At 31.5% G+C, this 144,179-nt stretch overlaps 14 protein-coding genes, 1 long non-coding RNA gene and 2 pseudogenes across 28 annotated transcripts; 6 read left to right on the plus strand and 11 right to left on the minus strand.

Moving 5' to 3' along the window:
• Positions 1 to 3,593: 3,593 nt before the first annotated feature.
• Positions 3,594 to 4,038, minus strand: LOC119599610 (general odorant-binding protein 28a-like). The gene is made up of 2 exons (XM_037949454.1): positions 3,897 to 4,038; positions 3,594 to 3,803 (listed from the first exon to the last, which is right to left on the minus strand). The coding sequence occupies exons 1-2, from the start codon at positions 4,026 to 4,028 to the stop codon at positions 3,594 to 3,596; spliced, it is 342 nt and encodes a 113-aa protein (XP_037805382.1). The 5' UTR covers positions 4,029 to 4,038.
• Positions 4,039 to 6,495: 2,457 nt separating this feature from the next.
• LOC119600128 (glycerophosphocholine phosphodiesterase GPCPD1-like) lies at positions 6,496 to 8,668 on the minus strand. Its single transcript, XM_037950219.1, has one exon. The coding sequence runs from the start codon at positions 8,609 to 8,611 to the stop codon at positions 6,557 to 6,559; it is 2,055 nt and encodes a 684-aa protein (XP_037806147.1). The 5' UTR covers positions 8,612 to 8,668; the 3' UTR covers positions 6,496 to 6,556.
• Positions 8,669 to 11,843: 3,175 nt separating this feature from the next.
• LOC119599548 (apoptosis-inducing factor 3) lies at positions 11,844 to 28,107 on the plus strand. Of its 8 annotated transcripts, none has more exons than XM_037949368.1 (5): positions 11,844 to 11,977; positions 16,041 to 16,229; positions 16,338 to 16,576; positions 25,939 to 26,864; positions 27,210 to 28,107. In XM_037949368.1, coding segments are annotated over exons 1-5 (2,109 nt in total). In that variant the 5' UTR covers positions 11,844 to 11,975; the 3' UTR covers positions 27,963 to 28,107. The 8 variants fall into 8 exon arrangements, with proteins under 8 accessions (XP_037805296.1, XP_037805313.1, XP_037805289.1 ...); XM_037949385.1 differs by having other exon boundaries at positions 16,371 to 16,576; XM_037949361.1 differs by having other exon boundaries at positions 11,878 to 12,027.
• Positions 28,108 to 29,756: 1,649 nt separating this feature from the next.
• On the plus strand, positions 29,757 to 36,518 carry LOC119599605 (vacuolar protein sorting-associated protein 26B). Its single transcript, XM_037949439.1, has 2 exons — positions 29,757 to 30,091; positions 33,828 to 36,518. The coding sequence occupies exons 1-2, from the start codon at positions 29,945 to 29,947 to the stop codon at positions 35,178 to 35,180; spliced, it is 1,500 nt and encodes a 499-aa protein (XP_037805367.1). The 5' UTR covers positions 29,757 to 29,944; the 3' UTR covers positions 35,181 to 36,518.
• Positions 36,519 to 39,344: 2,826 nt separating this feature from the next.
• LOC119599915 (organic cation/carnitine transporter 7) lies at positions 39,345 to 42,680 on the plus strand. Its single transcript, XM_037949861.1, has 11 exons — positions 39,345 to 39,599; positions 39,687 to 39,926; positions 40,329 to 40,491; positions 40,573 to 40,751; positions 40,823 to 41,004; positions 41,178 to 41,422; positions 41,641 to 41,803; positions 41,863 to 41,974; positions 42,035 to 42,194; positions 42,251 to 42,378; positions 42,445 to 42,680. Exons 1-11 carry the CDS (start codon positions 39,566 to 39,568, stop codon positions 42,498 to 42,500), a joined length of 1,662 nt encoding a protein of 553 aa, XP_037805789.1. The 5' UTR covers positions 39,345 to 39,565; the 3' UTR covers positions 42,501 to 42,680.
• A 1,048-nt stretch (positions 42,681 to 43,728) lies between these two features.
• Positions 43,729 to 44,711, plus strand: LOC119600010 (3-oxoacyl-[acyl-carrier-protein] reductase FabG). The gene has a single exon (XM_037950009.1). It carries the CDS (start codon positions 43,828 to 43,830, stop codon positions 44,593 to 44,595), a length of 768 nt encoding a protein of 255 aa, XP_037805937.1. The 5' UTR covers positions 43,729 to 43,827; the 3' UTR covers positions 44,596 to 44,711.
• On the minus strand, positions 44,518 to 47,561 carry LOC119600000 (leucine-rich repeat extensin-like protein 3). Its single transcript, XM_037949997.1, has 3 exons — positions 47,445 to 47,561; positions 45,000 to 45,587; positions 44,518 to 44,909 (listed from the first exon to the last, which is right to left on the minus strand). Exons 1-3 carry the CDS (start codon positions 47,478 to 47,480, stop codon positions 44,730 to 44,732), a joined length of 804 nt encoding a protein of 267 aa, XP_037805925.1. The 5' UTR covers positions 47,481 to 47,561; the 3' UTR covers positions 44,518 to 44,729.
• Positions 47,562 to 47,965: 404 nt separating this feature from the next.
• LOC119599830 (RUN domain-containing protein 1) lies at positions 47,966 to 51,640 on the minus strand. The gene is made up of 3 exons (XM_037949740.1): positions 49,837 to 51,640; positions 48,696 to 49,598; positions 47,966 to 48,628 (listed from the first exon to the last, which is right to left on the minus strand). Exons 1-3 carry the CDS (start codon positions 51,420 to 51,422, stop codon positions 48,439 to 48,441), a joined length of 2,679 nt encoding a protein of 892 aa, XP_037805668.1. The 5' UTR covers positions 51,423 to 51,640; the 3' UTR covers positions 47,966 to 48,438.
• Positions 51,641 to 52,555: 915 nt separating this feature from the next.
• LOC119616430 (protein bcn92) lies at positions 52,556 to 54,093 on the plus strand. Its single transcript, XM_037972766.1, has 3 exons — positions 52,556 to 52,787; positions 52,865 to 52,985; positions 53,717 to 54,093. Exons 1-3 carry the CDS (start codon positions 52,708 to 52,710, stop codon positions 53,792 to 53,794), a joined length of 279 nt encoding a protein of 92 aa, XP_037828694.1. The 5' UTR covers positions 52,556 to 52,707; the 3' UTR covers positions 53,795 to 54,093.
• Positions 53,987 to 57,815, minus strand: LOC119616421 (6-phosphogluconate dehydrogenase, decarboxylating). The gene is made up of 5 exons (XM_037972756.1): positions 57,456 to 57,815; positions 57,176 to 57,284; positions 57,002 to 57,116; positions 54,639 to 55,509; positions 53,987 to 54,579 (listed from the first exon to the last, which is right to left on the minus strand). Exons 1-5 carry the CDS (start codon positions 57,461 to 57,463, stop codon positions 54,237 to 54,239), a joined length of 1,446 nt encoding a protein of 481 aa, XP_037828684.1. The 5' UTR covers positions 57,464 to 57,815; the 3' UTR covers positions 53,987 to 54,236.
• A 1,519-nt stretch (positions 57,816 to 59,334) lies between these two features.
• On the minus strand, positions 59,335 to 64,783 carry LOC119599816 (D-2-hydroxyglutarate dehydrogenase, mitochondrial-like). Its single transcript, XM_037949716.1, is given in 6 exon segments — positions 59,335 to 60,023; positions 60,084 to 60,213; positions 60,277 to 60,445; positions 60,511 to 61,032; positions 61,034 to 61,054; positions 64,685 to 64,783. Coding segments are annotated over 6 exon segments (1,524 nt in total). The 3' UTR covers positions 59,335 to 59,440.
• Positions 64,784 to 67,048: 2,265 nt separating this feature from the next.
• On the minus strand, positions 67,049 to 73,727 carry LOC119599803 (D-2-hydroxyglutarate dehydrogenase, mitochondrial-like). Of its 3 annotated transcripts, none has more exons than XM_037949693.1 (6): positions 73,709 to 73,727; positions 72,379 to 72,477; positions 68,226 to 68,768; positions 67,992 to 68,160; positions 67,798 to 67,927; positions 67,049 to 67,737 (listed from the first exon to the last, which is right to left on the minus strand). In XM_037949693.1, exons 2-6 carry the CDS (start codon positions 72,475 to 72,477, stop codon positions 67,155 to 67,157), a joined length of 1,524 nt encoding a protein of 507 aa, XP_037805621.1. In that variant the 5' UTR covers positions 73,709 to 73,727; the 3' UTR covers positions 67,049 to 67,154. The 3 variants fall into 3 exon arrangements, with proteins under 3 accessions (XP_037805621.1, XP_037805612.1, XP_037805630.1); XM_037949684.1 differs by lacking the exon at positions 73,709 to 73,727 and adding an exon at positions 73,514 to 73,532; XM_037949702.1 differs by lacking the exon at positions 73,709 to 73,727 and adding an exon at positions 73,425 to 73,437.
• A 1,008-nt stretch (positions 73,728 to 74,735) lies between these two features.
• On the minus strand, positions 74,736 to 81,305 carry LOC119600028 (annotated as a pseudogene).
• A 1,134-nt stretch (positions 81,306 to 82,439) lies between these two features.
• On the minus strand, positions 82,440 to 87,745 carry LOC119599706 (D-2-hydroxyglutarate dehydrogenase, mitochondrial-like). Of its 4 annotated transcripts, none has more exons than XM_037949604.1 (6): positions 87,624 to 87,745; positions 84,571 to 84,669; positions 83,617 to 84,159; positions 83,383 to 83,551; positions 83,189 to 83,318; positions 82,440 to 83,128 (listed from the first exon to the last, which is right to left on the minus strand). In XM_037949604.1, exons 2-6 carry the CDS (start codon positions 84,667 to 84,669, stop codon positions 82,546 to 82,548), a joined length of 1,524 nt encoding a protein of 507 aa, XP_037805532.1. In that variant the 5' UTR covers positions 87,624 to 87,745; the 3' UTR covers positions 82,440 to 82,545. The 4 variants fall into 4 exon arrangements, with proteins under 4 accessions (XP_037805532.1, XP_037805548.1, XP_037805538.1 ...); XM_037949620.1 differs by lacking the exon at positions 87,624 to 87,745 and adding an exon at positions 85,904 to 85,922; XM_037949610.1 differs by lacking the exon at positions 87,624 to 87,745 and adding an exon at positions 85,687 to 85,796.
• A 4,736-nt stretch (positions 87,746 to 92,481) lies between these two features.
• On the minus strand, positions 92,482 to 98,594 carry LOC119599689 (D-2-hydroxyglutarate dehydrogenase, mitochondrial-like). 2 transcript variants are annotated; one of them, XM_037949586.1, is made up of 6 exons: positions 98,483 to 98,594; positions 94,477 to 94,575; positions 93,593 to 94,135; positions 93,367 to 93,535; positions 93,181 to 93,310; positions 92,482 to 93,115 (listed from the first exon to the last, which is right to left on the minus strand). In XM_037949586.1, exons 2-6 carry the CDS (start codon positions 94,573 to 94,575, stop codon positions 92,542 to 92,544), a joined length of 1,515 nt encoding a protein of 504 aa, XP_037805514.1. In that variant the 5' UTR covers positions 98,483 to 98,594; the 3' UTR covers positions 92,482 to 92,541. The 2 variants fall into 2 exon arrangements, with proteins under 2 accessions (XP_037805514.1, XP_037805505.1); XM_037949577.1 differs by lacking the exon at positions 98,483 to 98,594 and adding an exon at positions 94,898 to 95,088.
• Positions 95,051 to 106,496, plus strand: LOC119599701. The gene is made up of 3 exons (XR_005231092.1): positions 95,051 to 95,163; positions 105,714 to 105,873; positions 106,171 to 106,496. It is a non-coding gene; the product is annotated as an uncharacterized LOC119599701 (long non-coding RNA).
• Positions 106,497 to 126,615: 20,119 nt separating this feature from the next.
• Positions 126,616 to 132,737, minus strand: LOC119600047 (annotated as a pseudogene).
• Between the last annotated feature and the right edge of the window lie 11,442 nt (positions 132,738 to 144,179).

The raw sequence follows: 144,179 nt of genomic DNA on the forward strand, positions 1-144,179 counted from the left end.
TTATGTAGCCATGGACATCATGGCTACACAAACAGTGGATTATCTGAGTTACTATTTCTATTTCGTTAATTCATCCATCATGCCAAGGGAATATGAATATCCTTTAGCGAAAAAGTTTCTTCCTACAACGAACTATTAATTTCAATTGAAGTGAATGCAATTGAGAAGACATTACGTTGGAGTTGTGGGTCTTGATAGATGCGAGATTATCCACATAGAAATAAATAATCGATATCTTGAGAATAATATTCTTTTCGAGACCATGTCGAAGCTCATATAAGAACATTAGTGTATCCTAGTTGATTTTCCAATTCTGAACATCCAAAAACTGTCGTTATTGTGTTGTGTTGAAGTCGAGACCCTTGTTAGGTTTAAGACTGCCTGCACACTTAGAAATAAATAATCAGACCCTTGAAATTTAATTATCAGATTTTTCTCTAGAGTCTATATCTGAAAATGCTGAAAGTATAGGACAATCCAATGGTTACCAATTCAATAGGTCCTATAAAAGCGTGGTGGATATAGCATATATCCCAGCCCTAAAATCTGACAGCCGTGCTTTTGTAGGGTGATCATGGAGATATGACTTTATATGGAAGACATTTCAGACTGGATAATGGAAATGTGAAAACGTAATGTTCCACTTAGTATAAGTGGGATCCATTTTCCCTTTTACATTTACAGGAAAACCTTCAATTTTGTATAAGGTAAAAATACAGACTTAGGTATGTACTGTTTTAATAGGCTCTTCTTCTATATTTGGCCAGACTATTTCTTTTTAGATAATGTTATTCAGTGATGCTTTAGTGCTCCAGATTTGATATAATTTCTTTATATTGGCATAATGAGTAGATTTCGTGCACTAGTTAGCCTTTATTGCCTTAGCTAACTAAAGTATTAAAGGTCCAATTTGCGTAGTTCAGAAGGCCAAGACAAAAAGATTTTAGGGGCCAAATTAGCCTACGTGATCGAGTAAAATTTATCGTAATTTTTCTTTTCTAGATAATGGCAAAAACCTCACATTATTTAATAATACAATTGAAAGGTTTATCTAAAAACCACAGTTGTTTTCATAGTTAGAAAAAAATAAAATATTTAGAATACTGGGGCTTAAAGTTTTGTTTTTAGAATTCAGGTCATTTATGGCTGCAAAAAATATAAATAAATAAAAAATAATAATAATCTAGGCTTTGATATGATCCATAAACTAAAAACAAAAAATTGTTTACAATTAGAATAAACAAAATAGCAACAACAATATAAATCATTCTTTTTTTTTTCATTCTCAAGCTATGTATATGCAAGTAGTATACATTGCACGATATATATTTAAATGCACTAATTAAATGTGTCTCCTTTGTCGGAACAACTGATTTTTTTTAGCTCAATTCATAAGAATGGTATATTAAGGTTTGTGGATTTTAAGTGATCCAACTTTTGAAACAAGATCGATCAAGAACTCTCTGAGTTACAGTGGGTCAAAGTTTAACATTTTTGATAAACATATGTTTCTACTTATCTATATAATTTATTACCTATTGTTCTTACAAAAACTAGTTTCAATTGATTGTATCTAAAGTACTATACAATAGTACTCATCATCATTGGTGCAAATTTTATACCGATCAGAAGACATTGGTTGCAAAAGTTAACTTGGCATGAAAGCCATATTTGTGCATTTAAACGATTTTTGTATAGTGTATATCTCTGTGCATTTCTAAGAATTGTATATATGTATATTTGTATAATTATTGGACTCTATTCAATTCATATTTAAAGCTAAGACCTTATATACATATATTCGTAAATAAAATAAATAATTGTTAAATCTTATTTATTTATTTATTATTTGGTTAATGAACTACTTAATTTGCTTAAGTAGCCAGGAGAACATAAATATTTACTTTCCGAAAATTTATTTTAATCTTATGACTAACAAATAGAAAGATAGATTCATGTTGCATACATTTTTATATTCACCAGTTTTATACCCTACGGCACTATAATATTAATGGTATAATATGTTTATGTTGAGGTTTATAACGCAATGGTATAAATCGGTTCAGAATTTTCTGGGTAGAGTTGGTGATTAAATGAAACTGAAATTGGTTTTATTTCATTGCCGTTCAGTTGTTCCTAATTCCAACATAATCGATTCATAATTGGTCATATGTAGATCCGATAAAAGGGCCATCACTGCAAAACACTTGTCTGAGAAACGAACGCACAATTAATGGAATTTAATGATTGTTTAGTCGAAGAATTGCCCTGCACTACAAAACTCAGAATATCTTTCATAATTAGACCAAAAGTGCAATTATATTTATACTCACCAAAGTTGTTTATCGCTAAAATATCGTTTCAGTTCTACGACCGTTATCGAAATAAGCCAAAATACCGTTACCGCTAAGATACTGTTACCGAAATAAGCCAAAATATCGTTGCCGATATCTTTTCGCAGCTTTACAGTGGGTACATAATTTGCCAAATCCCCAGTGCATATAACAGTCGTTGTGATCGACTGGACATATGTTTGTACTTATACAGAAAACAAACCTATAGATGGATGCATGCATGAGTGTTTGTATGTGCATCTGATATTGACTGTCTGTTTCGTTGCAAACGAAATAATTTGTTTACGCTTTTTTTTTAACTGTCAGTTTTGTCAGGGATTCCTCAAGAGAATAAGATTAAATAAAATATTTTCGTTGTTGTTGTTGTTATTGGTATTTTATTTTGTTTTCTTTAAAAATATAAAAAAATACTATTTTTATAAATTTTTTCATATTAATCACGCATCTAGGAAGTGATTTATGAGAGTTTAATTTTTGCTCAAGATGAGAATGAACGTACATATAACAACAACAACAACAACAACAACAGCAGCAGAAACCAACCAACAAACCAAACTCTTCGTAGAAAGATTAAAATGGAAATGGTGCATAAAATGTGAAGTAAACAAGTATAAATTTAAAATATTTTTCCATGATTAAAAATAAATACAACACCAATAACAACAACAACAATATCAATAACAATAAACAAAAAACAAATTGCTAGAGTTTGTTACATAGTGACATTAAGGATTTTTTGAAAGAAATCTAAATATAACTCAGTTTTTGGGTTCTTTGATCTTATTATAAATTCATTAGTCATTACTCACAGTTACCACCTTCAAATGGGAATGTCTCCCATTTTATTAAAAATTAAATGGAGAATATGAAAACTAAGGAACGAAAATATAAAATAAACTTAGTTACCGTTTCATATAGACTTGAAGGTCATAGGTCACATGAAGAAAATAAATTACTTTTCTCGCAATTCTTCTTTGAAGTCTAATAAAAATGTTACGACATATGTATGAACATCTAATAGAGGAGTAAAAGTAACGGTTCATATCTGCCCCTTTCTACCTGGGACCGAATTACTGCACGCATGATCGAGTACATTTTTATTCGATCACGTATTCGTTAATTTGGCTCCATATTTGCTATTATGAAACATATATGATTCTGGTATTAATTGGGAAAGAACACTTTAACTCTTTATTTACGGTTTATCAATTACACATTCTTGAAATTTTCTTTTCTGTACTAATGTTGTGGTAATCCTAAAACTTTGACTTGTTCCCTAAAACAGTGACCATACTCGGCTGCTGCCTCACAATCATCAGAAGACACTTCAATTTCACTGCATGCATTTAGCAAAGACTGGACTAATTGCATTCTGGTAACATCTCCATTGGTTAATTTTCGGGCCTCTTCTAAAGCAGCCGTTTTATCAAATTTTCCATCAGAGTCCATCTAATTTCCAATAAATTAATAAAAAAACAAAGAATTTATTAAATCACAACAATTTTTCAGTGAAATTTCTTTAAAAATTTTAAAAATACTTACAACTTTATATTTTTTCATAAGACAGGAACGAAAACATTTTCCCGTCACTGTAGATGGTGGTTGTCTGTTTAATAGATCCTGTATATCAGCTGTTGTGGCTCCAACTTCCTCTTTACATGTCTCAAGAGTCATTTGAAATATTCTTGGAGCAGCACTTCGATTTAAAGATGAATTGGCCCATGAGTATGTGAATAGACAGAAAAGTGTTAACAATTGTAAATGTGTCATTCTGATATAATTATATTGACAATTGGAGGTTGTGTTCCAGAGCCATTAACAATTCTAACTAATTGAAAAATAATGAAATAATTATGTTTTTATATAAAATAAAACAGTTTTGGTGAGTGAAGGTGGAATTCATTCAAGTGTTAAATAATAGTTCAAGACATCATTATAAAAGAATTTAAAAAACAAGTTAGAGTGAAATATTCAGTTATGCCGAATCTTAAATACTCTTCATATACATATAAGCTAGTTTTTTATAAAGACGTCGAATATTTGTAGAAATTAACATTTTATAAACCCAACGAAATGATTTTCGGAAGTGGCTCTTGTATGGAAGCCAATTATAGGCAGATCCGAAAAAATTATTTGTATATACAAAACACATTCCTGTTGAATTTTGCCTCAACACGGTTATTGTTAATGAATTATGTGACAGCTTTGTCCAATTATGGAATGAACTAGAACAAAATGATTTGTATATGTATTTATCTCTCCAATTACAGAATAGATTGGTAGAATAATTGAAGAATTGTATAACAAAAATATCAGGGGTTTTCCGAAAATTGATTTCATCAAACATACGAACAGACGGACGGACAGAACACAATCGACTTCGGATTATTATATTGCAGGAATTATAAACAAAATGACAAACTTGTAAATGTACATATTTACCTTTCTTACAAATTTGCAGGTTATAATTATACGTATAAGTACCTAATAACGTATTTACCGTTATAAGATTTCTTGGTAATTATGTTTTAAAATAAAATATGCGTAAAGAAGGGGAATCATATCAATATGTAATGTACCGTAATGTACCGAACATTACGTACTTATAACCTTTATTCAGTTTACTTAAATCACGAAGAGTTCTTGATTTAAGTAAACAAATCTTGAAGGTCAAAGTTTGTTGATCACATTTTAGTTACTTATTGACCGATTTTGTTCATTTTCAATATCAAAATTCGTTTTGATAACACGAAGTACCTTCGACTCTACTTGACTGTTCCCGTGCAGTGAACTACCACGATAACCATGTCAGATGGATAGCATTTATAATCAAACCTGAAAAACCTAGTTATGCGACACCAAAGACCTATCGACCTTATGTAAAGGACAATCGGTGAAAATCCACTATATTGGTGAATCCTGAAAAACCTAGTTATACGACACCAAAGTCCTATCAACCTTATGTAAAGGACAATCGGTGGAAATCCACTATATAGGTGACTATATATACACTGGCGGTATGCATGGATATCGAAGGTGCCTTTAATAACTGCACAATGATAATCTTTTCTAATCATTAGAAAGTTATGTTGACCGGATGAAACGCATCTGGATTATCTACAGGCTAAGGAACAAATGTATGATATAAATAGTTATTTCGCGCTACACCACAGAGGGCATTTTGTTTCCTTTACTCTGCTTAACCACGATTAATACTCTCCTAAGTACACTAAGTGAGCAAGGATCTAGAATTCTCTGCTATGCAGTCGATGTCGATGTCAATCTGTCTTTTCACAAGAAAAATAAAATTTTCTAAGTATATTGAACCCTGTTTCCTGGACAAGAAGAAACCGGTGACCGACAGAGTTAAGTACCTATGTAGGTGTAATCCTTGATCGGAGATTTAAATGGAAACACCACGTAGAGGAGAGGATCGACAAGGGACATCTCCTATGTAGGAGAACCATAGGCATGAAATTGGGCCTTAGTCCTACTATGAAACATTGTCTTTATTCTGCTTGGATATATGTAAGTGGTGCCATGAGCATTACGTCAACCATGGCTCTGGAATATTGCTAGGTATTTCACTTATTGAAATATATCTAAAATATGAGGCGGCACTTACAGCCGAATGGCTCATAACTTCAAGCGAACAGGCCAAATGCGGTTATAGGACACGTCAAATGCGGTTACTGGACACATTGGAATGCTATACACAATCATCGGACGTGCCTGATCGCATACCAGACACTGAATATGTCGAAAACATTGAAACACTTATCACAGATCGAATGTCATCGTAGGAATTCGTTGCTACAAGGTTGGCTTAAAATTGGAGGACAAAGATCCACATTGAATCACAGCACTTACTTTCAGGCAGAAATCCGAGCAATAACGGAATGCGTAAAATGGATTAGAATAACTATGGCGACAACCGTTATCCCTAAGCTATCGTTACCGCTAAGATGCTTTTTCAGGTCTACTAAGTCTAAATACCTATACTGAAATGAGGATGTTCCAAAACTGCAGTTTTGCTAAAAAAGCCTTCTTAGTACAATATCAATATCGAAATAGTCCTAAATACCAATAACATAAAGATACCGTTACCGATCGTTAATTAAAAAAATGGTTAAAGTTTTAGAACTTGAATTTTATTTTTAATAATTTTAGCACAACATACATACATACATTTTCAAATATATTTACGCAGAACATATCCTATTATTTTCTGAAATTTTATCAACCAAATCTATAACAAAAATATTTCGCTTCAAATCCACAGGTTCCAAACAATGATTTATGCGATCGCATATAATACCATCTACACCTAATGTTTTCAGATATTTACGTGTTTTTTCTTTACGATTTTCTTCTCCCCAACTGAATACACAAAGATCTCGTTCATGTATGTCCGATACTTTTCCGGGCATTTCAAAGATATCCGCACAATTGACAATAATCCCTAATAATTCCATGGCATTGGCAAAATATGTACCACTAAGTATGGAGGTGCTACGTGGATCTAAATATCTGTCTTTACTTAAATTGTCGCGAATCATTAACAATATAGGATAGAGATTCTGTTTTAATCGTACCATGGTACAAATATCAGCATCAAATGATGAGAAAACAATACGGCGGGAACCTGCTTTCTGGAAAACAACTTGAAGAATTGTATCTACGAACTCATTTTTATCGAAGTCTGCTAAAATGCCATCTGCTAATTTTTGAGGCCATTTGATTTCTATAATATAACCAATTTTATTATTAACTTCTATTAGAACTCTTTCAAGTGTCATAAATGGTCGATTATGTTTTTTATTTAAACCACAACTAGTTCGGGTAACATTTTCTTTTGCTGGTTCATAGACTTTAACACGCCTCAATTGATCTAGAGTAAATTTACTGACAGATATACCCACTAACTCTTCAGTAGTTTTTCTTAATTTTTTGAGGGATTCCATTTCTTTAGGAGTTAAGGGCAAATGCATTACATCGTATTCCTGTAAATCAATATCCAGATTTTTCGATATATACAGTTGAAAATCATGATAAACTATTGGAATCATATCTTTAGTTAGTTGTACGTCAAATTCAACCATGTCTGCCCCATGTGCAAATGCCAAGTTAAATGAATTAATGGTGTTTTCTCTGAGAATATTATTTTGAAACCAATAACTTCTACCACAACCTCTGTGACCAACAAATATTCCTTCATGTTTAATATTCCAGTGACGTTGAAAAGTCTTTTCCATATTGAAATCATTAGAGTGCATGGGTCTCACTATTAAATAATCACATTTCATGGAACCAATGGGACGATGTTTAGTGCCGCACATTATTGTTAAGTACAGGGTGCCTTCGGAACCCTTCATATCTTGAGGCAAAACATATTGATAACCAAAATGATGGGGTGGTACATCTGGTGCTGATTTGGAAGAATAATTAAACAAATCCAATTGGTATGCGGTATGCTCTATATCTCCCAATGTTAGATTAAATATTATTATGTCTTCACAACCGCAAGCAGTGCCATATTTAGCCTGTTTATAAAATTCTCCATTCTGATCTTGTAGTGAGGCAACTTCACAATATGCAAATGTTTGTGTTAGATCCTTATCTAAACTTTCTGTAAGTAATTGAGTTTCTAGTGATGTTTTCCCCTCACATTTTTCTCGATCTTTAATTTTTAATGGAGTAATCTTTACATATAACGGCGAATTTATAATAGTATGCTTCAAAACAAAGGGATCTTGATAAAATTTAAACTGAACAACTGTACTGTAAGGATTAATCCAACCGCGTTCAAGTTTTATTTTATCTTTATATATGCCAAAAGTTTCACATTCTAGGGACTCAATATCCTGCATCTGATAACGACTTATCAAACGAGCTTCACAGTGCGTCTCCCAAAAACGTACAATTCTTTGTCCTCGGGCGTTTAAAGCACACACTAGATATCTATAATGTATGTCATATTTTCGAGGCAAAGTTACCGTTAAAGTCCAACAAGATGAATTTTCATCCCTATTTAGAGGCACAGAATGTTGAACATCCCATGTGCCTAAAATGGGACAGCTGCCGGAAATTGCCAATGTTTCATTTGAACACAGTTCCCAGTCGAACTTGACTTTAAATATCCATTCAGTTTCTAAAAGAGACGATGACGAAGAAGTTTTCGGCGTTTCTGGTGGACTGGATGGTGGTGTCAGATCTTTGCACACTATTTCATCATCTGCGAAAAACCAACGATGCATTTAAAAGTTTTTAATAGTAAATTTATAGAAAATAAAGAAATATGGAAATGTGTGTATTTTGAAGTTGACAAATTCAATATGTACTCTGAAAAAGTGTTATAATCGCCTTCAATAAAACAACCGGTGAATAGTATTTACCACATATTCAGATTTTACGGAACATCATTCCCGTTCATAACGGGACCTACATATAGTAGGTGCCGTTGTGATACCATCTGTGATTGCACACAATTTTCCTTAATCCCATTGGTAAACGTTGAATTTCGCTAAAATTCGAAAAAGTGACAGCCTTTTCCAGGACATCTGCACTTTGGTTACCATATATGTATATCCCCATGTCCAGGAACCCAGATACCCGGTATTCTTGAACAATTTTGGTAGTGGTGTACACATTCTCAAGGGCTCTATTACTATCAGTAAGTACTTAGAAGGATTTTCTGGCTTTCTCTTGGATAGGTTGTCCAATTTGAGAGCAGTAAAGATGGGAGGCTGATAGATCTAAAGTTTTTGGCCTTGGTATGTTATGCTTTACCCACCTCTCCATTTTATTGGAAAATGTGACAATTTCAGGCAGGCTCTGAATATGATCAAAAGCAAGGGCATTAAAATGACGATATTCTCCTAAAGGACCTTGGGAAAAATACCGACGAGTTCAGGAGATTGAAACTGATGGAAGCTTTTTATGGCCCACTGTACTCGATGTTTAGTTATTGGAATATCTGAGATATCAAATATAACATCTGTAACGATTTCCTTGGGTTGAGAACCGATTTCTTAGACACCTGGGAAATGTATTTCCATCAGCACTTCTAATGCTGCGAATAATTTTCCACAAAGTATACGGAGTATAAAAAGTATGAAAACAGCTGTTTTCTTCTTTTCTTTTTTGTGATTCGGATGGAATTTTACTTTTACTTTAGATTTTACTTACGAACGTAAAGTGTGCTCTTAAGGGCTTTAGAATGAAATAACTTTTCTTATTCGGCGGGAATATAAGCAAGTTCCATGTTGGAGCCACCCTTTTGCATTTCAGCTGACGATATATAATCTGGTGTGGGTACTTGGAACTTAAGATTGGTGGCATGAATCGGCATTTTTTCTGGCAACTCTGCTTGTATACATTAAATAAGACATTTGTGGTTGTTGTCTAAACTAATCTTATTTAATACCACAACCTTTTGTATAATTGTGAATTACAATATTGTCCATGGTATTGCCAGTCACGTTTACCAATGAAGAAAAATAATTGTTGATGTCATTATTGTCAGAAAAATGTTGACTCATGTCCCCAATTTTAGGCTGAAAATTCCCATTTTTATATTGAAATACCCATAATTTTCCCCAAAAACATCATGTCTTAGTGAGATATGTCTCACAAACATCATTCAAGTTGCGAGAGTTACTGCGAATTAGCAGATTTGGCTGTGCATCTCATACAAACTAGTTTATTTCTTATGGAAACTAGGCTGCTGCGTATCCCTAGGGCGACTTCAATTTGGCGCAGCACATACATATAAATAAAATGATATTGCTGTGAACAGCTTGACGAAATTTTTGTGCACAGCAGGATGCTTTCTTCTGACTTTTCGAGAGAATTTATTATTTTTTTGTTAAAAAAATTGCGCCATTTTTAACTTTTCCCAAAATAAAACATACATATAAGATAATACTTATTCCCACTCGCATCCCCTTATTTGACCACAAAGCTCTTAAAGGACATGGTGTAAGCTTTCTTTTGAGTAAAAAAACACAACAAAAACCTTCATTTTGAAAAATGGGGGAAAATTAAGTGCCATATATTGAAAAAAATCTTATTCTTAAGCAATTTTTTTTTGATAGATATCCCACTCGCATCCCATTTTGGGACCATAAAGTCCTTAAAGGAAATTGTCTGAGTTTTCTTTTGAGCAAAAAAAGGGAGTTTTTTAAAAAAAGAATTAAAAATAATATATATATATTTTTTTTTGAAACTACCCAATAAACCAAACGATATTATAACGATATCGAAACGATATCACTTAGGTGATAAAAAATATCATAAGTGATAGTCGTTCTCGTATCGAGAACGATAGTATTTACGTACTAAATGGTACCTTTCCTTATGATATCGTTTTTCCATAAAATTATGATATCGTTTTCGCTATCATAATTTCCAAAAATAATGATAGTTAAATCGCCTTTTTCAGTTTTTTTCTGTATGCTCTTTTATTCTTAAAATTTCATTTAAAACGCTATTTAACTTAATATTTCGCTATTATACATATAAAAAAGCCTGAAAAGGGAAGGATTGCATTCATTTGTACATATTTACATACATACATTAATACATATTTTAAAGTAATCATATTTTTCATCACATTATGCATTGTCTTGCAAATACCTGAAACTTTTCAAAATTGCATACATGTCAACTTACCACAAAACTGAAGTATCGAACGAAATTCGCGTATTTATTTGGATTATTTATCAATAATTTAGTTGATTTTATTTTAATATCCTTTTTAGTTTTCTTATGTTCGAAAATTTTTATTGAAATTATTTTTATGTTTGAAGTTTTTTTCAAATGTTTGTATTTTCTTAATTTTTTTATTGGAAACAAAATAATATAAAACGATATTATAATAATATCGTTTTAAATAATGAAATATGATATCATAATCGCCCTTTAAAAGCAATACCGTTTTCGCTATCATATCGTTTTTTGGTTTATTGGGTATGAAGAAATAGCTATCTGAACTCCTTTTGCTTGGACCAATAGGTGAAAAGTTACACTCATTTGAATAAAACACTGTGTGACCAAAATGTCCAAAATCCAAATTTAAGAGTGAAACGAAAAATTTAAAAAATTAATCATATTTTTAGAAATTATTTTCATAATGAAATAACTCCCCATTTTTAATGTGAATAATGACCCAAAAAATTAAATAAATCCCCAAATTTCGTTGTTGCTGCTTTCTGAGCAAATGTTTGGGGTGTTATTTCATTTTTGTTTTGGGAAGTGATTTCGTGACACCAATAGGTGTAGGATTGAATTTCTCGAAATCGAAGAGTGTAAGGTAAGAAACCTGTTCAAAAAAAATCCCCAAAAATAGTGGAAAAATTATAAAAAATTCCCAATAAAACATGAAATCCCCAAATTGGGGACAAATCCCCATATCTGGCAACACTGGTTGATGTAATGACACCACCTTATATAAATTCGTTTTGAATAGCTGATGCTGTGAAAATAACAAACGCCGATGTTAATTTTGGTCGGCAGAAGTTTTGTTTATATTTATTGTACAATTCACTTTTACCAACTAAATTAATTCATAAACAATACGCGGGTTGAATTAACATTAAAGAAAGTATAAACAAATAAGAAATGTTCGTAAATTGAATTGTTGCAATATGTGTGTGTGTACCAAATTGTTTATGTGATGATCAATAGAAATAATTTTAACAAAATTTATTTTATATAAGGTTATTAAAACCTTATCTACAAACGTGATCGAAAACAGCACTTATTAAAATGGACAAAATTATTTTAATCATTTTATTTCTCTTATCAAGTGAACTTTAATTAAATAATTCATGTATTTATTTAAACTATTAAAAATAATAGATAATGAATACAACTTATGTACTACATACATACATACATACACAGCCATGTGTGATTATTAAAAATTGTTTTTGTTTCAACTATTTAAGGTAGAAATAGACTGACACAGGAAATGCATTTGCGAATTCCATATTTTATTCACTGTATGTAAAAATACAGCTGTAATCAAATGGTATTAAAAGAAGTGACGACAAGTTCTGTACAACAAACATCAACAACAACCAAAGGCAATTTTTTTCTGTTATAAGTTAACTTGCTGTCAAAATTTGTATGTTGTTGTTTTGAAAAAAAAAATAATAATAATCAGCTGGGCTTATGTGTCCACTGTATTAATATACTTTGTATTCATAATATTATGATAGGGTTTCCAAATTCTGCCGTTTTTTTATTCCCGATAAAATAAAAAAGTCAATTAAATAGCGTTTCCGAGATGTTTTAATGAAGTTTTCTAACAAAATTTAAATATATATTGTTATAAAATCAGGTAACCTGGAAATATGTATGTATGTATATTTAAGATCCCGGGAATGGGACGACGCTGCACTGTGGTTCCAAATTAAAATCTAGTTACACAAATTATTTGAGGATCTTTTTTATAAAATTAAAATATTCTTAAAAGATCTGTATTAGCTATTTCTGAAGTTAAACATATTTTTTAACAAAATTGCCCTCGTTTTATGTGGATTTGGTGTCTCTAAGTCTAAGTATGCCTTATGTATATAGTTGAAACCCAAGTTTAAAAGACTAAAAACCAATATCTCAACCTCCGGTTATCGTTTAACAGGCCGGTTAAAATAATTTTTATATGTAAACTGTCAATTTATCATTAGGATAAAACATAATCATGTCCGATAACATAAAGAGTTTAAGTTGTTTTACCTTAATTCCGAAAAATTTCAACAATTTGTTGACAAAAAAAGAAATTTTCTAAAAGAGAGGTTATATTGGGGGAAGGGTAAATATACTTATAAATTTTGATAGAGGGATTTACGTATACAATAAGGTTATTTCTGCAGAATTTCATCGTGATGCTAATATTTATAAGTGAATTCACATTATTTTCTGAAGGGGACTTTGTATGGGAGCTAGGATCAAATGAGGCCCAATTACGAAAATCAGCAGTATTATTTAGAATTACATGTATAAAACAAAGTCTTGCTGATTTTTGTAGATATACTAGAATATTTAACATATCGTCACCTGAAATGCAAAAGGGCGTAACAACACTTTTAAAAAATTTTCATGAGGGACAAAAAACTAAATAAAATGAAAGCTATTTTGTTATAAAAACAGAGGGAAAAAATATACACGCCAAATTGACCAAATTGACATCAAATTTTCAATGACATCCGTTGTCAAGTATATACAAGAACATCTAATGTTGACCACGCAACGTTGTCAACATTGCAACAATTCCTTGTCGCAATCTAAATTTTATGTACATCCGTTGTTTAAAAGTTAACAAACGTGGTAAGCTCACTATTGACAAAGGATTTTGAGCTTACCACGTATGTGCATAAAATTTAGATTACAACAACGAATTGCTGCAATGTTGACAACGGTGCGTAATCAACATTACATGTTGTTGTTGTATGTATTTATATACTTGACAACAGATGTTATTGAAAAATTTGGTGTTAATTTGGTAACAGGCGTGTATATTTATTTTTCCCTTTGTGTATTGTATCCCAACATCGAAAAACGCGTTTGAATATAACTGTACCGCCAGACATTGTCTATTATGTTGCTTTTTAGGACTTTCTTGTGGAAATTACTAATTTATTGTTACACACTTTTGAATTTCATTTCAATAAGTCGGTATTTTGACAATAGGGTTCCAACAGCATGTATTTTGATGCAGTGGACCATTTTCAATCAAAAGTCGATTTAAATTTTTTTGGTTGTTACACTTTTTTGCATTTCAGGTGATGATATGTAATTATGTGCTCAAAAGTCCTTTTCGAGGGACCGGGGGTTGGGAGATTTTATCAAATTATCTTAAAAACTGCGACCTGTAATATGCGCACTAGATGGACACACAGACGGACGAACAATTGCCTATTTCAAAAAAAATAATTAAGACAAAAATAGGTTAAAATTTATTTGAGACAATAAAATTTCCATCAAAGATTTTGTGTACCTGACGACATATAAATAAAGAATTAAATGAGCTATTATACTCTGACAAAAAAAAAATGATTCTATTATCAACAAATTACCACCCCAAACTAAAACCTTACATGTAGAGTTTTAAACAAATGTTTTATTTTAAAACTTCATACATATAACAACTAGCCAAAGTGAATATTTAAACAAGTTTATAACCGTTAAATATACATTCACTTTTTTGTTATAGTTAAAATTTTTAAATCTTTTGTAATCCATCAATCCATAAGTATGTGTGACTGTCTATAAGTACAATTTAATATTTTCAAATGTACGACTTTGAATTGTGTTGTATTTGTTGTGGCATGTTGTATTACCATGGTCATGAAATAAAAAAAATGTAAATTATACATTAACTCACACACGCACATAATTGTTGGCTAGTAAGAAAATACACTCCAGTTAATAATGTCAGAGAACCGATTGCTTTTAATTTGGTCTGGAATGTTAGTGTTGACAATTACGAGGATTTTAAAGTTATTTAAAATATGTAGAAAATTTTAATAGATAGATAAATAGATAGATAGATAGATAGATAGATAGATAGATAGATAGATAGATAGACAGATAGATAGATAGATAGATAGATAGATAGATAGATAGATAGATAGATAGATAGATAGATAGATAGATAGATAGATAGATAGATAGATAGATAGATAGATAGATAGATAGATAGATAGATAGATTGATAGATAGATAGATAGATAGATAGATAGATAGATAGATAGATAGATAGATAGATAGATAGATAGATAGATAGATAGATAGATAGATAGATAGATAGATAGATAGATAGATAGATAGATAGATAGATAGATAGATAGATAGATAGATAGATAGATAGATAGATAGATAGATAGATAGATAGATATACAGTTCAAATACTGCCAAATTATTTGAAATTCAATATAAACTGAATTTTAAATTTCATATTTTTCTATTTAGAAACTTTTAAACTAGTTTTGAGTGTTACAACTCCGTAGATACACGTAAAAATGTCTAAAGCTTTGAGAATCTGCGAGATTAAACTTTTATTATTATTAAGATTTGTTATATTTTTTGCATGAATCTTATGGCTAAAAGAAAGAGCGAGCAAAACAAAAATACATATCACCAACATAAATACAATGGTAAATACCAAAACAAAAGAAATACCGTATAAAAATTCCCAATTTCTATAGAATTCAAAAACTTTATCTCTATATGTATGTATGAATGTTGGCCACACAAATCAAGTTCATTTCAATGTTTTATTTTTCTCACTTGTTGGTTGCTGGCGTAGTCGTTACAAACAAAATCAACTGAATCAGTTAGTCAGCCGGTCGCTGATTGTGAGTACATATTCGTCATACACTCGAATCGTTCAGTACCGGAGACAGACGCACATGCAGTCTAGTAGTTCATTCAAACATTACGTTCGTTCAATCAGTAATCATTCATCTGTACAAGAAATCGGCGGCATTTTATTAAAACGAAATTAAATAATAAATTTTATTGTAAAAAAACATATTCGATCATCATTAAAATTAAATTATTTTTACAAGTAAATCATTATAAAAACTAATTAATAAAAATTCAAGTGTTTGATTTGTTAATTGTCGAAATAAAATTAAAAATAACAATTAAAACAAACAATTCCAATTGCAATCTTATCAGGTTAATACACATCCATCGTACCCCCACCGTAGTGACAAACATTTTTAGTCAAAAACTATCAAAATTAAAAGTGTCTCCATTAAATATTACCTCAAAAAAATTATTACATTCTATTAGAAATCATTGTGGAAAACCTCCTCAAACCGTTACTTCTATAACAATAAATGGAAATTTAAATCGTTCTATAAGGTCAGTAGACAGTGTCATTCGTTAACAATTAAACCATAACAAAAAAAAACTTGAATACGCGTTATTATCTCGCATATTTGTGGTTTACAAACAACTCGTTCTTTTAAGATTTAATAAACATCAGAACATCATCATCAACAGGTTTTATACAGTGAATTGGCCAACATTGTTTTTGCGTTCTTTCCCAAGGTCATTGCGTCATTGTTTCCAGCTACAGCTGTCACAACAACAACAAGTAGTACTACAACACCAACAACTGAATACAAAACGTCTCTTAAGTATGGGTTCCATCAACTGTAAAGAATATGTGACCGCCAATGATGCCTGCGCAAATCAACCAGAAAATGGTAAGAATTCTTACGTACAATAGAGAAGACACTTAGAAAATAGTAAAAAAGTGAGTGAGTTAGCAGAAGTAAAGAATTTATCGATTTATGAACCTAAATAACTATCATGACAAGAAGAAGGGTAATATGATTGGTTATTTCCATGTTAAATATTTATGTGAATGAATCCTTATTATGTTTAAATGAAGTCATAAAAATTTTAGTTGTGTGTGAAATAAATAATACAGATATTAATTTTAGAGTTATAATAGGAAATTTTACTTATTAATGTGGGAACTAAAACACACATTTATTTTTAGGAATAGTATGGAACATTTTGTTAATTTCCTAATTATTGAAGTTTAGGAATTCCCGGAAATTTCTATTGGAAAATTTCTTTATCTTTAAATGTAGAATCATATTCAATATTTCATTGTATTCATTTCACGAGAATAAAAAATTCTGGGAAATTAGAAAAATTACTTTACCCTCATACAGTTACAAGCTAGGTTGTCGACAGCACCAAACTACATAGTTACGGAGAATACGTATTCTGCCTTTCTCTTCTCAGTAATCAAACTATTTCTCGTCGCTTATAGGAGAAAGATTTATAATGCAGTTCTCCGAGGGGTATTTGGCATCTACTGCAAGACAACCAGCTGACATAGATTGGCGTCTTTGACACCATGTGTGCGGATTTTTTGCGATCGACCATGTTGTTTTCAATACTATGACATGAATGTCGGTTCTTATACCGTTCATATATTTCTCTTTGATTAATCTAGTGCCTTTAATTTCCCGTGGAAAGACCATTTCTACCAAGGTTTCCTTTCTTTAATCGATCCTTTTACTTTCCCTAAGCCAACTATATTGAATGATGTCAACTTATTGTTCCAATATCTTGGCTGTAATATCCATCATGGATAAAACGGTTCCGGGGTTCTATATTGAAGCCCCAGAAACAGAATGAGTAAATTGGTTTAAAATAGATATAGCGCCAAAAGGGGTTAACATATTTACCGGTAGCCAGAAGGCAATTAGGGTAATATCAGGTGATAAGGTTATATCTAAGACTGTATTGGATCGTAAGATCCGAATACTCTCGCAGAGGTAAGCTTAGCATCATATGGGTCAATCGGGAAGAGTCGAGGTAGTTAACTTGACGAACGAAAACCCATGCGACACAACGAGTGCCGAATTAAAAATACAGGAAAGTGAATCTCATAGGACCTCTTGGAATTATGAACAGTAAGATCCTATGGGTTGACACTAAAAAGAGCAGGACGGGAAGCATCCTCAAAAGTAGCAAGTACAATGCTATGTATTTCGAGGGGACACGAATGTCGAGTGCTTAACGTGACCACTTGCCTTGAAGGTTTTATTTCACGGTGGTCTTTTTCATCCACTGAGTAGAGTAGAGAAGATCTACCACGCGCCCCTGATTCCTTCTATGAAGAACTCAAATGGCAATTTTTGTACATGGCTGAGTCGGTCCATGTACAAGCACTTTGCTGAAGAACTCCAGCTACCTAATCTCTTGCCATATGTCGGACCTCAACCATATGTCGCGTAGCATGAAACAATATGAATCCTGTTGGGATGACAACAGCACCGAGAACTTCCCTGAAGTAAAAGGTCTACTAAATCAGTACTAGTCTCCTGTCGGGCAGAGGAAACTTTCCCGATCATTCACCACTTACATCAGTTCCATTCTCAGAACATAAAGAACTATCAATGGAATGACAGCCAACTACCAAGTGTGAACCAGAAAAATCCCCAACATATACTGGCGAACAGTAGCATACGTTGCTCTGTCACATCACCCAGTGACATCTGTTGATATGGCAACAGCACCGGAGAGAGAATCCAGACATATTTAGCATTTGGATATATCAGTCCTTAAACCAATATTCTCTCCCCGCGAATTTGGGTATGAACCACACCCACTACCTCAACCAATTGGAGTTTATCATCAAGGAAACATGCCCCGGATTTCGAGGGGACACAAAGGATTACGGGCACAGCTGTACACAATACATTTAGAGAGGACCGTGAAACTCTGGTGCACTTTCTTTGCCATTGTCAGGCGTTTGTCGAAATTAGAAACAAATATCTTGGAGGTGATATTAATCCGGATAGAAATTATGTCTATGAAACTGGGTTTCTGAACATCGGACAATAATAATAATATTGACCACTATATAAATAAGGTTTTAATTTTTACCAACAAACATTTTCCATGCAGAGGACCGGACAAAAGGCCCGATTGCCATATTTCTTCGGATTTTATGCATTATACATCCTCCTATCACCTTAACATAACCTAACTGATCTACTAGCTGGATCATATGCTTATAAAAACTAAATTAAATAAGAAAAGTTTGAAGGGTTTCTAGTGTCCCCGACGGTTCTAAAATTGATTCTGTCATGTCCAGATAATATATGCGTGATTTAAAATTCCAAATCTTAACTTTTATTTATTCTTATTTTCTTTTTGAAGGGAATCACAATAGACCCTAGAGATCTCCAAGTGGAAGTATGCCTTGTTGGTATACACTCCTTTTAAATAAAACTAAACGTTTATTTATACGTACTTTTCGTGACATTTTGTTTTCAATTCTGAACAATTGAATTATTGCGTGCATTGCAATTTGAATAATGTACAGTAATTTTTGGACATAATAATTTATAGATATTAGACAATAAGTTCGTTTTCGAGAAATTCGCGAAATAATATACACCTAAAGAAATGTTTAATATTGTTGCTGTGTTTTTTTTTAAAAACAAAAGGCTTTTCCAATAATATGGATGGGTATTGAATGTATCAATTTGGTGTTAAACACCGGAACAAAGTTAATTTAAACAAGTAAGAGTGCTATATTCGGCTGTACCGAATCTTATATACCCTTCACAGTGTATTTAAAAATATCAATTCTATAAAATTTTAATTTATTTCATTTTCCCGTTTATATCATTATTATAGCAATAGCAAAACGAACAACAACAACGCTAAACGAAATAAACACACAAAAAAAAAAAAAAAAATACACAAAGCAGTAAAACCAACAGACATCCAAACATACGAAACGAAATACACAAAAAACAAAAACAAAATAGACAACGCAATGAAACCAACAGACATCCAAACATACGAAACTGAATACACCAAAAAACAAAAACAATATACACAAGGCAATGAAACACACAGTCATCCAAACACATGAAACGAAATACTAAATGAATAAGCAGTGTTGTTGTTGTTGCGTATATCAAAGCATGAAAAAAATTGTCTTTTTTATGAAATTTTCAGAGGTTGTCTCGGATTTTTGCTCATATCTCCGGTATTTATGGACCGATTTTGCTGATTTTAAATAGCGATCTTCTCGAAAGCATGTCTAACAGAATTATTTAAGATTTGGATCTCGCCGATATCTTGGGTCCTCTAAAAACTGATTTCAACAAACACACAGACTGACAGACAGACAGACGGACAGACAGACATAGCTTAATCAACTCCGCTACCTATAAGGATCCAGAATATATATACTTTATGGGGTCGGAAAATTATATTATAGAAATTACAAACGGAATGACAAACTTATATATACCCTTCTCACGAAGGTGAAGGGTATAATTACATATATAAGATTACTTTCAGATTTCAGAACTTCACAAGCTTTTAAGATATGTTCAGACTTTATGTTAATCATGACTATATTTATTTGAATAACATATTTTCGGCGCATTTTGTTTCTGGTTAAAATAAAGGATTATTTTAAAATTTAACCGTTATTAACGGTTAGTTAAACATGCAATTTATCTTATCAGTGTATTGAAATAGTCTGGCTAAACAGTAATTAAAAAACCCCAACTTTGGTAAAATTCTAGACAAAAGTGGTGGAATTATTATCCAAATGACATTTGCATTCATGTTGAACAAGTAACAAACGAAACAACAACATGCAAACAAACATGTTATTTTAGAATATCTTACAACACAGTCCGTAAAGTTTAAAACAAGATATTCACCCTGCAAATGTTTAGTAAGAAACGTAATTCATACGAGTAAACAACAACAAATTATTGCGACACATTACTAAAACAGATATAATAAGAAAAAAAAAACGTAAGTTTAAATTAAAAGTAATATTTGCTGAAACTTATAAACATTAGTATATATTTTTTTAACATGAGATTGTTAAATAATAAAAAAGTGAAACAAAAAAAAAATAATTGTGCCAAATAAAAAGAATTATTAAACAATGATATTTCGTATAGTACACGAATAAAAAACAATAAACGAATAATTAGATTTTGTTCAAAGAAATATTTTTGGTTGTATTCGCACAAGGTTATCCAGTCAGTTACTTGTTTGTACGAGTATGATTTATCTATTCATTAGTACAATTACGTTTGTTGTTGTTTGTTTATTATTTTTTTCTTTATTTTTACATGCGGTCTCAATTATTATTCTCAATGCATATTGCTTTTTTTGGAGAGAGATTGCATTTTAAAGAGAATTGAGAGTATTTTATAAAATAAAAGCCAGAAATAAACGAACCATAACAGTGAAAAGTGCTTAACTACAACTTTTTTTCGAAAAATGCTTTAGTTCAAAACATTTGGACTAATATGATAGATTGATACAATTTATTCGAAAATAATGCTAAAAGTAAACAGTTTGTACTTTGTTATTTAAGATATTTTTAGTGGTTAAGTGAAGTCGATAAGATAATTTTCAGTAGTCCAATTAACTAGTAAAAGTACAAAAATGCATTTAATACAAATTCTAATTCACAATCTACTAATGCCGAATTATTCGTATTAAATATGGCACGTTTTAATAAGTCATAAAATTATGACTAAGTCCATATGGTTAAAGTTTTATGATAGATATTTTGAAAATTTTTTAATAATCTGAAATAAAAATTGTTGCCTAGAGCTCATTGCTGATTTGATAATAGATGGTTAATTATGACGGAATGGAATATTCAATTATTGTGGGAACACTAAGGAACATGTGGAAAAGTTGCGAGATGTGCGATATAACTATCAGGAAAAAGCAATTTCGCGGTACACCACAGGGTGGCATTTTATCCCATCTACTCTGTTTAATCACAATTAATAGGCTCCTAAAGACCCTAACTGAGACTTAGGACTTAGTGCTGTCTGCTATGCTATACGATGTCATAATACTTCTAAGAGGAGAGGATTTAAATCACTTATTTAGAAGGGCTGAAGAGGCTCTGAATACAGCCTTGAGCTGGGCTGAACGGAGTGCCTCAATGTTAACCCGAAGAAAGACAATAATTGTTAAGTATATGGAACTTGACTGAGTTAGGTATTTAGGTGTAATTCATGGCCGCAAATTATAATGAATACATCACATAGAGAAAAGGATTAATTAGACACATCTGTGCTGAAGAACCATAGGCACGAAATGGGACCTTAATCTTACTATGACACATTAGCTTTATGAAATTGTAATTAAGCCAATTCGAACTTACGCTGCAATAATCTAGTGGCAGACACAGAATATGTCGGGAACTTTGAAACTCTGATAGAATGATAGATTCTAATGGAATATTATGGCAAATATCCGTCAGAATCCATTGCTACACTGATATCTTTAAAAGGGGAACAAAGCGCACATGATTACGGCCAGAACTATAGACCTATAAGGCTTTCGAAACGACAAAATTTCGAATATGTTTCTGAGTCATTTATTGGTTTTATAAAAATATAAATATTTATGGGAAAGTTTTTATTAAAAAACTGGAATTTATTGACTTGATCTAATTTAAACATGTCTCATTTCTTCTTAATTTCAACAACTGAACATCAAAAGATAGAATTTGTTATTAAAAAACTAACATAATTAGTCTAAATTTACTCATATATAATCTAACGGTATATGGTACAATACAAAATACCTTTGTTATAAGTTTTAATAATCGATTCAGAGAATTTCTACATATTTCTCTTAGTTATTTATGAATATATTTTCAATGACTTGCAATACAAACTCTATTTTAAAAATATAAAAACCGGTATATTTGAACAGAATTAATATAATAGAATGAATGTAGTAATTTAACGTGGCAATGAACTTTTTAAAATTGAAATAGATAAATATGTACTTACTACATATCGTCACCTAAAACGCAAACGGCCCTAACTAACATTTTTAAAATTTTACAGGAGAAGCAAAAAAAACTATTTAAATTGAAAAGTTTGTTTCTATCAACGCGATTTATTTGTAGTAAATAAACAAATTGTTTAATAGTGAAACCTATCATTTCTTATGATAGTTGACAATGGCGTATAAAAAAATGGATAAATTGGACTTTTTACCTTTAATATTTAAATGTTTTTGTAGATAGGGCCTTTTGTTTTCTGTCAATAAAATCGATAATTATGGTCGGAGGAGTCCAATTTTTGGCGTGGACTTTTGTTTTGAAGCAATACAATCACCAATAAAATCGATTTTGAATTTTTGGTTAGTTAGGGCCGTTTGCATTTCAGGTGACGATATGTACTTTTACTTTTTTGTTTATACTTTAAGTACGATGTAATTATAAATGATTTTATTTCAATTATTGTATTTTACTTCTTTTTCATGTTCGTAAATACTTTATTATTTTTATGTTATAATAATAATTAAAATGCGTATTCAAATTATTTTTAAATTAGGTCTCAATCTAATAATTAGATAAATTTAAAAATTGATTGTGATCAAATATGGGAATATATGTATACAGCTTAAATAGTTGAAGTAGATCCACAAAAAATTACATACATATGTATTCGCATATCTACAGTTCATAATCAGCTTCGTAAAGTTAAATTTATTATTATTCTGTTTTAAAACAAACCTATAATCCAAAAAATAATGACATACAACGATACGACGCCGATTGTGAATTGGACAATTATATTGCATAAAAGTATCTAATAAATTCCCATAAACGATTTCTTTTCGTCATATTTGATTTTATTTTACATTTCCCTTTCTTTTTTGCATTTATCAAATCTTCTGCAATTATTTTAAACAATATATATAGTACTTAAACATTCGGTAGTTAATTAACGAAATAAGTCTACCGTAAAAATCAATAAATGACTTTTACAACTTTTATCTATTTTCAATTTTACTTAACAATAGATAAGTGAATAGTAAAATACAAAAACTAAATAGAATTATTATTGGCTCCATAATAACACTATTTATGTTTTGCTATTTATGATTGTTTTAACTATTTTTATCTAATCAAAAATTTTAAAACCACTTTAGAAATACCACTATTTGCATAAGCGACTTTAATTATAAAACAACATGAAAAGTTTTTTATAGACATTGCCACAATGGTTTTGGTTTCGTAGCAGAATTCGCAACAGCTTTTAATTTTAATTATACCAATATTTTAAGTAGTTCTTGTTTCGGCGTTTTTATCTATGGAGTAGTCCGTAAACTGTTCTATAGACAAATCTATGAAGTAATCTACGAATAAGTCTATGGACTAGGCCATTGACTAATATATGGACTAGTCAAGGTCTAATGGCTATTTTATGAACAAGTCTTATGACTTGCTAATGGACTAGTCCATATAGCAGTATTTTCTAGTCTATTAGCTAATCTATTTACTAGTCTATGAATTAGTTTATTGTTTACTTTATGGACTAATCATTTGATTAGTATATGGACTATTTTATTGACTTATTTATGAACTAGTTTATGGATTAATATATTGATTACTCCATAGACTATTATATTACTTAGACTATTGACTAGTCTAAGGACTGCTTGGTGAAAGTTTTATTTAAAATGTCGGCGGTATTTTGCCAAATGCTAATGGAAAAAGTATTATTACTGTATTTTTCATCCCTATAATACAACCTTTTAAGTATTAATCGCGCCTATATTATGTATTCTGAAAATTGAATTTCTCCATGACATCAGGTTTTCGAGATATCTTGGCCTAAAGTATGAAAAAATCCCCATAATAAGGGTTAATTCCTTTCGAAGTCCTATCCGTTGGCTTTAAAATACAGGTTTAACCTCTTTTATATTTTGTTTCTTCCTTGAGATATCTTAGTCTAAAATTAAAACACATATAAATTGAAAAACATAAATTTTGCCTTCATTTTATGCAAAAACTTCAACAGACAGATTAAAAAGATCGATTTTCATAGAATTTTTAGTTGTTTAAAACTTTATATTACGATATCTGAAATATGAGGTAAAACCTTTAATTTGAAGCCAGTAGATAGAAACTTCAGACGTCATAACAAATGCAATAAATTTACTTAAACTTATGTAATCGACAAGTTCAGATTCGGATTCAGCGTAGCTCTACCGGTTTCTGAGAATAATTTGTAAATTGTTTATAAAACTTTACAAATTATAGGAATATTAAATAGTTACGTTTTTAACTAATTGAATACAATTAAATGAAATTATAGTTAATTAGAATTAGTTCAAAAATATACATATTTTCAAAACAATTTTCAATTTATTTTTATTTCTTCAATTTATCAATTCCAATTATCGTCAACTAATAATTTCAAATTGAGTTTTATTTTTCCTCGTTGATAGCGGCTTTAACATCATCAATTACACCTTCAGAAAACTTCACCAATCTATTATAGCCGTTCGTGAAAAATGAGTTGACATCAACCCAAGTGTCACTGCGTTTTACATCATCGATAACCGAGACTATGGGTGGAATAGGATTATAATTATCGGCCACTTCCTTAGCGATAGAGTTTAAATCGTTAGTGAAAAAAGATTTAACACTTGTCCATACACTCGTTTCTTCTGGTACCTTTTCTAGCGGAACTGTTGCAATCTTTTTATTAAACTTTGTTGGTGTTAAATCGTTTCTATTGGCTTTATCATCAAAATCCATTTTGAAAATAATTGGCCTTAGAGTAAATGATTCGTAGTATTCATTGTTATTAGAGGGTAAATTTTTGGATTTTCCAATGAGTTCCAGCAATGTTTCCCATTCTTCATCCGTTAAGTCACGAGTGGGCAAAGTCCGAATGTTGTTTAATATCGCTAAAAGCGTTATAATTACAATTGAAAGATTTCTGTTCTAAAAAAAGAGTTTGAAAGTTAGTATTCAATTTTAGTTTTAATGTATCGTTTTAAATGCACTTACCATTTCGAGCTAGAAATTCAAACTACTTTGAAGTCTGTTTATCCTCACACTTTTATACATTATTTTTCGAAGTGTTTTGAAAAATTCTTCCATATGTTGAACAGAATTTTCAAAATATTTTTCCATATTTCATTAAAACATAATTAAGAACACATGTACTTAAGTGTGGTATGTAAATATTTGTAAAATTAATGGTTTTTCCTTTTGTTACTAATTTAGGTACCACCGGTTCTGGATCATATCAGTCTACCTGCGAAAAAAAGATGAGTGACGAATATACTGACTCTGTAGCCGTTTGCAATGTCAACGATTTACAGGAACATGATATGAAACAATTTAATTTCGATGAAAACACCAAAGTTCTGGTGGTCAAACAGAATAATCAAATTAAAGCTGTAGGCAGTAAATGCACCCATTATGGAGCCCCTCTCCATACTGGTGTACTAGGTGATGGTCGTGTTCGTTGCCCTTGGCATGGAGCCTGTTTTAATATTGATACTGGTGACATAGAAGATTTCCCCGGTCTTGATTCTTTGCCCTGTTTCAAGGTTGATGTTGAAAAGGATGGCCAAGTCATGCTGAGAGCTAAACGTAAAGATCTTGAGAGTTCGAAACGTCTAAAAGATATGGTGAAACGTGATCCCAAAAATCATCTTTGTTATGTAATAATTGGCGGTGGTCCTTCCGGAGCTGTTTGTGCGGAGACTTTACGCCAGGAAGGCTTTACGGGTCGTATTGTTATGGTTTGCAAAGAAGAGTATTTGCCATATGATCGTGTAAAGATTACCAAAGCCAGTGATATTAAAATTGATACCATCCAGTTCCGCAAACATGAATTCTATGATGAGTATGGCATCGAAACTTTAATGTCCACCGAAGCTACCAAGGTAGATTGCGAAACCAAAACTGTGTTTCTGTCAAACGACACAACACTTAAGTACGACAAAATGTTCATTGCAACTGGTTGTAGTGCTAGTAAACCTCCAATTAAGGGTGTTGATCTGAATGGTGTAGTCGTGGTGCGAGAGTATGAAGACCTTCGTCAGATAAATAAATTGATTAAACCCGAAGCAAATGTTGTTTGTTTGGGATCGAGCTTTATAGCCTTGGAATCTGCACAAAATTGGGTGAAGAAAGTTAAAAGTGTAAGTGGAAATATGAATTATACATATATTTATGCATTTACAAACAGTTATGATCAGAATCTTACTTTGGTACCCAAAAAAAGGAAATATATATAATTTGGAGAAATTACTTTGTAATACGATTCGAAATAAAAACTATAAAAATACAAAATATATATGTATGTAGGTTTGCATTCGAATCACTTTACACAGTAAACTCAAGTATTTTGTATAACTTTAAAATGGTAATTCATTTGAGAATTTAAAACTTCATTATGTAACGGTTTTTGCATTAGAAAGTACTTCCTTTATTCTACTTCTGATATATTTCGAAACAATTTAAACGTTTTATTTACATCTTTTCAGATGACTGTAATATCGCGTACAGAATTTCCTCTTATGGCCAGTTTTGGTTCGGCCATTGGTGAACGGGTATTACGTTTATACCGTGATCAAGGTGTCAATATGGTTATGAGCAGTGGCATTGTCGAGGCAATTGGCGATTCCAACAACAAACTTACCGAAGTAGTATTAACTGATGGCACTAAACTACCCTGCGATATACTAATTATGGGAACCGGATCTAGATTCAATACTAAATTCTTAGTAGGTTCTGGTTTACCAATCAATGCAAATGGCTCTATTGATTCTGATATTTATTTGAAATCATTGGTCGATGATGTCTATGTTGGTGGCGATATTGTTAATGCTCCAGTCTACTCATACAATAATCAACGTGCCACCATTGGCCATTATCAATTGGCTCAATATCATGGTCGTATAGCAGCCATAAATATGGTCGGCAATACTCCGCAGGAATTACAAGCTGTCCCCTTCTTCTTTACCATGCTTTTTGGCAAAGGTTTCCGTTATTCTGGTTATGGTTCATATAGCGATGTAGTCATTGAAGGCGATTTGGAAAATTTGAAATTTGTAGCTTATTTCATTGACGAACAGGACAATGTGGTAGCAGTGGCTTCGTGTGGTCGCGATCCAATTGTAGCACAATTTGCAGAACTGCAGAGTCAAGGCAAAAAGCTGATTCGTTCAGATTTACAGAATCCAAATGATCCCACAGCTTGGACAAAACTGCTTAAGGAACCAGTCAAGTGTTTTTAAGCGCTTATGCTTAAAATGAACTTTCAAATATTTGTATTATTATTTACTTTAAATGTTGTAGCTTTGTACTATTAATACGTTATTTATATAGTATATTTCCCTCTTTTTTTACAAATTGTTAATAAATATTATTTGCAAAAATCGAGCATTTAAGTTTTTTGTAAAGTATTTTAATTATGTTCCATTATAGTGTAATTGAAAATTGGGTATTATTACCCAGCAAAAAATAATTGATGTCATACTTTACAAACTACATCTTAATCACATCTTAAAATGCGATTACATATTTTTCACTTTTATAAACCAAATATTTCCTTACAAATGAAACCCCAGTTGAAAGTGAGGAAAGAGATGTGGAAAAGTCATTACAAATAACATATTTGAAGTACATCAAGATTTGGTGAAAGAGTAGTGAAATTTACATAAGCGTGTCATTAAGAGAATGTGTTTTATTTTTGACATCCAAATATCGGATTTTTACTGCTTCTAAAAATAAGATTAGATGTAGTTCAAAGTTGCCAAAAATTAACAACATCCCTCCAATGACACGCAAATGTAAAATTCATAGGTTTTACACCCGAATTTGAAGAACTTCGGGTTACTAGTTGTGATGAAAATTCTACATCTTTTTCCACACTTTTTTTGCTGGGTAGCTAAATAATACAATTGAAATAATTCTATTTAGATGAATGATAGATTTGGTGGTGAAGCAGACTAATCTATGGTCGTGTTTTTTGTTGAATTTATATCTGTGGACTTTTATGATTTGTTAACAAATATATTTTTTTAATTTAGTTTTCTTTCAATTAAAAAAACTATTTCATTTCTTCGTAATAAAACAGTTTTTTTAATAATAAATATTACAACTGGCAATGCTCTTGCAAGCAATTTCACCATGCATATTTTAAACTTGCCACACCTGCACAAAAACGGGTAAAATTTTACCCTAAGTATTTTAGTGAGAAATTAATGTATGGCAGCACTGTGAAATGTCAAACATATCACAATTAATAAATCAAAAGCAGAGATCTGCGCCGTTAAGCTTAGCTGCCGACTAAATATATGTGTACCGGCATTGATTTGTAATTGATAACGGTATTTACCGAAAAACTTAATTCGGTATCAAAACCAATTTAATCGGTATCAGTAATTTATTATATACAAATATATTTTTTTAATTGACCTCATTTTGATGATATTTTTCATGTAATTAAACAATTCGCTTTAATATGAGAATCTTAACTTTTTGAGTTATGTTAAATTAAATTATTTTGTTCGAAATACAATTAGTTTTTCAAAATTATAAAATTTCAAAATATGCCTTTGATATAATGTGATGGCAATTATACAAAATTTTTAAAAATAACATACAATTTATTGCTAGTTTTGCTTGCTGTGGTTATCAAATTTCCCAGTTATATTTGTTGTGTTTACGTTTTGACAGTTACATCGACATCACCTTGTATTTATTATACCATGGATCCACCTATTAGTAAAGTCTATCATCAAAATTGGATCATATGTACATACATGTATCTATACATAATATAACTTGTATGTACATACATATATCATAGGTATGATTTAAGTTTTGATAAACTCTGATTGTTTTGTATGTTTTCAGAAGTATTTCACACGGTATAAAATCCCGATGTTTCAAAATATCTTTTGCAAAATCGGGAATTATAATCCCCCGATTGTATTTAATGTCGTTGAAAATATAAAATCAAAGTTGAATACTTTGCCGGTTTTCAGTCGATTTTAAGCCGCCACTGAATTTGTTTGTGTCATTCGCTGCCGCCGTTAATATTTGTCGGCGCAGGTCTCTGATCAAACGAAGCAAAAGAATTTTTTTCAACTAAACGCCCAAAAAATTACAATTTTTTGTTAATAAAATTTTATTTACGCAAATATTTAAAAGTTAAAAACATTCCAATTATTAAGAGAATTCTGCAGTAAATTATTAAAAAAGCAAAATAAATATGAACTTTTTGGGGTTTGGACAATCGGCCGAAATCGATATTGTTTTCGATGGTGCTGAAAACAAAAAAATGACTGAAGTCAAAGGAGAAGATGGTAAAATTGAAAAAATGTTGCTTTATTATGATGGTGAAACAGTGTCCGGCAAGGTAAACTAAAAAGGATTTTCATATTTTACATTTAGCCAGTAATAGAGATTATGTAAATTTAATAATTGTGCGTTTTTCATCGTTTTTTTCTTCATACATATTGTGTGTTTTGTTTGTGTGTTCATTTGGATTGATTGGTGTTGTTGTTTTTGGTGTTGCTGTGTTTGCATTCAAGTAAAATGACACAGATTGCCACCGCATCGCCCCGTACAGGGAGCGGGTATCGGCTACTTTTATCATCATCAACCACCACTTGTTTGTTAATTAATTTGTGTGCATTTACTTTCTGTTTATTACTATTTTTGATTTCTGATCATAACGTTAGAAAACATTTCTATTAAAAAATATTTAATAATTTTTACTGAGATGTTGTAGCCTCAAAAAATGCAGAGCAATAGAAATATAAACACAATATGAACGGATGTATTACGTAGACCATTGCCATTTATTTGTATATGTTTCTCTGATATCGCTGACCCCCTTTTCTGAATGTGATAAATTTTGATTTTCTGCTTTTAAATTTTAAACAAATTCAATGAAATTGGTGATAATTACTGAAATACGTACATATATACTTATTTTCAAGTTTGGTTTATGTACATATCATTATCGAATAAACCGGTTTGATGACATGTACTTACCAGGGTTATAAATATGGGCATTTCCACCGAAAAGTATATTTTTTGTCACATCACGTCATTAATTGACAATATCTTAGGACCATTTCTTTTGATTGGTCCTTTCTTTATCCTATATATAGAGCTATTAGAGCTCTACATAAAAATATAAATAATTTAAATATTTTCCCTACATATAGGCAGTTAATAGTGCTTGGCGTGATGTGACAAAAGTAGACTTTTCGGTGGAAATGCCCATATGTGTTTGATTTTATAAAAATATTAAATTATAAATTTAATTTAAATTTACCTACTTTATGAATTGAATCAATGAATACACACATTTTACAGATTTAAATAAAAATAGAACGATTAACACATATTCATGTATTAAACACTTGCCCTTTAAGGTATTTTCAGACTACAATACTGAGTATTAACACACTTCAAATTAAAAATAGTATGAAAATAATTCGCATTTTCAAAAAATCAATCTGAAATATACATTTTATGTTTACACTATAACATTTGTAATATTTTTTATCCAATTTTCAATTATTTATGCACTTTTCGTTCTTATTTTTAATGTATTTTACACTTTTTGTTTGTTTTTTATTGTATTTATAAAATACATACCGAATACGTTTGAAAATAAAAAGGTTTTGAATTGTTTTAAAAAATTTATGAATACCGACCGTATGCCAAAAAAATCAGTAATATTTTTGAAAATCAAATTACAAATTATATTTAGACTAGTAAATTGTATTATGATACAAATATTTTTGACAAGTATTAATACTCAGAGAATGTAAAAAACTGTTACAGTATTACATGTTACAGCCAAAGTTTTATGTGTTTATATTTTAACAAATATTCGGGGCGGGTTTTTCTGATGGATATAATATTCTTTCTTCGTCTAAATTTGGAATTTTTAAATAATCAAATGTTTTGTTTATTATTTTGGATGAAGCGAACCAATAAAACCTAAAACTCAGTCAGAAAACATTATAAAATTATCATCAATTTAAGATAAGAAAAATAAAATTTTTAAAAGATTTTTCAAAACTGTTGTTTACTGCTTTTTTTTTTAACTGAAAAGTTAATAATACTAACAAAATTAGCTTTCCTTTAATTACTGAAAAACACAATCGAATTAAATCCGCCTGAATTTGTTGCAAGTCTAATCTAACCGCAAGTTAAGCTACATTTAGCATTGTAGGTAAAACCTGATCATAATTTATTCCTGACGGTTTTGTGAACCGAATCCGAGTAAATTTCTCGTTTAAAAACGAATTCCCATAATTTTTCTCGTTTTAAAACCGAGTACACAACTATAGTGAAAAGTAACTTAATAGAAATGCTATAGGCATTTTTAACTCTTATTTCATTTAAAATATGTTTAGAATTATACGAATATTTATTTATTTATTTATTAAAATATACTTTATAAATAAATTTATAAAATATACTAAAGAAAGGCGCAGGGTAACTAGACCCTATTGCGCGCAAAATATGAAAATTATACGAATATATTTAAACGAATGGAACGATATGTTTGCATCATTATTTTTTATTTTCCTTCTTAGCATTAAATGTTTCTTCACATTTTACTAAAATATATTTTAATTTTTAACTATACTAATTAGTATAAGTTATGCCTATACTAATTAGTATAAGTTAACTTTTGTCCAGTTTATTCATGAGTCTTGATTGATTTTTGTCAAACTTTTTGTACGTTCTATTTGCAATTTTAACAAAATTGCAAATGCATATATACATTCATAAACAATACACATATCTTAACTTATCGCAGATCCAAAAATATAAGAAAAAACCCCTGTTTGAGCAACGTTTATTTAGTGTGTGAGCAATACAATATATTTACAATTTATTTTTCACTGTGTAGCTTTAAAATTCTATTTTTATTGTAAATGTAGTAAAAAATGTACAATTGTGGTTTTTGTAGCTTTAATTATAAAAATATTGATCGAGTAAATAATGATTATACAAATAAACGTGCTTAATCAAATATATAATTTGTATATTGTTATTTTTTACGTCTCAATTAAAATTTGTCGAAAAATACCTTAAGTAAAATGCAAAGAATAGAATTACCTACTAAATTAACAATACATATGTGTTTAACATAGAATTAAACCAAACTTGAGGCACGAATGACTCATTCTTGTTTATTTATTAATATAAAGAGAGAGCCGCTAGTTTTATTACATTTTGTATCTGTATTATAATATTTTTAATTTTATTTGAAAATTTTGACATGTCGTTTTACTGAATATGGTGTGTAGCCAGCTTTAAAGAAATTCGACTATCGTAGAGAAACCATGTCATTCTTAATGTAGATCAGGTTATCAAAGATGACCTTCTGGTCTTAGAAGACATGTAAAGTTCATGCTGAATGAGAGATTTGCAGCATGAAAGTGGGCAACAACAAAAGTGTCATATCCTCTTATTGTAGGCGGGAATCGGTTTTTACCAATTTATTCGTTGTAAATACATTAGAGTGGCGCGGTAAACATAGAAGTTGTGGGTACGAATGGCTCGTCATCTCGTCAAGACGACCGACATTTATGAATCATTCTGAAGAAGGTTTACTATCAATATATGTCCCAGGGATCAAGGGAAGTGTTCCTGTAAAGTTATGAATTTGGAGTTCAACTTTTAATTTTCAGTCAATAACCCTAACCGACTAAATTGAAAGTATTACAAATTTAAGTTATCTTTACATGGAGAAAAATATAGGCAATTAGGAGCGGTAACGCGACTCTGGTTCTGCAATCATCAGAATAATTTTTTTATTTAATTTTTAACAATTAGTTTTATTGGGAGATATTTACTTACTATTTACTAAAGCTCAATCATAAATACTATTTCACTCGTCTTTTATATTATTTGTTGTAGCTTTTTACTGTGACCACAGAATTCACTAATCTTATGAGTATAATAATGGGCAAATTTTATAAATGTGACCAAAAATTGAACCTTATCTACTCATATTGTCCATTTTTCATTTTAATTAAATTTTGTAATATTAAACATACTAAAATTATTTTATAATGATTAATATTAGAATAACATTTTTTTAAATTATTTTTTTATAGGTAAATGTAACACTTAAAAAACCCGGTAGCAAATTGGAACATCAAGGTATTAAAATTGAATTTATCGGTCAGATAGAACTCTTCTATGATCGCGGCAATCATCATGAGTTTAAATGTTTAGCAAAAGCTCTAGCACGCCCTGGAGATCTCATTCAATACAGTAGTTATCCCTTTGAGTTTCCAAACGTAGAGAAACAATTTGAAATCTACAATGGATCGAATGTACGTTTACGCTACTTTTTACGTGTCACCATAGTACGTCGCATCAGCGATATCACAAAGGAAGTTGATATCGCTGTTCATACACTCTGCAGTTATCCGGATGTAAATAATCCCATCAAAATGGAAGTGGGTATTGAAGATTGTCTGCATATTGAGTTCGAATACAACAAGAGTAAATACCATCTGAAGGATACGATCATTGGTAAAATATATTTCCTGTTGGTGCGCATTAAAATTAAACACATGGAAATCGCTATTATAAAACGCGAGTCAACTGGTAGTGGACCGAATGTGTTTACGGAAAACGAAACAATTGCCAAGTTCGAAATAATGGATGGAGCACCTGTTAAGGGTGAAAGTATACCAATACGTGTATTTTTGGCCGGCTACAATCTTACGCCCACAATGCGGGACATCAATAAGAAATTCTCAGTAAAGTATTTTCTCAATTTGGTGTTGATGGACACGGAGGATCGTCGTTACTTTAAACAACAGGAAATAACACTGTGGCGTAAGGCTGATATACCACGGTATCATGCCCACAATCAACCACAACAAGCTGCTGTTGCGGGTCATAATACTCATCCTCAGCATGCTCCCCCACATTTGGTTAGTGGCCCTCCAGCTCCTGTTGCAGCACCTCATTTAACTAACAGCGATCCGAATGTAAATGTCAATGCAGTCGGAGTAGCTGCGGCGGCAGCAGCAGCCTCAACAGAAGCCTCGTTGTCATCTGAAGGCAAAATGGGTCTCTTCACAAGAGAAAGTCCTAATCAGGAATTCAGTCAACAGTCGCAGGAGTCACTACCTACATCGCCCATAACACCGACTGCAATGCCAATCGAACGAGGAATGGGAGATGGTGCAGCTGCAATTAGCACTTCACCAGTTATGCTTTCTACAACGCCACCGCCTCTGCCAGCAGCGACAGCAGCCAATGCTTCGGTGAATGAAAACAAACAAGAAGTCGCCGCTGATTTCCTAGAACCAACCACGGAGGTTCCCTTGAACGATGATGATGAAGAGGATGGAAACAACGTTAATAATGATACAGATGATAAGCCTCAAGTGGTGCCAGTAGCTTCAAGTGATTTCTTAGATAGTGATGATGCCGTTACAAGTGGAGCCTGATGTTATGGTCCTAATTGAGTCATTCTTTATATACGACTACAACAGCAACCAGAGTCGTATAATTATTGTATCAAGTGCTTAACTTAAAAAGTGAAAGTGTAACGAAACCCGACATTTATACAGAGAAAATAGACACCCACATACACACAACATCCTCATAAACTCATCCTGACACTCAATATTATTATTAAGGGCTTCTTTAAACAAAACGAACAACTAAAATAAAAACAATATTAACATTTGCAAAAGAAACAAGTCTAAAGGCAAACAAATATTTGCCATTTTTAAAATAAACTTTTGGAGTTGTCTGTCCAAAGTGGAGAAAACATAAACTAAATATCGAAAAACTATTTATTTTCAAAGGTCCATAGATTGTAAAAAGTATTAAAATATTTTGTTGTTATTTTGTAGACAAAACTTAACGATAAATTCAAAACATGTACACAAACATACAAAAAAATACATATTAATACTAAATTAAAATTGTTTAAATTGTTTAGACAATTAACTTTTATTAGCGACTAACAAAAATACAAATTTGAGCCCTTTAGTATAACTCACCATCACAGTCCACAGTTCACCCTCTAGCTGTTTTACTCCCCAATTAATTACGAGGTATAGTAAAAAAGTTAGAAATCTAATCTATTTTTTGTCGCACTTGTTTGTCTAGATCAATTGTTTTCTTTTTATTATTTTTAACACATAAAAGTTTCCTTCTTTGTTTTCAAAATAAATTTCTCCCATTCCCTGTTTATATTTGTTTTTTGTATTTAAATATTTTATTATCATTATTTTTATAATTATTGCATTGCAAATATACATAAAAAAAACGAAAAACAACTTACATACATACGTACATGCTCTGATGTAGGTACTAAATAAATTAATATAAATATTGTAAAATTTCTATCTAAATATTCCGAAATTCTATTGACCCTGTTTAAAACCCATTTCAATTGCAATTAATTCGATGTGAACTTTATTTTATAAGAAAATATGAAGTGAGAAGATAGAACCTTAAAAAAAACAATGCGTTACGCAATTATAAAAACAAAAAAATAAGAATAAAAATTAATAATGAAAATCACAAATTTGTAAGAAATCATTAAAGCGATTAGCGAATATTATTTTCAAGTAATGAAACAAAATAGAATTAAACAACAAAACAAATACTAAATCAATATTTTTATTTCGATAGTTTTTAAGATAATACAAATGAGAAAATAAATCAGAAACAAACAGAAAACAAAAACAACAACAAAACAAATGATATATTCAAAATATATTATGTATTAACCAAGTTATTTAAAATTTAAATAAAAAAACAATAAAACTAAATGGTCATTTTATTTACATACATATATTCCTAAAAAAGGATTTTCATTGTAAGCTTATTTATTAAATTTCTTTTAATTTACTTCGTAATTGATCTCCACATAACAAATGTTTGAGTATGAGAAAGAGTTATATGTTAGACCCCTAATGCATCTGATGATTAGCTTGAGATGCTAATGCAAATAAACTGATGCTCATTTTACGCATAATTTTACTTTAGGGCCTGTTCAGAAATATATGATGGGTGAAAAACGTCTAAACACACATTATAAAAATGGCTGATGCGGTGTATATTACATATTTAGATATACAAGTTTATTTAATAAAAAAATTATTCATATTTAACAGCTATAGTAAAAACATAAGATTTATATTATACATACATATGTACATTTACAACAAGAGATTTAAAAAAATAGTTTACTGCATCTGTTGTTACCAAATGCGATATCTGTTTATCTAAAATAACGTATTTAAAAGATGATAAATTAAAAACTACGCTTTCTATATTTAAGCGATATAAATAAAGCTGATTTTATATAAAAAATTATGACAAAAGACTTATTAAGACTTATCAGATACATTTTAATAGAATAAATTATATTTATATTTTGTACAACTCATCATACATCCTAAGACGTTCTGTCTGTCGTTAACTGATCATTATCAGTAAACTCATCATACAAGCGCTCCTCCGAAAACATTTAAACAGTTGTAACCATGACATTGTGCCCAAGTTATTTGCACTCAGAAATTTTATTGTTAAGTATCGGGCCTTTTACAGAAAATCAGTTTATTTTCAATACATTATACAACAATTATAATAAAATTCACCAAAAATTATTTGTTTTAAAAAATTAATCACTGCAAAGAATTTTAGTGGGGGATTCTTTCCCCCATGTTTGTTGAGTAGGTCGGTTTTACTTTTGTTAGATTAACTTCTTCATATTCCCATCCCTTAATAGCAAGAACATTTACTCTTTTATTGCCGATTATCCCCGAATGGTCTGGTACCCATATGACGCATAGTTTTCGGAAGATTATTCGAATATGGCACTCGTACAGTGGTATCACCCTAATTGCCTATTGACACTATATATAATCTAATTCATTTAAGACATTCTGTGATAACACTGACTTCCGCCTGGAACTTAGTGTTGTGATTAGCACATTTCGGTTTCTGTGTTTTAAATGTACATTTCTGTCCAGTTTTTTCTCCCAGTTTAGATTTATTCGTGTAACAACAGATTCCCACACAGCTTTGCTTAAATGTTCCTCTTGACCATGCTAACGATCATTTCTGTTTCCGGTATGCGATCGGTTTTTGTGTATAACCGTCCAGTATACATTAATATCCATTAACCGATTTTGGTAAAAAATTTCCAAATTCGTAACGGTTTAGATTTTTAACGAGGTTCAAAATTCAAAAATGTTTATACGGTTTTTGTAATCTTTCCTCAAATCGATATCTTTATTCTCTACTAGTTTAACAATAGCTTTTTCAAATAGGTATTTAAATGTTAAAAACTTTTATGCGCACAATTGAGACGAACGACGAATTTTCGTCGTCAGATATAGAACACACTATACGAAAATACGCACAATCAGTGCGTATGACGAAATTCGTCGTACGTATCGAACTGTGCAAAAGGTTTATTTCTATTTCATACGCAGACGAATAACGAATATTTGGGTGTAGAGTGACCATTTTACTTTTAAGTTTTAAATGTTCATACCAAAGAATAATGTTCATACTATTTTCTAGTTTATTTTCAATTAAGTATTTTTTTATTTAAAAATTAAAAAATTTATAAAATTTATTTATCGTCCCAATTGTGCGTATAGCTTTATATATAACCTTCTCACGAAGGTGAAGGGTATAAAAATCATACATTTAATTAAAATTTAGAAGTAGAAAATAATATTGTGAAAATTTTTCAATATTTAATCCTGCACGGTTACATTCAACCGATTTGCATATAGATACAATGCCTCGTAATTTGAAATTTAAAATTTTGATGAAAAAAATCGTCATTAAACATTTTCTGCGTCAAAAATACCAACCGATCTTATGTATATTTGCATAAGTTTCACTTCAAATCAGCTACTGTTATGATGATCTGAAGGCTTTAATTAAAATGCAAACAATTTTGATAAGAAATGAGATTTTGTCAGTCATGACACAATTAAAGAATTATTAATGAAAAATGTTGTTATTTTTAGGAAATTCACGACACAAACAGCGTGTAAAAAAGGTTTCCTCTCACGATCAATTTAGATAACTGTCAAACTGAATGATAGCATCTCCCTGTTGTTGGGGGATCATCATAAAAATAAACAAATAAAAATAATATGATGAAACAACGCACTCACTCACTCAATTGTATGGATGGGATATAAATCATTTTCTATTCCTATTTGTTTATACAGTGATACGAACAGTAAAAACAAACGTCAAATATTTGCGAATTTATCACAGCATTTTGTCTTTGTTTATAATGCACCCTACTAGTAAAGATTCGTTATAGGTTTGTGACTTGATTTGCCAACATTTTTAGAATACTTCAAATATATTCCGGGTTGTACTCGAATTTTTAAGATTTTAAATTGACTGACTGTCTGCTTAATTCAGAAATAATGACGAAAAAAATTTAATTATTTAACTTTTACTAATATGGATTAATTTTTATTAAAAATTACTCAAAAAGGGTGTTAACAATTCGTTGCAATCGAATTTTCACACTTTATCATTTCATGTTTAATTCTTAAATTTAGTGGGATAATTTACAAGATTTGAGATAATTTTACTAGACAAAACATTTTAAGAATAGATACACCAACCTGCAACTGAAGTTAGTAAGTTGTTAGACTACAAGCGCAAAAGTATTGCTTCTCAATGGAAAAAGGAATTTGACCAATTTAAATTATTGGAGTTAAAATGTGGTTTTAGGAAATAATTTTAAAAATCGTATAATTGGTGTGGATCAGTCAGTAAGTCAGCATTAGGATATTTATCAAAGAAAACTGTGAGAAAATAGAGGGTGATAAAAATGGTTGGAATAATAACGAATACAGCTGAAAATGGTAAATATTATTCAGATGGAATGACATTTTCTTGTTGGTAATTGGAATTTTGAAATAAAAATATATTTTTGTTATTTTCTTTTGCAGATAAGGGCGATCATAAAGCTCGATCAGCTGAAGATGATAAAACGCCAGCTGATTTCGAAAAAGCTATATCAACTGCGGGCTTTGGGCGTTTCAATATATTTTTATTGCTGGTAGCATGCCCGGCCGCAATGGCTTCAGTTGTTGAAACGGCCGTTATATCATATATCCTTCCCAGTGCAGAATGCGATTTAAATTTGAATCTTCTTGATAAAGGCATCCTAAATGCCATAACTTATTGTGGTAAGAAAACAATTTCGTGTATTTGATATTGGTACTCTTATTCCCACATATTTTTTCTTTATAAAGATAGTGTTATTATAAAAACTTATCGTGTTAGAAGTTGTTAGTTTATATAGTTCAATAAAATTCAGAAGAGGAAGATTAATTTCTTAAAAAATTAGTTGTCTAAAGTTTAGACTCTAAACAATTAATGCTCGATAATCGTTTATGAATAACTAATTCAATAGCATAATTCATCCTATTTGCTTATATATACCTGATAACATCATATCGCCAAATGATATATCATTTGGCTAAGAATCACTTTCTCGATTAAGTCATGCCCGACAATTATAGAAGTATTATTATTTTATATAACTCAGGAAACTACTCTGGATATCCAATTATATATATAATTTCCAGGTATGATAATATCGGCCATCGGTTGGGGTTATTTATCTGACAAGAAAGGCCGAAAGAAACTATTGGTGTTTGGTTACCTGATGGATGTCATTTGTGTTCTTTGTGGAGCCATGAGTCAAAATGTTACACAATTAATGATTTCGAAATTCTTTGGTGGTCTTGTGTAAGTTTCAATTAATGATCCTTGTGTAGATGTTTCTACAACAACTTTGTTTGTGTAAAATCTTGTCTCTACCGAAACTAGTATGTGTGGACCATTCGCTGTACTGATGTCATATTTGACAGAATTCCATGGTACTGAACATAGGCCCCGTATTATGATGTTAATTGGCATAATGTTTTCTATGGCCTCTATTTTGCTACCGGTTTTAGCATTGTTAATTTTGCCAAACGAATGGAATTTCCGTGTGTTTAACATGAACTGTAAGTATAGCAAACAAAAGTGAATCAAAATGATTTGCCATCTAAAATATTTTCTTTATGATTGTTTTTAGTCCATTCCTGGCAAGTTTATTTTGCAATTTGTTGCATACCGAGTCTTTTAAGTGGTATTCTCTTAACATTATTTCCGGAAAGTCCAAGATTTTTAATGTCACAAGGTCGAAATGCGGAAGCTTTAAAAGTTTTCCAAAAAATATTTGCCATTAATAAAGGACAACCAGCAGAAAATTATCCAGTGAGTAAATTTTTTAACAAAGTTTGTTTTAAGATTTCTTTAAATGTCGGCCTCTTAAAACATATCGACATTAGTGACGTCGATATGTTTTAATCCGATCCGAAATTATTGGATTTTTATAGTCATTTTAGTGTTGTATTTAAATATTACTTATTTTTTCTTACTTGTCACAGATCAAACATCTTGTCAATGAAAATCCCAACCACAAAGACTCTGATCCCCCAGATAATATTAGTATAGCAACAATTGAAGCTGCCATCACTACTGCCAAAACTGATAAGGACCAAAAATCGAATACAATCAACAATATTGTGCCACCTCAACTAAAAGTGCCTACTGGTTTTAAGCCGCTTTTCTTTAAGCCTTATTTAGGAATGTGCATAATTGTGAATGTTTTAAACTTTTTTATATTATTAGGGTAAGTACACATTTGGTAAACGAATGAACATTTCTTTCCTATTTTATACTGAAAACAACAACAAACTTGTTTTGTAATTTATAGTCATTTTTGAAATAGGATCATAAAGAAATAATTGTAATTGTTTCAAAATTTCCAAAGCAGAACTCCCCCACTGTGCATTAGAAAAACCATTAATGAAATCTGTGTTATTAAAATATTTATTTATTTTATTTCAGACAAAATACCATACGCTTATGGTTACCTCAGCTATTCGCATCATTACATGAATATGAACAAATATCGAGTGAGGCCACCAGCATGTGTTCGATTTTAGAATATAGTGTTAATAAGACACAAATGGTACAAACGGTTCAGAATCCTGTGGATAGTTGTGTTGTGGTAAGAAATGTTAAAAGTCATATTAAAACACTATTTTAAAAGTAAATTTTTTAATCAAGGTTATTACACCTGCGACTTATACAAATAATATTATTGTGGCTGTAACAGGACTTATCGCTTATTTAGTGGCCGGTTCGCTAATCAATGCTTTAGGCAATAAACGTATACAAGGTATATGAAATATATATCTTATACAACATTTATAGATTCTAATTTACATATTTTTTACAGTTTTTGGTCTCCTAATTGCTGGTACAAGTGGTATTGCTCTTTTCTGGTCCTCATCGGCATTAACAACACTCATTATATCCTCATTATACGTTTGTATGGGAAGTATTTCTTCAACATCGGCTATCGGAACATCGGTTAATTTGTTTCCAACTTCATTAAGGTATTTCTCAAACTTATAGTTTGATTCATTGTTTTAAAATCACATTTCACTTTCAGAACTATGATTGTTTCATTATCAATGATGTTTGGTCGTATGGGTTCCATTACGGGTAATGTACTATTTCCCGTTTTCATGTCGTTTGGCTGTATTCCGCCATTTGTAATGGTTGGTGCTGTAATGTACAGTAAGTATTAATAATTATTTGTAATATAATACATTTATTATTTATTAATATATTTTCTATTTTCAGTTGGAGCTATTTTATCTGCTTTACTGCCAAGTACAAAGAAAATCGAGCTTAAATAAAAAAGATTTTCTATAATTTATTTCCTAAATAGTCTAATTTGTATAAATAAATATTATAAATATTGTGTAAATATGTCCATACTTTTTTTACAAAAATATGTTTAATTAATATGTTTAATATTAGATTTATTTAAGATAAATATCACAAAATAAAATTGCAATGTTTAAAATTCCAACAAAATATACTGTTGAAATCATAAACCATTTCTCGTTTTTAAGAAAACGTTTCCCAAACGAGACATTCTTATTACTTAATCTTATTTTTGTATTCTATAATACTTTATCTAAACACAAGCAAAAATGCTCTTCAAACTGCAGTATTAGTGCTGGTCTACATAAGGAAAGTTTTTTGAAATGAATCTTGGGGATTTCGCATAATGTTCTCTTCGAAGGTCCTTTCTGAAATGACTGTGAGATAACAAATAAAAATTTGTTTTTATATCACAATTTATGTGTGTATTAGCATTAACAACGAAAATGTTTGGTCGGAATTTGGCCTCAACTACGACGTCAAGATTACCTTCGCTGATGATAACTGCGGCTTATCGCCAATTATGTTTGGGCGTCGTATGTAGCAGGATATCTTTAAACAGTGTTGAAGTCTTGCGACAATTAATATCGTCCCACAAAAGGTGTGTGTTCGTTCTAGCTTTACGAGATTTGATGTGTATGCGGAATTAAAACTTAAGACTGCTGCTGCTGTTATGTGACGTGTTTAAAAATAAGAGACTCAGCAGTCTCAGAAGGTTTTATAAGCTATATTGTTTCCAGGCATTAGATATCACGGGGACATAGTTACTTTTAAGTAAACAAAAAGTTAATGTAATTTTTAATATAGTAATCAGACCACATAAGAGATAGCTGTCTGAAAGCCAGATACTTAGGCTATTTTGGTGGATCGTATTTATTAGACTGCGAACTGAAGAATTTATGTCGTCATCTTGTATTCCACAATTACTATTTCTTACCGACTGAGAACTTATCGGATTGGATCCATATATTTTGTTCCAACAAATAGTCATTAGCCGACCTATAAACTATGTATATCGCCAATTTGCTGGATTTTGTCAATTTTCAATTCTTATTTGCTTAATATTGTAAGACAAACCCTCGTATATGCAACGAGAATAACGGTTTCTTTTTCAAAAACAATCAATAAAATCACTCATATTGAGAGCGTTATCTTATCAATGAGAACTTGACAATCAAAATTAATAATTTGTTAGTAGTATTTATTTTATTCGATTATATGGAATATAACACTTGTTACAACTGACTTAACTGGTTCTAGAAATTACAATTTAATTGGTGAAATTTAGTTGATAAAATGGATTTCTCGGGAAAAGTTGTATTAATTACTGGTGCTAGTTCAGGTATTGGAGCTGCAACAGCCGAAACTTTTGCTAAATATGGTGCCAATGTAGTTATAGTGGGTCGTAATGTTGAAAATCTTAAAGCCACCGAAGTAAAATGCAAAAAAGTTAATGCTAAAGTGAACTGTTTGGCCATTGTTGCCGATGTCACCACAGAGGCGGAGAAAATTATCAATGAAACTGTTTCGAAATTTCAACGTTTAGACGTTTTAGTCAACAATGCGGGTATATTAGCTTCGGGTGGTCTCCTTGACATTGATGTGGAGCAATTTGATCGCATATTAAACACAAACTTGCGCGCTGTATTCATACTGACCAAATTGGCTGGGCCTCTTTTGGTCAAAAGTCAAGGTAGCATAATAAACGTTTCCAGTGTAGCTGGTCTACGTTCATTTGCAGGAGCTTTAAGTTATGGCGTTTCGAAAGCTGCTCTCGATCAATTTACAAAATGTGTTGCCCTGGAAATGGCTCCCAAAAATGTGCGTGTTAATTCAGTTAATCCCGGTGTGGTTGTTACTGATATTCATAAACGTGGTGGCATGACAGTGGAGGAATATGCTCAGTATTTGGAGCGTTGCAAAGACACACATGCCATGGGTAGAGTGGGTAATGTGTATGAAGTTGCTGAAACTATAGCATTTTTGGGCAGCAGTAATGCTAGCTTCATCACTGGTGCTTGTGTGCCAATCGATGGTGGCAAACATGCCATGTGTCCACGATAAGCTCTTAGAAATATGTTTTTTTAAATAAATTAAATTTTACTTTTATTTTGAATAAATACATAAGAATAACGTTGAAATAAATATTAATTAGAAAAAATAAAAATATCTTTAAAATATTCAATTGTGTTTTGATATTAATGTGAATTTATGTCATCAGGTGGAGATGAACTCCAATCATTTGGTGGCGAAGAATGCCATTCATTATCCATTTCGTGATAAGGTTCTTCATGAATAACGGGTTCATCATTATGATTAGCGGGCTTTAAAATGGTGACATGGTGATGAGGTTTCTCCACGGGAACAGGAACAGGTACCTACAAATATACAAATGAAGATAAAAAATTGTACATATGTACATATCTTGAGATGAAGTCAATGTAATGTTTTAGAAATAATTTTTTTACCTTAACTGTGACGGGGAATGGTACTGGTCTGGGCACAGGAAATGGTACAACAGGTGGATAGAATTTCTTAGCAATCAAAGCATGTAACAATGAAGCTACACTTAATGTGGCCGCAGTGTGAGCTGGCAGAATAATTGGCGCTGGAGCAGGAGGTGGCGGAGGAGGCGGTGGTGGGGCTGGAGCCGGCGCTGGCGCTGGATATGGATAAGCTGGTGGAGGAAATGGATAACCAAAAGGAGCTCCAAATGGTGGGCCTGGAGGATAAAACGGCAATGGAAAAGGTGATGGAAATGGCGAGGGTAAAACTGGCGGTGGTGCCAAAGGTAAAGGTGGTCCTAATGGCGGAGGAAATGCTCCCCCAAATGGAGGTGGAAATGGCGGTGGAGGAAAAGGTGGTGGAAACGGTGGAAAGAAACCTCCAAAAGGTGGTAGGCCACCGAATGGAGGAAATGCTCCGAATGGAGGTATTGCCCCGAATGGAGCAAACGGTGGCGGTGCATAAGGGTCAATTATACTTCGGCGAACTTTTGATCCTTCTTCATGAGTCACGGTACTACATTCGCATAATTTCAAAATGAAAATAATCACCTGAAAAATAAAGTAATTTAAAACTAAAATTCTTCAATTTCTTCCCGTTACTTTAGATTGCACTGAATTTATTCCCAAAGGCAATTCATTTCAATTCAGGAGTGAAATATTGTCTACTAATAAGTGTTTTCAATTATGTATTAGATTTACTTATATCACTACTTTCAAATCCCTATCGAGATGAAAGTTATCGAAACATTCATTTAATTTTAATTTAATGATTTCCCAGCAAAAAAGGTGTGGAAAAAGATGTAGAATTTTCATCACAACCCAGCAAAAAAAGTGTGGAAAAAGATGTAGAATTTTCATCACAACTAGTAACCCGAAGTGCTTCAAATTCGGGTGTAAAACCTATGAATTTTACATTAGCGTGTCATTGGAGGGATGTTGTTCATTTTTGGCAGCTTTGAACTACATCTGATCTTATTTTTAGAAGCAGTAAAAATCCGATATTTGGATGTCAAAAATAAAACACATTCTCTTAATGACACGCTTATGTAAATTTCACAACTCTTTCACCAAATCTTGATGTACTTCAAATATGTTATTTGTAATGACTTTTCCACATCTCTTTCCTCACTTTTAACTGGGGTGTCATTTATAAGGAAATATTTGGTTTATAAAAGTGAAAAATATGAAATCGCATTTTAAGATGTGATTAAGATGTAGTTTGTAAAGTATGACATCAATTATTTTTTGCTGGGAACTAGTAACCCGAAGTGCTTTAAATTCGGGTGTAAAACCTATGAATTTTACATTAGCGTGTCATTGGAGGGATGTTGTTCATTTTTGGCGACTTTGAACTACATCTAATCTTATTTTTAGAAGCAGTAAAAATCCGATATTTGGATGTCAAAAATAAAACACATTCTCTTAATGACACGCTTATGTAAATTTCACTACTCGTTCACCAAATCTTGATGTACTTCAAATATGTTATTTGTAATGACTTTTCCACATCTCTTTCCTCACTTTTAACTGGGGTTTCATTTGTAAGGAAATATTTGGTTTATAAAAGTGAAAAATATGTAATCGCATTTTAAGATGTGATTAAGATGTAGTTTGTAAAGTATGACATCAATTATTTTTTGCTGGGTTATTAGGCATTTTAATTAAATTTAATGATAATAAAACTGTACTAAAGTGAAAAATTGTTTGCAAAGTAATTAAGTGGAAGTTGTATACTTAATCATTATACTTTGAAATTTTGAAAATGTCAGACAACGGACAACAGTAATTCCGCTATGTTTAAAGATTGGTGTAGGTCCATATTTTTCTATAGAAAAGCAACATACATATAGCAATTCATCGAAACATTAATCGTAATCCCCTTAAGGCATATATCGTCACCTAAAAAGAAAACGGCCGTATCCTGCGTCCTTTTTATTTATTTATTTTCCTTTTAGAAATTTTTGGTCGCTTAGTCGCTTGTAACTCAAGACAAAAATTTTTGAATTTTTAGCATTTGAATTGTTTTGAGAAACTAGACAACACTTTTATTTCTTGTGGGTTTCAAATAACAGTACAAACCAGGCGTTTGTTGTGAAAATAGATATGATAATATTTTAAACACATTTTTTTATTCTTTACTTTATGTGTATTAAACTTAATCGTCGTCGGATGTATAAATCATCATACTAAGTAGTTTGTTTATAATTTAATTATAAACTGAGTTTATTTTTGCAATGAAATTATTATTATTTATAACTTCCAATTACTTAAATACACAAAAACACTTTTTAATAAATTATATTAATGGATTACTCATTATTATATTTATATCTAAATATTTAAAAAAAAAATGATCTCAACAGAATATGCTTTTAGGATTTGTTAAAAAAATAACATTTCACTTACACCAATTAATAAACCACGTTCAAAATTTAGCAGCATTTTGCTTCTTAAATTTTTTAATATTTTGTGAACTCCAAACGAATACAAAACAGCAACTGTTACATCTTCAATTTCACTATTCAATATTTATACTCAAATTTAAGCTGCCAATGTCAAGGTTTGAAAAAAATTGCACCCGTAAATGGTTTTATGTATTATAATGTTTGGTAGAATGAATATGGAAAAATATAAGAAAAAGTCAATTTCTACAAGTCATTTATGTGATGAATGCACTAATATAATTTCACTTTTTCAATACTGTCAATGATCATTATTTGAAATAAATATTTATGTAATTGCACTTACACATAATATTCAAAAATCCTTATACAAAAAATATGGAAATAATTTGAATTCTTTTTGGATACCCATTTTGATTAAATTTCACAAATAGGACATGAATTTGACTGTACACCATGAAATCTGAACTTTTTCAAAGTCCCCTAAGAAAGTTAATATCAAAGATGCTATTTGTTATTGATTAACATTTCAATAATGATATATTTTTTATTTTTATTTATTAATTTTAATATTTGTTGTTGTATTTTAATGTATAATATTATATTTATAAATGTTAAAGGGAAAAAGGAGGGAGGGAGCATAAATTAGCTACTATACATACGATTAAATACATAAATGGATAGAAAAATTATTTAATGTCAATAAGGTTAGTTATGTGTACAATACATATAAGATAGAAAGATAAAATTTACATAAAAATAATTTGAAATATGACTAGATTTTTTCATTTATAATTTTTTTTAATAAATACAGACATACACACACGGTGTCAATTGTGTTTGGTAGTATATAGTAGACCACATATTATTTTAAACTAATTAGTCTAACAATAATTAATTCATAATAATTTAATATTTTTCCAAGCATACTCCAGATGTGTGTAAGTCTAGTCTAAATAGGTATGTTTGTATATATGTATGTGTATCCTTAAAATCCTTTATAGATTACGAAAATGTCGTATGGCCAAATCGACTGGTAGATCAAAATCATATTTTGACAATGTATCAATAGAACGTAGGGCATCGCGAAAACCAGTGCAGGCAACATAACTGGAATTTGTATAGTAATTTTCAATTAGATCGGTGCAACTAAATATTAGATTCAACCATTCCACTAGTTGATGACAACTAAAAGATCAAAAAACAAAGTAAAAAGTTAATTTAATAGCAGCAGGAGTCAATTAAATCAACTCACTTTAGTCCAGCGCAAACAAATGCCTTGAAATGAGCATTATAACTCCGTTTATAGGGACGATGCATGGCAATAATGCTGCCCACTACACTAAGCAAATTTTGCTTTGAAGTTACCACCTGCGAATTGACAATATCCAAATTGAAACTCTGCGATAGTTTACGCGCCGGAGTGTTATTATATTCATCACCATGCTTAAGATAATAATACTCCAGTATTAATTCCCAAGCATGCATAGGTCGTGTGCTACCAGTGCTAAAAAATCCACCTCCTCCATCATTAGACCAATTATTACTGGCATCTATTCCCTCGTTATCTTCGTAACCAAATGAGGCTGCTGAAGACATAAATGAAGAGGCATCAAAGTCGCGTGCACGATAACTGTGTTCGGCTACAAAAACTGGGGACGGATTAAGGCAGCGCATAAAGGGAACTATAAGACTTGAAGTTACAGGGGGTATTGATTCAACTCTTAAACCATGTTGCATCAGCTTTAATAAAGTCATAGCAAAATTTTTCCGCACAGCTGTTGTTAATTCTTTGCTTAGAGTATTGATGGTATCGCCTCGGATCCGGGCACATTGTACTATACGTCGATTATTCTGCTGTTGCCAATCGTAGTAATCGTACGCATCGAAATCTTCATCATCAGAACCGGAAGAAACAGTGTAGGGTTTAAGCTGCTTTTGTTGATTCGTTTGTGGCATTTTGGAACGATTTCGACTGCATGATGGAGGGATTGTTGTAATAATGCCATTTTTCAACGCAGCTTCTTCAGTGTCTGCAAATGTTTTTGATTTTTTCATAGCTTTGCGTAGTTTGGTAAGTTTTTCTCGATCGAAACTTAAGGTGGCCGCTAATGATGCAACCTCTTGTATATCCACTTCCAGTTGGGCACGCAAGTCACTGAAATTAAGAGGAAATGATTAGGTTCAAACACTCGTTTATAATAACACTAATCGATAAAATTGAAGATTTTTAACATATACTTATGGTTATCTTAAAACAACGCAACGTACATATGTATGTACATATTTTATAAGTTTTTTTTTTCAGTCTAATGTAAATATCGTCATACTATATTCAAAAAGTGCTTTTAACAGACCACGCTCATTTGAATCTATTTTTCCTATATTTTACTTACCCCCAGTGGTTTCCTTTATGGGTTTTCTTTAAAGTATTCTTTTGAAATTGTTCTTGTTTCGAGCCAAAGTGAGTGGTCGCAAACATCTGCATCAGTAATGATGCCTTATCCATTAAACCATGTGCTTTACTATGAAGGCTTTCTCTCACCCTTAGGTTATCACCTGTATTTGCATTCTTATTTAACTCTACTTCGGAATTCGATCCACTTGAACGTTCCATATCAGCGTTATCTACAATTTTCGCACCATCTGCTATAGATTTATTAGATTCTTTTTTCTTTTTGGCAGCATAACTATTGTATGCTTCACAAAACTTTTCGCTGCCATTCAGAGTTTTCATTTTACTCTCATCTGTGTCACACTGCAAAAAAGCAATGAAACGTTCCAGATCTGTGATTTGAGTTTTCAATTGTGCTACCAATTGCTCCTTCATCTTTAGAGGACCCACAAATTCCCCAATAGCGTTATCAACTTGAGACTTCAATTCTTCAGCCGTTAATTCGGGCAACTTATGCTCATCAACTTTAAAATTAAGTTTATGTTTTAGTTCATCAATAATAATTTTCTGTTTCTCTAACAGAATATGTTGAGGCAGTACGGGAGCACCCGATTCATAAGCAATTTTTTCCAATTCTGTTAGTTGGTTCTTTAAATGATCTATGAGCTCAAACTGCTGTTGTTCGCTAATCGCACTGCTAGGTTTATCTTCACCATTGTGATTATGACCCGAAGATGAACCGCTTCGGAAGGTGGCAGTTGTTTTGGCTGAAGGAGGCTCGGGTATGCCTTGAAAAGCAAATTCTTCCAGATCTTTTAATAACTGGTCACGTTCGTTGGCAGGAGCCTCAACAATTTGACGTACTCTTAGCTGGACATGAGCAAAATGGGAGGTGAGTGCCATTAGGGAAGAAGTGAGCATTTCTTGCTCATCTTCCAATCCCTTCAAACGTAACATTTCAGCAGAATCATCGCTGTGCTGATGAAAATCATGTTTATCCTGACTGTCAGAACTCAACAATTCGAGCTCAGACTCTGGACTTAAAAGTTCAGAGGAAGGGGTGACAGCATCATCATAATTTGCACCCAAAGGTGACCAACGTTCACTTAAAGGTTGTAAACCGTCATCGAAATCTCCCTCGCCATCATCCTCGCCATTGATTTCCGTCATTGCATCTAACTGTGAAGTTGTTAATAGTGGTAGTTTTTGCTCCTCGGCTGGTGTAAACACTAAAGCTGTGCTACATGTGGGTTGTGTGGTTTTTAACGTCTCTATATGTGTGAAATTTGCGGGGGCGTCTGTGGATGTGTTTGTTGCATTGATGTTTGCGAGACTGCCAAATTCATGTTCCTTGATTTTTTCATCGCAGCTGTTAAATGTTTGCAATGCAAATTCTTCTCTAACATTATAATTTTCGAGGTCTTTTGCCTGTTTTTCACTAGCATTAAACGTGTCAACCTTGTTAATTGACATCTCCGCCTGTCCCTCATCTTTATTCAATTCATCAAAATTCGCATCGAATTTTCCTTGAAAATTTAACTCTTTTCCCAGTTTACATTCAATTTTCTCACAGTCTGTTGTATTCATATTTATTAGATTTCTTCAAATAATAGCATTATATGATTTTTTCGAATTAATTTCACTGTTTTTTCCCAACTTTTCACTTTTTCTTTCACTTTCCGTAAAAATCAATTTTTCAAGTACATGTTGATGTGTGTGAGTGTGTTTCTATATTATTTTTTATTGTTCTATTAGTGTCAGTTTTTTTACTGTTATACTTACAGTAAAAAAACAACGTAACGAGCAAACATATGGTGGTTACAATAACAATGCAAAAGTATAAATACCAATACAACGGTAATTGTAATAGAGTTGTTTACATAAATAATCTATTACAATTATCCTTATATAAATATGAATAGAAACAAACCAATTTATACAATAACTTGGCAGTACTTATTTTAAGCGAAGACACAAACCTGCTAAAAATTAATAATGCCGATATTCATAAAAATTATTTTAGGTTTATAAACCAATTTAGGCAAAATTCACGAAAATCGTATTCATAAATAGCTTAAAATACCTTCAATAAACCATTGACAAATATAAGAATTTTATTGTAATTTCTTTAAGCCAACAATAAGTTGATTTTTAACAAAATTTTTCTTAGATAAAACTTTTTTCGTTAATTTTAGTTTCAAAGCGAATACTAATTATGTTTTCTTTTAAAATAGAATCTAAAAATTCTAATTTTCTATGCATTATTGGATTAATAGATGAATATTTGACAATATTTGGAAGTGCCCGTTTGTCATCCAAATACTGACCACTATCATTTGATTTGCCTTTTTCATAGTTTGTTTGTTAAAGTTATTATTTATGTAAATTATATTGATTAATGTTACACCATATTTTAAGTTACGTGGTTTAATATAACCACATAAATCCTGTTATTGTTTAAAACAGACTGTAAATAAAAATGAATTTATATAAAAAAGTGTTATACCAATGCAAAATATATTCGCCGGCATATTGAATGCATTTATAATCAGCAATAATTTGGTAAAAATTGTAACTCACAGCTGCACTTTTATTTATCTTAAAAAATCGAAAACCAACATTTTCAAATTTATTAATTGTAAAGTCGACTTTCATTATAAACAAAAAGTCGAAAGGTCGACTTTGTTTCAACTATAGAACCCTAATTTGTTGTTTTTATACAAACAGCTGACTTGTGTTTTTATGTTGTTGTTTTTCTAATTTCTTTTAATCATCTATTTCATCACTTAACCAATGCGGTAAAGGATTCGGCAAAAATATAAAATTACAACTCTTTAAAATTTACAAAATTGTTATAAAGAAATCTGAAACAATGTCAACACGTCGTCAAGCTATTTTCCTGTACCGCCAATTATTACGTGAGGCTGAAAAATTGCCTTCATACAACTTCAGGTAATCATATAATATTCACACCGATTTTTTAATGTATTCCCAATTGTAATGTTATATATTATGTTTTTGTTTTTCAGAATGTATGCTGCCCGAAAAATACGTGATACATTCCGTGCTAATAAAACAATAAACGATTTTGATAAAATTGATCAGGAGATCATGTATGGTAAACAAAGTCTAGAAATGATACGCCGACAGGTATGTTGATAAATGTTTAAAGGGGTCAAACTTGTCCCCTTCATCTTCACGATATTATTTGATATCAACGTTACTTTAAGGGAGATATTCAATACAAAATTTGGAAACTTTGTGCTCCTGGAGATTTTTGTGTGTAAAAGTTATAGCGTAAAACGCATAGTTTGTTGGTTTTTATATGGGTTAAAAACTAGGACAATCTAAAGCGACGATTAAGAGAAGAACTAGTTTCGCTCTTGTTGGAAATTTTTTCTAAATGTAAAACCTTCCTATTGATACAGCTATTGCTGAATAGACAATCTTTGGTCGATTGGGAACCTGATCGTTCCGGTCTAATTTCTTTAGATTTACTCTTGTTAACATACGCCGGAAGTGAAAAACGTGTGGAAGTATTAGGTCGCATTTGGAAATTTATCACTGCACTGCAGCTGAGCAATGGTCAGCGTTGCTGATGCAAACCGTATGATGCGTAGATCAAAGATCCTTATTTAATGAATTTTTTTTATAAAAAATACCATGTATCGTAGTACATAATAACTCTTTAAAGGCCTTTTAAATTTTACTTATAGGAATATCTTCCTATTTAGTTTATTTATTTGTCTTAACTGCATTAAAATCTATATATAAAGCACAAGTATTTTTTCAGGAATGATGTGTTGTTTAAAATACAAAATTAGTACATATTCCCACTTTTGAAAACAACTTACTTATTTTTTTCTACTTTTCTATTTCAGGCAATAATTGGTCACTTGTATACCGCTGAGAAACTTGTAATTGAAAAGAAACCAACTTTACGCCCCTCAGACGATTAGTCAATTAGGAAAGCGGACAAATATTTGTTACACAAACCTGCGCCGTGAAATAGTTAATACAAACTATTTCAACTTGTTCTTGTTTTTCTTTTTTTGCATTTTAGGCTTTAAAATTAATAGAAAAAATAAAAAGGAAACAAAATTGTTTAAACTTAAAGTTAAGATACCAATAAATACAAACAAAAACACATACAATGTTTAAATTGTAACCATTTTTTGTATAATTTAATATCAAATACAAATAACTAATAACAATTGTTGGGACCCAAAAGAAATATAAGATAAAGTAAAATAAGAAATGTAAGATTAGGTGAATTTAGTAGATAATGTATGCTAATTAAATACATTGGAATGAAAATACATTTTAATTAATAAGTTTTCTGACGGTCTGCCAAAATTTGCCATAATTTCTATTCGATTGAGTGAATTCTCTAGAGATGATCTAGGCATCATAGGTACTAGCCGACACATTACCACCAGTTCCAGTCCAGTTGGTATGCACAAATTTGCCCTCTTCACCCAACAGTTCATAGGTGTGGGCACCGAAATAATCTCTTTGAGCTTGCAAAAGATTGGCTGGTAATCTTTCGGAACGATAACCATCATAGAAAGATAAAGCTGTTGATAAAGCAGGTACTGGTACTCCCCACAAAAAGGCCTTTGATACCACTTCACGCCACGAAGCTTGACCAGTTTCTATGGCCTTCTTGAAGAAGGGATCCAATAGTAAATTCGATAACTTAGGATTGCTATCATAAGCATCCTTGATATTTCCCAAGAAAACACTACAAGAAGCAAACGATGATTACAACTATTAAACTTTTAATTAAATAATAAAATATACCTTCTGATAATACAACCACCTCTCCACATTAAAGCGATGCCACCATAATTTAAGTTCCATTTGTTGACATTGGCGGCTTCACGCATCAGCATGAAACCCTGGGCATATGAGACAATTTTCGAACAGTAGAGGGCATGTTTAAGATGATTTAAGAACACCTTCAAGTTGTCCACCTTTATGGATGTTTTGGGTCCATGTAATTGTTTACTGGCTGCCACACGTTCATCTTTAAGAGCAGACAAACAGCGGGAAAATACAGCTTCACCAATCAAAGTCACTGGAATGCCATATTGAAGAGCAGCTATGGCTGTCCATTTGCCAGTACCTTTCTGACCAGCTGTATCACGTATACGTTCCAAAAGATGACCCTTAGCATCCTTATATTTCAAGATATCAGCTGTGATTTCAATTAGGAATGAATCCAATTCTTCGCGATTCCATTTATCGAATTCCTGAGCAATTTCATCTGGTTTCATACCCAAACTGGTCATGATATGATAAGCTTCACATATCAATTGCATATCACCATATTCAATGCCATTGTGGACCATTTTTACAAAATGACCAGCACCACCTTCACCTACCCAATCGCAGCAGGGCTGACCATCAGCCTTGGCACAAATAGCTTGGAATATGGGTTTAATTAAAGGCCAGGCTTCTGGGTGTCCACCTGGCATTAGGGAGGGACCATAACGGGCACCCTCTTCTCCACCACTGACTCCAGAACCCACAAAAAGTATACCTTTCTCTTTCAATTCATCACAACGTCGGGCAGTATCCAAGTACTCTGAATTGCCACCATCAATGATAACATCGCCGGGAGATAACAAGGGCACAAGTTGTTGTATGAAACTATCAACGGCTTGTCCAGCTAGAAATAGGTTTTATAAAAACAAACGTTATGATTGCAATCATTTTAACTGTTAGTGAATGGAAATTAGATTGTAAGAACAAGTGTTTATGAGTAACAAGGTTTTTTACTTTTTCCCCCAGTTTTAATAATGAACTTGAAATTAAGCGTGAGCCAGTTTATCTTGAACTTGACTCATTTGATATTGTATTAACGCTTGTAAAGTATTAGAAAGTAGGTTAAATAATATTTTTTGCCGGTAACATAGAAAAGCAACTAAATGTGTATGCTGTTGTTGGTTGGTTAATTGTGGGTTGTGTTATTGTGACCCTAAATATAATATTTTCCAGATTTTATAACTTTTGAATATTGAAAGTATTTTTCGGCACTATTCACAAAATGTTGTATTTGAGTCCAATTTTACAACCTTAAAATGTTTGAAAATAATTTAAAAATTTCAAATTTTGAAGTATATTCACTGTCTATATTCGAGTTCACATTTGAACTTAATTTTGATTTTTATATACAAACATTTTGAATCGAAACCACGAACGATTTACAAAATGAGACCCTTAATTTATACATATTTACAGTAGACAAGTACTTTAATTAAAGAAAGTTTAAAGAAAATTTAAAGTTTGTAAATTTATTTTATCATTAGTAAATGCATTATATGAACATTTTGTAAAAACATTTCAATTTCAAGTTGGTGAACTTAAAAACAAAACTTTAAAATCACAACAATTAAATTTATTGACAGTCATTGTTTAATATACACCGCATTATTTGACGTTACAAAAAATAAATATTTTACCCTTCACCCTTCAAATACAAACAATTCAACTTTAAAAGTTTTGCCATACACGATTTATATTAATGTACACAATGCAAAATAATTACAAGGCAAAATAATTACAAGACAAAATAATTAATTAAACAATTCATTTGTTTAGAAACAAAATAATTCAAAACGGAACACCACTGATGGTTTCAAGAATCTGTTTAAATCTTTCGACAAATAGAAAAATCATAATAAAACTGAACTTACCTTAAAACTTTACAAAAATTTATTCAAAAACACGAAAAGAAAACAATATTTAAAAAAGTGTTTTTAAATACGGGCTAAGGAAAATAGTATAAATTGCAATGGAAGCGAAATTCTGTAACAAAAGTGTAATTTTTAAAATTTCCTAATTTTACCTTATAACTATTTCGCCTAGTGTTGGCACTACATGTAGTATGAGCATGTGAGTAGTGTAGATGTGAAATTGTAACCCGTTTGTGTCGTAAAGGGGAGGATGGTGAGGAGAATTAGCAAAAGGTAATGCGATAGATAATGAAATTATAAATATTAATGTGTGTGTTTGAATGAAATTTTGCTTTTTAATCATTTTTTTTTTTCATTTCTTTCTCATCACTTCTTTCTCCATGCTGACGATCGATCGATCGTTTGAACTTACATTTTTTAGCAATTAATGACAATATAACTAAATGACATTGCATTGACACTTACCCTTTACCAATAACATGACTTTGCGTGGACTTTTCAATTTGTTTACCATATCGGCCAAAGACGTGGCACCTATGATATTGGTACCCTTGGCTTCATTCTTTAAAAAGTGATCCACCTTTTAAAGGAAACAAAACATTAGTTTAAAACGATCAAATCATCTTAATCAGATTTTACCTTATCCACTGTGCGATTAAAGGCACAAACAACAAATCCCTTAGAGTCCATATTCAAGATCAAATTTTGACCCATAACGGCCAAACCAATCAAGGCTATATCGGCTTTTCTATTTTTAAGTAAAAAATACAATATTTTTTTGTAAAATCTAATTACAATTATTTTGTATAACAATTTTATTTTAGATTGTGTGTTATTAACCTTGATTTTTTTCTGTGTTAACATATTTTGGTAACAAATGATATATATAGTGTGTTATTTTTTGTTATTTATTACTTACTGTGACATTTTGTAGTTTTCTTATTTTAATTTTGTTTATGCAGGTAGTTTTTCTTTGCAAAATTATTTGTAAATCTTATGATTAGAAAAGGTGTTTTATTTTTAGTTTAATATTATTAAAACCTTTTCTTAATTTAATGATTATGGTCCGTTTATTTTCGCGATCGCGCGATTACTAATTATTTTTTTGTTTGCAAAACTGAAACACGTTCTCTTCCAATAAATAAGCTTTTCTCAATAAAGCTTTAACATATGCTGATAAGCTTTGATCGTTTGGAATGTTTACAACAGCTGAATTTTCTACTACAATTCAGAGTCGTAGGTTTTTTTTTATTAAGGGAGGGAATCCAATTCGAAACCCAACAACATAATGTTTGCTTAATTTTAAAGCCAAAGGAGTGAATCGCACCTTCAATTTTCCTTTGGAGTGAAATGAATATTTCTGCGAACGCAAATTTTTCATTTTATTACCCATAAGTGCAATTATGTTTAAAATTGTATAAATAAAATAGTCTAAACTATATGTATGTATATCTAATAGGAGTTATTAACCAAAACATAATTTAAACCAAGTTTAGGTAGGTACATACATATTCATGTCTGTTCTGTAAATGGATTCGGTTTCAAAACTGAATTTGGTATTTTGCAAATCGAATTTTTATTTGAACGTAAAATTCAGAAAAATAATCATATTTAAAATGAAAAAGAGTTTAAAATGCCCATAGCATTTATATCAAGTAACATTTATATTAAAAACGCAAAAAATAATTATTTAATTTATTTTAACAAAATGAAAATCGATTTACATTCGACTAGATTTGTGTACTCGGTTTTAAAACGAGAAAAATTATGAGAATTCGTTTTTAAACAAGAAATTTACTCGGATTCGGTTTACAGAACAGACAGGATAATTACTTAATTTCAATAATTCATTACTAATAGGAAGTTATTTCGTTATATGTACATTAGAGTGCTCCAAAAACACGAAGTTGCGAATTTTGCCCGTCCCCCCCTCTAGAATTGTTCTTTGGGTTTTAAAACTATGTCATACAAAAAGTTAGGCTGATAGGATAGCGTTAACAGGTGCCGCAACGGCTCTGAAGTTTTCAAGTGCATTTACAAGGGGAAAATATCGATTTTTTTCAATGTTTGCTCAAATTTGGCCATTTAATAATAAATTTTGAACTTTATTGCAAAGGAATCGTAATGTGCACAGAGTAAGCATTTCGAAAAGATATAAAGAATACGTATTAATTCTTTACTGTTTCACACTTTAAATAAAGTATTATCAGAGTATTATAGTCTAGATAATACAAAATATATATCCGAAGTTTTATTAAATTCGGACAGCAAAAACTGAAAAAAATCGATATTTTCCCCTTGTAAATGCACTCGGAAACTTCAGAGCCGTTGCGGCACCTGTTAACGTTATCCAATCAGCCTAATTTTTTTTTTTTGTATGACATAGTTTTACAACCCATAGAACAATTCAATTTTTTCCTTCATACAAGCATGAATCACTCTAATGTACATACAATAAATACCGATAGTGAAACTGGATATCCTGTTCGTACTCACAACACCACTTCATAGCAGCATTCGTACAAGGCGTACCTCAAGGTAGAGTACTATCGTCACTTTTATTTAACTTCTACCTCTCTAAGCTCCCCGCACCTCCACAAGGTGTAGACGTGATTTCATATGCGGGCAACTGTACAATCATGGCGATGGACCACAACATTCTCATCAAATACTATCGTAAAGCATTGAAACGAAATAGTTTATTTTTCTTACGATTCCGTTTTGAAAAAAGTGGAATGAAAAAAGTTTCAATAGAACATGGAAAACCTAGTTCTAAAAATTCACTATGAAAACAATCATACAGTTAATTATTGTTTTATTGCAAAATCACATTCATCTATGAAAAAAATAAACACATGTATATACAAACAAAAGCAACAAAATCATAATTTACATATATTATACTTAATTTAATTCACCTAAAACTTTATAAGGATTCAATATACAATTTGGATCTAAAACTTGTTTCATTTTCTTCATCATTTCTATAGCATCGGGATTTTTAGAATATTTTAAGTAATTTCTCTTAAGGAAACCTATACCATGTTCAGCACTTATACTGCCCTTCAACTGTGCCGTGTATTCATAAACGAATGGTTCGAGCATTTTATACAATTCAGGTGAATACTCCTCACAGGAAACATTGAGATGCAAATTAGAATCTCCCAGATGGCCATAGCCGCAAACACGTTTCGCCATATGACCAACACGTTTGTCAAGAACATTAACAATTTCGTAAAAGGAACGTAATGGAAGAGATACATCGTATTTAAAGCAATAACCATCCCTGGTTAAAGCAGTGGAAATGAATTCACGAATTTTCCACAACTCCTGCATTTTACTAGGTTCATTCGTGCAGGTACCATCGATCACATCGCCTTTTTCCATTATGTATTGCAGGAAGTTGTTCACTTTTTCCATGTCATGATCAGCATTGCTGCCAGAGGTTTCAATCATCATATAGAATGGGAAACCTTCAATAGGGGCTCTACATATAGAAATGGATTAATCTAACACAGTGCTAATAGTAAAACTATTAAATACATACTTAAAGTTGAAATTTTCACAACTAGCAGCTAAGGATTTTGCATCAATCATTTCACAGGATGATAAAATTTCGCCCAAATGACGTTTGGCATTTTTGAATGTCTGCAAAACACTTTCGAATGAGTTTAGGGCTGTAATAGAAATGAAACCCATGAGGGATATATTTTACAAACTTTTTTTTCAAAATAAATTACCCAAGAAAGACAAATTTACAGAATCGGAAACTGGCGGACATAGAATAGCCAATTTGGTAACTACGCCCAAAGTACCCTCGGAGCCAATAAACAAATGTTTCAGATGGTAGCCAGTGTTATCTTTTTTAAAGTCCGACATTAAATCCAATACTTTGCCATCAGCCAAAACCTTTGGAGATTATTATATAACAAAATTAAATACTTTATTATACAATTTCAAACTGCTAGACTTACCGCTTCCACTCCTAAAACGGAACCATGTAAATTACCATAACGGATGACACGCAAACCACCAGCATTTGTAGATATATTACCACCAATATGACAACTTGATTTGGCACCCAAATCAATTGGTACTACTAAACCAGCCTCTCTAGTTTTAGCATCTAGATTTTCCAATATGCAGCCAGATTCACAAGCTGTGATGCCCGTTATATCATCAATACTAATGATTTTATTAAGACGTGCCAATGAAAGGACAATTTCATCACATACTGGCACCGAACCACCCACTAAACCGGTATTACCACCCTGAGGACAGACGGCCAAACGTTTATCGTTACAGTATTTTAGAATTTCGGAAACTTCTTGCGTTGAGCCAGGTTTAAGTACCAGTTTACTGCTACCACGCACACTTCGCAAAAAGTCCACATTATAACCTTGTAGATCATCTTCGCCGTCTTTCAAAACATTAGTGGTGCCAATTAACGATTCAAAGAAGGACACATCTGAGCCATTCAATTCGGCATAATTGCACACGTTGTATTTTGTGACGTACCTAGAAATAAATTTGACAATGAATAACTTGAAATAATTATTTTCTTAATCCCCTTGCTGTACTTTTTGTTCGGCAAGAGGATTAAAGAACCATATGTATGTATTTAAGTATCTAATCTAATAGGTATGTGGGTTATTTGTTTTATTTTTAGAATTTCTCATCCTTTTTTACTATTGGTGTTGAATTTATGGTCAGAAAGCAAATCTTCTGAACAATTTCACCTTAATTTTTTGTTTGTTTTCAATATTACATGCATATGTAGATGATTTCAGTAGCAGTATAGAAATTATGAAATACTTTATTGTTTACTAGCTATACCCAGTGTGCTTCGCTACCCTCATCGTAATGAAATAAAATAAATATTATTGTAAATGTATATATATCTGCAATATCAAAAATTCCCCTATTTAAATTTATGTTTATATATTCAATATTTTAGAAAACTCAAAAAGTACCAATGAAGTACCAAAAAGTAACAAAAGACCTCTTTTATTTAATTTCATGTTCCTAAGTTCAATATTATAGAAAATTAAAAAAGTACCAGTTGAAGAACGAAAAATTACCAAAGGGTCCCCTTTTATAGATTCTCATTAACTCCGGGCTCCACATGGTTAATTTCATGTTATAAAAAACACAAAAAGTACCTTTTGAAGAACGAAAAATTACCAAAAAGTCCTCTTTTATATGTTCTCACTTACTCCGGGCTCTACGTACTTAATTTCATGTTTCTAGGTTCAATATTATAGAAAATTCAAAAAGTACCTTTTGAAGAACGAAAAGTGCCGAAAAGTCCCCTTTTATAGGTTATCACTTAATCTTGGCTGTACTTGCTTAATTTCACGTTTCTAGGTTCAATATTATAGAAAATTCAAAAAGTACCTTTTGAAGAACGAAAAAGTACCAAAAAGTCCCCTCTTATAGATTCTCATTTACTCCAGGCTCTATATGCTTAATTTCATGCTTCTATGATCAATATTATAGAAAATTCAAAAAGTACCTTTTGAAGAAAGAAAAAGTACCAAAAAGTCCCCTTTTATAGATTCTCATTTACTCCAGGCTCTACATGCTTAATTTCATGCTTCTAGGATCAATATTATAGAAAATTCAAAAAGTACCAGTCGAAAGACGATAAAGTACCAAAAAGTCCCCTTTTATAGATTCTCATTTACTAAGGCCTCTACATGCTTAATTTTATGTTTCTAGGTTAAATTTCATAGAAAACTCAAAAAGTACCAGTCGAAGGACGAAAAAGTACCAAAAAGTCCCCTTTTATAGATTCTCATTAACTAAGGCCTCCGCATGCTTAATTTCATGTTTCTAGGTTAAATTTTATAGAAAACTCAAAAAGTACCAGTAGAAAGACGATAAAGTACCAAAAAGTCCCCTTTTATAGATTCTCATTTACTAAGGGCTCTACATGCTTAATTTCATGTTTCTAGGTTAAATTTAATAGAAAACTCAAAAAGTACCAGTCGAAGGACGAAAAAGTACCAAAAAGTCCCCTTTTATAGATTCTCATTTACTAAGGGCTCTACATGCTTAATTTCATGTTTCTAGGTTAAATTTTATAGAAAACTCAAAAAGTACCAGTCGAAAGACGAAAAAGTTCCAAAAAGTCCCCTTTTATAGATTCTCATTTACTCCGGGCTCTACATGCTTAATTTCATGTTTCTAGGTTAAATTTTATAGAAAACTCAAAAAGTATCAGTCGAAGGACGAAAAAGTACCAAAAAGTCCCCTTTTATAGATTCTCATTTACTAAGGGCTCTACATGCTTAATTTCATGTTTCTAGGTTAAATTTTATAGAAAACTCAAAAAGTACCAGTCGAAAGACGAAAAAGTACCAAATAGTCCCCTTTTATAGATTCTCATTGACTAAGGGCTCTACATGCTTAATTTCATGTTTCTAGGTTAAATTTTATAGAAAACTCAAAAAGTACCAGTCGAAGGACGAAAAAGTACCAAAAAGTCCCCTTTTATAGATTCTCATTTACTAAGGGCTCTACATGCTTAATTTCATGTTTCTAGGTTAAATTTTATAGAAAACTCAAAAAGTACCAGTTGAAGGACGAAAAAGTACCAAAAAGTCCCCTATTATAGATTCTCATTTACTCTGGGCTCTACATGCTTAATTTCATGTTTCTAGGTTAAATTTTATAGAAAACTCAAAAAGTACCAGTCGAAGGACGAAAAAGTACCAAAAAGTCCCCTATTATAGATTCTCATTTACTCTGGGCTCTACATGCTTAATTTCATGTTTCTAGGTTAAATTTTATAGAAAACTTAAAAAGTACCAGTCGAAGGACGAAAAAGTACCAAAAAGTCCCCTTATATAGATTCTCATTTACTCCGGGCTCTACATGCTTAATTTCATGTTTCTAGGTTAAATTTTATAGAAAACTCAAAAAGTACCAGTCGAAGGACGAAAAAGTACCAAAAAGTCCCCTTTTATAGATTCTCATTTACTCCGGTCTCTACATGTTTAATTTCATGTTTCTAGGTTCAATATTATAGAAAATTCAAAAAGTACCTTTTGAAGAACGAAAAAGTACCAAAAAGTCCCATTTTGTAGATTCTCATTTACTCCGAGCTCTACATGCTTAATTTCATGTTTCTAGCTTTAATTTTAAAGAAAACTCAAAAAAGTACCTGTGTAGAACGAAAAAGTAGCGAAAAGTCCCTTTATTATTTATTTCATGTTTCTATTTCAATATCATAGAAAACTCAAAAAGGACCAGTTGGAGAATGAAAAGTACCAAAAAATATCACTTGATACCAGGGTTCCAAATAACACCCCATTAGGATATTTAGTGTTTCTAAATTTAAAAATTTTATCTAAATTGGATCATTGTGGTTGAATAAAATCAAATTTCCCGTTTTTACCCCTTTTGGTACTTTTTTCCTCCCCATTAACGAAATAAAAATTCTATTCCAAAAAGTTGCAACATCGTAGTGGGAGCCCGTTATTATGTATTCATATGTATAAGTTAATAAACCAAAAACAATGTTTTATGAAAAAAGTACCAAAAATAGGTACAATTTTAACCCCTTAAACGTCCGAATATCCAAAAAGTACTAAATTCATATTTTTATTTTTTCGTTAAGTTATGAAGGAGTCAAAAATATTTTTTGAATGTGCACTGGTTTAAAAGATACATGGGGTGCGAAAAAAGTACCAAAATACAGTTTTTACCCGTTTATTCCCTAAAGGGGCCGAATTTTAAAAAAGTACCAGACACCTGTCCGTTTATTTTTTAAATGAACGGCGATAAGCTTTAAGCTGTTTTTGTATCTTTTCTAGTTTAGGAGATATAAGGTTACCGAATTTACCCGTTTTTACCCTTTTTTACCCCCTAAACATTCGAATTTCCAAAAATCCCGTCTTAGTGGATCTATTTGGCGGGAGACCAACCTCCTGTCCAAATTTCAGCTCTTTAGCTTCAACCGTTTAGGCTGTGCGATGATGAATCAGTCAGTCAGTCAGTCAGTCAGTCAGTCAGTAACGTTAGAATTTTATATATATAGATTAAGAGAAAACACTTTCAACGATTCAAAAGAAACGTAAATCTTATTATAATTTTATGAAGATTTTAAATTATACATATCGAATACTTTAGGATAGGATTTACCTGTGTTAACTCCGGCAACTTCGAAGACTTACTATATGTGCGAAATGTGGGCAACAGTAATGTGTTTTTTAATTGTGTCAATGTTTTAAAACGCTGCATCTGGAATAAAAAATGTTTGTTAATTATACCTATATGTATTGACAAAACTTGAAAAGTTATGGATAAAAACTTTTAAATTTCAAATGGATCAATAAAGAACTCTATTGAAATATTTCAATAGGCGGATATTGCACTATGGACCAGAAAGTCATCCTGAGATAACGCCTCCATTTTGCGTTAAAAATATGTATTCTGATTTGAAAAACTGACCTTTACCCAAAATTTAAAAAAAAAATTTATTGCTACAAAATTTCTAATAACGTTATAAGTATGTACATACATACATATGTATGTATATCACACCTTGAGTTTCACTTATTTAGAAACATTTTCGTTTTTGCTATAACATATTACTTACAAGAACTCTGCCGAAACAGGCACTTGATAAATACTACCGTTAAATAATAATGGGGTTGAAAATATAACGAATATTTTTATGAATTTTCAAACGAAATTACTAAATAAGTGTTTATATTTTGCGAATTTGTCTGTTGCACAGTGTATTTGTTTTCATTATTTTCAAATTGTTTAATTGTATGAAGATAAGATTAACAATAGTCTGTTACTTGACACTCATCTCTATGCACTTTGTAAATAAATTTAACTTCAATTTCCTCAGTACCATTTATATGTCAGAGAATTGAAACATTAGTTTGTACAAAACTATCATTATCTTCCAGTCCTTTCAGATTTTTAAAGAAAATTTGAACCTTTTATACCTATCTAAAAAATTAAAATCTTTACATTTAACCTATGTAGGTATTTTGTTTATATAATTAAGGGCTGTTGATTAAAAAATATATAAATGTTTCCAAATGTTTTAGTTAAAAATTAAATATCTATATGTATATAACTAATAATTATCACTCGATATAAGATATTACGATCTCCACTTTTATGTTTATCACACTTCTTTAAACATGTGTTTAAATTGAAATATTACAAACCACCGATTTTGACAATTACTTCGATAAATAAATTAATAGCAAATAAATTAAATAGAATATAAAATTATACCTTTCTTTTTGACAACTTACTAACAACTAAATACTGAAATCTACTCAAACACTAGTAATACAGTAATGCTCAAAAAAATATTGCAACAACAAAACAGATCTATTTTTGTAGAATAAAAAACACAACAAAAGTAATGATAATTATCAAAAAAAGCTTCTCGCCATCAAACGCTCATTCATCTGATTCTCTTCGAATAAAATAGAAATAAAACATTTACCGCGCTCTCAATTTTGAAAACATAAAAAATAATATGAATATTAATCTTAAACTCGATAAATTTCTTCACGTGAATGCTGAGTGAATATTTATAATTCTTTTTAATGGAAAATTATCCCAAAGAAGAATAGAATAAGAAAAACAATTTTTTGTTCTTTGTATTTCTTATCTATTTCTTAAAATAATTTTTCTCGTATTTATACCCTACACCACTTTAGTGGGGAGGGTATATTGGATTTGTGCTGATGTTTGTAACATACAAAAATATTCGTCCTAGACCCACCTTAAAGTATACCAATCGGCTTAGAATCGTTTTCTGAGTCGATAAATTTTGAACTTTATTGCAAAGGAATCGTAATGTGCACAGAGTAAGCATTTCGAAAAGATATAAAGAATACGTATTAATTCTTTACTGTTTCACACTTTAAATAAAGTATTATCAGAGTATTATAGTCTAGATAATACAAAATATATATCCGAAGTTTTATTAAATTCGGACAGCAAAAACTGAAAAAAATCGATATTTTCCCCTTGTAAATGCACTCGGAAACTTCAGAGCCGTTGCGGCACCTGTTAACGTTATCCAATCAGCCTAATTTTTTTTTTTTTGTATGACATAGTTTTACAACCCATAGAACAATTCAATTTTTTCCTTCATACAAGCATGAATCACTCTAATGTACATACAATAAATACCGATAGTGAAACTGGATATCCTGTTCGTACTCACAACACCACTTCATAGCAGCATTCGTACAAGGCGTACCTCAAGGTAGAGTACTATCGTCACTTTTATTTAACTTCTACCTCTCTAAGCTCCCCGCACCTCCACAAGGTGTAGACGTGATTTCATATGCGGGCAACTGTACAATCATGGCGATGGACCACAACATTCTCATCAAATACTATCGTAAAGCATTGAAACGAAATAGTTTATTTTTCTTACGATTCCGTTTTGAAAAAAGTGGAATGAAAAAAGTTTCAATAGAACATGGAAAACCTAGTTCTAAAAATTCACTATGAAAACAATCATACAGTTAATTATTGTTTTATTGCAAAATCACATTCATCTATGAAAAAAATAAACACATGTATATACAAACAAAAGCAACAAAATCATAATTTACATATATTATACTTAATTTAATTCACCTAAAACTTTATAAGGATTCAATATACAATTTGGATCTAAAACTTGTTTCATTTTCTTCATCATTTCTATAGCATCGGGATTTTTAGAATATTTTAAGTAATTTCTCTTAAGGAAACCTATACCATGTTCAGCACTTATACTGCCCTTCAACTGTGCCGTGTATTCATAAACGAATGGTTCGAGCATTTTATACAATTCAGGTGAATACTCCTCACAGGAAACATTGAGATGCAAATTAGAATCTCCCAGATGGCCATAGCCGCAAACACGTTTCGCCATATGACCAACACGTTTGTCAAGAACATTAACAATTTCGTAAAAGGAACGTAATGGAAGAGATACATCGTATTTAAAGCAATAACCATCCCTGGTTAAAGCAGTGGAAATGAATTCACGAATTTTCCACAACTCCTGCATTTTACTAGGTTCATTCGTGCAGGTACCATCGATCACATCGCCTTTTTCCATTATGTATTGCAGGAAGTTGTTCACTTTTTCCATGTCATGATCAGCATTGCTGCCAGAGGTTTCAATCATCATATAGAATGGGAAACCTTCAATAGGGGCTCTACATATAGAAATGGATTAATCTAACACAGTGCTAATAGTAAAACTATTAAATACATACTTAAAGTTGAAATTTTCACAACTAGCAGCTAAGGATTTTGCATCAATCATTTCACAGGATGATAAAATTTCGCCCAAATGACGTTTGGCATTTTTGAATGTCTGCAAAACACTTTCGAATGAGTTTAGGGCTGTAATAGAAATGAAACCCATGAGGGATATATTTTACAAACTTTTTTTTTCAAAATAAATTACCCAAGAAAGACAAATTTACAGAATCGGAAACTGGCGGACATAGAATAGCCAATTTGGTAACTACGCCCAAAGTACCCTCGGAGCCAATAAACAAATGTTTCAGATGGTAGCCAGTGTTATCTTTTTTAAAGTCCGACATTAAATCCAATACTTTGCCATCAGCCAAAACCTTTGGAGATTATTATATAACAAAATTAAATACTTTATTATACAATTTCAAACTGCTAGACTTACCGCTTCCACTCCTAAAACGGAACCATGTAAATTACCATAACGGATGACACGCAAACCACCAGCATTTGTAGATATATTACCACCAATATGACAACTTGATTTGGCACCCAAATCAATTGGTACTACTAAACCAGCCTCTCTAGTTTTAGCATCTAGATTTTCCAATATGCAGCCAGATTCACAAGCTGTGATGCCCGTTATATCATCAATACTAATGATTTTATTAAGACGTGCCAATGAAAGGACAATTTCATCACATACTGGCACCGAACCACCCACTAAACCGGTATTACCACCCTGAGGACAGACGGCCAAACGTTTATCGTTACAGTATTTTAGAATTTCGGAAACTTCTTGCGTTGAGCCAGGTTTAAGTACCAGTTTACTGCTACCACGCACACTTCGCAAAAAGTCCACATTATAACCTTGTAGATCATCTTCGCCGTCTTTCAAAACATTAGTGGTGCCAATTAACGATTCAAAGAAGGACACATCTGAGCCATTCAATTCGGCATAATTGCCACGTTGTATTTTGTGACGTACCTAGAAATAAATTTGACAATGAATAACTTGAATAATTATTTTCTTAATCCCCTTGCTGTACTTTTTGTTCGGCAAGAGGATTAAAGAACCATATGTATGTATTTAAGTATCTAATCTAATAGGTATGTGGGTTATTTGTTTTATTTTTAGAATTTCTCATCCTTTTTTACTATTGGTGTTGAATTTATGGTCAGAAAGCAAATCTTCTGAACAATTTCACCTTAATTTTTTGTTTGTTTTCAATATTACATGCATATGTAGATGATTTCAGTAGCAGTATAGAAATTATGAATACTTTATTGTTTACTAGCTATACCCAGTGTGCTTCGCTACCCTCATCGTAATGAAATAAATAAATATTATTGTAAATGTATATATATCTGCAATATCAAAAATTCCCCTATTTAAATTTATGTTTATATATTCAATATTTTAGAAAACTCAAAAAGTACCAATGAAGTACCAAAAAGTAACAAAAGACCTCTTTTATTTAATTTCATGTTCCTAAGTTCAATATTATAGAAAATTAAAAAAGTACCAGTTGAAGAACGAAAAATTACCAAAGGGTCCCCTTTTATAGATTCTCATTAACTCCGGGCTCCACATGGTTAATTTCATGTTATAAAAAACACAAAAAGTACCTTTTGAAGAACGAAAAATTACCAAAAAGTCCTCTTTTATATGTTCTCACTTACTCCGGGCTCTACGTACTTAATTTCATGTTTCTAGGTTCAATATTATAGAAAATTCAAAAAGTACCTTTTGAAGAACGAAAAGTGCCGAAAAGTCCCCTTTTATAGGTTATCACTTAATCTTGGCTGTACTTGCTTAATTTCACGTTTCTAGGTTCAATATTATAGAAAATTCAAAAAGTACCTTTTGAAGAACGAAAAAGTACCAAAAAGTCCCCTCTTATAGATTCTCATTTACTCCAGGCTCTATATGCTTAATTTCATGCTTCTATGATCAATATTATAGAAAATTCAAAAAGTACCTTTTGAAGAAAGAAAAAGTACCAAAAAGTCCCCTTTTATAGATTCTCATTTACTCCAGGCTCTACATGCTTAATTTCATGCTTCTAGGATCAATATTATAGAAAATTCAAAAAGTACCAGTCGAAAGACGATAAAGTACCAAAAAGTCCCCTTTTATAGATTCTCATTTACTAAGGCCTCTACATGCTTAATTTTATGTTTCTAGGTTAAATTTCATAGAAACTCAAAAAGTACCAGTCGAAGGACGAAAAAGTACCAAAAAGTCCCCTTTTATAGATTCTCATTAACTAAGGCCTCCGCATGCTTAATTTCATGTTTCTAGGTTAAATTTTATAGAAACTCAAAAAGTACCAGTAGAAAGACGATAAAGTACCAAAAAGTCCCCTTTTATAGATTCTCATTTACTAAGGGCTCTACATGCTTAATTTCATGTTTCTAGGTTAAATTTAATAGAAAACTCAAAAAGTACCAGTCGAAGGACGAAAAAGTACCAAAAGTCCCCTTTTATAGATTCTCATTTACTAAGGGCTCTACATGCTTAATTTCATGTTTCTAGGTTAAATTTTATAGAAAACTCAAAAAGTACCAGTCGAAAGACGAAAAAGTTCCAAAAAGTCCCCTTTTATAGATTCTCATTTACTCCGGGCTCTACATGCTTAATTTCATGTTTCTAGGTTAAATTTTATAGAAAACTCAAAAAGTATCAGTCGAAGGACGAAAAAGTACCAAAAAGTCCCCTTTTATAGATTCTCATTTACTAAGGGCTCTACATGCTTAATTTCATGTTTCTAGGTTAAATTTTATAGAAAACTCAAAAAGTACCAGTCGAAAGACGAAAAAGTACCAATAGTCCCCTTTATAGATTCTCATTGACTAAGGGCTCTACATGCTTAATTTCATGTTTCTAGGTTAAATTTTATAGAAAACTCAAAAAGTACCAGTCGAAGGACGAAAAAAGTACCAAAAAGTCCCCTTTTATAGATTCTCATTTACTAAGGGCTCTACATGCTTAATTTCATGTTTCTAGGTTAAATTTTATAGAAAACTCAAAAAGTACCAGTTGAAGGACGAAAAGTACCAAAAAGTCCCCCTATTATAGATTCTCATTTACTCTGGGCTCTACATGCTTAATTTCATGTTTCTAGGTTAAATTTTATAGAAAACTCAAAAAGTACCAGTCGAAGGACGAAAAAGTACCAAAAGTCCCCTATTATAGATCTCATTTACTCTGGGCTCTACATGCTTAATTTCATGTTTCTAGGTTAAATTTTATAGAAAACTTAAAATACCAGTCGAAGACGAAAAGTACCAAAAAGTCCCCTTATATAGATTCTCATTTACTCCTGGCCTCTACATGCTTAATTTCATGTTTCTAGGTTAAATTTTATAGAAAAACTCAAAAAGTACCAGTCGAAGGACGAAAAAGTACCAAAAAGTCCCCTTTTATAGATTCTCATTTACTCCGGTCTCTACATGTTTAATTTTCATGTTTCTAGGTTCAATATTATAGAAAATTCAAAAAAGTACCTTTTGAGAACGAAAAAGTACCAAAAAGTCCATTTTGTAAGTCTCATTTACTCCGAGCTCTACATGCTTAATTTCATGTTTCTAGCTTTAATTTTAAAGAAAAACTCAAAAAAGTACCTGTGTAGAACGAAAAAAGTAGCGAAAAGTCCTTTATTATTATTTCATGTTTCTATTTCAATATCATAGAAAACTCAAAAGGACCAGTTGGAGAATGAAAAGTACCAAAAAATATCACTTGATACCAGGGTTCCAAATAACACCCCATTAGGATATTTAGTGTTTCTAAATTTAAAAATTTTATCTAAATTGGATCATTGTGGTTGAATAAAATCAAATTTCCCGTTTACCCCTTTGGTACTTTTTTCCTCCCCCTTAACGAAATAAAATTCTATTCCAAAAAGTTGGCAACATCGTAGTGGGAGCCCGTATTATGTATTCATATGTATAAGTTAATAAACCAAAAACAATGTTTTATGAAAAAAGTACCAAAAATAGGTACAATTTTAACCCCTTAACGTCCGAATATCCAAAAAGTACTAAATTCATATTTTTATTTTTTCGTTAAGTTATGAAGGAGTCAAAAATATTTTTGAATGTGCACTGGTTTAAAAGATACATGGGGTGCGAAAAAAGTACCAAAATACAGTTTTTACCCGTTTATTCCCTAAAGGGGCCGAATTTTAAAAAAGTACCAGACACCTGTCCGTTTATTTTTTAAATGAACGGCGATAAGCTTTAAACTGTTTTTGTATCTTTTCTAGTTTAGGAGATATAAGGTTACCGAATTTACCCGTTTTTACCCTTTTTTACCCCCTAAACATTCGAATTTCCAAAAATCCCGTCTTAGTGGATCTATTTGGCGGGAGACCAACCTCCTGTCCAAATTTCAGCTCTTTAGCTTCAACCGTTTAGGCTGTGCGATGATGAATCAGTCAGTCAGTCAGTCAGTCAGTCAGTCAGTAACGTTAGAATTTTATATATATAGATAAGAGAAAACACTTTCAACGATTCAAAAGAAACGTAAATCTTATTATAATTTTATGAAGATTTTAAATTATACATATCGAATACTTTAGGATAGGATTTACCTGTGTTAACTCCGGCAACTTCGAAGACTTACTATATGTGCGAAATGTGGGCAACAGTAATGTGTTTTTTAATTGTGTCAATGTTTTAAAACGCTGCATCTGGAATAAAAAATGTTTGTTAATTATACCTATATGTATTGACAAAACTTGAAAAGTTATGGATAAAAACTTTTAAATTTCAAATGGATCAATAAAGAACTCTATTGAAATATTTCAATAGGCGGATATTGCACTATGGACCAGAAAGTCATCCTGAGATAACGCCTCCATTTTGCGTTAAAAATATGTATTCTGATTTGAAAAACTGACCTTTACCCAAAATTTAAAAAAAAAATTTATTGCTACAAAATTTCTAATAACGTTATAAGTATGTACATACATACATATGTATGTATATCACACCTTGAGTTTCACTTATTTAGAAACATTTTCGTTTTTGCTATAACATATTACTTACAAGAACTCTGCCGAAACAGGCACTTGATAAATACTACCGTTAAATAATAATGGGGTTGAAAATATAACGAATATTTTTATGAATTTTCAAACGAAATTACTAAATAAGTGTTTATATTTTGCGAATTTGTCTGTTGCACAGTGTATTTGTTTTCATTATTTTCAAATTGTTTAATTGTATGAAGATAAGATTAACAATAGTCTGTTACTTGACACTCATCTCTATGCACTTTGTAAATAAATTTAACTTCAATTTCCTCAGTACCATTTATATGTCAGAGAATTGAAACATTAGTTTGTACAAAAACTATCATATCTTCCAGTCCTTTCAGATTTTTAAAGAAAATTTGAACCTTTTATACCTATCTAAAAATTAAATCTTTACATTTAACCTATGTAGGTATTTGTTTATATAATTAAGGGCTGTTGATTAAAAAATATATAAATGTTTTCCAAATGTTTTAGTTAAAAATTAAATATCTATATGTATATAACTAATAATTATCACTCGATATAAGATATTACGATCTCCACTTTTATGTTTATCACACTTTCTTTAAAACATGTGTTTAAATTGAAATATTACAAACCACCGATTTTGACAATTACTTCGATAAATAAATTAATAGCAAATAAATTAAATAGAATATAAAATTATACCTTTCTTTTGACAACTTACTAACAACTAAATACTGAAATCTACTCAAACACTAGTAATACAGTAATGCTCAAAAAAATATTGCAACAACAAAACAGATCTATTTTTGTAGAATAAAAAACACAACAAAGTAATGATAATTATCAAAAAAAGCTTCTCGCCATCAAACGCTCATTCATCTGATTCTCTTCGAATAAAATAGAAATAAACATTTACCGCGCTCTCAATTTTGAAAACATAAAAAATAATATGAATATTAATCTTAAACTCGATAAATTTCTTCACGTGAATGCTGAGTGAATATTTATAATTCTTTTTAATGGAAAATTATCCCAAAGAAGAATAGAATAAGAAAAACAATTTTTTGTTCTTGTATTTCTTATCTATTTCTTAAAATAATTTTTCTCGTATTTATACCCTACACCACTTTAGTGGGGAGGGTATATTGGATTTGTGCTGATGTTTGTAACATACAAAAATATTCGTCCTAGACCCACCTTAAAGTATACCAATCGGCTTAGAATCGTTTTCTGAGTCGATAAATTTTGAACTTTATTGCAAAGGAATCGTAATGTGCACAGAGTAAGCATTTCGAAAAGATATAAAGAATACGTATTAATTCTTTACTGTTTCACACTTTAAATAAAGTATTATCAGAGTATTATAGTCTAGATAATACAAATATATATCCGAAGTTTTATTAAATTCGGACAGCAAAAACTGAAAAAAATCGATATTTTCCCCTTGTAAATGCACTCGGAAACTTCAGAGCCGTTGCGGCACCTGTTAACGTTATCCAATCAGCCTAATTTTTTTTTTTGTATGACATAGTTTTACAACCCATAGAACAATTCAATTTTTTCCTTCATACAAGCATGAATCACTCTAATGTACATACAATAAATACCGATAGTGAAACTGGATATCCTGTTTCGTACTCACAACACCACTTCATAGCAGCATTCGTACAAGGCGTACCTCAAGGTAGAGTACTATCGTCACTTTATTTAACTTCTACCTCTCTAAGCTCCCCGCACCTCCACAAGGTGTAGACGTGATTTCATATGCGGGCAACTGTACAATCATGGCGATGGACCACAACATTCTCATCAAATACTATCGTAAAGCATTGAAACGAAATAGTTTATTTTTTCTTACGATTCCGTTTGAAAAAAGTGGAATGAAAAAAGTTTCAATAGAACATGGAAAACCTAGTTCTAAAAATTCACTATGAAAACAATCATACAGTTAATTATTGTTTTATTGCAAAATCACATTCATCTATGAAAAAAATAAACACATGTATATACAAACAAAAGCAACAAAATCATAATTTACATATATTATACTTAATTTAATTCACCTAAAACTTTATAAGGATTCAATATACAATTTGGATCTAAAACTTGTTTCATTTTCTTCATCATTTCTATAGCATCGGGATTTTTAGAATATTTTAAGTAATTTCTCTTAAGGAAACCTATACCATGTTCAGCACTTATACTGCCCTTCAACTGTGCCGTGTATTCATAAACGAATGGTTCGAGCATTTTATACAATTCAGGTGAATACTCCTCACAGGAAACATTGAGATGCAAATTAGAATCTCCCAGATGGCCATAGCCGCAAACACGTTTCGCCATATGACCAACACGTTTGTCAAGAACATTAACAATTTCGTAAAAGGAACGTAATGGAAGAGATACATCGTATTTAAAGCAATAACCATCCCTGGTTAAAGCAGTGGAAATGAATTCACGAATTTTCCACAACTCCTGCATTTTACTAGGTTCATTCGTGCAGGTACCATCGATCACATCGCCTTTTTCCATTATGTATTGCAGGAAGTTGTTCACTTTTTCCATGTCATGATCAGCATTGCTGCCAGAGGTTTCAATCATCATATAGAATGGGAAACCTTCAATAGGGGCTCTACATATAGAAATGGATTAATCTAACACAGTGCTAATAGTAAAACTATTAAATACATTACTTAAAGTTGAAATTTTCACAACTAGCAGCTAAGGATTTTGCATCAATCATTTCACAGGATGATAAAATTTCGCCCAAATGACGTTTGGCATTTTTGAATGTCTGCAAAACACTTTCGAATGAGTTTAGGGCTGTAATAGAAATGAAACCCATGAGGGATATATTTTACAAACTTTTTTTTCAAAATAAATTACCCAGAAAGACAAATTTACAGAATCGGAAACTGGCGGACATAGAATAGCCAATTTGGTAACTACGCCCAAAGTACCCTCGGAGCCAATAAACAAATGTTTCAGATGGTAGCCAGTGTTATCTTTTTTAAAGTCCGACATTAAATCCAATACTTTGCCATCAGCCAAAACCTTTGGAGATTATTATATAACAAAATTAAATACTTTATTATACAATTTCAAACTGCTAGACTTACCGCTTCCACTCCTAAAACGGAACCATGTAAATTACCATACGGATGACACGCAAACCACCAGCATTTGTAGATATTTACCACCAATATGACAACTTGATTTGGCACCCAAATCAATTGGTACTACTAAACCAGCCTCTCTAGTTTTAGCATCTAGATTTTCCAATATGCAGCCAGATTCACAAGCTGTGATGCCCGTTATATCATCAATACTAATGATTTTATTAAGACGTGCCAATGAAAAGGACAATTTCATCACATACTGGCACCGAACCACCCACTAAACCGGTATTACCACCCTGAGGACAGACGGCCCAAACGTTATCGTTACAGTATTTTAGAATTTCGGAACTTCTTGCGTTGAGCCAGGTTTAAGTACCAGTTTACTGCTACCACGCACACTTCGCAAAAAGTCCACATTATAACCTTGTAGATCATCTTCGCCGTCTTTCAAAACATTAGTGGTGCCAATTAACGATTCAAGAAGGACACATCTGAGCCATTCAATTCGGCATAATTGCACACGTTGTATTTTGTGACGTACCTAGAAATAAATTTGACAATGAATAACTTGAAATAATTATTTTCTTAATCCCCTTGCTGTACTTTTTGTTCGGCAAGAGGATTAAAGAACCATATGTATGTATTTAAGTATCTAATCTAATAGGTATGTGGGTTATTTGTTTTATTTTTAGAATTTCTCATCCTTTTTTACTATTGGTGTTGAATTTATGGTCAGAAAGCAAATCTTCTGAACAATTTCACCTTAATTTTTTGTTTGTTTTCAATATTACATGCATATGTAGATGATTTCAGTAGCAGTATAGAAATTATGAATACTTTATTGTTTACTAGCTATACCCAGTGTGCTTCGCTACCCTCATCGTAATGAAATAAAATAAATATTATTGTAAATGTATATATATCTGCAATATCAAAAATTCCCCTATTTAAATTTATGTTTATATATTCAATATTTTAGAAAACTCAAAAAGTACCAATGAAGTACCAAAAAGTAACAAAAGACCTCTTTTATTTAATTTCATGTTCCTAAGTTCAATATTATAGAAAATTAAAAAAGTACCAGTTGAAGAACGAAAAATTACCAAAGGGTCCCCTTTTATAGATTCTCATTAACTCCGGGCTCCACATGGTTAATTTCATGTTATAAAAAACACAAAAAGTACCTTTTGAAGAACGAAAAATTACCAAAAAGTCCTCTTTTATATGTTCTCACTTACTCCGGGCTCTACGTACTTAATTTCATGTTTCTAGGTTCAATATTAGAAAATTCAAAAAGTACCTTTTGAAGAACGAAAAGTGCCGAAAAGTCCCCTTTTATAGGTTATCACTTAATCTTGGCTGTACTTGCTTAATTTCACGTTTCTAGGTTCAATATTATAGAAAATTCAAAAAGTACCTTTTGAAGAACGAAAAAGTACCAAAAAGTCCCCTCTTATAGATTCTCATTTACTCCAGGCTCTATATGCTTAATTTCATGCTTCTATGATCAATATTATAGAAAATTCAAAAAGTACCTTTTGAAGAAAGAAAAAGTACCAAAAAGTCCCCTTTTATAGATTCTCATTACTCCAGGCTCTACATGCTTAATTTCATGCTTCTAGGATCAATATTATAGAAAATTCAAAAAGTACCAGTCGAAAGACGATAAAGTACCAAAAAGTCCCCTTTTATAGATTCTCATTTACTAAGGCCTCTACATGCTTATTTTATGTTTCTAGGTTAAATTTCATAGAAAACTCAAAAAGTACCAGTCGAAGGACGAAAAAGTACCAAAAAGTCCCCTTTTATAGATTCTCATTAACTAAGGCCTCCGCATGCTTAATTTCATGTTTCTAGGTTAAATTTTATAGAAAACTCAAAAGTACCAGTAGAAAGACGATAAAGTACCAAAAAGTCCCCTTTTATAGATTCTCATTTACTAAGGGCTCTACATGCTTAATTTCATGTTTCTAGGTTAAATTTAATAGAAAACTCAAAAAGTACCAGTCGAAGGACGAAAAAGTACCAAAAAGTCCCCTTTTATAGATTCTCATTTACTAAGGGCTCTACATGCTTAATTTCATGTTTCTAGGTTAAATTTTATAGAAAACTCAAAAAGTACCAGTCGAAAGACGAAAAAGTTCCAAAAAGTCCCCTTTTATAGATTCTCATTTACTCCGGGCTCTACATGCTTAATTTCATGTTTCTAGGTTAAATTTTATAGAAAACTCAAAAAGTATCAGTCGAAGGACGAAAAAGTACCAAAAAGTCCCCTTTTATAGATTCTCATTTACTAAGGGCTCTACATGCTTAATTTCATGTTTCTAGGTTAAATTTTATAGAAAACTCAAAAAGTACCAGTCGAAAGACGAAAAAGTACCAAATAGTCCCCTTTTATAGATTCTCATTGACTAAGGGCTCTACATGCTTAATTTCATGTTTCTAGGTTAAATTTTATAGAAAACTCAAAAAGTACCAGTCGAAGGACGAAAAAGTACCAAAAAGTCCCCTTTTATAGATTCTCATTTACTAAGGGCTCTACATGCTTAATTTCATGTTTCTAGGTTAAATTTTATAGAAAACTCAAAAAGTACCAGTTGAAGGACGAAAAAGTACCAAAAAGTCCCCTATTATAGATTCTCATTTACTCTGGGCTCTACATGCTTAATTTCATGTTTCTAGGTTAAATTTTATAGAAAACTCAAAAAGTACCAGTCGAAGGACGAAAAAGTACCAAAAAGTCCCCTATTATAGATTCTCATTTACTCTGGGCTCTACATGCTTAATTTCATGTTTCTAGGTTAAATTTTATAGAAAACTTAAAAAGTACCAGTCGAAGGACGAAAAAGTACCAAAAAGTCCCCTTATATAGATTCTCATTTACTCCGGGCTCTACATGCTTAATTTCATGTTTCTAGGTTAAATTTTATAGAAAACTCAAAAAGTACCAGTCGAAGGACGAAAAAGTACCAAAAAGTCCCCTTTTATAGATTCTCATTTACTCCGGTCTCTACATGTTTAATTTCATGTTTCTAGGTTCAATATTATAGAAAATTCAAAAAGTACCTTTTGAAGAACGAAAAAGTACCAAAAAGTCCCATTTTGTAGATTCTCATTTACTCCGAGCTCTACATGCTTAATTTCATGTTTCTAGCTTTAATTTTAAAGAAAACTCAAAAAAGTACCTGTGTAGAACGAAAAAGTAGCGAAAAGTCCCTTTATTATTTATTTCATGTTTCTATTTCAATATCATAGAAAACTCAAAAAGGACCAGTTGGAGAATGAAAAGTACCAAAAAATATCACTTGATACCAGGGTTCCAAATAACACCCCATTAGGATATTTAGTGTTTCTAAATTTAAAAATTTTATCTAAATTGGATCATTGTGGTTGAATAAAATCAAATTTCCCGTTTTTACCCCTTTTGGTACTTTTTTCCTCCCCATTAACGAAATAAAAATTCTATTCCAAAAAGTTGCAACATCGTAGTGGGAGCCCGTTATTATGTATTCATATGTATAAGTTAATAAACCAAAAACAATGTTTTATGAAAAAAGTACCAAAAATAGGTACAATTTTAACCCCTTAAACGTCCGAATATCCAAAAAGTACTAAATTCATATTTTTATTTTTTCGTTAAGTTATGAAGGAGTCAAAAATATTTTTTGAATGTGCACTGGTTTAAAAGATACATGGGGTGCGAAAAAAGTACCAAAATACAGTTTTTACCCGTTTATTCCCTAAAGGGGCCGAATTTTAAAAAAGTACCAGACACCTGTCCGTTTATTTTTTAAATGAACGGCGATAAGCTTTAAGCTGTTTTTGTATCTTTTCTAGTTTAGGAGATATAAGGTTACCGAATTTACCCGTTTTTACCCTTTTTTACCCCCTAAACATTCGAATTTCCAAAAATCCCGTCTTAGTGGATCTATTTGGCGGGAGACCAACCTCCTGTCCAAATTTCAGCTCTTTAGCTTCAACCGTTTAGGCTGTGCGATGATGAATCAGTCAGTCAGTCAGTCAGTCAGTCAGTCAGTAACGTTAGAATTTTATATATATAGATTAAGAGAAAACACTTTCAACGATTCAAAAGAAACGTAAATCTTATTATAATTTTATGAAGATTTTAAATTATACATATCGAATACTTTAGGATAGGATTTACCTGTGTTAACTCCGGCAACTTCGAAGACTTACTATATGTGCGAAATGTGGGCAACAGTAATGTGTTTTTTAATTGTGTCAATGTTTTAAAACGCTGCATCTGGAATAAAAAATGTTTGTTAATTATACCTATATGTATTGACAAAACTTGAAAAGTTATGGATAAAAACTTTTAAATTTCAAATGGATCAATAAAGAACTCTATTGAAATATTTCAATAGGCGGATATTGCACTATGGACCAGAAAGTCATCCTGAGATAACGCCTCCATTTTGCGTTAAAAATATGTATTCTGATTTGAAAAACTGACCTTTACCCAAAATTTAAAAAAAAAATTTATTGCTACAAAATTTCTAATAACGTTATAAGTATGTACATACATACATATGTATGTATATCACACCTTGAGTTTCACTTATTTAGAAACATTTTCGTTTTTGCTATAACATATTACTTACAAGAACTCTGCCGAAACAGGCACTTGATAAATACTACCGTTAAATAATAATGGGGTTGAAAATATAACGAATATTTTTATGAATTTTCAAACGAAATTACTAAATAAGTGTTTATATTTTGCGAATTTGTCTGTTGCACAGTGTATTTGTTTTCATTATTTTCAAATTGTTTAATTGTATGAAGATAAGATTAACAATAGTCTGTTACTTGACACTCATCTCTATGCACTTTGTAAATAAATTTAACTTCAATTTCCTCAGTACCATTTATATGTCAGAGAATTGAAACATTAGTTTGTACAAAACTATCATTATCTTCCAGTCCTTTCAGATTTTTAAAGAAAATTTGAACCTTTTATACCTATCTAAAAAATTAAAATCTTTACATTTAACCTATGTAGGTATTTTGTTTATATAATTAAGGGCTGTTGATTAAAAAATATATAAATGTTTCCAAATGTTTTAGTTAAAAATTAAATATCTATATGTATATAACTAATAATTATCACTCGATATAAGATATTACGATCTCCACTTTTATGTTTATCACACTTCTTTAAACATGTGTTTAAATTGAAATATTACAAACCACCGATTTTGACAATTACTTCGATAAATAAATTAATAGCAAATAAATTAAATAGAATATAAAATTATACCTTTCTTTTTGACAACTTACTAACAACTAAATACTGAAATCTACTCAAACACTAGTAATACAGTAATGCTCAAAAAAATATTGCAACAACAAAACAGATCTATTTTTGTAGAATAAAAAACACAACAAAAGTAATGATAATTATCAAAAAAAGCTTCTCGCCATCAAACGCTCATTCATCTGATTCTCTTCGAATAAAATAGAAATAAAACATTTACCGCGCTCTCAATTTTGAAAACATAAAAAATAATATGAATATTAATCTTAAACTCGATAAATTTCTTCACGTGAATGCTGAGTGAATATTTATAATTCTTTTTAATGGAAAATTATCCCAAAGAAGAATAGAATAAGAAAAACAATTTTTTGTTCTTTGTATTTCTTATCTATTTCTTAAAATAATTTTTCTCGTATTTATACCCTACACCACTTTAGTGGGGAGGGTATATTGGATTTGTGCTGATGTTTGTAACATACAAAAATATTCGTCCTAGACCCACCTTAAAGTATACCAATCGGCTTAGAATCGTTTTCTGAGTCGATAAATTTTGAACTTTATTGCAAAGGAATCGTAATGTGCACAGAGTAAGCATTTCGAAAAGATATAAAGAATACGTATTAATTCTTTACTGTTTCACACTTTAAATAAAGTATTATCAGAGTATTATAGTCTAGATAATACAAAATATATATCCGAAGTTTTATTAAATTCGGACAGCAAAAACTGAAAAAAATCGATATTTTCCCCTTGTAAATGCACTCGGAAACTTCAGAGCCGTTGCGGCACCTGTTAACGTTATCCAATCAGCCTAATTTTTTTTTTTTGTATGACATAGTTTTACAACCCATAGAACAATTCAATTTTTTCCTTCATACAAGCATGAATCACTCTAATGTACATACAATAAATACCGATAGTGAAACTGGATATCCTGTTCGTACTCACAACACCACTTCATAGCAGCATTCGTACAAGGCGTACCTCAAGGTAGAGTACTATCGTCACTTTTATTTAACTTCTACCTCTCTAAGCTCCCCGCACCTCCACAAGGTGTAGACGTGATTTCATATGCGGGCAACTGTACAATCATGGCGATGGACCACAACATTCTCATCAAATACTATCGTAAAGCATTGAAACGAAATAGTTTATTTTTCTTACGATTCCGTTTTGAAAAAAGTGGAATGAAAAAAGTTTCAATAGAACATGGAAAACCTAGTTCTAAAAATTCACTATGAAAACAATCATACAGTTAATTATTGTTTTATTGCAAAATCACATTCATCTATGAAAAAAATAAACACATGTATATACAAACAAAAGCAACAAAATCATAATTTACATATATTATACTTAATTTAATTCACCTAAAACTTTATAAGGATTCAATATACAATTTGGATCTAAAACTTGTTTCATTTTCTTCATCATTTCTATAGCATCGGGATTTTTAGAATATTTTAAGTAATTTCTCTTAAGGAAACCTATACCATGTTCAGCACTTATACTGCCCTTCAACTGTGCCGTGTATTCATAAACGAATGGTTCGAGCATTTTATACAATTCAGGTGAATACTCCTCACAGGAAACATTGAGATGCAAATTAGAATCTCCCAGATGGCCATAGCCGCAAACACGTTTCGCCATATGACCAACACGTTTGTCAAGAACATTAACAATTTCGTAAAAGGAACGTAATGGAAGAGATACATCGTATTTAAAGCAATAACCATCCCTGGTTAAAGCAGTGGAAATGAATTCACGAATTTTCCACAACTCCTGCATTTTACTAGGTTCATTCGTGCAGGTACCATCGATCACATCGCCTTTTTCCATTATGTATTGCAGGAAGTTGTTCACTTTTTCCATGTCATGATCAGCATTGCTGCCAGAGGTTTCAATCATCATATAGAATGGGAAACCTTCAATAGGGGCTCTACATATAGAAATGGATTAATCTAACACAGTGCTAATAGTAAAACTATTAAATACATACTTAAAGTTGAAATTTTCACAACTAGCAGCTAAGGATTTTGCATCAATCATTTCACAGGATGATAAAATTTCGCCCAAATGACGTTTGGCATTTTTGAATGTCTGCAAAACACTTTCGAATGAGTTTAGGGCTGTAATAGAAATGAAACCCATGAGGGATATATTTTACAAACTTTTTTTTTCAAAATAAATTACCCAAGAAAGACAAATTTACAGAATCGGAAACTGGCGGACATAGAATAGCCAATTTGGTAACTACGCCCAAAGTACCCTCGGAGCCAATAAACAAATGTTTCAGATGGTAGCCAGTGTTATCTTTTTTAAAGTCCGACATTAAATCCAATACTTTGCCATCAGCCAAAACCTTTGGAGATTATTATATAACAAAATTAAATACTTTATTATACAATTTCAAACTGCTAGACTTACCGCTTCCACTCCTAAAACGGAACCATGTAAATTACCATAACGGATGACACGCAAACCACCAGCATTTGTAGATATATTACCACCAATATGACAACTTGATTTGGCACCCAAATCAATTGGTACTACTAAACCAGCCTCTCTAGTTTTAGCATCTAGATTTTCCAATATGCAGCCAGATTCACAAGCTGTGATGCCCGTTATATCATCAATACTAATGATTTTATTAAGACGTGCCAATGAAAGGACAATTTCATCACATACTGGCACCGAACCACCCACTAAACCGGTATTACCACCCTGAGGACAGACGGCCAAACGTTTATCGTTACAGTATTTTAGAATTTCGGAAACTTCTTGCGTTGAGCCAGGTTTAAGTACCAGTTTACTGCTACCACGCACACTTCGCAAAAAGTCCACATTATAACCTTGTAGATCATCTTCGCCGTCTTTCAAAACATTAGTGGTGCCAATTAACGATTCAAAGAAGGACACATCTGAGCCATTCAATTCGGCATAATTGCCACGTTGTATTTTGTGACGTACCTAGAAATAAATTTGACAATGAATAACTTGAAATAATTATTTTCTTAATCCCCTTGCTGTACTTTTTGTTCGGCAAGAGGATTAAAGAACCATATGTATGTATTTAAGTATCTAATCTAATAGGTATGTGGGTTATTTGTTTTATTTTTAGAATTTCTCATCCTTTTTTACTATTGGTGTTGAATTTATGGTCAGAAAGCAAATCTTCTGAACAATTTCACCTTAATTTTTTGTTTGTTTTCAATATTACATGCATATGTAGATGATTTCAGTAGCAGTATAGAAATTATGAAATACTTTATTGTTTATTAAGAGAAAACACTTTCAACGATTCAAAAGAAACGTAAATCTTATTATAATTTTATGAAGATTTTAAATTATACATATCGAATACTTTAGGATAGGATTTACCTGTGTTAACTCCGGCAACTTCGAAGACTTACTATATGTGCGAAATGTGGGCAACAGTAATGTGTTTTTTAATTGTGTCAATGTTTTAAAACGCTGCATCTGGAATAAAAAATGTTTGTTAATTATACCTATATGTATTGACAAAACTTGAAAAGTTATGGATAAAAACTTTTAAATTTCAAATGGATCAATAAAGAACTCTATTGAAATATTTCAATAGGCGGATATTGCACTATGGACCAGAAAGTCATCCTGAGATAACGCCTCCATTTTGCGTTAAAAATATGTATTCTGATTTGAAAAACTGACCTTTACCCAAAATTTAAAAAAAAAATTTATTGCTACAAAATTTCTAATAACGTTATAAGTATGTACATACATACATATGTATGTATATCACACCTTGAGTTTCACTTATTTAGAAACATTTTCGTTTTTGCTATAACATATTACTTACAAGAACTCTGCCGAAACAGGCACTTGATAAATACTACCGTTAAATAATAATGGGGTTGAAAATATAACGAATATTTTTATGAATTTTCAAACGAAATTACTAAATAAGTGTTTATATTTTGCGAATTTGTCTGTTGCACAGTGTATTTGTTTTCATTATTTTCAAATTGTTTAATTGTATGAAGATAAGATTAACAATAGTCTGTTACTTGACACTCATCTCTATGCACTTTGTAAATAAATTTAACTTCAATTTCCTCAGTACCATTTATATGTCAGAGAATTGAAACATTAGTTTGTACAAAACTATCATTATCTTCCAGTCCTTTCAGATTTTTAAAGAAAATTTGAACCTTTTATACCTATCTAAAAAATTAAAATCTTTACATTTAACCTATGTAGGTATTTTGTTTATATAATTAAGGGCTGTTGATTAAAAAATATATAAATGTTTCCAAATGTTTTAGTTAAAAATTAAATATCTATATGTATATAACTAATAATTATCACTCGATATAAGATATTACGATCTCCACTTTTATGTTTATCACACTTCTTTAAACATGTGTTTAAATTGAAATATTACAAACCACCGATTTTGACAATTACTTCGATAAATAAATTAATAGCAAATAAATTAAATAGAATATAAAATTATACCTTTCTTTTTGACAACTTACTAACAACTAAATACTGAAATCTACTCAAACACTAGTAATACAGTAATGCTCAAAAAAATATTGCAACAACAAAACAGATCTATTTTTGTAGAATAAAAAACACAACAAAAGTAATGATAATTATCAAAAAAAGCTTCTCGCCATCAAACGCTCATTCATCCGATTCTCTTCGAATAAAATAGAAATAAAACATTTACCGCGCTCTCAATTTTGAAAACATAAAAAATAATATGAATATTAATCTTAAACTCGATAAATTTCTTCACGTGAATGCTGAGTGAATATTTATAATTCTTTTTAATGGAAAATTATCCCAAAGAAGAATAGAATAAGAAAAACAATTTTTTGTTCTTTGTATTTCTTATCTATTTCTTAAAATAATTTTTCTCGTATTTATACCCTACACCACTTTAGTGGGGAGGGTATATTGGATTTGTGCTGATGTTTGTAACATACAAAAATATTCGTCCTAGACCCACCTTAAAGTATACCAATCGGCTTAGAATCGTTTTCTGAGTCGATTAAGCTATGTCCGTCCGTCCGTCCGTCTGGCTGGCTGGCTGGCTGTCCATGTAAACCTTGTGCGCAAGGTACAGGTCGCAATTTTCAAGATAATTGGATGAAATTTGGCACGCACGTTTTATTTGACCCAAGGACGAAGCCTATTGAAAATGGTTCCATTATTTCACCTAGCCCCCATACAACAGAACCCCCCGAAAAGGGCTTCTGAGCTCATAATTATGTTAAATATACAGATATATCGATAAAATACGGCACAACTAAGTTTTATTGAAGTCTTGATGACCCTGCCAAAATTTCATAAAGATCGGGCCACATTTGACCCTAGCTCCCATACAAAGTCCCCTTCAGAAAGTTACTTGAATGTCCCAAATTAACTTATAAACACAAATATCGCGATGAAATTCAGCACAATAAAATATTATGTCAATATAAATATATTCACAAAATTTTATCGGGCTTGGTCCATATTTGCCCCTAGCCCCCATATAAAGCCTCTTTCAGAAAATTAGTTTTTCATCCATAAATTGCTTAAATGTATCGGAACAAGAGAATATTGAAGATAAATGCTTTATTATGAAAAATAAATCACATTTAATATTCATAACTGGTGTAGGGTATCATATGGTCGGCCACGCCCGACTATAATTTCTTACTTGTTCTTTATTACTTACTTTCTAAACAAATTTTATTTTGAGAGAAACATTTTATAATGTATCTTTCTCTTGAAAACATACATTATGACCTGTGCTACCAGACTTTCTTAAAGCAAAATGCCAAAAGTGTAAATTGTAATAAAAAATTTAAACCTAGTTCTGCCATGGCCTTAATTTAGACTCTTCAAGATTACTTGCGCAAGATTTTGAATTTGTTTGAGAGGGAGAAGAGATAAGAATGATATTTCTGTCATAAAATTAAAACTTATGGAAGTAAAATTGACCGGTGTAAATCAGCGATAACAAAATTTTTGGAATACGTAAATACATACTACCGCGTATGTATTTGTATACAATATGTATGTATAAATATTACTTTGTTAGGTGTTTATTTCTTTATAATGTATTTTTATTATATTCCATATTAAAAACTAAGGCCATTTTTAAACAAATGTCTGGCATCTTTATGATGATTTAGAAGAGAATTAAAGAATGTTTGTTCACATACATACATACATATGTATATACGTAAGTAATATAACAAAAACACAATAAATGTGCGTAGATAGAGACAAAATAAATTATTCACTTTTGTTTTCTTTAACAGCATAATTAGAAAAATACATAATTAAATAATTTAAATATTGTTTTATTTTATTTCAACTTATGTACCTATATTTACAAAAAATAAAAAAACTAATTAAATAATACAAATATTTACGTTTTTATATTAAATAAGTACCTCTATCTTTCAGATATTTCCCGAACAAAAACACAGACCGTATCTATTAAACGATTAGTTAGTAAAACATCTGTTCTGCTTGTTTTCTGTTTTGTTTTTAAACTCTTTCGCTTATGTACAAGTGATGCCAACTGATGTAACAGCATTGTCATATTAATATATGTATATATATATATGTACATATTGTCATTTTAATATCTTTTATTTTGTTTTTCGATTTTAAAAATGTATATTAAAATAAAATGAAATTTGTTGCCCCTGACAATAAAACACATTTTTCTATGTCCCTACAAACAAGGGGATACGAATACAATACGAATTCGTATTATTTAGAAGAAAAAAATTGGGAACTAATATACATTGGGTATAACTCTCCAATTTTGACAAAAATTTTACCTCTTATAGGCCTTTTAATTCTATGATTTATGATATATGTCTTTTGGTCAACAAATGTATAGTTATGGAGTTATAGACTTTCGAAGTTAAATATATATATTATCAATATCTTCTCTATTTAAGAACCCATTCGGACAATATATATATCATTAGAAAGAGGTACCATTATATCGATGGATTTATGAAATAACGGCACTTTCATCAAAAAACTCCATATAAAAAATACTTTTTGTGGAATTTGTTCTCAAAGGGTTAATAAATGCGGTCATATTATATATCTTTGAAAAGGTATTTCAAAGCTCTTTCTAATGATATATTTATATAAATTTAACTTTGATGGTTGACCAAAAGACATATATCACAAGTCATAGAATTGAAAGCTTTATATGTGGTATAAATTGTTTCATGATCGGAGAGTTATACCTATAATATATTTAAGCCAAAATTTGTTGCGGCAACAATCATATTCGCATTGCGGAAGATACTCCCTTCGGGATAGTTTGTGCGTCAGAGGCGAAACTTCTAACCAATACGAAAGCAATTCTTTTAGAAGTCAAAAAAGTGAAAAATTTGTTGGGTTTTAACTAAAATTATTTTTAAATTATCCAAAACTCAGATATATGTACATATGTAGATACATAATTATGTTTAGAATTGATTAATTTTTAATCTGGCTTGGGTAGGGTGCATTGCGTTTGTTCTGATGTTTGCTGGTTAGGTTAGGTTGATAGGAGGATGTATACTACATCAAATCCGAAGAAATACACCTAGGCCACTATCGGGCCTTTTGTGCACTCCTTATCATGAAAAAAAGTTCACTGAATGAATTATTTTTCAGTGTTCAGAAACGCAGTTTACTGAACGTAATTCCTAAGAATCTTCCAATCAGTGTTAGTCAGGAATGATAGGTACATCCTTTGATAGCAAACTATATAGCCTGGCGGTATGTATTGACATCGAAGGTACGTATACTGAATTTTGCTTCCTGGGCAAGAAGATGCCAGTGACAGACAAAGTTAAGTACTTAGGTGTAATCCTCGATCGGAAATTAAAATGGAGACACAACATAGAGGATAGGATCAACAAGGCACAGCGGTGCTGGGCGATATGTAGGAGAACTATAGACATGAAATGGGGTCTTAGTCCTACTATGACAAATTGGCTTTACAAAAGTGTAATTAAACCAATTCTAATCTTATGCTTTAATAATTTGGTGGACTGCTTTAGACAAAAAGTACAGTGTCAAACTACTACAGGGAGTTCAGCGTACATGCTGCTTGGTTGTAAGTGATGCCATGTGTACTACTTCAACCAAGCCTCTGGAAACGTTGCAAGATATTCCACCCAATGAAACATATTTAAGATATGAGGCGTCGCTTACAGCCGAACGGCTCTTTACTTTAGGCGAACTAGCGGTTATAGAATACGCCATCAATGTATATTGGACACATTGGAAGGTTATACACAATCATCGGACGTGCCTGATCGTAAACCAGACACAGAATATGTCGGAAACTTTGAAACGCTAATCCCAGATAGAATGTCTTGGTCAAGCGGAACACTGGAGCAAATACCAGTAGGAATCCGTTGTTACACGGATGGTTCTAAATTGGAGGACAAATTGGGGCTGGGGTTCTATATTGAAGACCCAGAAACAGAAATATACCACCGTTTACCAAATCATAACACAAGCTCCCAGGCAGAAGTACGAGCAATAACGGAATGCGTATATTGGATTAGAATAAATATGGCGCCCACAGCTCTTAATATATTTACCAAGAGCCGGAAGGCAATTAGGTCGATATCAGGTGATAGAACTAAATCTAAGACAGTATTGGATTGTAAGAAAGCTTTAACTGAATACTCTCCCACTCGGGAGTAGTCGGCAACGAAAGGGCGAATGTACTAGCTTTAAAGGGAGGGGAGCTCGTGGCAGTTAACTTGACAAACGCAAAACCATTCGACGCAACAAAAGCTAAACTAAAAATAAGGGTGAGAGAATCCCATAAGGCCTGTTGGAATAATAAAACAGTGGGTAGAAGATCTTATGGGGTGACCCTGATGAGAGCAAGACGAAAAATCTCTTCAAAATGAGCAAGTCTGGAGTTAGTATGATGGTACGTATTCTAAGTGGACACACAAGATTACGAGCACATCTATGCAAAATTGGATGTGCGGATTCAGACGAATGTAGAGCATGTGGAGAGGACAGTGAAACTCCGAGCACTTTCTTTGCCACTGCCAGGCATTCGTCGAAGTTAGATCCAAGTATCTTGGAAGTGATATTATTCCGGAAGCACCCGGTCAACATAAAACTGTCTAGGGATAGGATAATCCCTATAAGAGTATCAGTGTGCACGTTATTGAAGGCGCCTTCGATGTCAATACATACCTCCAGTGTATACAGTTTGCTATCAAAGGATGCAGTTGGTATACTGCTTTTAACCATACTATCGACAATCCGTTCCAAGGTTTTAAGTAGGAAGGACGTAAGACTTATCGGTCGATAGGACTTATGTGTCGTATAGGTTTTCCTGGTTTGGGTATAAATATTACCCTTGCATCCTGCCATTTAACTGGGGTATATGTTAATTTCTAGCATGCAGTGAATATTTGTGACAGATGTACCGAAACCAGTCCCGCCTCCATCTACAAAAGTGTCGGGAAAATGCCATCCGGGAGCAAAGCTCTTTATTGCCACTTTAACCATGTCAGATGTAATAAATATTTCCGTATTAGCCTTCCCTTTCTCCAATATCGGTTCATCCATGTTATTCGATGTACCGGGTGGGAAATGCCCGTGTCATCGATCATAGATTCCGGCTGAACATGAGTTTTGGATAGAAACTTTTTTATCTTCGATACGTCTCTTATTTTCACCAAGTTTATTGCGATACTCATCCCTCATAAAAAGACAGCAGTATAGTCTTTTTACGCCGTGCCTGATTAAATAGTATGCGAAGAGTCTTCCCAAGGTTCCGGATCTCCCCGGTTAAACAGGGTTTCTCCTGGGCAGATCTCCGCTCTCGCAGAGGGCAGCTATCCTCGAACGATTCAACCACGACTTTTGTGAACGTTTATACTTTGGCGTCTATATCCTCCTTATTGCGACGTTGAAAAGTGTCCTGACCTAAACGGATCTTTAGTAAGGTCCCGAACATTGTCCAATTAGTTTTAGACTTATTCCGAAACTTTATTGGCTTTGGTGGTGGTCTTAGTATTTTGAATCTTATGTACCGATAGTCAGAAAAGCAGTGCTCGTCCGAAACTCTCCAATCCTGAATTTCGTTTATAAGCTCTTCTAAACATATAGTTATATCTAATACTTCTTATCTGATTCTATTGACAAAGGTAGCTTTATTACCTAAGTTCAATGTGATCATGTCTTTTGTATTAAGGAAATCCATAAGGGCTTGTCCCCTGAGATTGGTGTTTGTACTACCCCAAGCTACATGGTAGGAATTTGCATCAAAACCTATTATAATTTTATTACTATTCCTTTGTGCCTCTTCAACCAGTTTCATCAGATCCGACGTTGGTGATGGTGTCGGAGAATCGAAGGGTAGGTAAAAGGAAGCGAGATATATGTTGTGGATAATCCTGTTGAGAGGAAACATAAGTTCTTGTGACATAAAATACATGTTCTCGGTTGAGACCCTGTATCAGCGAAAAAAAGTTGGATTAAAGCTATATGTATTTTACCTGCGTTAATTTTAGCCATCAGTACCAACGCTCTGATGGCCATATCGCTGGAGGTTTATTTGGATAACCTCAATCATGGTCATCCATTAAACTGTCTTCCATCGAGTTGGTTTTCACCTCCTCGCTCTTTGAACTTGACTCCTCCGAGTAGACAGAAGTGGCTATTGATGCAGTGGGTATTATTGATGGCACTGCGGTGTACTTATCTGGCATTGGAATATGAGACTTTTTAATCGACACCTTCCCAATTTCCTCGATTTTAGGAATTGGCACGGGAAGTTCACTCTTCTTTGCCAATATCAGCTTAGCGGCGTCCCAAGGAGGAGGGATACTTTCCACCAAGTTCTTTAGGGTGTTAACACATAGGTGAAATGCCAACAACATCACGCCCATGCTGAACTCGCAGCTCACGCTCTCTATTGGTTGTTAGCCCTTTGAAACGATTGCGTGGTCCACTATCTTATTGTTCACCAGATCTTCTACCTTACTTTGATGTTTGTAAAGCTTAATATACCCACATATTCATAAAATACCTATTCCCTAAAATACCCATCGGCTTAGAGTCATTTTCTAAGTCGATTTAGCTATGTCCGTCCATCCGTCTGACCGACCGATTTGTTATCAAACTACGGGACGTAATTTCGAAGAGTTGAAATATATTTGGTACATCTTTTTCTAAACTAAACACACATACATACATATGTAATATAAAAATAAGCTTTCATATACCGCGTTCCTTTAAATAAATAATTTAAATCCATTTTATTATTTTCCAAATACTTCAGTTCTTTATTTATTTCTTAAATACAAAAACATAACCTTAATCTATAACTTTATAAGGATTCAATATACAATTTGGATCTAAAACTTGTTTCATTTTTCTCATCATATCTATAGCATCAGGATTTTTAGAAAATTTCAAATAGTTTTTCTTGAGGAAACCAATACCATGTTCAGCACTTATACTGCCCTTCAGCTGGGATGTGTATTCGTAGACAAATGGTTCAATCATTTTATATAGTTCAGTTGAATATTCCTCACAGGAAACATTAAGATGAAGATTTGAATCTCCCAAGTGACCAAAGCCGCAAACACGTTTTGACATATGGCCGACACGTTTGTCAAGAACATTGACAATTTCATAGAAGGAACGTAAGGGCAGAGATATGTCGTACTTAAAGCAATATCCATCTTTATCTAAAGCCGGTGCAATTAATTCGCGAATTTTCCATAATTCTAGCATTTTACTTGGTTCGCTAGTGCAGGTGCCATCGATTACATCACCTTTTTCCATACAGTGTTGCAGGAAATTATTAAGTTTTTCCATATCATGATCAGCATTACTGCCAGATGTTTCGATGATCATATAGAAGGGAAAGCCTTCAATGGGGGACCTTAATGCGAAAGAGTAAATAATTAACTCATTTTCATATGTAATTTTATTAATACGATTACATACTTGAAATTAAAATTTTCACAGCTAGCTGCTAAAGACTTCTCGTCAATCATTTCACAAGAGGATAATATTTCACCCAAATGACGTTTAGCATTTTTAAATGTCTCCAAAACACTTTCGAAAGAATTAAGAGCTAAACATTAAAGTTATTATATATTTTGTTAGACAGTGCTACTTATTATTAATTACCCAAGAAAGACAAGTTAACAGATTCAGGAACTGGTGGACATAAAATGGCCAATTTGGTTACCACACCTAAAGTACCCTCTGATCCTATAAACAAATGCTTTAGATGATAACCAGTATTGTCTTTTTTGAAATCTGACATAAGATCCAATACTTTTCCATCAGCCAATACCTTTAAGAAGATAAAACTTATAATTTCAAAATACTAAACAATATATAGTTCACTTACAGCCTCCAGTCCCAACACTGAACCATGCAAATTACCATAACGAACAACACGCAAACCACCAGCATTTGTAGATACATTTCCACCGATATGGCAACTTGATTTAGCTCCCAAATCAAGTGGCACTATTAGGCCCGATTCTCTAGTTTTAGCATCCAAATTTTCCAATATACAACCAGATTCACAGGCTGTGATGCCCGTTATATCATCGATACTAATGATTTTATTTAGACGAGCTAAAGAAAGAATAATTTCATCAAATACTGGCACAGATCCACCCGCTACACCGGTATTTCCACCCTGGGGGCAAACAGCTAAACGTCTGTTATTGCAGTATTTTAAAATTTCGGAAATTTCCTGAGTTGAGCCGGGTTTAAGGACCAATTTACTGTTACCACGCACACTACGCCAAAAGTCCGTATTGTAACCTTGTAAGTCATCTTCACCGTCCTTTAAAACGTTTGTGGTGCCAATTAACGACTCAAAAAAGGACACATCTTTGCCATTTAATTCGGCATAATTGCCACGCTTGACATTAAATTGTACCTGAAAATGAATTAGTCAATCAGTAACTTTAAATGTTTGTATTGTTAATCTCCTCTCTATCTTAATCTCTTTTCAGCTAGAGGATTAAATATGAATGTTTTTCTGTAAACTATAATATATCCCTTTTGAAGATATATGTAGTCGTAGTGTTAAACATATAAAGGAGAAAACTGTTTTCCCAAGTCATTGTACCATGTTAAAGTAAATAAATCCTCTTGTCTGCTTTATGTTCATAATATTGCGAACATAAAATATTTCAATGGCAAACGACCGATTATTATAGATTTTTTATTTAAAGAAAACCTCAAATATAGTTTAAATTGATTTATCTTTTAAATTACCTGCGTTAATTCCGGTAATGTCGATGATACACTGTATGTTCGAAATGCGGGTGATAGCAAAGTATTTTTCAGTTGCGTCAGAGTTCTAAGGCGCTGCATCTGTAATTAAAAATTTTATGGAGTTAACGGGCTTAAAAGTTACTATAGAAAAGTGCATCTCTCTTTAATATTAAAATGTCTGATATTTGTATATTTGTGTATAGCTAAAATATACCCCGAAAATAAAAGTTGAATTTTCTTAAAAACTTTTATAATCTCATTATTTTTTGATATAAAATATTTAATTGTTTATATAAAAAATAAAATGTTTTATTTTATTATATGAAGTAATTTGTTTTGATATATTTATATTGTTTAATTGTCTTTAGATAAGATTAAAAATTATCTCTAATAAAACATCAAGCACTACTCTAGTACATACAGATAAATATGCATTGATGTCTGGCAAATAATAAACTTGGAATAAAATTGAATTGTGAAGAACTGCTAGTTGTTGTGTTTTCCTTACTTTATCGATAAATGAATAAATGTCCATAAAAAGTGACACTAGCAAATATTCATAAACTATAATAACATTTTGTGTCAGTGTATTCATACATCAAAAAAAAATTACAATTTTTAAAGCAAATTAGAGCGATCTGAATATATGTTCTGTGATTATTCTAGACAATCCTTATTGGAGTGCAGGTAAAATTATATTTTTGCATGTAAAAATTTAAATTTACATGGGTCTTGCAAAATCTTTATCAGCTGAAGAATGTGGAAAAATGTCATCTTATAAAGATCAAAACCTTTCAAATCACCAAATTGCAAAAACGATTGGAAGATCTGTTAATGTTGCAAACAACTTTTTGAAACTAAAAGAAAATTATGGTAGAAAAGTCCGGACCAAAATCAAAGCTGACTCAACATCAAAAATCGATTATAATGCGAATGGTATCAAGGAAAAACTTATTTGCTCCAGAAATAAAAGCTTTCATCTCAAAGAGCACCAGAAGAGTTCAGTAAGAGTTGCGTAACTCAAAACGCTTTCAATATACAAAAAGTATGGCGCGCCCCGCACCTTTCAAAAAACATAAAGAAAATCGATTTTGGCGATAATTGGGAAAGAGATTTATTTAGCGATGAGAAGAATTTTCGTTGAATGATCACGGGGAAGATTTAATGGGTAATGACTTAATTTTCCAACAATATAATGTAGCATTCACACATCCCGTTCTACTAAAGAGTTGTTCAAATAATTAATTACAATTTAGGGGAATTCTAAAGTTGGCATATAACTTCATAAAGCAATGTAACTCATTAAAGTTTATTGCCAATGCTACAAAACCGACTATGAGGAAACGTTCTATTTGATATATGTACACTTTGGCCGTGCAATATGATTTGAATATAGACCAGATATTGCTTAAAGAGAGGAGAGTTCACTCTCGTTCCTGTTGGTTGGTTGAAATCGAAACCACGACTTACAGATTATAAAACTATAAACGTCTTATCAAAATATTAACTTTAAAGACATAATTATTTTCAAATTTAATTCATAATTATAAAATTATGGATAAACAGACATTGCACTATAGGCCATGGACAGATTCTGAGATAAAATGTAGCGACATATGTATGTACATACAAATGAGCGACATATGTATGTACAGTAATGTTCGAAACATTCAATGGTGTTTTACTCAAAACGAAGTTTTTTGATTTATGTCGGTATTGTAGTAAATGAGCGACATATGTATGTACAGTATTGTTCGAAACCTAAGCAACTTTTTTAGCATTGCATACAATGTGCTATATTTTCTATTTTAATTGATTTATTCAAAATTATATAATTGATTTGTATAATATAATATAATATATTTGTAATAAGTTACAAGAAAATAATAACTGAATTAACTCCATAAATAGATGTTCGTAACTTAAGCAACTGTTTGATCTTCTTATGAAAATCTTTGGTCCTTTTGAGTTCCAAGTACCTTTATGGAATAGATTAGTTACTAGTGTAGTTCGCAATGAATTCCAATCGGATTTTAAGCCATTCGCCAGCGCTTCAAAACGCCAAACAGCATCTCTAAGGGATTTGAGTCAGGAGATCTTGATGGTTTATTATTATGCTTAAAATCGCAATAAAGTAAGTTGTTCTGTTCAATGTACTTAATCATATGATTCATTTTGTTGGTCAAAAATGTCCCAGAAAGTAAAACAGTCAAATTTTATTTGTATTTCAACATCAGGACTTACTCTACTCACCAAAGATCTTCACCGCAACCTTAATTGTTTGACCTCTATGCTTTTTTAAGTCTTTAATGTACGATGATGCAACCGCATATGAATGCCGCAGTGGCATGGGACGGAGTTAAGTAAATTCTATTTTTATACAAATTTTGTACAATTTTAGGTAGAATATTGAAATAGATTTGCAAGACTAATAAAAAACAGTTTTAATTACAAACGGGACCACATTTTCCTTCTTAAATTCAGACAGATTATACGAGGCTCAAAGGCTAAAGAAAATATTATAACATACCCTTTTAGTAAGGTCCAATAAAGAATGGAGAGCAATAATTTAAGGTTGTGGCCATGTTTTTTGAAGAGAACAGTTAGTCCTGATGTTGAAACACAAACAAAGTTGGATTGTTTTTCTCGCTGGGACGTTTTTGGCCAACAAAATTAATCATATGATTGAGTACACCGAACAATTTACTTTATTGCGATTTTCAGCATGATAATGAACCAAAATGTTTGGCAAAGTTGATCTAAGAGTAATTATCGGGTAATAGGAGCCAAATTCTTTGATTGCCCATCAAAATCTCCTGACTTAAATCCCTTAGAGATACTATTCGGCGTTCTGAAGTGCTGGGTATGAACTCGCAGTTTTAGAAAACATTCCAACTGGCGAATGGCTACAAATCCGATTGGGATTCATTGCGAACTACACTAGTAACTAATCTATTCCATAAAGGTGCTTGGAACTCAAAAGAAACAAAGATTTTCATAAAAAGATCAAAAAGTTGCTTAAGTTTCGAACATCTATTTATGAAGTTAATTCGGTTATTATTTTCTTGTAACTCACAGCGAAATGGAATTAAACTTTAATTGTTGTTATTATAATGTAGACCCATAATATTATACAAATCAATTATATAATTTTGAATTAATCAATTAAAATGGAAAATATAGCACTTTGTATACAATGCCAAAAAAAAGTTGCTTAGGTTTCGAACAATACGGTATATGCAACGATGTTGTTTAAATGAATAAATGATTATGTTAAGTTATCAATATCATTTTCAATAATCTATTCTATGATAAAAATAATTGACGTAAATGTTAAAAGTTTTTCTATTTGAAAAGCACTTACACAAATATATGAAATAAACGAAATATTTTAAATTAATTTTGTTTGAACTTTTAAAATTGAAAAACTTATAACATATAAACTTTTTTGGTGTTTTCTATTATATTTAACAGTTTTTGGATTGCAAAAAATTGTACAAAATGTTATTGAATTAGGTCCAATATTGCAGGGATTGGAGAATTATTTTACTTTGGAATTGGAGTATTCTTAAATAACACACTCTCGATTAATATTTTGTTACATTTTTCAAATCCCATACCTGTTACTACAGAATTTGATAATGAAATTTTGTTAGTTTTTTATGGGAGAGTGTATTCTCTTTATCTCTCATTTTGATTGATTAATATTAATTTACTATTTGTTATTGTTTTTTATTCACATTTGTTTATTTGTCAAATAGACACTTGATAAAAATAACATATTCACAATTTTTTATTTTATATGCTTCAAAAATATATTAATTAACAATAATATTATTGTAATATTGTTAATACACCACGAATATTTTTACAACACTTGTGTCTTAATTTTATTCTCATATTAAGTCATAATAAAACTTATACACAAACCCTTTTATTATTATCAATTTGAATTGTTAAAAATTATTTATTTAAAATTAATTTAAAAGAAAAAAAATAATTATACCTTTCTTTTTGACTATTTGTTAATAACTAAAAACATTCCACTCAAAGATCGTCTACAGTAACGTTCAAAAAAATAACACAACAACAAACTAAATTTATTTTTGTACAATTAAATAAAACAACAAACAAATGATAATCATCAACCAAAAAAACTGCTAGTCATTAAAAATGCTCTTTTATCTATTTGAAGACTAAATATTCTCTTTATATATAAAATTTATTCCATATGTACATACATATACGTATGTATGTATGTACATATAGACATTAGTAAATTCTCAATTATTGTTTTATTATTTATTTAAGAAGAGCCAACTTATTTAAATAATAAATATTTCTTATTTTACTTATTACGTTTTGTGCGAATTTTGAGTGAATTTCTTATGATAACAAAAATGGAATCGCAAAGAAGAATAACGAAAACGTTTGTTTGTATTCCTAATCTATAATTTAATTCATTTTCTAACAATTTTGCTCTGTGTTTTATTTTCTAAACAAATGTAACAGCTGATTTTTTGCTTTCTTTAAAAAACAGTATTGCAAGAAGTAAATGCGAAACCAGTGTTAATAAAAACAAGTAAGAAAGTATAGTCGGGCGTGACCGACCATATGATACCCTACACCAGTTATGAATATTAAATGTGATTTATTTTTCATAATAAAGCATTTATCTTCTATTACCTTGTTCCGATACATTTAAGCAATTTATGGATGAAAAACTAATTTTCTGAAAGAGGCTTTATATGGGGGCTAGGGGCAAATATGGACCAAGCCTGATAAAATTTTGTGAATATATTTATATTTACATAATATTTTATTGTGCTTAATTTCATCGCTATATTTGTGTTTATAAGTTAATTTTGGACATTCAAGTAATTCTCTGAAGGGGACTTTGTATGGGAACTGGGGTCAAATGAGGCCCGATCTCTATGAAATTTGGCAAGGTCATCAAGGCTTGTATAAAACTTAGTTGTGCCGCTTTTTATCAATATACAGGTATATTTAACATAATTATGAGCTCAGAAGCCCTTTTCGGGCGGTTCTGTTGTATGGGGGCTAGGTGAAATAAAGGACCGATTTTAACCATTTTCAATAGGCTTCGTCCTTGGGCCGAAAAAGGAGTGTGCCAAATTTCATCCAATTATCTTGAAAATTGCGACCTGTACCTTGCGCACAAGGTTTACATGGACAGCCAGCCAGACGGACGGACGGAAAAAGCTTAATCGACTCAGAAAACGATTCTAAGCCGATTGGTATACTTTAAGGTGGGTATAGGACGAATATTTTTGTATGTTACAAACATCAGCTCAAACCGAATATATGTACCCTCCCCACTAAAGTGGTGTAGGGTATAATGAAGTTCGACTTGTTTCTTCATACATTTTACATGTTTAAAAGTATTTCATTTTGACGAGTTAAATTATAAAACACATTAAAAGCATAATAACAATAGTGTTAAGGGTGATATTTATGCCCTTTACCTTGGTGAGAAGGGTATATGTATATAAGTTTGTCATTCCGTTTGTAATTTCCACAATATAATTTTCCGACCCTAAAAAGAATATATATACTGAATCCTTATTTTCCGACCCTATAAAGTATATATATTCTGAATCCTTATAGATAGCGGAGTCGATTAAGCCATGTGCGACTATCTGTCCGTCTGTCTGTGTGTTTGTTGAAATCTGAAGGCCCCAGATATCTTCAGGATCCAAATCTTCAATAATTCTGTTAGGCATGCTTTCAGCAAAATCCGTCCATAAATAACGGAGATATAAGCAAAAATCCGAGACAACCTCTGAAAATTTCATCAATGCTTTGAAAAATAAGCAACAACAACACTGCTTATTGTTTTGTTTCCTGTGTTTGGATGTATGTTGGCTTCATTGCGTTGTGTATTTTGCTTTTGTTTTATTGTGTATTTTGTTTCGTATGTTTGGACGTCTGTTGGTTTATTTTTTTGTGTGTTTTATTTCGTTTAGCGTTGCACAGTGGGGCAGAATTGAAATTTTTTGGAAATAAATCTGGCATTTCTAAACGGTCCGATCGGGATAAAATTTGGCGTAAGCGTAGCCAAGGAGTATTCGAGTTTAAGTTTTGAAGATGAACCCTGCAGATGCCCCAGGGACGGCGCTGTGGCGGCTCAAAGTAGGGTACCTACGACATGTAAAATTTTTAAACTCGTGCCATTTTTTTTTGTTTTTCATTTACTCCAAAAGTATTTTCCCAGCCCTGAAAGAAATGTGGACCCTATGGGCAAAAAAGTAAAAAATCCCATTTTTGGGATTTTTATTCCTATTTTTGGGAATTGCGGGATGCCCTTTGACCTTTTCAATTTTTTTTTTTGCATTTTCTTATTTGAAATAACAAATTTAACAAGCGTTGAAAATTTCATTGAGTTTTGTTCATTTTATTATTTGTTTAATTTCTAAAACTATGATTTATATCAAAATTTTAATAGGGTCGTAGATAGCTACAACAATTTAGTCCATATTTATCCCTTAATATCATTTTTTAGTTAGATATGGAAATTCTCGACCCTTTACAAAAAATTTCAAGCCAATATCTCAATTACATTCAAAAATATGTTCATTTAAACCTGTGTCCTTTAATTTCATCTTTTTCATATTTTAGTATTAAGTATGACAGAACATACATTTGGTGTTGAATAAAATATTTGGACAATTTTTAAAAATTATTTAGTTAATTATTTTATTAAAGACTATAACATTGTATATACAATAAAAAAATTATAATTTTATTATGAGCCACGCACAACAACACCTAAATCACCCCACACAAACCACAGAGTTTCATAACAAATCCATCTTTTTCGCATAGTTGAAAGAACAGGATCAGAAGATAGAAGTAAACTATTAAAAATATCTTCATTCTGTGATTGCCTGGAGCATTTTCTTGAGCTGAATAGTTGAACATGCTTAAAATCTCGATTCCTCGCTTCCTGGGCTTCTTCTGTTAACTCTCCAAGTGGAAGAATATTCGATTCAATTATTATTTGACCATGACACAATACTTTGTGTACTGTTGGTGTTAGTTCCCTCCATGGATACAGAGATACAAGTAATTTAGAAATTTCAGATGTATATTCCCCAAATCGATTTCCATTAATTTTATGTTTACTATTCAGTGCCATTAAAATAGTGTTAACTCTTCGAAGCAACTCCTTGTCGATTCCAGTTATTTTTGAAGTAATTTCAAAATCACGAAAAAACCTTCTAGCCGTACTACCGCAACTTGGAAGTGGTTTGTCGATGTTTAATCCCATCTGAACTTTAAATTCTTCTTGGATTCTGCTTTTTTCCGCAGCTCTCAGTTCTTGCAATTCTTCATTATTTTTTGTTGATTTAGTAAGATTCTCTGGCACACTTCTATATTTGAGGTCGTATGCTATGTGTAAAAAGTAATCCAAAAATCGTATTCTGGCATGAAGTGGTGAAATTCCGAAAGACAGGACTTCTTCATTAATACTTCTGCTTTTGTTTATATTTGAGAATTGCGACTTTTTCTCATTACATATTGAGCATCTCCAGAAGGAAGAAGTTTCTGTTATGGCATTGCTGACCTTTCCATCAATCATTGTTAAGCTTAGCTGATATGATACGTTAATAGAGAATTCCTTTATTTTTATGCAAATGGGCTCCAGTGCATTTATTTCATCTTTTAAATATTCCACTAAATCTTTTGTTGTTTTCTTTGACTCCTTTATATGTTCAAATCCAATGGGTCTACAAAAATTTTTTGAACCCGGAGTTGTATTGATATATATATATATCTTCAAATGAATTTCCGATGCTTGACGATGATGGATTAAGGGAATATGAACGAATTCGTAATGGCACTAATGATGACATAAATACACTTTTGTAGTCTGCTAATGTCCGACTTCCACAAGCTTGTTTGTATTCTGGAAGTGTTGATAAACCGTCACATCCCCACTTACATATTAAGACAACATCACAGTTATGAATTTTCCTTAGTTGGCCTTCTGAAAAGTCTGACACAATTCTTGATCCTGTGTTTTCGAGCAAAGATGATATATCAATACAAGCTTCCACATCATTAACAGCAATAGGTGATGGTAGGATAGTTTGTTTTTTTCCTAGATCGCCTTCTATGATGGTAATATATTGTGTCCTTTTTCATGCAGAGCTTTCCTTAATATTTGGTACTTATTTCGACTGAGACCCAGTTCCAACATAAGCGCTATTGCTTCCTCTTCAGTAAAATTTGATTGTGATGTTGGAGTTGGTATACTTTCCACAATTCGCTTAAGTCGTTTTGGTGATGCATTAGGAAGAATAATTGCAATATGTACGGCATCCATAGGTTGGTTTTCCTTTTTCAGCATTTCGTTAAATGTATCAGCAATTTCCTCATTTGAGATTGAAAAAAGTTTTTGTGTGACCCTCTTTTTTTTGACCTTGAACATAAGTCTTAGTATGACTTGCAAGGCGCTCCTGTTGATGTGTTGTAAGTTGAGATTTCCGTAGTAGTTTCCATCCAACTACAAAATTTTAATAGAAATTTCTTTTGATTTCCATCCACAGACTTACTTTTTACATCAAAAAGTTTTCAATTTTTGATATGCCTGTTTTGTCTACTTTTCTACTATATGTAGTTTTTATATAATTTGAAATGTCTTTAATTCTTTCTGGCCCTTTTGAAGATACACTCCATAAAACGGAACACAACTCTTCGTACTTTAATGTAATCTTCATTGTAGATTTATTAAATATGGTACTTAAAATCTAAGAAGTTTACTTATATACCAATTCTTGTCATTACCGATACAGGTATTCTAAAGTAAAAAATTACGAATTGTCTACCTATTAACATTTAGGACTATATTACTATAACCTGTAATTCAGTCATTGATATTTCTTATTAGTGAATGAATCGAAATTATCATTACCTGTATATTTTTACCTACATGATCATAAACGAAACAGAACGAAATGATCTGTCGAAAAAATTTAGGTAAAAAATAGTTATACATTTTTTAAAATTTAAGCATAATAGGACCTTTCAATTATAAGGATAAGCAAACAAATAGAAAATAGGTAAATATAATATTTAAATATGTTCTGTCATACTTAATACTAAAATATGTAAAAGATGAAATTAAAGGACACAGGTTCAAATGAACATATTTTTAAATGTAATTGAGATATTGGCTTGACATTTTTTGTAAAGGGTCGAGAATTTCCATATCTAACTAAAAATGATATTAAGTGATAATTATGGACTAAATTGTTGTAGCTATCTGCGACCCTATTAAAATTTTGATATAAATCATAGTTTTAGAAATTAAACAAATATGTAATATATGACAAAATCTTTATTTATGAACAAAACTCAATGAAATTTTCAACGCTTGTTAAATTTTTCATTTCAAATAAGAAAATTCAAAAAAAATTTAAAAGGTCAAAGGGCATCCCGCAATTCCCCATAGGGTCCACATTTCTTTCAGGGCTGGGAAAATACTTTTGGAGTAAATAGAAAACATATTGAGGTTTCCAAAACTGCTTTCAGTTTGCTGATCCCAGCTTTGGGATTTTAGAACATGTTGCCCAAAATTGAAGTTTTGATAAAAAATAGGTCATATTCGGAAGGACGCAGTGGCAACATTTAAAAAAAATAGGACAAGTTTTTACGTCAAAGCGTTCTGCGTAAAGATACCTTTTAGAAAACTATAAAATTGTTATATGTTCTTAAAGAAAATTTTATTTTATTAATAAAAGAGTTAAGACACGCCAAATTTTATCCCGATCGGATCAGCCGTTTAGAAATGCCAGATTTATTTCCAAAAAATTTCCTTTCTGCCCCACTGTGCGTTGTTGTTGTTCCTTTTGTTTTGCTGTTGCTAAAGTAATGATATAGTCGGAAAAATGAAATAAATTGAAATTTGTATACCTACCATCAAAAAAGATGGGGGTATATTGTTTTTGTCATTCCGTTTGTAACACATCGAAATATTCGTCTAAGACCCATTAAGTATATATAGCTGTGGTCAGCTAATTGGAAACACTCTCTTTAAATTACAGCTTGACGTGATTTGTATAATATTATGAAAATATTACGTTAGATTTTCAGTTCCAAACACGTGTATTTTATAAATTGATGTTGTTATAATAAAATGTAATGAATTTTGTTGTGGAACATTTCTTATTTCTTTTTCAATTTTGAATTTTGTGAAAATCACCCAAAGATAAATTGTTGTTGATCATTTCTTATTTCCTTTTCCATTTTGAATTTTGTGAAAATCGCCCAAAGATAAATCAAAGAAATTGCGACAACCAATTGGAATTTTAATTTAATTTAATATCGATGGATTACCCATACCAAAAAGTTCTAACAAACTAATTTTGCGTATTATTATTCAGCGTAGTACCCAAAGAAGATATTAGTTAGAGTTTATGAGGGATACACTAAGCCAAAATATGTTAATGAATACTTGTCACCATTAATCTTAGAAATTAAAAACTTAATTAGCAATGGACTAACATTTAATTTTCGCAATTATAATATAAATATAATATAATAAAGTGTACGCTGCTTCATAATGGACGCGCCAGCAAGATCATTTGTTCTAAGTTGTAAGGGGCACACGGGTTATTACTCTTGTATAAGATGTACGCAAAAGGGCGAATACTTTACATTCATTGATTTTGCTGTCATTTTTTTCCATCATCAGAAAATTTTCATATCGTGATTGAAATTAAAAAACATATGTATGTAATTAAAAAACGTAAGAAATTTATTTAAAAATATGGTTTTGAAAAATACTGTTTTTCTTAGAAACTAGGATTGTTGAAGAAATTTCAAGCCTGAAGGCTTATGTTGAAAGAGAATGGCATGTCAAAGGAATGCCATCGCCCGATTAATGGAGAAAGTTTTAACTATTAAAAATGAACTTAGAAGATTGAACAAGGTGCAAGCAAGGGATTTCTTCACACTTAAAAGTATTCCCGTTACACAATGTAGAACAAATATGTAAATAATTTTGAGGAACAAAACATACCGTCGCCCGATTAATGGAGGAAGTTTTAACTATTAAAAATGAACTTAGAAGATTGAACAAGGAGCGAGCAAGGGATTTCTTCACACTTTAAAGTATTCCCGTTACACAATGTAGAACAAATAAATAATTTTGAGGAACAAAACAGTTGTTAAAATATATAATCATAACAGAACCCTTTTGTAATTTACAGAAAACATTTCCAAAACGAATAGGCGGAGAGAATGTCGGATATTTTACCAGATACTCATTAAAACAAATTATAACAGACGAATGTGTTACATATTTTACGTGGTCTGGAAGTAAAGAGAAGACTGCAATTCAGAACTATACTTTTATACGCATAATTAAAGGTATGAGAAACTCCATAACTTAACTACAAAATATAGAAAAATACATTTAAAAATGTCTGAAAAAAATTGGATTTGATCTCAAGAAAATAGTCGTCTTTTTAGTCATAATTATATAGCATCTCTTTCTGTTCTTTTTTAGAAAAGATAAACTTTATATAATAAACAACATGGTCATTTTATGCCCAAATCGATAACATTCTAGGAAACTTTAAATTTCACAATGTAAAATCTTGAAGACATGTTATTTTTTAATTAATTTAAATATGTATTCCTGTTTTATTTGTATTCTATTTTTAGATACTGAATTAAACACGTATAGAAATTCTTAATGACGACCAGATACTTCACCAATGGGATCGTCTTCTTGTGCTTAATTTAATCCCCGTCAAAAAATCTAAAAAAGTAATTTTAAAAGTGAGCTTTTAAAAAAGATTTGACAAAATGGAAACAATAATTAAAGAACAGAACAAAGAACTAAAAGAAATGGATAACAAAATGTACGAATTGTAATTGAAAAAGTCGGAACTAATGAAACGATTTCTTAACTGCACAGAAGAGTGCAAAAGTTCTTAAAAAAAAGGTTTTTCTATAATTATTGTCAATACTGATAACTTATTTATATTAGTTTATCGTTAATAACTCCCTCAAATATATTGATATCAACACAAAATTTTGTTTATGCAAATATAATATGAACAGAAATCACCAACGTAGATCCCAGTCGGTCCATAATTAGTCATAGCTCCTATATAAGGTCCACTTCTAAAAATCATCTAAACGCAAATATTTCATTGATAAATAAAGCTATTCTAATAAAATTAGAGTTGACCTGTCCACTACTGTATTTCCACACTCAAAAAAAAAAAAAAAATAAGCTGTATTACCAACATATTACTGCTTTATCTCGTTGTTGTTGTTTTCCATGCTTTTATTTATAATTTGTTGAGAAAATATTCAGAGGTAGTCTCAGATTGTGCAAGTTACAAAAAAGACCTCGTCTTTTTTTGAGAAGGAATCAACATTTGTTAATATTATCGAAATTGTTATGTCACAACTCAAATTCAATTGATCTAGAAACGATATTAGCTAATACTTAAACACAGTAAAATGTTGATGGACCACTACAATACACATAACTTTTTTAAAGAACAACAACGAAATCAGTTAATAAATATATTGTTCATTTAGTTACTTATATCTTATATATCCCATGTCCTTATATGGGAGTTGTGACCAATTATAGACCGATCAGGAAAAAGTTTCGTATAATAATTTACATATGTGCCAAATAAAAAAATTCAAGCCGAACTTTATTCCAATAGATTTATAAATTAATGTAATATGTGCGTTTAAGTGATTTTTGGAAGTCTATGACCAATTACGGGTCTATCCGGAAAAATTTCGTAGAGTGATTCATATGTACACAAAACATATTTGTGTCGAATTTTATCAAGATAGCTTTATTTGATAATGAAATATTTGCGTTCAAGTGATTTTCAGAAGTAGACCTTATATGGGAGCTATGATCAATTACGGGCCTATACGGAAAAAATTTCGTAGAGTGATTCGAATTTTATCGAGATACATATCTTTACTTGACAATGAAATATGTGCGTTTAAGTGATTTTCGAAAGTGGGCCTCATATGGGAGCTATGACCAATAATGGACCGATCCAGGAAACAATTGGTAGAATGACTTATAAAGCAGTAATATGTTGGTAATACAGCTTATATTTTTTTGAGAGTGGAAATACAGTAGTGGACAGGTACAACAGTTAATACTTATTCCTTTCTGCTCTAATCCAGCTTACATTGGTTTGTGAGTTGTTATGTGTGACATCCCTGTAGGAAATAAAATAGTCGGTAATTTATAAATTAACTATTTCGCAAATGACTACAAATTGATTTAAATCTCATGCAGATATCTTAGATTGTTTAGAATCAAACGTAAGAAAGAAATAAAAGCAATAGAAGAACTTTTTTTAATATGAAAACAAAAGAAGCATGCCATGAAATCTAATGTCAATCAAAGCGAACAAAGTCTTTTAGGTGGTGCTCAGAGAACCTGACAATGGACCCAAAAAAGCAAGATTTTTGATAACTGGAATATCCTGATTTGTGTCACTAAATTTGTATTTTTAGCTACCAAAGTTTGACTAATGAAAGTGGACCAGGCAACGGGCGCAATATTCAACATTGTTGATATCTGAATTGGCCTGATTTGTGCCAACAAAGTTGTGCTGTGGCTACCAAAGTTTGGCTAACGACAACGGCCTTGGCAACGTTCGCAATACGGGGGATATTTGATATCTGAAATGACCTGATTTGTGTCATTTAAGTTCCGTTATAAACGGATAAAGTTTGGCTAAAGACAGCGAACCTAACAAAGGGCGCAATGCGGAAGATGGTTGAAATGTATTTTTTGTGCAAACAATATTATTTTCTTACAAACTGAACATTTTTAAATTTTTTATTATTCAAATTTTATTTTGGTACAATTATTTCAGATAAACAAAACAAATTTTGACAGAAAAAGTATATATATAAGGAAACAAAAAAATTATCACCTCGTTCGATACCATATACCTCTTTAGTGTACACTGGTGCTGGTCAATTGGAATATTTTGAAATATTCATGATTTGAGTTTTTTCCCAAAATATAATCGTTTAAAATTTTTCTGGGATTTTATTTACAAATTTGTAAACGTTAAAATTATAATTTTTTGATTTTATTTTAAAAGAAACCATAATTAGTTTTCGCTATCAACCTAAAATTAATGAAAAAAGCTTAGTCTGAGAAACATTTTGTTAAAAATTAGCTTATTGTTGGCTTAAAGAAGGGTCGATCCTACAATAAAATTATTCTATTTGTCAATGGTTTAAGGTGTTTTAAGCTATTTGACGTTTAGGAATACGATCTTCCTGAATTTTGCCTAAAATTGTTTAATAAATCTAAAATAAGTTTTTATAAATACAGTCGTAAGGCTGAACAAATACCGGCACCAGATCATGCGCGGATATACATGTATGCGTTAAATGTTTGCATATTTTTAGGCGTAACATAATATACTGTTATTTTAGCTGACAATATCCAAATATTTTAAACTTTATTATACAAGCCAGGGATGGCAAAATTGGTACGATCGTACTTTTTTTGATACTATTTGATGTTCAAAAATACCGTGATACTCCCGAGTCTTATTTGATACTCTCAAAGTATCTTTGAAACAATGTATCATATTTTTCAAATTTAAAATTACAAGAATGCTTTGGCACATATTTACATATAATTCTCAAAAATGCATCAACTAAAAGTTTTAGAAAAAACGGCTAATAAAATTATAGAGTAATGGAATTCTCTTCAATATTACCAGAATTTAAAAGATCTACTTTTAAAACGACTTTTTTAGAAGTATGTTTTGCAAATTATCAATGCAGCTCATTTCAAAATGGAATCGGAAATTGTATTTATTTTTATCTTGATTGACATTATATGAATATTAATCTAATTAAAATTCCGTTGTAAATATTATATGATAAAATTACCAGAAATTTAAATTTTGCAAAAATATTCCACTTTAAAACAAATGTTTTGAAATTAGGCATTTAACCAAAGATAATTAAGAAGTTTTTGGTCAAAAATATTTGAACTTTAAAGCAAATTATTGTTTCTTGTCATATTCAGAATCGGATGTAGGAGTAAATATCCTATATAAGGTCTCATGGTATGGAGCACAATGTATAGAATTTTATAGGACAATTGATTTTTTAACAAATGACACCTACGTCGGATTTTAATTTAATACATATTATGTACATATTAAAGCGATTTATTGACAATAAACAAACTTTTAATACATAATAATATTTGCAGCTCAATTATTAACGTTAAGTTGAATTTCTAAATTCATTCTCGTATAGGGCCTAGGGTCAAATGTGGCCTGAAATATTGAAATATAACAAATTGTATCATGACTGCTTTAAATTTAACATATTTACAAAGTACAATATCGGTGTAATATTTGTACTTATGGTACCTATAGGATATCATGTAACCATTTCCTTGGGCAAGAAATTATGTAGCAAATTTCATCAAATTATATCTAAAAGGTTAACATTGAGGGACGACAAAGATTCATCATATCAACACATAATGGCTTTTCTACTTCCGTATAAAAATTTCTAAATAAAAATGTACCTAAGGAATGACCAACATGATCCTCGAAGTGAAATGTTATCTTAATTGTTAGCCAAAAAATGATTTTAGTACTCTGAGGGCCAAAAAAGTACCCTCTGAAATATTTTTTGATACTGAAACAAAATCTCATTTTCCATCCCTGATACAAGCAATAATTTTTATTATACTTGAAATTCTTTATTAAAGACATTTTGTATGGAAAAAGTGAGTAATAAATAATTTATATGGCTCTGATAATTTTACAGACTTCTTAATTTAAGTGATTTCATACTATACTACTATCATATGCAACCATGTTATTATAACACACCACGTTTCTCATTTTTACTCGTTTTCCCCTCCCCATTTGTTCATTTGAATTTCACCATAGTCATACTTTTCCCCTTAATTCATATGTAAGTAGGTATGTTTGTATTTAATAAAGAGAACAATGGCTGCATTTAAGCAATTTTGAGCAAAAGAGACAACAACTACTAATGTAAAACAAACACACATGTTGTTGTATCTATTTCATTTCAACCCTTAGAATGTTGATACATTATTAATGTCTTTGGAAGACTAAATAAAAGGGCGTTTTTTACATTTACCTGTTGGCATTAAAAAAAAAATGGAGAATATTGTTTTAGCGACGGCATTTTAAATTTCCTTTTTCAAATGATTTCAAACAATATTTTGTTAAAATGGAAAATGGCGTTAAGCCTGTTAATCGTTTAGACTCAATTTTTTAGAAACTGAAATAGTAAAAAAAAACAAGTAAGTAAGAAAGTATAGTCTGGCCCGGCAGACCAGTTTTGTAGTATAACCTACAACATTTATGAATGTATTTAAATTATATACAGTGAATCAACTAAGTTTTTTGCCTACCTTTTTTTAAGAGAATTTTGTTTTTTGTTCATAAATAAAATCCAAAAAACAGGTAAAAAGTAAATTTATGTTTTCCAATTGAAAATAGAGATTGTGTAGAATGGGAAAACCAAGAAAAAAATATTAAAATAAAAATTTTTGTGCATTTGTTGTTGCATTTTATTATTTTTCATCAGAATTTGCACGTCAATAAAGTATTTTGCATATTGAAGTTTCCAGTTAATTTCGTTGGGTTTTTCAAATTATTTTTTAATTTATTTTTGGAATTTATTGTTTTATTGTTAAAAGGACACGTGTTAAGTATTTTTCAATTGTAATTTTCAAAAATCATATCGTTATTGTGTGAAACTGTGTAGTTATTTGCGTTAAAAATGTTTAAAGGGAAATAATGAGGCAATTCCAATATAAAAAATTAGTTTAGATTTTTAGAACAAGTATAAATCAATGAAATTCAATTATGAGATGTTTAATCAATCATTAAAAAATAAAAAATATAGTAATTGATGAAATAACACAAAGAATTATTAAAAAAACGCACTGAGTTGTCTTTAAAAATCTTTAACTGCCAAAGGAGAGCGACTTGTATCCAAGCTAAAACCATTGAAGTCCTCATTTATCTTCTCCAAAGTCCATATACGAACTTAAAAGAACACTATGTTTAAATTTAAACCCCTAAACAGACCTTAGGTTGCTTGGAAACATTATAAAGTGAACTATCGTGTGGTACGGGAAAAATACTTAATTTAGATATTTACAAATAGAGGCGGTTCTCGTCACCTAAGATCCACAAAAGCAATATTTTTCAGCTAATACATACACTTATATATAGTTAGAACCCAAATCAAGAATATCTATCCAAATCCAGCTACGCCTATTGTATTTTATTCATAAAATAATGCATTCAAAATATGAGGTAGAATATCAAAATTCTAGCATGTAATAGTTCTATAGTGGTATACGGTGATATCCCCATACTTAGAGTGGCTAGGATGGTACTTAGTGTTAGCTTTATTGAATAAGAATCAATATTATACAACTCTAAATAAAATTCACACAGTACTCCCCAAATGGATGGGGTTTCCGCAATGTAGTTTTTGTTTATCAATACAAAATGACCAAAATCCCAGATTATTTTTGTTATAATCTATAGATTTATACCCCACTAATATTTTTTTCTAGATCCAAATCCATTGATTTCCTAATATATCATGTATCCAATTCAAAATTACTTATTATTTTCGAAATTAAATCAAAGAAACGATAGATTTCATGTTAAGTCAAATATTGAAAAATTCTTATAGGTATATAGGATAATAAATCGGTTAAGAAATGTCCACTACTAAAATATCTAAAAAATGTTATTCTAATAGGAGTAATAAAAATATTAAATTTTATAAAATAATACAGCAATATTAAAAAAATGAACAAAAAACCTAAAAAAGCAAAATACTTTATTGACCTTAAAAATTAACAATACGTTCACCTTTTATCAAAAATCTCGTTAATTAATATCACGATTTTACTTTTTATGGTAGAAAATTAAAATATAAGATATTCTTTAAAAAATACAACAAGCAAATTGCTTTATTTTGCTAAAAATAATTGTTCAGATAAAGTTTTTTCTTAAAATTTATAAAATTTTACATGGGCAAATTACTTAATTGATTCACTGTATGTATATTTAGATATGATTTAATTTTTGTACAAAAAAATAGATTATTTATGATTAGTTACAAAACATATCCGTCATGAATTTTGCTGGTAAATAGGAAATTTCTCGAAAGCATGTCTGATAGACATATTCAACTACCATCTAGCAGATACATATCTACGGCTTTCAGAAAATTAATTTCACTTTAATCTAAAGAACATATTGGCAAATTAATTTCCATCTTGTCAAATATGTATAGACCAACAATTAACTTAACGACTGCCAGTATGGCTTCCATAGAGGTTGCTCTACGGGAGACCTCCTCTCGGAGAAATGGTGTTGCTGATGACATTTATATCTGCCTTTCTTATTCATCCAATTAAAGGCGAAGCGCTCTAGAGATTGGAGTAATGAGGAGCAATATGAGTGAATCGCTCAATCAAGACTTGATAAAAAACTCTGAGTGGGGTCGTGTTAGCAAAGTCAATTTTAACGCCCGCAAGACTCAATGTTGCTTTATTTTTAACACATAAACACGTTGTTATAAGCTACTACGCAGAAAAGGTCACCCTTTACCATCACCTGCAACATTCCGCAGATGAGTCTCTATGCTACATGTCGTACCTGGAATACAAAGTCAAATCATATGCCAAATGGGAGCTTTTGATATGACATTGGAAGAAAAATTGTGTGTCATATCATTCGATGAGATGAAATGCCGGGAAGAGTGGGCTTACCACCGGACAAATTATATTATATTAGAACCTCAACGAATGGTACAAGTTATCACGGTACGTGGCTTAAGAGGCAGCTGGAAGCAGCCAATTTTTTACAACTTCAACTTTAAAATGAAAAAGAGGTGTTATTATTAGTAATATCCGAACTTGTTAAAATTGGTTTCACGGTGGCTGGCAGTAAGTGACTTAGGGCCAGAAAATCAGCAAATGTGGAAGTCCATGGATATTTCGTCGTCTAAGCCCTACTTTACACATCCTTCCAAAGGTAATAAATTAGTATATGTGTTTGCTGATGTACCACATCGAATTAAATTGCTGCGGAATCATTTTGTCGACTTTATGTTTAAGGGTAAATTGTTAACAAAATATATGGTGGAAGAACTTTAATCTCTAAGCAATTCCAACCATAATATAACAAAGAATTTTTCTGTAGATATGTTGAACGTAAAAGGAACAGGTAGGTGGTTAAAGTTATATTTTGACCACATTTTTAGTTTTTTCAACAAAAAGGTCATAACTTTTAGGATTTTTATTGGAAGGTCATAACTTTTAGGATTTTTATTGGAAGATCTCAACAATTTCAATGACATTCAAATGGATGGGTTAGAAAATTTTGCGGGACATTTAATTCCAAAAATGGGTTTAAAAGAATTTGGTATCCAAACTTTCGAAAAATCTGATCATAATTATACGTATGTTAACATAAAATCTGAAGGTGGTCTTTATAAGCCAAATAACGAATTATTGTAAAAATTGAAAACTTAAATCAGATTTTTATTAGGTTAGGTTAGGTTAGGTTGATAGGAGGATGTATACTACATCAAATCCGAAGAAATACACCTAGGCCACTATCGGGCCTGTTGTGCGCTCCAATTCAAGAAAAAAAAAAAAAAAAAAAAAAAAAAAAAAAAAAAATTGTTTACTGAATGTTCAGAAACTCAGTTTCCTGGACGTAATTCCTAAGAATCTTCCAATCGGTGTTGGTTAAGAATGTTATTTCCGGAATAACATCACTTCCAAGATACTTGGATCTAACTTCGACGAATGCCTGACAATGGCAAAGAAAGTGCTCCAGAGTTTCACTGTCCTCTCCACATGCTCTACATTCGTCTGAATTCGCACGTCCAATTTTGTATAGATGTGCTCGTAATCCTGTGTGTCCACTGAGAATACGTACCATCATACTAACCTCAGACTTGCTCATTTTGAGAAGATTTCTCGTCTTGCTCTCATCAGGGTCACCCCATAGAATCTTTGTGGTTCTACCCACCGTTTCATTATTCCAAGAGGCCTTATGGGATTCTTTCATCCATATTTTTAATTCAGCTTTTGTTGCGTCGAATGGTTTTGCGTTTGTCAGGTTAACTACATCGAGCTCCCTTCCCTTTAAAGCTATTACATTCGCCCTTTCGTTGCCGATTACTCCCGAGTGGCCTGGTACCCATATGATGTGAACCTTACCTCTGGGAGAGTATTCAGTTAAAGCTTTCTTACAATCCAATACGGTCTTAGATTTAATTCTATCACCTGATATCGCACAAATTGCCTTCTGGCTGTCGGTAAATATATTAAGCCCTGTGGGCGCCATATTTATTCTAATCCAATTTACACATTCCGTTATTGCTCGTACTTCTGCCTGGAAGCTTGTGTTATGATTAGGTAAACGGTGGTATATTTCTGTTTCTGGGTCTTCAACCCCAGACCCACTTTGTCCCCTAATTTAGAGCCATCCGTGTAGCAACGGATTCCTACTGGTATTTGCTCTAATGTTCCGCTTGACCAAGACATTCTATCTGGGATTAGCGTTTCAAAGTTTCCGACATATTCAGTGTCTGGTATGCGATCAGGCACGTCCGATGAATGTGTATAACCTTCCAATGTGTCCAGTATACATTGATGACGTGTCCTATAACCGTTTTTGGCCAGTTCGCCTAAAGTAAAGAGCCGTTCGGCTGTAAGCGCCGCCTCATATCTTATATATGTTTCAATGGGTGGAATATCTAGCAACGTTTCCAGAGCCTTGGTTGAAGTAGTACACATGGCACCACTTATACCCAAGCAGCATGTACGCTGAACTCCCTGTAGTAGTTTGATATTACACTTTTTGTCCAAAGCAGTCCACCAGATTATTGAAGCATAAGCTAGAATTGGTCTAATTACACTTTTATAAAGCCAATTTGTCATAGTAGGACTAAGACCCCATTTCATGCCTATGGTTCTCCTACATATCGCCCAGCACCGATGTGCCTTGTTGATCCTATCCTCTATGTGGTGTCTCCATTTTAATTTCCGGTCAAGTATTACACCTAAGTACTTAACTTTGTCTGTCACCGGTATCTTCTTGCCCAAGAAGCAAGGTTCAGTATATGTAGAAATTTTTGTCTTTCTTGTGAAAAGACAGATTTCCGTCTTCGCCGGGTTAACATTGAGGCCTCTCGGTTGAGCCCAGCTCAAGGCCGTATTCAGAGCCTCCTCAGCTCTTCTACACAAGTAATTTGGATCCTTTCCCTTTAAAAGTATTACGACATCGTCTGCATAGCAGACAGGTCTAAGTCCTTTCTCGGTTAGGGTCCTTAGGAGGCTATTAATCGTGGTAACCCAGAGTAAAGGTGACAAAATGCCACCCTGTGGTATACCGCGAAATACCTTTTTCCTGATAGTTATATCGTACATCTCGCAGCTTATCCATCTGTTCCTTAGCATGTAGTTGATCCAGTTACGGAGCACCCGGTCAACATAAAACTGGTCTAGGGATTGGATAAGGGTATCAGTGTGCACGTTATTGAAAGCGCCTTCGATGTCAATGCATACTGCCAGTGTATACAGTTTGCTATCGAAAGATTCACCTATGTAGTGGACAACTTCATTTAAAGCGGTTTCCACCGATCGTCCCTTTACATAAGCATGCTGCTTATATTTAAGGTCATTGTATGGTATGCTGCTTTTAACCATGCTATCGACTATCCGTTCCAAGGTTTTAAGTAGGAAGGACGTAAGACTTATCGGTCGATAGGACTTAGGTGTCGCATAGCTAGGTTTCCCTGGTTTGGGTATAAATATTACCCTTGCATCCTGCCATTTAACTGGGGTATATGCCAATTTTAAGCATGCAGTGAATATCTGTGACAGATGTACGGAAACCAGTCCCGCCTCCATCTGCAAAAGTGCCGGGAAAATTCCATCCGGCCCTGCAGCTTTATAGGGAGCAAAGCTCTTGATTGCCCCTTTCACCATGTCAGTTGTAATTACTATTTCCGTGTTACCCTCCCCTTCCTCCAATATCGGTTCATCTATGTTATTCGATATACCGGGTGGGAAATGAGAATCCATTAGGAGTTTCATTGTCTCCTCCATATCCTCAAGCCTCCTGCCCGTGTCATCGATCATAGATTCCGGTTGGACATGAGTTTTGGATAGGAATTTTTTTATCTTCGATACGTCATTTACGCTATCTACCTGTTCACAGAAAAGTTTCCAGGAGTCTCGTTTGGCTTTTCGAACGATTTTCTTATATTCACCAAGTTTATTACGATACTCATCCCAGTATACTGCGGTCTTTTTACGCCGTGCCCGGTTAAATAGTTTGCGAAGAGTCTTCCCAAGGTTCCGGATCTCCCCAGTTACCCAGGGTTTTTCCTGGGTAGATCTCCGCTCTCGCAGAGGGCAGCTGTCCTCGAACGATTCAACCAGGGCACTTGTGAACGTTTCCACTTTGGCATCTATATCCTCTTTATTTCGACATTGAAAAGTGTCCTGACCTAAACGGTTCTTTAGTAAGGTCCCGAACATTGTCCAATTAGTTTTAGACTTATTCCGAAACTTTATCGGCTTTGGTGGTGGCCTTAGTATTTTGAATCTTATGTACCGATGATCAGAAAAGGAGTGCTCGTCCGAAACTCTCCAATCCTGAATTTCGTTTATAAGCTCTTCTGAACATATAGTTATATCTAATACTTCTTCTCTGATTCTATTGACGAAGGTAGCTTTATTACCTAAGTTCAATGTTATCAAGTCTTTAGTATTAAAGAAATCCATGAGGGCTTGTCCCCTGCGATTGGTGTTTGTACTACCCCAAGCTACATGATGCGAGTTGGCATCACAACCTATTACAATTTTCTTATTTTTCCTTTGTGCCTCTTCAACCAGTTTCATCAGATCCGACGTTGGTGGTAGTGTCGGAGAATCGAAAGGCAGGTAAATAGATGCAAGGAATATGTTGCCACGACCTTGCTTCAGCACCGTTGCATCCGATGTTGATAATCCTGTTGAGAGGAGAAAACATAAGTTCTTGTGACATAAGATACATGTTCTCGGGCGAGATCCTGTATCAGCGTAGAAAAGTTGGAAATTTACGTGATTTAATCCAGAAACCTTGTTGCGAATCGTCCAAGGTTCCTGGATTAAAGCTATATGTATTTTACCTGTGTTGATTTTAGCCATCAGAGCGTTGGTAGCTGTCTCGCTCCGATGGAGGTTTATTTGGATAACCTCAATCATGGTCATCCATTAAACTGTCTTCCAGCGAGTTGGTGGTCACCTCCTCGCTCTTTGGATTTGACTCCTCCGGATAGCCTGAAGTGGCTATTAATGCAGTGAGTACTGTTGATGGCACTGCGGTGTCCTTATCAGGCATAGGAATAGCAATATTTTTAATAGACACATTCCCAATTCTGGAGAGCATTGCTGTTCTGTCTTCTGGCGGGTGAGTGATTTCCTCCTCGCTTTTAGGATTTGACTCCTCAACATTGCTAGTACTTGCTAATGATGCTTTGGGTACTGTCTTAGGTGTTTTAGTGTCCTTGTCGGGGCCGGTTTTGACAGCCCTTTCAATCGGCGCCTTCCCAATTTTGGAAAGGGCAACTACACTTTCTTCTGGCGAGTTAATGGTAAATTCCTCGATTTTAGGATTTGACTCCTCAACGTTATCAGTAGTGGATACTGATGCTGTGGTCTTAGGTTTTTTAGTATCCTTTTCGAGGCTTGTTGTAACAGCCCTTCCAATCGGCACCTTCCCAATTTTGAATATGACAGATTTAGAGGCGAAGTAAGCTCTACCTTTATTCTTGGCAAGACTAGCCATGGATTTCTGGTCGATACCTATTACAAATAAAGTTCCCTCAGGTTCTTCTTTCCTGTAAAAGACATCCCATTTTTCCACGGCCAGCTCAGCATTTTGACCTCCAAGAATTTCCAGTATACGTTCATTAGCCAGTTTACTGCCCCATCCTTTTATGTAGACAGTGGACTTTAGGAGCACCGGAAGCTCGCTCTTCTTTGCCAGTCCCAGCCTAGCGCCATCCCAGGGAGGAGGGATACTTTCCACCAAGTTCTTTAGGGTGCTAACACATTGGTGAGATGCCAACCTCATCAACATCACGCCCATGCTGAACTCGCAGCTCTCGCTCTCTATTGGTTGTTTGCCCTTCGAAGCGATTGCATGGTCCACTATCTTATTGTTGACCAGGTCTTCTATTTTACTCTGTTGGTCTATTGGAATTTTGCCTGTCGGATTACCGGCATCGTAAACTGCATAGCAGAGATCGTCCCGGTGCCTACTTCTGGCAACTGTGGCGTAAGATGGCGGCTCTTTTCCTTTTCCTCCGTCTAGCTTCTCCTTCCTCGCTTTTCGGGGCTTCTTTTGAGATTCCCTTACCTTCGAGGTTGATTTCGCCGACGTGTTCGTCTTCGGAATATCTGGCTTGGCGTTGTCACCCTTACTCGCAGGATTCTCAATTGAGATTCCTTTGAGTGAAGTATGGCTTGGCTTCGACTGTGTATTAGAAGACGGGGAGCTCTTTTTCTTCTTAGGTTTATTCTCAGTTGTCAACTCCTCGGGAGACCTGATCCTTTTTGCCTCAGATCTTGTGAGAGAGTTCGATTTTTCCTTTGGAGTGTCGTGGGATTGACTAACTATGATTTCCTGAAGCATCTTTTTCAACTTCCTCCTCTGTGCTCCAGAAAGTCTTTTCTTAGTAATAGGTAGTTTAGCTATGCTATCACTCACCTCTTTCACCATTTGCTCTACTTCATCCTTTTTGGGATTTGCTATAATGGTATTATTTTTATTATCATCTGAGGATTCAGAGTCGGAACCCTCACCTATATTTAAAGGCTGAGGTAGCTTAGAGCTCTCTCCGAGTACATCCTTCTCTTTCACCCCTATATTTTTGCCAGCGGCATGCTGTACACTTGACGCATTGTCCGCCACGGAGGCCAAGGTACCCACCTCCGTAGTAGTATTCTGCTCACGATTGCAGGATGACGACGACACGTGACTCGCGAGTAGATCAACACTTGCCGCCGGTACTGGGTTATTTAGGCCCTGCACCGTAACTTTTATCTTTTTATTTTTATTTTCCATATTTGTTTTTTTTTTCCAGTTTTTTGGTCCGCGGGGAATATAATATTCCCAGGTGGTGGACAATCTGCCCTCCCTCAGCTTAAGTGAAATTAAAGCTGGGAGAGGACAGATGGTCCATCACCACCCCCTATCCGCCACCCGGGGACGCGCTCGGTAGGAAAAATCTGGAAAACTCCCCCGAGAGATTTTTATTAAATTTAATGGAAATTCTTTAAATACTAGCCCAAATTTTATGAGTACCTTGTCAAATTTATTATTAGATGAGAAATAGCTAAAAATATTTTGGGCAGAACTTTCTTTAGAATTCGCTTTTTAAATAGAAATTTTGAAAATTTTGATATAAGTCTTTTATTAAATCCCAATTTAAAAAAAGGTCAATCATTTAAATATACTTTGCTTCAGATAAATTATTATTCAAAACATCACTTGTTGTGACTTAATTTTTTCATTACAGGTTCTTATAATAATTTCCAATATACATATATTTACCCCTTTACTAAAAGTTGCAACGCCTTTTTTATTTGTCTATAAAAAGCTAGATTTAAAAATACCAGTAAACTTCAAATAAAAAATTTTGAGAGAGAAATGACACTACCTTCACATTTTTATCACGTTTTAAACTACAAAATGTTTTAAATTTTTAAATTACAATACATTTACAAATAATACTTTGTATTAATTGAAAATCACATAAAGTAAAGTACCTTTTATATCCGTAATACAACTCTCATATATAGGACGGAGCGTCGAAGTTTATTTTGAACCGCGTGCAGGAGAGGGCGAAGTTACTTGTTGGATTCACTGGAGCACCATCGCAACTTACCTCCGAAATAAGCGAACTCGTTCTCATCATTTATAACTACAAAACTTTCCGTGCTATAAAATAAACATTTTGTTGTACTTTGTATGCACTTGAGCATCTATTGGCTTACGAATTATGAGCTATTATTTCCTTAATTTCGATTTTCAAATGATTTTGTTGCAACTCAGAAATTCCTTCTACGATTGTTCCTTCTGTTTACCACAGTATACACCAGCATCAAACACTTTTATATTTTTATACCCAACATTAAAAAAGATGGGGGATATATTGATTTTGTTATTCCGTTTGTAACACGTAGAAACATTGGTCATAGACCCACAAAAGTATATATATTCTGGGTCCTTATTAAATTCTAAGACGATCTAGCCATGTATGTCCATCCGTCCGTCTATCTGTTGAAAGCACGTTAGAGTCCGAACGAAACGAGCTAGAGGATTGCAATTTTCCACAAATATTCTCTATAGGTAAGGTTTGTTTGGTATTGAAAATGGGCAACATCGGTCCACGGATAGACGACATACAAATGGGCCCTGAAAAACTGATTAGAGTAACTACCAAATTTTATGAGTATTGGTCCATAATTCACCTTCCTCCCATATAAGGTCCCATTCAGAAAATGACTTTAACGCTCATTACTACACGCAGAGAAAAAACATGGTTGTGGTAACCATGTTCTAAGAGCAACATATTATGGTTAAAATTATGATTGTAGACTAAACATATTGTGGTTATTGTAACAATTTTAAAATATCATGTTATGATTAAATACAGTTGAAATATTTCATCATAATATTTTTTTATTTATCATAATATTGTTATACATGATTATATTATGATTCAATGTGATCATAATTTCGTTTAAAAATATGTATCGAAATCAAAAAAAATTACTGAATCAATAAAGTTACAGTTTCTTAAAAAAGTAAAAATATATGTATTTAAATAAAGATAACATACTTACAGTACTTGACACAATTCATAAATTTCAATTTGCTTCACAAAAACCTAACTACATTATTTTATGCAAAGTGAAATACTTATACATATAATGCTATAAACCAAATGAGAATTATTGCAACTCCTTTTATTGTCGCGTAAAACAGCACACACAAAAAATAATCTGTATGAGGTGTGTATGGCAAAAGTTGTTTTGTTGTTGTACCAACAGACATATAACAACATAACATATAATGGTTATTTATAACAACACAACATACAATGGTTATAACATATAACAACATAACATATAATGATTATTTGTAAGTTTAAATGATTGTAAATAACATAATATGTTTTCATTGTTATCATTATTTAGTTGTTGTAAAAATAATTATGTTTCAGTGAATCATACTCTAATTTATAATTGCCATGAACATTTTTACAGTAACTAAAATATTGTTAAAATCTTATTAAAATAACAATTATATGGTTTTGAAAACAATATATTGTTACAATAAACATGGTGTAGTTATAGTAACCATGTCGAACCATGTTTTTTCTCTGCGTGTAGCTTAAAAATACGAGTATAGTGATGAAATTCGACATAGATAAGTTCCTTGCAAACCAAAATCTCTTAATTAATTTAATGCTCATTACAGCCTTAAAAGTACGAGTATAGAGATGAAATACATATGTAAGTCTCTTACATATGTAAGTTTCTTAAATTCTTTAGTGACTTTTATGAGAATCTGCATATGATTGACCCCCACACATATAAGTTTCCCTTCAGAAAATGACTTTAAAGCTCATTACTGGCTTAAAAATACGAGAAAAGCGATGAAATTCGACACACATATGTTTTATACGAGTTAAAATCTCTCTACCAAATATATTGATAGTCCATAAGAAAATTACTTTAACGATCATTGCTGACTTAAAAATACGTGAACAGTTCTGAAATTTGATATAAGAAACATTTATAGAAACGTAAATCTTCTTACCGAATTTTATGCGGAAAGTGATATTCGATGTAAAGATGTTTTATATAAACCAAAATTGGTCTAAAGGCACAATAACATCAAAATCAAATTCGTTGGTGTCAATTACGAATTCGTTTGGAGGTACGTACGTACATTTCTTTGTCATTTAGATGAGGGTCACCACCAGTTTTATTTTCTTCTCTGCGATGAGATGCTTTTTCTTTTTTGGTTAGAATTTTTGTTAGGTTCCATTGTGATTTTAATTGCATGACATTTTGCATCCCATTAGGGTGGCCCCGTTTGTCGAAAATTTCTATTGACAAAAACACCGACTTTGTTTACATGAAATTCAAAAAATTTTTCAAAACGTTGGTTACCATTGAAAGTATTATATTTTCCGGGTGTGCAAAAAAAAGCATTAATTGTGCAGATGATTAAATCTTGAATTTCATTTGGTAATTCTCGTATCCACTCAAAAATAAATATATGTATACAGACTGCCATATAGATGTCCCTCTAATTGGCATACATATAGACATACATAATGTACCTTCATTTTTGACATTGTTGGTCATCTCATTTAACTGCGAATAATTCAGTTTGATAATGTAGTCTCTTGCCATTACTAGAAGAAAAGTAACCGGTGTAAATTTAAATGTACTTTTGTTGTATTGAATTTTAATTTGCTCCAAAAATGTTTCGGGGTTACCATCATAAGAAATCCCCTCCAGAACTTCTCTACATTTATTACCTTTTACAGAGACCTTTCTTGAGTTATAACGTTCATTATAAATTTTGTGTCGTTTTATGATTATACTTGGCATATTTAAATCTCCTAATAAAGCGGTAGCTAATAGAGCTTCATAACGACTAAATATGCATATGTATTTGCTTAATCTAAAGTCCCTTCCTGAACATATTTTTCTATTAATTTTTGGCATTACATATTTTCTTCCACAACTTTTTGTATGAATAAAAATCTTTGTAGTTAAAAAATGCTGACCCTTGGAGGGACATTTGACTACCACATGTTTGCCATCAATCGCACAACAATTCGGATACTTCCATTTGGCTGAAAATTCAACAATAAATTGGCTCAACGATTCAGTTGTTGATGTTGGCATCGCATTATCCATTATATGTTTTACTTACTGCAAGGCATACTGCAATAATTTTACAAATTGTGGACTTAAAGATTTAAAATTCAAAACAGCATATATATTTATTAAGTTATGTATTTTATTTAAGTTTTGACAGATATAAAATAGACGTATTCGGAGGTTCTTATGTTCGACTAAGAATACAATCGTAAATACTACATTAAGCCACGAAGAATTCCGAGGTTTTTGATCTCGGCTAAGAATACAATCGCAACTACTACACAAAGTCAAGAAGAATTCGGAGGTTCTTGATCTCGGCTAAAATAAAGTGGCAAATACTACACGAAGTCAAGAAGAATTCAAAGGTTCTTGATTTTGACTAAGAATACAATCGAAAATACTACACGAGTTAGTTACTAATGTAAGAAGAATTCGGGGGTTCCTATAATCGGCAATCTACAAAATTCAAATTACTAGAGCTGCTCTAGTAGAGCAGCTCAACTTCTGGTCATAAAACTCTGACCACTTATACATATTCCAATATAAACAAGTTAGGAATTATAAACTACTTACTTGTTTTATAAGATGTTTAATGGGTTGTATAATGTACTTGTTGTATAGGTTGTAATATATGATGGTTTATTCATATATTTATCTGTTGTATATATAAGGTTATTTAACTGCTACGTTACATTTCCCTCCTACTTCCGAAAAACCATTGTTGCACAAAGCAAGTTTTTGGCCGTATGACCTGCACTACTTGAGGGTATCATTTACCGAACTTAAGAAAGCTTCGGCCATATAGTAAGTATAGGCGAAACTGAAGTCGTCAAACAAAATTTGTTATTCTCTTCACACAGACGAGTTCTGAGCAGGGGTGCCAGGTAATTTTGAAGGAAAATCGGCAAATTTGTCAAAAAATCGGCATTTATCGGCATTTCTATTTAAAAAATCGGAAAATTATCGGTAATTAAAAAACACTTGTTATACATGTATGAAATCAAACATTTTTATTAAAAAATATAACAAAACAAAAGAGATCAATTCAGCAATCAACATATTAATGTTATATTTTATAAATTTACGAGTATTGTGAATAATTTTTCATTTTTATTTATATACACATAAATATACTTTAATTAACAACAGATTTTTATAGTTTAATAAAAAAGAAATTTTTTTAAATTTTTTAAGAATACATACTTGTGTTATTCAAGTTTAAAATATCTTTCTTAATATCTATATCAAAGCAATGAGAATTATTATATTTTAAAAAATCTTTAGAATAAAGAATACCTTCTAAAGTTTCATTTGCAAGGGAACATCGAAATTTAGTTTTATTAAGATTGACTTGACTAAAAATACGTTCAACATTCGCAGAAGAATGTGGTAGTATCATAATATGTTGAACAAATTTTGTTAACAATGGAAAAGCACATGTTTTATCGCCACGTTTTAGCCCACAAACTGTTTTCCAAAATGTTGTTAAATTTATTTCTAAATCATCAAAAATTTCTTTGAAATTCAAAAAATTCAATTCCCTAAATTCAGAATCTAACATTTGTTTTTCATCTTGGCCTACAATGTATGGAAATTCATTTAAAATTTCCAAACATGAGGAATATTTTCTTTCCATAATAGTTTGAGGATTAATTATATTTAAAGATTTAATATTATTATTTTCAAAATTAAAACGTTTCAAAATTTGATTCAAAATCTCTATATAAAAGTTTATACAGTTGTTTTTAATTTTTTGAATATCACATTTATTAATTTTTGTTTTTGAAATTAAATCACTTGCGTGAATGCCCAAATAAACTTGGTCGTAATCTAAAAAATTATTATTATTCATAAAATCAGTTAAATGAATTGCATCATTATTTATATTGGAATGTTTTATAAAATTACTTAAAATAATTTTTACCAGTCTTAACATTTGATTATATAAATTATGAATCTCTGTAGATTCGCTTTGAAAAATTTCATTTATTTTATTTATAATTTCTAAAATATATTTCAAAAATGCCAAATAAATTTCATTTTCAAGTATCATTTAAATTTTGTAAAATATCTTTTGCTGTATCAATATGATCAATATTCGCAGCAAAGGAAAAAACAATTTTAAACGGTTCATATAAATTTAAAATTCTTACCACTACTGCTTCAAGAGATAACCATCTTGTTTGACTTGGATGCAATAATTTCTTTGGTTTTATTTCTAACAATTGTTGAATGAATTGAAATTGATCTAATCTTTTCGGGCTATTTGATACGTAATTATAAATATTTCTCGCCAGGGTTTCCACTTCAGAAGGCAATTGCAAACAAGCGTAAGATGAACATAATGCAAGTGAGTGGCAAACACATTTCATTACAAACAAATGGGGTATATCATCTTTTAACAACTTCGCAACTGATTTGTTTTTTCCAGTCATAACAGATGCGCCATCAGCAGCAAAGCCCACCATATTCACTTTGTAGTTTATATTATTTTGTTCAAAATAGTCTGTAATCAATTTATGCAAGCCTTTAGCATCGCACTCCTGAACTTTTAGCAATCCAAGAAATAAATCTTTTATCTTAAAATCTATACATACACGTACGACTAAACATAATGATTTAGTGTTAGATAAATCAGTGCATTCGTCCACGCATATAGAAAATTTATTATTTCTAAGAAGCTCACAAACAGTTAAGAACTGACTACATTTTTAACAATGGCGGTAGCTTTCGTGCGTCCCAAAGTCATATTTGTGGCGATATCCGAGTCGGAAAATGAACTTTGACAAACGTTAACCAAATGATCAGCCACCATAAATGGCATATTATGCTCCACAATAAATAAAGCCATTTTTATTTCAGCCTTTTTTGAAGAATGTTTATTTTCACTGAAAACTTCGCTTATCTTTTTTTGTGCTGAAATAGCATTAGAAGCTGCTAAATGTTTCTTTGTCTGTGCATGAGCTAATAAATCAGTTATTCCTTAGGACGCTTTAAGCGTAACGTTGCACAATTTGCAAAAAAAAAGATGCATTCCTTTTCTCGGCCCAACATTTTATGTTAGAATCTATCCACTCTTCCTTCAGCTTTCATTTTTTCTTGTTGTCAACCTAATAATAAAAATTGTGAATAAATTATAATATATGTATTTACGTCTAAAATACTTACTGGTGATTGTTTGTTAGATGTACCAGCATCTTCATCATCTGTAATGTTTTCTATAAAAATGTATATAATTTTTATAACTATTTTAAATATATAGTTTCAATATTTTCTTACGATTACTCTTTTCCAAATATCTAAGCATTTTGTTAAATATAATATTAAAAACACAAGATTTTATCACCGAATATACCTTTACTTAACAAATTTTTATTTCACTTAAAAAGAACCGTTAGGTTTTTTCTTTTTTGTTTTGCTACCCTTATTCTTCATAGTTGGATATTTTTATTTTATTTTATTTTTTTATTTTTCTATTGAAGTATTTAGAGTTGCCAAATTAATAAAAATATAAATGTAACCATGTTTTTAGAATTAAAGAAAAAAATCGGCATTTTTAGAGCAAAAATCGCGAAATCGTCACTTTGCTTTTTTTGTGGTATAAAATCGGCAAAATGCCGATAAATCTGGCAGGTCTGGTTCTGAGACAATAAAACACACTTGAGAGAACTAAACGCACTCACAAAACTTAATATTTTCTTCGCGAAATTGCGAGGATATTAGCACTTAATAGTTTTTCTTATAACTTAAACTTAATATTTATAATTTTTTGCCAAACTTTTAATGTATTTATAACCCCGAAAATAATTTATGTATATTTTACAAACAAAAAAATATTTTTTGTACTTTGACATTTTAAAATTGAAAAAAGAAGAGTTGTATATTTTCGTATTGAAAATTAAAAAGTGTTTCACATACTTTTTTCTTTTTCCATTTGTGCAGAGAAAAAATAACAAAAAGACGTATTTATAAATATGTTTTAAAAAGAAATATCTTTAAAAAAAAAATAATTAACTAATATTTTCATTCACTAGCATATGAAATCCTAGTAATAACACACAAAAAATAACGCATCAAAAATACATATATTATTTAGTACCTTTTGAACAACTGTGTTTATTTATGTGCACTCTTTGTAAACGAGTGTGAAGATAATAGTCACTTTAGTGTTCCCGCTGTAAGCGAGAGAGGGGACACTTACAAAGCACATGTTAAAATAGTTAGTCACCTGGACAGTCGGTGGCTAGGTGTAACCCTAAGTGGTAGGTTAAATAGGGAGTTCGGGACTGGACGACCGAACTGCTGGGGAGACTTAGGTCTTTGACAATCCCTTTCGCCTATATGCTACTATATAGCTTCAGGTTTATATACATTTTTTTATTTTTTTTCTTTTCTTACTTTTTTAATTATTATTGCAAATAATAAATTTAACTACCCAAAGGAAAGGTTTTGGTTCTTTCTTGGCATCTTAGTCGCACCATTCCGTTTTTTACTCTAAACTCAACTTTTGGTCGGCCCTTTGGGTATATCATCCACTGCGAAAGTTTCGCCGACCTCGGGGCATTGATGACTATACCTCGGAATGGATCATCTGTGTCCCCTTCTTCTTCACTCAGCTCCGGTGCATCAAATTTGAGGATGTCGTTTAGTAAATCGTCCTGGTCCTGTTCCGTCTATCCTTCCTGGAGCGGATTTTCTGGTATTCCCAGCTCTTCAGTGTTAACCACCTTTTCCTCAGTATTTGCAGGTCTGGTAATTGGCTGCATTTCTGGGACCGAACTTAATGTTATGGAGGGACTTGGTGTAGCCGGTGTCCCGGTTAGATAAAGGTGGAGGATCCTTGGATGTAATGGTGTGCAGTGGATTAATTATCATTTTTCCTACAATTTTTTGGCCAGATCATCCACCCGATTTGACCAGTAGTGTCCTATCCAGAGCATGGATTTTGGATCTTGCCTCGAATGGAGGAAGGAACGTTGGCACATGTTTGGGCATAGCCGTCCTACGCAAATACGATTTGATTTTGCCTGGTGCTATAGTCTTGTCTGTTGGCACCCTATTTCAATACTATTGGATTCAATTTTGGTAGGCGGCCTTTTATAGTTTTTTTTAATTTTTCGTTGTATCTTGTCGATCGTGATACGGCTTAAGCTCTTGAACATCTACCCTATATTGATTACACACGTTCAACTGTACTGTATATATATTCCTCGACGATTTTTCTAATACCTCGTATGGACCCGAATACTTGCGAAGTGCTCGATTGGGGAGGATAAAAAATGGTTTCGTTACACCTTCTCGCTAAATTTTCGGGTACCTTTCGGTACCATATTTTGTTCATTCTTTCCGTTGTTCGGGAGATGACCGTTAAAGGAGCGATCGTTGAACGATGATTATTCGTTGAATCTCTTTTATCGGTGTTGCCGGTTATAGCTGGACGAGGAAAAGAAAGAATTAAAAGTAATTTTGTGGCCGTTTCTGACGTGGTTTCTTGTTAGTTTTAGTGTTTATTCATTCTTGAGTACGACTAAGAATACAATCGTAAATACTATACGAAGTCAAGAAGAATTCGGAGGTTTTTGATTTCGCGGAGGTTCTTGATCTCGGCTAAAATACGGTGGCAAATACTACACGAAGTCAAGAAGAATTCGAAGGTTCTTGATTTCGACTAAGAATAGAATTGTAAATACCACACGAGTTAGGTTCGAATGTAAGAAGAATTCATTATATATAGGGTTTTGTAACTGCTACGTTACATTGATCTACCAATTTATATTTATTATTATCTTAACATTAGAAAAATATGCTAAATGATATTGTCCTGCGCAGAGATCAGTTTGGCATTTGGATATAGTTTTGCGCTGATTTCATCTACTTATTGTTTGTATAAAAATATTAATTTTTCAATACCATTTTTTCATGCTACAATTTCACACATCCATTCTTAGACCATACACTGAAAATAATCCATGCTCAACTTTACGAAAAAAAATTTCGGAACTTCTATTTTCGTAATATTTACACAAATTTCGTGTATAATACGAAATACTAATTAATAAAACCCTTTTCTACTTTTACGAAAGCACGAAAACCTTTCGTAATATTTTTTCTTTAATTTTAGCGAAATTAAACATAATGATATTAATTATATTATCACTAAATAAAACTACAACATTTTTATAAAATTTAAGAAAAAGTATAATATTATTCACGAATTATTTTCATAAAAAAATTAAAAATTCGTGTGGACAATAATTTTGAACTAAAAAATTATTTTAAAATTAACAAAAATGTTTGCATAAATTAATATTTCGTAATTTTTACCATATTTATTCAAAATTCACTTTTTTCAATTTATGTAAATTAATTTTTCCCAGATCATTTTGCATTATACTAAAATATTTCGTACAATTTCGTATATATTACGAAAGAATTTCGTGGTGCAAAACAACGAACGATTCGTACAATGTACGACATTTTTCGCATATATTTGATTTTTTTCGGTGTGCTGAAAAATAGGTTTCGGTACGTCATTGGTTCACGAGGGCTACATTATAATCCTCAAAAATCCACATCTATAATCAATACATGTTGTGCACTTCATAATGTGCATTTATTAGAAATGTGTAGATCCAGAAATTGAAGAAGAAAACTCAAGAGATGACGGAGAAGAAATAAGCGATGAAGAGAAGAAATAGAGGCAACCTCAATAAGAAGAAGAATAGCAATAAATTTGTGAAAAAAGTTAAAAAAAATATTTTATGGATGGATAAAAAGATAGATAGATAGATAGATAGATAGATAGATAGATAGATAGATAGATAGATAGATAGATAGATAGATAGATAGATAGATAGATAGATAGATAGATAGATAGATAGATAGATAGATAGATAGATAGATAGATAGATAGATAGATAGATAGATAGATAGATAGATAGATAGATAGATAGATAGATAGATAGATAGATAGATAGATAGATAGATAGATAGATAGATAGATAGATAGATAGATAGATAGATAGATAGATAGATAGATAGATAGATAGATAGATAGATAGATAGATAGATAGATAGATAGATAGATAGATAGATAGATAGATAGATAGATAGATAGATAGATAGATAGATAGATAGATAGATAGATAGATAGATAGATAGATAGATAGAGATAGATAGATAGATAGATAGATAGATAGATAGATAGATAGATAGATAGATAGATAGATAGATAGATAGATAGATAGATAGATAGATAGATAGATAGATAGATAGATAGATAGATAGATAGATAGATAGATAGATAGATAGATAGATAGATAGATAGATAGGATAGATAGATAGATAGATAGATAGATAGATAGATAGATAGATAGATAGATAGATAGATAGATAGATAGATAGATAGATAGATAGATAGATAGATAGATAGATAGATAGATAGATAGATAGATAGATAGATAGATAGAAAAATGTAAGGATTGAAATACAATCGAAATAAGAACAATTAAGAAAGTATAGTCGGGCATGTCCGACCATATGATACCCTACACCAGTTATGAATGTTAAATGATTTATTATTCATAATAAAGCATTTATTTCAATATTACCTTAATCCGATACATTTAAGCAATTTATGGATGAAAAACTAATTTTCTGAAAGAGGCTTTATTTGGGGGGCTAGGGGCAAATATGGACCAAGCCCGATAAAGTTTTTTAAATGTATTTATATTTATATTTATTTATTTGTGCTAAATTTCATCGCGATATTTGTATTTATAAGTTAATTTTGGACATTCAAGTAATTTTCTGAAGGGGACTTTGTTTAGGAGCTAGGAAATTTGACAAGGTCATCAAGACTTGTATAAACTTAGTTGTGCCGTTTTTTATCGATATACAGGTATATTTAACATAATTATGAGCTCAGAAGCCATTTTTGGGGGTTCTGTTGTATGGGGGCTAGGTGAAATAAAGAACCGATTTTAAGCATTTTCAATAAGCTTCGTCCTTGGGCAAAAAAAGCGTGTGTGCCAAATTGGTATACTTTAAGGTGGGTATAGGACGAATTTTTTTGTTACAAACATCAGCACAAACCCAATATACCCACCCCACTAAAGTGGTGTGGGGTATAAATATCACAGCATATGTCATATTTTTTTCCATGGTCACTAAGAATTTCTTAAATAATGTTTTCATCCTTTCCACGGATTTAGAAGTTCTTTTTGCTGGGCTTCTGCGGTATCAGCTATTCTCTTCACTATTTCATTCTGCTCTTTGCTCAGCAACCCGTAATTGACGATGAATAAGATTTATCTGTTTATTGCCAACAGACTTCTTCATTTTTGAAAAAGAAGGTTGTATTTGTTCTTCTTCATTTTCTTCAATTCTGCTACGTTTGTTATTATTTTCCCGTAGTTGAGGGCTTTTTATCAAATTAATAAGTGATGGCAAGTTGATTAGCTGTTGTGGTTCAGGGCCTTTTGTCATATTAAAAGATTGTGGGTGATTGTTGAACTGTTGTGATTCAGGCCTTTTAATTAAATTTATATAAGGTAGAGGGTTGTTGAGCTGTTGTTTTCTGTTCGGTGTTATAACCGCAACAGATTTATTTCCTCTTGGTAGAGATTCCACGAGGGTTTGGTCTTCTAGCGATTTTACGCTTGATTTACTAGCTTCATAATCATGGTTTTTCCATGAGGAGCAGCAGCTGCAGATAGAAATAATGTACGGTCTATTATCTCTTCCAGTTCTGTTAAGGCTGTAAATCTGTAAAGTCCACCACCGGTTTCTTTTAGACTCTTTGAATTGCTTGAAATTTTTTTCGTTGTTCGGGACTTTAACTGAGCCTAGGTCTGTTCAAAGTAATAAGACTATAGATTAAAATACAGACTTTAGACTACACTATAGACTAGACTAAAGACTAGACTATAGACTAGATTATAGAGTAGACTATAGACTAGATTATATACTACACTATAGACTAGACTATACTATAGACTAGACTAGATTATAGACTAGACTACAGATCGAATGCACTTACCTTTTTCCATTCAAGTATAGCACATGTTGGACGGCCAATGGAATTCAATTTTAAGGTTAAACATTGCCAGTCCTCCTCAACAGTTTGTTTCTTTGATCCAAATACAGTTGTTCCCCTCGCAAATTCTGGATTTTCTTTCACATAGACAACGAGCATTTTCAGTTGCTGCATGGTTGATTTTTTTTTAAACTGAAACTGTTATTAGTTTAAATTGTATAAATATTTATCTTGTTTTTTACTTACCATTTGCTATCCATTATTGTTTTCTTTATTTTGGAAAAAAAATTTTATATTTGCATTTATTTTTGTTTGCCAAGTCGAAAACAAAATTCTAAGTGACTACATTCGACATTTACCAAGGTGAATTCAGATAAGGTGGTGGCAGTTCTGCAACAACAACATTTTACATGTATTTTGTTTTTGCATTTGGTTTACTAGATGTCAAAGGCCATAAGTACGGCGAATTCATTTGATGAAAAATTTTTGTAAAAAGTTTATATTTTATTAAAAAATAAAGATAAAGATATTAAAATTTGTGAGGAAAATATATTCTGAATTGAATAATGTTTGTTTCAAACGATAAATTCTATTCCGGCAGATTAATTTGCAAAATTTAAGTGAATGCTTAAAGTTAAGTAAAACTCAATTTTTTGTGAAAAATAAACATAAAAAAGTGCATATTCATGAAAATATTATATTACGAATGAATGAATATTTGTTTTTACGAATGAATGAATATTTGTTTTTAAATTTAAAAGTGGATCATGGTAATCTGGGTCCCATCTATACATCCTATTAATATTAAACAGTAATAAATTTTAAATAATTATGCACTTAACAAATACAAATTACCTATTTCTTTGTAAAGTCCATATTTATTTAAAAAAATGCACTTGAAGTATTTTTTTATTCCTCACTGGGCCATTTTATAACATCTGGACATTGCTAAGGACAGACTCTATCAATTATTACACTTAAAGTAGTCGTTTATTTGTTAAATATCTCAGATAGGCCTTTAAAACTTGCCATGGCCGGCAAACCATAAAAATACAGATAATTATTCCCTTGTTGATAGACTTTTGTCTTTGCGGAGACTAAGGAAAATAGCACTCTGTTCAAATTTACTACATAATGTACTATATCACGTTTACCGATCCCATGCTTCTACAATTCAAATAAAATTAATTTTTCGTTGGTTATTGGACAAAGAGAAAAAAATTCTTTATTCCACAGCTTTAACATGAACATTAATGATTTTAAATCTTTTATAAAAATGTTTTTTAGCATGATCATATAAATTGATGATAATATCAAATGACGCATTCTCTGCATTCTCAACCAAACTCATACAAATGTTTTCACTAAAGTATAAAGTAAACGCATGTTGATTGGGTTGTGTATTCTTGGCTTTGAAGGTATGTTGTTGCCACCGAAAATATTTCAAGAAATCTCTTAATTCCTTTACTATTCCCTATTTCATCCCAGATTCTCCTTCTTTATTTGTTTAAAACTGTTTCATATTTATATAAAATTGAGTTCCAACGCATTTCAACCGAGTTTTTGAAAGTGGAGTCTTTCTTAAACCGTCCTCAAGGTGTCCTATGGAGAAGTTTGCTTTTCCTAAGTCGTCCTCAAGGTGTTATATGGAGAAGTTGTTATTTGTATCAATACAATTTTTGATCTCTTTTATGGAGAGTAAAATATTTAACAAATGGTTTGTTGTTTATTTATCTAAAGTTTTTAGATTTCTTTCCCCTTATAAGTCAAGAGTCCGAAATATCTTCATAAATGGTAAACTTTATATTATTTAATATTGTAAAGGACGAGGTTCACTTAAAATCTGTGGGCAATACATTCAAAGCTTTCAATATTTCGAACTTTGAGTACCGAAATTATATTCGCTTCACAGTCTGCAATTCAAAATATAACATATTTGGCGATATGGGGTTGCGGAAAGTGTTCCTTTTTAAGAGACTCACTTTGAAATGTAAATTCTTTACAATAATTCTTTTTTATAACGGCCTGTCCACATATAGGTGACCAAAGATATGTTAGTTGGACCATAACCTTTTAATTATCACGCAATAAATTAATCTGGTCTAAACTTATTCGTTCTGTCAGTTGATTACTTTTGATTGCACACATCAAATTTATGAATTTGTTTGCGTTGCGACGCATCAAAAAATCATTGGAAAACAATTTCATAAATTTGATCGGCAAACTAGTCGGAGAGCAAATATGTTGTTTTTAGGAGCGAATATACATAGTTTCGGCACTTCAAATATTCGAAATATTTAACGCTTTGAATGTATTGCCCACTAATTTCTTAGATTATAGGTACAACTCATCCTTTGCAATAATAAACAGTATTGTTAAACTAAAGAAAATATTTCGGGCTCTGACTTGTAAAGGGGAAGAAATCTCAAAACTTTAGACAACTAAACATCAAACCAACGTGGTAAATATTATACATTCCATACATGAGAACAACAATTGTATTGATACAGATAATAAGTTCTCCATAGGACAGCTCGGTAGAAATACGTTGGAACTCAATTTTATATAAATATGTACTATGTTAAACAGTTTTTAACGAAATAATGAGGAGAATGTGATTACAAAATATCCCATTTTATGTTTGTAATTTGTAACGCGTCTGCCGCGAAAAGTTCAGCAACTTTTAATGTTAAAATTTACCGTTATTTCTCAAACTTTTCATTGTGCAAATTACGTTGAAACATGTGTTTAAATTACGGTGCGCTATGGATTTCAAAATTATTGATATCCAACGTTTATTTAACTTGAAGATGATGGTCCCATTTCTAGGGAAGCCATCGACCAATTAGTTGAGTGGACATTAATACCGGCCGAAGGCACGTACATGTGTCCGCCATCCACTGAAACTAATTCAAAATAATTGTATAGATATCCAGCCATCTCTGGCTGGAATACTGATTTATATTTTTTTAATTATGTATGCTGTTAGATGCCTTACAATGTGCAGGACCAACTGTTCCAAAAACAAACCGTGCCGAACTTTAATTAGTTTGCGCACTGGGACTTTTTTTGCCAGATCAAAATTATCTACATATGTATGTATTTATAAAATAATTTTGTTCTGTTATTTATGGGTGCAAAATGTGCAGCTTAAAATTATACAACACGAAGTGTGAATATCTCTTACGACTACGGTAAATTTCAATTCATTTTGCGGAGAAGTTTGTCTTGAAGGTGAATTTCAAACCAATTTAATAGTTGCTGGGGAAAACGTCGTCGTGGAAATCGACGAAAACAAAATTGCCAGCGGGTGTTCGGGGGAGTGGCAAGTGTTTCATGTTTCTCCCAAAAATAATGAAGTATATAAAACCGGGGTCTATGATAGTTTCGGACAATTGTAATTTATGTATATTTCATTATTTTATTTTGTATCTATATATATATAAAAATGAATGTGTGTTTGTTTGTATGTTTGAACCATATAGTATAGTAGCATATAGGCGAAAGGGATTGTCAAAGACCTAAGTCCCCTGTCAAAAACCTAACTGGTGAGAATGTATTAGTAGAAGCACAAAAATATACACAGTTGTTCAAAATGTACTAAATAATAAATGTATTTTTGATTTTTTTGATTTGACGTTATTTTTTGTATGTTATTACTGGGAGTTCATATACTAGGGTATGAAAATATAAGTTAATTAATTTTTTCAGAAGATATTTCATCTTAAAACATATTATAAACACGTCATTTTGTTATTTTTTTCTGCACTTATGGAAAGAGAAAAAATTATGTGAAATACTTTTTTCATTTTCAATACGAAAATTTACAACTTTTCTTTTTTTCAGTTTTGCTTAAAATGAAATGTCAAATAATAAAAAATATTTTTTTTTCGTTTGTAAAATATAAATTATTTTCGGGGTTTTAAATACAATAAAAGTGTCGCAAAAAATAATAAATATTGACTTTAAGTGATAAGAAAAACTATTAAGTGCTAATATCCTCGCATTTTCGCGAAGAAAATTTGAAGATTTGTGAGTGTGTTTAGTTCTCTCAAGTGTGCTTTATTCTCTCAGAACTCGTCTGTGTGAAGAGAATGACAAATTTTGTTTGATATCCCCTTCAGTTTCGCCTATATCCCTACTATATGGTTTGAACGTTATAGACTACAAAACTGCTGAACCGATTTTCTTGAAATTTTCACAGCGTACTCCTGTATGTCTGGAATAGGTAATAGGCTACTTTTTATTTTGAAATTTCAAGTGGGCGAGGTGCCACGCCCATATTAGAAAATATTAAATCCGTATATTTGAGATAATATAACAGTTAGAGTCCTCAAATTTTGTCGGAGCCACTTTAGTGTCAATATGATTATTTAGGACAAAAAGTAGGCGGACTAGCATTAGGGGGCGTGGCACCTCCCATGTAAATTAAAAACAAAAATTCGTTTATCTTAGAAACAATTACAGTTAGAGTCCTAAAATTTTGCGCAAATAACTTTAACATCCATGTTAACATTTTGGGAAATAAATTGACGGACTACCCATGAGGGGAGTGGCACCTCCCATATTAATTAAATGCAAAAATTCGTTTATCTGGGAAACTAATAGAACTAAATTCTTCATCTTTTGCACTAAGAACTTAAATATTCGTCTGAACATTTTGTATGAAAAAGATCGGACTTCCATCTGGGAGGGCTTGGAGAATTAAATAGAAAAATTCGTATATCTGAGAAACTATTAGAGCTAGAATCTTCAAATTTTACTTGAAGAACTTTGACATTCATCTGAACAATTAGAATATAACGGGCGGACTTTCAATGGGGGACTTGGTACCTCTCATATTAATTAAATACAAAATTTCGTTTATCTGGGAAACTAATAGAACTTAATTCTTCAAATTTTGCACAAATTACTTTAATATTCATCTAAACACTTTGGAGAAAAAAGGGCGGGCTTTTACCTTGGGAGCTTGAAACCCCCACATGAATTAAATAGAAAAATTCGTATATCTGAGAAACTATTAGATGTAGAATCTTTAAATATTACATGAAGTACTTTGACATTAATGTGAACATTTAGGGAATAATTGGCGGACTTTAAATGGGGGACTTGGCACTTCCCATATTAATTAAATACAAAAATTCATTTATCTGGGAAACTAATAGAACTAGATTCTTCAAATTTTGCATAAATTACTTTAATATTCAACTGAACATTTTGGGTGAAAACGAATTTTTGAATTGAATTCATGAATTAATTAGAAAAAATCGTATATCTTAGATACTATTAGAGCTAGAATCTTCAAATTTTACTTGAAAAACTTTGACATTCATCTGAACAATTAGTGTATAACGGGCGAACTTTCAATGGGAAACTTGACAACTCCCATATGACTTAAATATAAAATTTCGTTTATCTGGGAAACTAATAGAACTAGATTCTTCAAATTTTGCAGAAATTACTTCAATAATCATCTGAATATTTTGGAGGAAAAAGATCGGACTTTCATCTGGAGAGCTTGAAGCCCGCACATGAATGAAATAGAAAAATTGTATATCTGAGAAACTATTAGAGCTAGAATCTTAAAATTTTACATCAAAAACTCTGACATTCATGTGAACATTTAGAGAATAATGGGCGAGCTTTCAATTGGGGGCATGGCACCACATAAATGAATTAAATACAAAATTTCGTATATCTTGGAAACTATTATATTATTCAAATGTTTCATAGATAGATAGAAATTGGCGAACTTTCAGTAATTTGCTTGGCATCTCTAATATGTAACATACTGTAAATCTAGAGAACTATTGCAGTTAAAATCTTCAAAATCGTTAAGTGGGTTTTTTATTTATACTGCTTTTAGGGTAGCAAAGCACACTGGGTAAAGCTAGTAATATATATACTTATGTATGTAGGTATGTATGTATATTGCATCTGCATATATTTATATATACATATGCAATATACTGCGGCGCATACACACACCACTTTTAGAATGTTAACATAGAAATTTTTCTAAAAATCTCGCGATTTTTTTCAAATACAAAATAAAGTAAAGTTTGATTGTTAACTTAAATTTTTTGTTATTCAGACACAAATTTTCAGTTCTATCGGTCAAGAACTGCCGGACTTAAAGTGAGCGAAAGTTGGACATTTTGGTCATACAGTGTTTTCTTCAAATGACAGTACCCAGTAAAAAATTTTTAGACTTTAGGAAGCTAAAAAGCGACCTAACTGCATCTGTATTCGCTTACTATTAAGCCTTACTGAGAAGCAGGAAATAAGGGAATACCAATGATAGGAGTAATTTTATAATGTAAGCTGAAAAAAATTAAAAGCTTACAGAGAAGCAGATTGTAAGTGAAGTATTTAAATAATATTTAAGCTTACTCTTGTCCCTTTCAAGGAAGCAGGTTGTGTTGCAAAGACTATTGAAATCGGCAGTTTTACCGAGTCTTTTCTGACAAAAAAAAACACATTTTAAACTACATAATAAATAAATGTTTAGTCATCGAGTTGCATTTGTGCAGATAAGACGTGAATAAAAGTGTAAAAAAAAATTCTTAGAAAATATAAAAAGATTTTATTATAAATATAAATCTATAAAGTGATTTTAATTAATTAATACATTTTCAATGTAAGAAATATCTTTTTTAAAATTTATTAAAGTGTGTGTTTATTATAGCGTATGAACAGAATTTAAATAATTTTTTGTACGAAAATTTTCAATTATTTGCTTTTGGTTTTTCTTGTTTTTTTTTTTTTTTTTTTTTAATACTTCTGCTTTTGTCCATGTACAGATTGTGTTGTTTTGTGTTTATGTTTTGATTTGTAGAAAAGTTAACGGCGTTTTGTGTTTGTTTTGTTTTTTCTTTTTGAAATAGTTCTGTTGTTGTTAAATAATATGCCGAAAGTGGTTGGAAAAAGACAATTTAATAAATTAAAAAGAAAAGAGGTAAATAAAAATTTATTTAATCTCTTGAAGGCAACAGAGAATAGTCCCGAAGAAATTCCAAATATCGAAATTGTTTCTAATTTTAAGAATTCAGAACTAATTACATCTAGTTCTGAATTCTCAAAATTAGCTGTTGATAAAAACGGGAGAAAATATACGGGAATGGTATATAAAATATAGCCCATCTGTGGCAAGTACATCAGCCATTTTACATATTTTAAATAGTGTACATTCAGAAATACCATTGAGTGTAGAATTCCATGAAGAAAGGGTTTCATATAAGCAATACTGTAATAGCTGACTTCACGTCTTCTGGAAAAGCATTAGGGAAGAGCTTTTTGTAAACAATGAAAGAAGTAATGCCATAGAAACATGAAATAAGTGCTTACTTATAGCTGTTACTCACAGCTGAATGTAATCAGTGAAAACACGCTTCATTTTTTAAAAAGACCCTAGCAAAAATTGTCCAAAGGAGTTAAAAAAAAAACAATTTTAAACTTTTTTAATATTTTTTTCAAAATGGGCCCTTTCTTTGCTTAAAATAAAGTTTATACAATTTCATTTAAGGCCTTTATAGTCCCATAATGGGATGCGAGTTGGGTGTTTATCAATAAAATAATTTTTTTATTGTAAAATTAATTTATTTTCAATTTTTAATTTTTTTAAGAAAGCTTTTACAAACTATTTTTTTAATTTTTTTCAAAATGGGCCTTTTTTTGCTTAAAAGAAAGTTTATACAATTTCATTTAATGTTTTTTTTATATGCCCTAGCCAAATTTTATATTTTTAAAGGTTAAAGTAGATTTTAGTAGTTTAATGTTATATACCACAGCAAAATATGTACTCTCTATATTCAGGAACAAAAAGAAAAGTTTGCGCCATTTTTTGCATTATTTTTTTTTTTTTGGAAATTTAAATTTTTTAAATTTTAGCTCACTTTTCATATTGTCACCTGAAACGCAAACTGCCCAAACTAATCAAAAAGTCAAAATCCATTTTATTGTTGATTTTAATGTATTGCATCAAAACAAATGTCCACAAATTGAACTCCTCCGATTAAAATTTGCGTTTTTATTGGCAAAAAACAAAAGGCCCTTTTTACAAAAACATTTAAATATTAAAGGTAAAAAGTCATTTATCCATTTTGATACACGCCATTTTCAACTATCATAACAAATGATAGGTTTCATTATTAAACAATTTGTTTATTTAATAAAAATAAATCGCGCTGATAGAAAGAACATTTTCTATTTAAATAGTTTTTTGCTTCTCCCGAAATTTTTAAAAATGTTAGATAGGGCCGTTTGCGTTTTAGGTGACGATAAACTGCTTGTATCAATTTCATATCAATCAATTTCAATATTTTTAGGAATAAGAAAAAATGGTTGCGCAGATTTGCGCAATTATATTTGGAGTTATTTTTTATTTTACCCTCTTTCCTTCTATCAACCTAACCTAATTGTTGGCCAAAATTGACCTTTTCTCGAAATCCTTCAACTTTAAGGTGGAAATACACAACATGTTTTGCACACGGCAACGCGTTATAGGTTTCTGACAAAAATGTTAAAATTGTGTATGTTCAAGTTACACACTGTAGTTTATAATGCGTCTGCCGCGAAAAGTTCAGCAACTTTAAACTTTTGACGCATCGGCAGCTGATCAGGGTTGTATTTTGTTTTGTGTAGAATAAGAATAAACTAAAATGAAATAAATTTCTCCATCAATTTAAGAAAAATATACAAAAACTTAAAATTGGGATTTTTAAAACAATAATATAATAAGGTATCCGCACAGCTGATCATCAGCTGCTTAGCCCAATTTTTCAAAAACGTTGACAAATTGGAAAATTAAAAAAAAAATATTTTGTGAGAATCTGAAAATTTTTAAAACATTGTGTAAAATTATAAAAATATAATTTAAATAATGTGTGTGGCGTTTGCAAAGCAAAATTTCCGAAGGGGACTGGAACTTTATTCCGTGTTCCAAAAAACTAAATAAATCGTGCAAGGTGGGCTGAAATGTGTGGTACAAATTTCACAGCAAATTGAAAAGTTTGCCAAAAGCATTTCTTGCCTTCTAGTATAGTAAATGTAGGAGGCACAAGCGATCTTCTGCCAGATGCAGAACCATTGTAAGTATTATCTTAAAGGGCCCACACACAACACCAATAGTACAATTGCTTGAACATATATTGGCTTGTGGTCAAACAATTAATATTACCAAATTTTTTTTCCACTAATGAAAGCTGTTACAATATGCTGGTGTGTTAAATGATTTGTGCTGAAAATCACAGTTAAATGAATGCGTCAGCATGCTGGTGTTGTGTATGGACCCTTTTTCTAGTAATATAAGCATATTAATATTATTTATTTTCCAGTGTTTTCAGTTGCGTAAATACATTCACGGAGTCGGAAGAAGCTATTTTTATCGATAGCGACATTTGTTTTGCAAGGTAAGTTGTTTTAGATAATTTAAAATTATGGAATTAAAGTTGTCTTCATAAATCTATATACATATGTATATGTGTATATAAAATCCTAACGTACAACAGAACAAACATTTTTATATTTATAACTCCCGTACTAAGGACTTGCACTCAGAATATTGAGTGCAAGTTAATAAAAGAGAACACCTAATTGTAATTTTGGTTTTAGCCCTTTCTTCTCTTCGCTTTCTAAAGTAGAAATTATGGATATGCATATGTACATTTTTGTTTTTTTTTTCATACAATAAATATAAATTATTTTGTTGAAATAAAATATTTTTTCTTCATTTTAAAAATAAACATCAAAAATTGTTTGTTTTTATTCATGACAGTTGATTTTGACAATACCCAGCAGTTCGACAAAGAGTCAATGCATACGAAAAAGACAGTAATTTCCACCTGGATGATCGTATGTTTTGGGTCATTCGTCACGAATGTACCCTTTGTAATCGAGAATGAAGACAGTCGTCACTTTAGTGTCCTCTTTGTAAGCGGAAGCGGAGACAGTCGCCTTTTTACTGTCCTCAAGTAACTTAGAGATTATACTCTTAAAAGTTTTTTTTTTACTTCCGAAAGACAATCGTCACTTTAGTGTCCCCTTTGTAAGCGAGAGCGGAGGCAATCGTCTCTTTACTGTCTCTTTGTAGGGTGTAGAGTGACGATTGACTTCCTCGTAGGACAAGCCCATGTTAAAATGGTCGGTCACCTGGGTAGTCAGGTGGCTAGGGGCCACCACAAATGTACCCGAGTATCAATGTTGTTTTTTATAATAAATGATGGGTAGTTCTAACTAATATCTATATTTATATTAAACTGATTTATCGACGATCATATCTTAAGCAGGCTTTGTATGGAGGCTAGACCCACATATATGTATGTATATAGACGGATATAGAGTTTAGTAGTTATTTATTTTCCAGCATTTTTGGATATTATTTTTTTTTCAGAATTGAACCATTCGAATATAAATGTAAAGATATAGGAGTTCAAACTAAAAATAATACGATAGATGTAGAAACACAAACCGAGAAAGTGTAAAAAATTATTAAACTATGTATACCATTCGTCTGTATGCTAAAATCACAGTAGATTTATCTATTGTTTATCTTTCAAAGAATGGATTATTTTTAAAGAATTCGTGCATTAGAAGTCGAAAATAAAAATCTCAAACTCCAACTTGTTCAAGCAAACTGGGCTGTAGAAAGTATACGTAGCATATTTACAGATGACCAATGGAAATGGCCAGGACATATAATATTCTATATATCGTCACCTAAAACGCAAACGGACCTATCTAAAATTTTTAAAATTTTACAGGAGAAGCAAAAAACTATTTAAATTGAAAAGTTTGTTTCTATCAACGCGATTTATTTGTAGTAAATAAACAAATTATTTAATAGTGAAACCTATAATTTGTTATTATGGTTGACAGTGGCGTAACATGAATTTAACACCATACAACATCACACACCGCACAATCTTGAGGTGCAAGTGAGTCTCTTATTAAAATATGTGTATATATTCTAAAATTATTTAAAACAAACTTCAGGAAGGCAAAAGGTGAGTTTAGCAGCTCAACTTTTTTTGCATACCACAGCGAATGCCATAAGAAGATGCTATTCTCTTGGTTTTGACATATACAATCCCACCAAGACAGCAGATTTTGTTCAATTAACAAACGATTGGTTTGACGTACTTAACTCAAAACTAAGTACATTTAAATACCCTGGTAAAGTAAGTAAATCTATATATATATATATAAATGAATGTGTGTTTATTTGTTTGTGGGTTTGTTTGTTTGAAGTCTATAGACGGCTAAACGGCTGGACCGATTTTCTTGAAATTTTAACAGTACCTTCCTGTATAGCTGGAAGGAACTATAGGCTACTTATTAAATAACTATTAAAAGTCATATATCTTGGAAGCTGGTACAATTAGAGTCCTCAAATTTTGCACGGACAACTTTGACATTCATAAGAATATTTTTGGACAAAAAGGGCGGAATGACTATAGTGCGCGTGGCACTTTCCATATTAAGAAAATATTAAATCAGTGTATCTCGGAAAATGTAACAGTTAGAGCCCTCAATTTTGGTCGGAGCCACATAAGTCTCAATGTGATTAGTTAGAATAAAAAGTGGGCGGACTAGCAGCAGGAGGCGTGGCACCTCCCA

The sequence above is a fragment of the Lucilia sericata genome, unplaced genomic scaffold, assembly GCF_015586225.1.
Source record: "Lucilia sericata isolate MDLA Ls3-8-SP2 unplaced genomic scaffold, ASM1558622v1 Contig000003F_arrow, whole genome shotgun sequence".
Classification (NCBI taxonomy): Eukaryota; Metazoa; Arthropoda; class Insecta; order Diptera; family Calliphoridae; genus Lucilia; species Lucilia sericata.

Bases quoted from the DNA above. Each gene is read 5' to 3' on its own strand.
- LOC119599610 (XM_037949454.1), bottom strand. From the start codon at position 4,028: ATGACTCTTGAGACATGTAAAGAGGAAGTTGGAGCCACAACAGCTGAT. The intron at 3,804-3,896 runs GTAAGTATTTTT...ATTGGAAATTAG, and splicing joins TTATGAAAAAATATAAAGTT to ATGGACTCTGATGGAAAATT.
- LOC119600128 (XM_037950219.1), bottom strand. From the start codon at position 8,611: ATGCATCGTTGGTTTTTCGCAGATGATGAAATAGTGTGCAAAGATCTG.
- LOC119599548 (XM_037949346.1), top strand. From the start codon at position 12,219: ATGAATACAACTTATGTACTACATACATACATACATACACAGCCATGT. The intron at 12,305-16,040 runs GTAGAAATAGAC...CAATCTTATCAG, and splicing joins TTTTGTTTCAACTATTTAAG to GTTAATACACATCCATCGTA. The intron at 26,865-27,209 runs GTAAGTGGAAAT...ACATCTTTTCAG, and splicing joins GGGTGAAGAAAGTTAAAAGT to ATGACTGTAATATCGCGTAC.
- LOC119599605 (XM_037949439.1), top strand. From the start codon at position 29,945: ATGAACTTTTTGGGGTTTGGACAATCGGCCGAAATCGATATTGTTTTC. The intron at 30,092-33,827 runs GTAAACTAAAAA...ATTTTTTTATAG, and splicing joins GTGAAACAGTGTCCGGCAAG to GTAAATGTAACACTTAAAAA.
- LOC119599915 (XM_037949861.1), top strand. From the start codon at position 39,566: ATGGTTGGAATAATAACGAATACAGCTGAAAATG. The intron at 41,423-41,640 runs GTAAGTACACAT...ATTTTATTTCAG, and splicing joins AACTTTTTTATATTATTAGG to ACAAAATACCATACGCTTAT. The intron at 41,975-42,034 runs GTATATGAAATA...TATTTTTTACAG, and splicing joins AGGCAATAAACGTATACAAG to TTTTTGGTCTCCTAATTGCT.
- LOC119600010 (XM_037950009.1), top strand. From the start codon at position 43,828: ATGGATTTCTCGGGAAAAGTTGTATTAATTACTGGTGCTAGTTCAGGT.
- LOC119600000 (XM_037949997.1), bottom strand. From the start codon at position 47,480: ATGCTGCTAAATTTTGAACGTGGTTTATTAATTGGT. The intron at 45,588-47,444 runs GTAAGTGAAATG...TTTATTTTTCAG, and splicing joins AACGTGGTTTATTAATTGGT to GTGATTATTTTCATTTTGAA. The intron at 44,910-44,999 runs GTAAAAAAATTA...GTATATTTGTAG, and splicing joins CATTCCCCGTCACAGTTAAG to GTACCTGTTCCTGTTCCCGT.
- LOC119599830 (XM_037949740.1), bottom strand. From the start codon at position 51,422: ATGAATACAACAGACTGTGAGAAAATTGAATGTAAACTGGGAAAAGAG. The intron at 49,599-49,836 runs GTAAGTAAAATA...TCTTAATTTCAG, and splicing joins CATAAAGGAAACCACTGGGG to TGACTTGCGTGCCCAACTGG. The intron at 48,629-48,695 runs GTGAGTTGATTT...TTGATCTTTTAG, and splicing joins TTTGTTTGCGCTGGACTAAA to TTGTCATCAACTAGTGGAAT.
- LOC119616430 (XM_037972766.1), top strand. From the start codon at position 52,708: ATGTCAACACGTCGTCAAGCTATTTTCCTGTACCGCCAATTATTACGT. The intron at 52,788-52,864 runs GTAATCATATAA...TTTGTTTTTCAG, and splicing joins TTGCCTTCATACAACTTCAG to AATGTATGCTGCCCGAAAAA. The intron at 52,986-53,716 runs GTATGTTGATAA...TTTCTATTTCAG, and splicing joins TAGAAATGATACGCCGACAG to GCAATAATTGGTCACTTGTA.
- LOC119616421 (XM_037972756.1), bottom strand. The intron at 57,117-57,175 runs GTAAAATCTGAT...TTCCTTTAAAAG, and splicing joins TTAATCGCACAGTGGATAAG to GTGGATCACTTTTTAAAGAA. The intron at 54,580-54,638 runs GTATATTTTATT...TGCTTCTTGTAG, and splicing joins GGTGGTTGTATTATCAGAAG to TGTTTTCTTGGGAAATATCA.
- LOC119599803 (XM_037949693.1), bottom strand. From the start codon at position 72,477: ATGCAGCGTTTTAAAACATTGACACAATTAAAAAACACATTACTGTTG. The intron at 68,769-72,378 runs GTAAATCCTATC...ATTTATTTCTAG, and splicing joins AGTTGCCGGAGTTAACACAG to GTACGTCACAAAATACAACG. The intron at 67,738-67,797 runs GTATGTATTTAA...TTCTATATGTAG, and splicing joins TGTGAAAATTTCAACTTTAA to AGCCCCTATTGAAGGTTTCC.
- LOC119599706 (XM_037949604.1), bottom strand. From the start codon at position 84,669: ATGCAGCGTTTTAAAACATTGACACAATTAAAAAACACATTACTGTTG. The intron at 83,319-83,382 runs GTAATTTATTTT...TTTCTATTACAG, and splicing joins TGTAAATTTGTCTTTCTTGG to CCCTAAACTCATTCGAAAGT. The intron at 83,129-83,188 runs GTATGTATTTAA...TTCTATATGTAG, and splicing joins TGTGAAAATTTCAACTTTAA to AGCCCCTATTGAAGGTTTCC.
- LOC119599689 (XM_037949577.1), bottom strand. From the start codon at position 95,071: ATGAATACACTGACACAAAATGTTATTATAGTTTATGAATATTTGCTA. The intron at 94,576-94,897 runs GTATGTACTAGA...TTTTAATTACAG, and splicing joins ACATCAATGCATATTTATCT to ATGCAGCGCCTTAGAACTCT. The intron at 94,136-94,476 runs GTAATTTAAAAG...ATTCATTTTCAG, and splicing joins CATTACCGGAATTAACGCAG to GTACAATTTAATGTCAAGCG.